General features: G+C 38.0%; 12 protein-coding genes, 2 non-coding genes and 1 pseudogene across 14 annotated transcripts in view; 11 read left to right on the top strand and 4 right to left on the bottom strand.

Moving 5' to 3' along the window:
• The window catches only part of LOC115994553 (thioredoxin-like protein HCF164, chloroplastic), a 1581-nt gene extending 919 nt beyond the window's left edge, over positions 1–662 (bottom strand). Inside the window, exons 1-2 of the mRNA XM_031118759.1 lie at positions 329–662; positions 1–247 (exon numbers count right to left, since the gene is read on the bottom strand). The exon at positions 1–247 is cut by the window's left edge and continues 5 nt beyond it. Coding sequence (XP_030974619.1) covers positions 1–247; positions 329–523 — 442 coding nt within the window. The 5' untranslated portion in view covers positions 524–662. The remainder of the gene's footprint in view (positions 248–328) is intronic.
• Positions 663–7386: 6724 nt separating this feature from the next.
• On the bottom strand, positions 7387–8212 carry LOC115994554. Its single transcript, XM_031118760.1, has one exon. The coding sequence runs from the start codon at positions 8112–8114 to the stop codon at positions 7623–7625; it is 492 nt and encodes a 163-aa protein (XP_030974620.1). The 5' UTR covers positions 8115–8212; the 3' UTR covers positions 7387–7622.
• A 7570-nt stretch (positions 8213–15782) lies between these two features.
• Positions 15783–21554, top strand: LOC115994552 (NASP-related protein sim3). Its single transcript, XM_031118758.1, has 6 exons — positions 15783–16249; positions 18366–18622; positions 19910–20110; positions 20280–20370; positions 20590–20857; positions 20941–21554. Exons 1-6 carry the CDS (start codon positions 15939–15941, stop codon positions 21271–21273), a joined length of 1461 nt encoding a protein of 486 aa, XP_030974618.1. The 5' UTR covers positions 15783–15938; the 3' UTR covers positions 21274–21554.
• Positions 21555–32448: 10894 nt separating this feature from the next.
• Positions 32449–35584, top strand: LOC115994897 (BTB/POZ domain-containing protein At5g66560-like). The gene is made up of 3 exons (XM_031119236.1): positions 32449–33239; positions 33340–34656; positions 34739–35584. Exons 1-3 carry the CDS (start codon positions 33123–33125, stop codon positions 35321–35323), a joined length of 2019 nt encoding a protein of 672 aa, XP_030975096.1. The 5' UTR covers positions 32449–33122; the 3' UTR covers positions 35324–35584.
• A 17225-nt stretch (positions 35585–52809) lies between these two features.
• Positions 52810–56165, top strand: LOC115950773 (cold-regulated 413 plasma membrane protein 2-like). The gene is made up of 4 exons (XM_031068014.1): positions 52810–53312; positions 54860–54967; positions 55083–55153; positions 55668–56165. The coding sequence occupies exons 1-4, from the start codon at positions 53137–53139 to the stop codon at positions 55919–55921; spliced, it is 609 nt and encodes a 202-aa protein (XP_030923874.1). The 5' UTR covers positions 52810–53136; the 3' UTR covers positions 55922–56165.
• A 3401-nt stretch (positions 56166–59566) lies between these two features.
• LOC115951073 lies at positions 59567–59657 on the top strand. Its single transcript, XR_004083209.1, has one exon. It is a non-coding gene; the product is annotated as a small nucleolar RNA SNOR75 (small nucleolar RNA).
• Positions 59658–59708: 51 nt separating this feature from the next.
• LOC115951046 lies at positions 59709–59774 on the top strand. Its single transcript, XR_004083184.1, has one exon. It is a non-coding gene; the product is annotated as a small nucleolar RNA Z105 (small nucleolar RNA).
• A 3631-nt stretch (positions 59775–63405) lies between these two features.
• LOC115950342 lies at positions 63406–63855 on the top strand. Its single transcript, XM_031067551.1, has one exon. The coding sequence runs from the start codon at positions 63406–63408 to the stop codon at positions 63853–63855; it is 450 nt and encodes a 149-aa protein (XP_030923411.1).
• Positions 63856–64299: 444 nt separating this feature from the next.
• Positions 64300–64884, top strand: LOC115950344. Its single transcript, XM_031067554.1, has one exon. The coding sequence runs from the start codon at positions 64300–64302 to the stop codon at positions 64882–64884; it is 585 nt and encodes a 194-aa protein (XP_030923414.1).
• A 4666-nt stretch (positions 64885–69550) lies between these two features.
• LOC115950345 lies at positions 69551–72559 on the bottom strand. Its single transcript, XM_031067555.1, has 4 exons — positions 72434–72559; positions 70199–70508; positions 69678–70126; positions 69551–69565 (listed from the first exon to the last, which is right to left on the bottom strand). The coding sequence occupies exons 1-4, from the start codon at positions 72557–72559 to the stop codon at positions 69551–69553; spliced, it is 900 nt and encodes a 299-aa protein (XP_030923415.1).
• Positions 72560–75273: 2714 nt separating this feature from the next.
• LOC115994479 (oxygen-evolving enhancer protein 1, chloroplastic) lies at positions 75274–77407 on the top strand. The gene is made up of 2 exons (XM_031118648.1): positions 75274–75684; positions 76424–77407. The coding sequence occupies exons 1-2, from the start codon at positions 75442–75444 to the stop codon at positions 77177–77179; spliced, it is 999 nt and encodes a 332-aa protein (XP_030974508.1). The 5' UTR covers positions 75274–75441; the 3' UTR covers positions 77180–77407.
• A 3071-nt stretch (positions 77408–80478) lies between these two features.
• LOC115993818 (CASP-like protein ARALYDRAFT_485429) lies at positions 80479–84546 on the top strand. The gene is made up of 4 exons (XM_031117797.1): positions 80479–80641; positions 80748–80953; positions 83856–83988; positions 84074–84546. Exons 2-4 carry the CDS (start codon positions 80823–80825, stop codon positions 84263–84265), a joined length of 456 nt encoding a protein of 151 aa, XP_030973657.1. The 5' UTR covers positions 80479–80641; positions 80748–80822; the 3' UTR covers positions 84266–84546.
• An 8911-nt stretch (positions 84547–93457) lies between these two features.
• Positions 93458–97847, bottom strand: LOC115950346 (annotated as a pseudogene).
• Positions 97848–102682: 4835 nt separating this feature from the next.
• On the top strand, positions 102683–104881 carry LOC115995379 (pentatricopeptide repeat-containing protein At2g29760, chloroplastic-like). The gene has a single exon (XM_031119931.1). It carries the CDS (start codon positions 102774–102776, stop codon positions 104766–104768), a length of 1995 nt encoding a protein of 664 aa, XP_030975791.1. The 5' UTR covers positions 102683–102773; the 3' UTR covers positions 104769–104881.
• Positions 104882–126545: 21664 nt separating this feature from the next.
• On the top strand, positions 126546–127550 carry LOC115995352. The gene has a single exon (XM_031119876.1). It carries the CDS (start codon positions 126693–126695, stop codon positions 127161–127163), a length of 471 nt encoding a protein of 156 aa, XP_030975736.1. The 5' UTR covers positions 126546–126692; the 3' UTR covers positions 127164–127550.
• The last annotated feature ends 15807 nt before the right edge of the window (positions 127551–143357 follow it).

Here is a 143357-nt window from a genome sequence, read left to right on the forward strand (position 1 = left end):
CATAAGGTAATGCGACAGCAGATAGGTCCTTCAAAGAAACGCCGAAATCTAGACGTGAAGATAAGAAAAGCCCCACAGCTGCGAGAGTAGAAACCAGTGCTATTTGCTTGTTTAAAACTTTGTTTGGAAATTCTGGAAAACCAAAGGAAGTTGAAGTTGAAGTTGAAGTTGTAGTAGTAGCTTCATTGGGTGTGTTATTATCACTACTATTGCCATTGGGTGTGCCAGGCTCAACTGCCAACTTTTCCTGAATAAAATAAAACATAATAAGGAACTTCTAAATGAGGCACAGAAATAGAGAATGCGAAGTATTTTAAGACATACATACCGCTGAGGAGGTTTCAGTTTCAGTTTCAGTTGGGTCAGGGTTTGTTTGGCTTTGGCAAGTTATGCTTCGGAATCTGCGGGTCTTTTTGTTGAGAAATGGGGTTTGGTTGTGAATGAAGTGGGGAGATTGGTGGGTTGTATGAAAGGATGGTCGGAATCTGTGGAGGCCGACGGTATTTGAGACCAAGCGAGCCATGGAGATTGGAGATTTTGATTTAGTTTAGTGAGACTGAGAATCAACTGGTAATTATAAGCTGACAAAATCCGTTGGTCGTACGATGGCTTAAGTTTGTTTGGGGATAAGATATTCCACGTTATTGTTATTCCCTCTGTTATCTCGAGGAACGTTTAACCAAAGTTACCAAAACCCTTTCCTTTTCATTTTTGGTTCTCTCTCTAAATTTTGAGTTTTTGAAAAAGATTTTTTTGTCACTTCTACTCACAATTGCATTTCTATTTGATATTTATGTTGTACACTTCCAAAAAAATATAACTCTACTCTAATAGTCAAGATTGATGAGTGCACGCTTTATGTGTGTTTACTTAAACGCATGGGTAATAGTGATTCTTCTTTTCATTTTATCGTATAGAGGCTTGACTAATTCATGAAAAATAGAATTGGATAGGTATAAAACTAGGAATACAATGTCGGCTTAAAGAATTTTTTTTTGAGTGGCCATTATAAAACTTAAATTATACAAAAGCTAATAAAAAAATAACTTCATATATAGACACACACACAAATACATAAAATCCTAAAATTTCCTTCTTTAAGTTTGAAATTGTTGCATGATAATCTTATTATTAATGTTGCAAGCTACATCTCCTTCAAAATTTTAGTTCAAAAAAAAAAATTTTGGACTCTTTTTTTTTTTGTAAGGAATTGATATATTATTAGGGGGACTAAAGTTTAAGGACAATAAACTTAGTTGTAGTCTAATGCTACAACTCTCATTAAACAAATTAATATGACTATATATTTTAAAAATCTAACCGTTGAATTTCATTTTTTTTATGTGTGGGGCCTAATAGTTAACGGGCCAGGCCCATTTACTCGTGGGGAGTCCAAAAGCCCAAGCTGAGGAGGGCTATGGCCCAAACTCAATAATATAAAGCACAAGATAGCCTTGTGATACAGCCGAGGACAGTTCAGTCCTCGGCAGACCCAAAGTCCCACCGGAAAGAGGGGCAAAAACGGTATAGGACTAAGCTTGAAAGAAAATCCAAAATATCTAGGGAAAGCTGCCCTTACTGCCATTAAATACTCTGCACCTGACAGAGCCGTATTTTTCGGCTTTTACAACCACCCCCAAAGACTTTGGGTATGGGCTGATGGGACAAGTATCAGTCTTGGAAAGTTTGACCCTACACGTGGATGAAGGACAGTGAACACAGGCTAATATAAAAGGAAAAGTAAGTAATCTAGAGAAGGGGCTGGGAAAAATGGCCAAAAACCAGAGCCTCCCAGCCCGCCTCCAGGAGAAAGACTCCTAAGGCGAAGACGACTTAACCATGTATGCATATAACGTAAACCCACCGTTTCACGACCAAGGCCTAGCCTTTCAAACCCACGCTTTACAAATGATGTTGTTTGAGCCTTTTTACGTGCGAACCCAACACCGTTACGGTCCGCCACGAATCGTGTCCTTACAATTGGCGCCGTCTGTGGGGAGGCTTGTGTCAAGGCACTGGTGGTGGGTTGATACCATCCTTCACATCATTTACAGTAGTTGGATATAGTGTTTTAGAGTAAAGTCCCACTAGGGGCTACGTTTCTTCACTAGGGACTACGTTTCTTCACTAGGGGCTGCGCTTTGTAGCGTCAATAGCACGAATGGTTCCAGGGGCTTGGCCGAGGGGTTGGTCCCTTTAAACCAAGATCCTACGCCATAGCCGAGGGGATAATTCCCTCAACTACTTATCAAAACTGAGTTTTGGACAGAACCAAGGCATTGCATGGTCCTCGGACTCAAGCCTATGGGGAAACCAACTACTTGGATGAGAAAACTAAGTTTTGGACAGAACCAAGGTATTGCATGGTCCTCGAACTCAAACCTATGGGGAAACCAACTACTTGGATGAGAAAACTAAGTTTTGGACAGAATCAAGGCATTGCATGGTCCTCGGACTCAAGCCTATGGGGAAACCAACTACTTGGACGAGAAAACTGGGTTTTGGACAGAACCAAGGCATTGCATGGTCCTCGAACTCAAGCCTATGGGGAAACCAACTACTTAGATGAGAAAAAGATTGAGTTTCGTAAGGTTGGCTACTTAATAAAAATTCTAAGTTACTCAATCCTCGACTCAAATACTGTAAAAGGTTAATGCCAATAGGAGTTTTAAGAAGATGGTGAAACGCCCCACTATTCAGTAGCCTAGGGGGGCTGTTCATTTTGCGGGTGATATGTCCTCGGATGGTTACTACCTACACCGCATCAAGCATTCAGCTATCATCTCGGCTAGTTTTGGGGTAAGTATCGTTTTTCACAGGTCGGCATTGTTATGCCAAACAACTCTATTAAAGTTATGGTGATATCTTTGTCTTAGCAAGCATTTTGGCCCTAGGTGTCATTGATTCAAATGCTATATTATTGTACCGAACAGCACTTGCAAATTCATAATAGCGCCCTTCTCTTTGACAAAGGATTAGGGCCCCAAGTATTGTACTCTAAGGTCGGCGGTATTGTGCCATGCCGACTCAGTAAGCTCATCATAATGTCCTTTCTTTTCCTGCCTAATGGGAGTTTCAGCCTTAAATATCATTTGTTCGATTCAGTATTATTAAGCCGGAGTGTTTTTATAAACACAGAGCGAGATCTTTTTATTAACTGGGACTTTGGTCCTAGACGTCGGTCACGGTTTAAAAATAAAAAAAAAATTCACAAGATTGTATGTCTATGCATTGCGTTATCATTTCGAAAATATAGAGATAGAACATGTGAAGTAAAGTGATAACAATTTTTATTAATATAAAGATGTATTACAACGTACAAAGAGGGGCTTAAACAAGCCTATAAAAAAGGTAGATTGCCAAAACAATAAAAAAAAGCAATACATTAAGTAAACAGTCAGATCTCTGTTTAAATTCGTCTCCGAAGTCCTTCCAAACTATGCCTCAGTAGCGCCCATATTGAGAGAATGACCTTCTTAAGAAGAAGATGGAGGAGATGAATGAAGAAGATGGAGGAGATGAATGAAAAGAAGGAGGAGAAGAAGAGGGAAGAGATGAAAAGAAAGAAAAATGAGTAAAAGAGGGAGAAGGAAAAGCACCAGGATGGATTTGGTGGTGGAAAGAAGAAGAAAGAGAGGCAAAAGGAGGCACCAGTGAACGAAGAGAGGAAGAAGCAGGGGCACTTAGTCCCTGCCTCAGTCCTGACTCCTAACACACTGGTGCCATGTTAGGTATGCTCATGAGAGAGCGGTTGGTACTGATAATGGGTGTCTTCGACTCAGTCACGCCGAAAGTTTGATGTGACGAGTCCCTGCTTCGGATTTTGGCTGAAAGGAAGGTGAGACAAATCTTGAGTCTCTGCCATCCTTGCCCTGACCAAGCCATTTCAAGTTTTATTAGAACATGGTGCTTTTGGGAGGGATATGGTTCCTTCATTGCTTATTGCTATGGTGAACGTATCACAATTTAAGGTATAACCAGAGGGTAAAAGTAAACTCTGGGAGGAGTCTAAGGGTTTCAGATTTTGGGGGGATTAAAGGGGTTCATGTATGGGAGAAACAACTCTCGCCTTTTCTTTTTATATGAGGGGCGAAGCGGAAGGAACTTAATATGTCCAGATCTCCAAGGAAATCTGCAAACAAGAATATGCCCGTTCCGCTTCCCCACATCATCAATAACCATTAGATCTGAAAGGTCTCGTAAAGGGAAACTATTAAAGACACGCTTTGGATAGCCAAACGGCATGAGCGCGCCGTGAATAAATTAAGAGGAACATCTTGTAGACCGGTACATTTCCTAGGCAGGTGGAGAACCGCCAACATCAATGGAAGGCTGAATTAAATGAGCCATAATAAAGGCTCGGTATTACCAAAACCCCCATTTCCAACCAAGAGGTCGGACAGCAGGGTTTTGAGGGGCTATTGTGGGGCCCAATAGTTAACAGGCCAGGCCCATTTACTCGTGGGGAGTCCAAAAGCCCAAGCCGAGGAGGGCTATGGCCCAAACTCAATAATATAAAGTACAAGATAGCCTTGGGATACAGCCGAGGACAGTTCAGTCCTCGGCAAACCCAAAGTCCCACCGGAAAGAGGGGCAAAAACGGTATAGGACTAAGCTTGAAAGAAAATCTAAAATATCCAGGGAAAGCTGCCCTTACTGCCATTAAATACTCTGCATCTGACAGAACTGTATTCTTCGGCTTTTACAACCACCCCCAAAGACTTTGGATATGGGCTGATGGGACAAGCATCAGTCTTGGAAAGTTTGACCCTACACGTGAACGAAGGACAGTGAACACAGGCTAGTATAAAAGGAAAAGTAAGTAATCTAGAGAAGGGGCTGAGAAAAATGGCCAAAAACCAGAGCCTCCCAGCCCGCCTCCAAGAGAAAGACTCCTAAGGCGAAGATGACTTAACCATGTATGCATATAACGAAAACCCACCGTTTCACGACCAAGGCCTAGCCTTTCAAACCCACGCTCTACAAATGATGTTGTTTGGGCCTTTTTACATGCGAACCCAACACCGTTACGGTCTGCCACGAATCGTGTCCTTACATTATGTTTTTAAAACGCATGTTAAATTTTATGTCAATTAGATGTTATTACTATTCGATCTATAAACTTATTTTTATGTATAATTTTAGACTACAAAAACTTAAAATTTAAATCATTAATTGATGACATAGTTATTGATCTTTGATTTTATTGAAATTTTGCAAGTATGAACGATATAAGGAGAAAATGTAATCTAATGGTAGATTTGTCAAAATTCACATATAATAAAAAAAATTTAAGTGGAATTATAGCTTTAGTCTACAACGAAATTTGTTGCCAAATTTTGTCCAAAGTTTAATTGTGATGGGCCTAAAAATATTTAGGATGGTCATAAATTTGTTTTAAAGGTAAAAAAAATTATAATTTTTTTTTTAAAATTTATATATAATAATTATTTCTATTTAGGGTGGTACTGTGACCACCCTCGCTTCCATGTGGAGCCGCCCTAGAGTAGGCCGACCTTAATCACCTATTCTTTATGAACGACTTGGTCATGTTCGCAAAAGCATCAAGGAAAAATTGTCAAACTTTTAGTATTAACAGCTTTTGTTAGGTTTTAGCATAACAGTTGTGCCAAAACACTTGTTCCCAATTCAGGTAGACTGTTTGTAGAAATTGGAAATGTCTTTTGGAAATGGCTACAGGTAGACTCTAACGTAGGATCATCATTACCCAAAACAGCCCAATTGGAAATGGCATTTGTAAAAATAAACATGTATCATGGGTGCCCACTTTTCTGTGGCTATCCAGTCACGAGAGTCTAGCAACAAGAGAACTCTTGACTAAAAGGAAGATCACCATGGATATTAGCTCTTACTTTTTGTAACAACAGCCCAGAATCAGTTATCGATATTTTGAGGGATTGCCCTCCAGTTGCTGTGATCTAGAAGGGAAGATGGAAAAACAAATTGCCCCAATTCTTATTCTGTCAAAATGTGGGGGAGTTAATAAAACAGATGACCAACTCTCCTTTTGAAATCAGTTGTCACCCCAAATACTTTAAAAGGACGTATTCCTTAAAGCCATTTGGATCATCTGGATGACCCAAAACAAAGATATAATGGAAGGACAAGCTTTCGACCCTAGCATCATTATGAGGAAAATCAAAACACTCACAATTGATTTCTACTTCTTGTTACCTTGTGATGAGAACATATTTCATCAGATATGCAAACTTATTAGGTGGAAACCCTCACCAATCAGCTTTTTCAAGCTCAACAGAAATGGTCCAATGTTATGTAATCCAAGTCAGGCAGGTGTGGGAGGAATGATTAGAGATAACACAATGGTAGTGAAACTCTGGAGATTTGGGGACAGCCTTAACCAATAACTTGAATATCCATATAAATCATCATAGAAGTAGATGCCAAAGCAGCTGTGGACATCCTCACTCTAGGTACTAAGTACTAACTTAGCTGATATATCTCACTTATGTAATGCTTTAATCTCTAATTGTAGATCATTGCTCCAGCTCTTTGATGTGGTTCATCTCTAACATATTCATCGAGAAGAGAACTACTGCACATATTTTTAGGCGAGGGCATGAAAAAACTATAGAGAATTTTCTGTTGTATTTGGACCCTCCTAGTATTGTAACTTGTAAGCCAATTATTGACTAATACATGGATGTTAGGTTCCCTAGACTGTAGTTTGTTCTTTAATTAAATTCCTTTTTCAACAAAAAAAGTATAATAAATTTTAATATTTTCCATTTAAATTTCACTCCAATTGGATTTATCATAATAATATTGTGCTCCTTATCTATTGTTATTGTCTGCTGTTTTATCACATTCGGTTGATTCTAATGAAATAAAAGCATAAGAATCTCTGATTTTAGTGTCATATGTGACTGAAACCAGGGTTAGATAACAGGGGAAGTTGTGTACCTTTTTATGAAGAGCACAATGAAATTAAGAAACGGTGTGCTGGGGTGGGGATGGGGATGCCTCACTATCTACTTTCATGAAGGAAACCTATAAAGAAAATGATCCATTCATAAAGTTGGTTAGTTTTCGTTATTTTTGAGTAATTTCCCTTCTTCGTCTTCATTTTTTCCCCACTTCCTAGTGTTTATAATCTTCTACTTTTTCACAAATAATGAAATACAATGTGTCTAAACTATCTAAACTATCATGATATATAGTTAAGAGTTTTCATTCTAGAATTTACATCTATAAGAGATTCATCTACTCTTCTCTATCCAAAAAGAAAGTCTCTTTGCATTAACTACCATTGTTTTTCTACTTACTACCACTTTGCACTATAAAGTGGTAGTAAGTAGAACAACAAAGCAAATAGCCAAAGCTACTTATGTTTAACTCTGGAAAATATTTCAGAAAACTCTCATCTATAGTAGGTAAAGTATTCAGGATAGGCAAGTTGCTTGTTCTCAAGTGCATACACAGCTTCATAAGATAAGATAAGAGGGGTGGTTTACACTTTACATGCTTCACAAGCTTATCACCATTGTTCTACAAAACCATTACACAACAGCAAGACCCTCCCATATATGCAACCAAATTAACACCAACAATAAACATATAAAAAAACAATCACTAACTACTATTTAAGATTTTTGAGCTTCAGGACCCAATATACCGTTCACAATAGAAGTAGCAACCAAAATCGCCACAACCTCCGCTGCGGCCACCGCTCCCGCCTGAGCCAACCCTCCAAAACTCACTTCCGATTCGATCTCTCTCTCTGCCGTTTGGATTCCCTTCTCCGCCGTCACAATTCCCTTCTCCACCGACACGATTCCCTTCTCTGCCGCCTCGAACCCCTCCTTCACAATCTCCTCCGTTTCCTCCTCAGCCTTCTTCAGCTTCTTTCTCAACCCGAAAAACGGAATATCCTCCGCGAGAGACGGAGGACCTCTCGCAGTTAGAGCCGGCGAAGCCGTCAGCAGGAACAGCAGCTGTCTCCTGCCGGAGAGAAAGGTGGTTGAGCGAGGTGGCGGCGCAGGTTTGGAAGCGTGCGCCTTGCAAGAGGTGGTAGGTGGCGCATTGTGCAAGCGGCGTAGTGAGAGGGTTTGGAGGGAGATTATTGTGGAAGCCATGGCTTCTTGTTGTCGTTGTTGTTCTTGGTGGGATGAGACTACTCTACTCCGAACGATGTGTCTGATCCTCAAAGTGAAGTGAATGAGTTATGTGGTCTGCTATTTTTTAACTAACCACTTTACGAATATACCCTCCTTTTTGCGGTTAAACAATTAAGTATTTAATATGGCGCCAATCGATAATTATACATCAAAGTTTTTATTTTTTAATTTTTAATTATAGAGTGTAGGGTGTAAATGATTTATGGGCCAAGCCGAGGAGGATTATGGCCCAAGTTCAACGAAATAGACTTTGGGTACCGCCGATGGTAGTTCAGTCCTCGACAGACCCAAAGTTCCCCCTCGTAAAGAAGGGTAAAAATGGTATAAAACTGAAACTCGGAAAAAAGATCTAAAATATCCAGGGAAAGCTGCCCTTACTGCCATTCAATGCTCTGAACCTGACAAAGCCGCATTCTTTGGCTTTTACAACCACCCCCAACGACTTTGAATATGGGCTGATGGGACAAGTATCAATCTAGGAAAGGTTGATCCAATACGTGGACGAAGGACAATGAACGCAGGCAAATATAAAAGGAAAAATAAGCAACCTAAAGGGAGGAGGCTGGGAAAAATGGCCAAGAAAGGAGAGCCTCCCAGCCCACCTCCATGAGAAGTACTCTAGAGGTGACGATCATTTAACCTTGTAGGAATCCCCTGAAAAACCCACCGCCTATCGATCAAGGCCTAGCCTTTCAAACCCACGCTCTACAAATGATATTGTTAGGGTCGTTTTACGTGCGAACCCGACGCTGTTACGGTCCGCCACGAATCGTGTCCCTACAATTGGCGCCGTCTGTGGGAAGGGCTTGTGTGTTGGCATAGGAAGTGGGTCGATAGAGTTTCTTCGATTATCTAACCGTTGGTTATAGAGTTCAAGTATAAAATCTCACTAGGGGCTACGTTTCTTGACGAGGGGCTTAGCTGAAGAGCTGACTCCCCTAAAAGCTAAAGCTCCTCGTACAGAACAAGCTAGGCGCTTGGTAACGTTAACCGTATAGATAAACTCAAGGGGCTTGGCTGAAGAGCTAGCTCCCCTAGAGCTAAAGGCGAGCCAAGGCCCCATACAAAGAGAAAACTAGGTTTTTGACAGAACCAAGGCATTGCATGGTCCACCGGACTCAAGCCTCTGGGGAAACCAACTACCTGGATGTAATGAAAACTAGGTTTTGGACAGAACCAAGGCATTGCATGGTCCTCGGACCCAAGCCTCAGGGGAAACCAACTACCCGGATGTAATGAAAACTAGGTTTTGGACAGAACCAAGGCATTGCATGGTCCTCGGACCCAAGCCTCAGGGGAAACCAACTACCCGGATGTAATGAAAACTAGGTTTTGGACAGAACCAAGGCATTGCATGGTCCTCGGACCCAAGCCTCAGGGGAAACCAACTACCCGGATGTAATGAAAACTAGGTTTTGGACAGAACCAAGGCATTGCATAGTCCTCGGACTTAAGCCTATGGGGAAACCAACTACTTGGATGAGGAACCAACTATTTTAAGAAAAAAAAACTACGGCCCGTAAACCTCGAAATCCCTCCGAAGAGAATTCCGCGTTAGCAGACGGGTTAACACCTTGATTGCGCGGATTCCTCGGTCTACCATCGGATCCCCAGTATCAAAGGGGTTGATGCGATACGGCGCAACATATTACCCCAAAAGCACAACCAAGGTCCCTCGCTACTTAGCTACCCTTTCAGACGAATTATTTAGAGATTATCGTTCTCGAACATCGGTCTAGCATGCATCGCGTAATATTCAGCGCTTATCCCGGTTAGTTCCAGGAATTTAATTTATTGAAAGTTACCATTGTTATACTTGATAATATTTGTGAGTTTAAATTAGAAGGAACCTGTGTTAAAGCATTTTTTCTGCCTGGAATATCCTTAAGGGCAAGCTTGCATTTAATATTCATGCATAAAGTAGTTGTTACGGAGAAGGAAGATATGTATGGAGAAATAGACACATATTTTATTAAGACAAAGGAACAGTACAGTGTACAATGAAAAGCTGAAACAAGCTTACACTGAAGCTGATTATATAAGTAAAGGAAAATACAAGCGAGTGGAAATAAGGCCGTGGGGACAGCTCAGAGGAGAGGTTGGCTACTGCGCCAAGTTATTGTCTAAGGAAACTATTCCTCGACACTTCTGCATGCCCATAACTCAGGCAGCAAAAGAACCTGACCTCAGGCTAACACCGTCTACAGAAAAGGCGCAGGGAGCCGGAAGTTGGGAAGCCCCCGCAAGAATTTGCCGGTTACAAGGTAGACAGTGCTGATGGTGGAAATTCCTTCTTCGGACATACCAAAAATCTGGCATGACCAGAACCTGCTTCAGATTTTGACTGAAAGGAGGGGAGACACCCTCCCCCCTCCGTAGAAGTGTAAACTTCTCTTTAAATTTATGCTTTCTTGGCCCGTGCATCACTCCTTCGAGTCTCGAGAGGACACGGCGCCTCCGCGGTGGAGAAAATTCTTTTTCCCTAACCCTCGCCTCAAACATGATTTCCTAAAGGAGGAAGCTGAAGGATTTGTGCGTAGGAAAAGTAACTTTCTCTCCTATTTATATCAAAAGATAAGATAGTGGCATTTAATTCACGCAGCGTCCCAAGGAACGCTACAGACAAAATGTCTCTGGCTCGATTTCCAACGTCATCTGCAACCCTGAAGTTAGAGGAGTCTCGAGAAGGCGCACCTCGAATACTGGGACGCCCAGAAAATATCGCGTGGCCTGAGAATACGGAAATACCCCCTAATTTTGGGCCCAGTCAACTCACGGCCCAGGCCCGATTTAGCACAAGGGCCCGGGGACAGAACCTAGGTCTTGAATGGTCCTCGGACTCAAGCCTATGGGAAACCAAGTACGAAAGATGAAAATTACAAGTGTTGGACAGAACCTATGTCTTGCATGGTCCTCGGACTCAAGCCTATGGGGAAACCAAATACTTGGGTAAGTAAAGGTTTGAATTTCGTAAGATGGGCTACTTGATAAAAACGTCAAGTCACTTCGTCTACGGCTTAAACACCATAGAAGGTTAAGGCCAATAAGGGGGTAAGGAAGGTGGTGGAACGCCCCAGCATTTAGTCGTATAAGAGGGCTGTTCATTTGGCAGGGGATATGTCCTCGGACGGTTATTTCTCACACGGCGTCAAACCTTCGGTTCTCTCCTCGGCTAGTTCCGGGTAAGTACTATTTTTTACGGGTCGGCCTTATTGTGCCAAGCACTTCTATCAAAGCTATGGCGACATCATTTTATTATCAAATATTTTGGTCTTAGTCGTCATTGAGTTAGATGCTATATTATTGTGCCGAGCAGTGCTTGCAAGTTTACGAAAACATAAAGACATAATATGCGAAACAAGGTAGACAACAATCTTTATTGATATGAAAAATTGCTACAACATACAAAAAGGGGCTCAAACGAGCCTATACAAAATGTAAACTGCCTAAGCAACCATTATATCTGTAGTACAGAAAAGTAAACTGTCAAGCGTCTTTTAAACTCGTCTTCAAAGTTTCTCCGATCTCTGCCTCATTGCTGCTCATACTAAGAAAGGGACTCACTTTAAAAAAGAAAATGGATGAAGAAGAAGGAAATAGTAAGGAAGAAATCAATGACGAAGACGAAGGGGATGAATAAAGAAAATGGAGGACATGAGTAAAGAAGGAGAAGAAGAAGAGAGAGGGATGAAGAGACAAAGAGAGGAGCAAAAGATAGAAAAGAAACAGCATCAGGGCGGAACTGGTGCTGGGAAGACAATAAGAAGAGGGAGGGGGAGGGCACCAAGGAGCAAAAGAGGGAGAAGCAGAAACGCTTAGCCCCTGCCTCAGCCCTGACTCCTAACACGCCGGTGCCATATTAGGTACGCTCGTGAGGAGCCGGGTGGTAACGGTCTTGGGTGTTCTCGACTCCGTCACGTCGAAAGTTTGACGTGACGAGTCCCTACTTCGGATTTTGACTGAAAGAAAGATGAGGTTGATTTTGAGTCTTCGCCATCCTTGTCCCGATCGAGCCATGATAAGTTTTATCGGAACGTGGTGTTTTTGGGAGGGGTGGGGCTTTTGCATCCCTTGTTGTTATGGTAAAGTATTTTACGATTAAGCGTATAAACCAGCGAGTAAACCGAATCCTAAGGGAGGCATTTAATAGGTTCAGATCTCCAAAGGAATCAGCAAACCCAAACACGCCGGTTCCACTTCTCCACCCCATCAGAATAAACCGTCGAATTAAAGTAGTCTCGTAAATAGTGATTATTCAAAGCTCGTTTTGGATACCCCAAGCGATAAGAACGCCTCAAGCGCGAAATTAAAAACTATCTCGTAGACCGGTGAATCTCTTGGGCATATGAGGAAACGCCAGCGTGTTTAATAGGCCGAATGGATTGGGCCACAGGAAGAAGTTTGGCGTCACCAAAACCCCCCTGTCCAGCCCAGGGGTTGGACAGCCGGGTTTTGAGGGGCTAATGTAGGGTGTAAATGATTTATGGGCCAAGCCGAGGAGGATTATGGCCCAAGTTCAACGAAATAGACTTTGGGTACCGTCGAGGGTAGTTCAGTCCTCGGCAGACCCAAAGTTCCCCCTCGTAAAGAAGGGTAAAAATGGTATAAAACTGAAACTCGGAAAAAAGATCTAAAATATCCAGGGAAAGCTGCCCTTACTGCCATTCAATGCTCTGAACCTGACAAAGCCGCATTCTTTGGCTTTTACAACCACCCCCAACGACTTTGAATATGGGCTGATGGGACAAGTATCAATCTAGGAAAGGTTGATCCAATACGTGGACGAAGGACAATGAACGCAGGCAAATATAAAAGGAAAAATAAGCAACCTAAAGGGAGGAGGCTGGGAAAAATGGCCAAGAAAGGAGAGCCTCCCAGCCCACCTCCATGAGAAGTACTCTAGAGGTGACGATCATTTAACCTTGTAGGAATCCCCTGAAAAACCCACCGCCTATCGATCAAGGCCTAACCTTTCAAACCCACGCTCTACAAATGATATTGTTAGGGCCGTTTTACGTGCGAACTCGACGCTGTTACGGTCCGCCACGAATCGTGTCCCTACATAGAGTTATACGTTTTTTTGGTGTGCTATTTATTTGATTTTCATTAAATAATAATTTATTTCAGAAACAATTTCATTAAATAGTCTCGATTGAAACTATTTCTTTTTATTTGTAATAATTTAAAAATTACAATAAGGGAGGACGAATTTGATTTCTAGATATCTTTGTTTAGAAATATTAGAAGGTGTCATTGAGCTTTAAGGCTCTTAGCTATGAAGGTAATTTATCTTATATAATATTTACCATGAAATAAATTCTTATATTATCAATAACTTAAAAATAAATGTTAAGAGATTTGTAATTTATTGACATGGTTAGTTTATTTTCTTGGATTAGAAAACAAGGTTAAATTTTTCCCATATTCATATATTATACTTGTGCTTATTTATATATTGGGCATGTTATTGTGAAGGCTCAAACCAGCTAAGCCAAATGAGAATAGGTTGTTTGAATATAACGGTCCAATACAATTAATTTGTTAGAGAAAGGGTTTGCAAGGTCAATCTTGGTTTGCTTGTATAGTTTAGCTAGTAAATTAATGAAGGAAAAACATCAAGTGATTCTTAAAAAGAAGCCAAATTTGGGATTAACACTTCCTTGCATAAGGCTGAGGAGGAATTGTTCATATAATATTTAGTCTTGGTTACAAGATAACGTTGGATAGAGTATGTTTTTCTTTTTCTTTTTTTCGAGTATGTTTTTCTTTTTCTTTTTTTCTTTTTCGTCCCCTATTCTGAAGGGGTTTCCTTTCTTTATGTGACTAACTGAATTGCATTATGGCCCTCCACTTGTAGAGTCACAAACCTTCTCTTAAATGCTTGTCCCACCAAGGTTTTGTTGAAGGTGGTAGAATGTGCTTTAAGCTATGAAGGCACTGTTCAGGGGTCATTCCTTCATTAATGCGGCTAGCTGAATTGGTGTAGTGCATTGAATGCGGAGGTGATAGTTACTTTATCAGGATATTTCCCTTATTCTTTACTTGCACGTCTTTACCGTCTTCTTCGATATTTTGTTTTCCGGTGTAAGTGACCTGCCTACGCCTCTTGAGGAGCACTCGCTCCTCGGCCTGACCCTCAAGCGGTTAGCCTCTTCATCCCTTATTCTCAGGTTCTCATTTACATGTTAGTTCAGGACTAATGTGGGGATGAATTTTTCTACCTCCTTGGACTGGGCTCACAGGCTATATTTTGTACTCGGATCTTACCTCTCACACAGTTATATTTTGAGGTTTTATGAAATAACACTTCCCCTTTAAGAAATGACATTTTATCAATTTATCCTTTGAGGTTTGTATAATTGTAACATATGGTTCATGCCTTATCAAATATATATATACCTTATCAAATATATATATATATATATATATTAACATAATATTCCACTTAAAAAAGAAAAATAAAAAACCTACCTAAACTATGGGCCAAATGGCACTATCCCTTTGAGGTATATGAATGAATGACACAACTCTTTTGAATTTGTTAAATGTGTAGGAATTTTTTTAAATAGAATATTATGGTAGAGGGAGTAATAGTAGGAGAGGATATGATTTAATTGTTAGAATTTATAAAAATGTCAAGGGTTGGGGTGACATTTTTTAAAACATATGGGATAGGGTGTTACTTTGTAAAACTTCAAAGAAGATTAATATAATTTACCCTTATTTATTAATTGTATGGTATATATTCATATTTAACCTTAGTAACAAAAGTTTTCCCATTGATCAAGTCATTCTTAATGCCATGTCTACTCTCGCCAATTTTATTCGAGCTCTCCCACTCAAATTGGTTATCCATAACCCACATCCCTTCTCGGGTTAAATGGTAACCTCCCTCAACATCAGTATTCAAAATTAATTTTGATGGGGACACTTTCAAAGAGGATGGAGTTATAGGTTTAATGAGAGTGATTCAAAATGAGTTGAGGATGGTTTTAGCCTCCATGTCCCAGAAGTGTGTTCCCCCCTATAGTTGTTGAAGTGGAAGCATTGGCGGCAGTGAGAATTTTGATTTTTGCACAAGACTTCAACATTTCATATATCATTCTTGAGGGTGATTTGAAAGTAGAGTTCCTTGAAAGGTGAAAGAGTGTTTTGCTTCTTTTAGTCATTTGATTACGGATGTGAAGATTCTTATAAATTCTTTTAATGGTGTTAGTTTTTCTCACATTCGAATATGAGATAATTTTATAACTCACAACCTTACTAAGCATGCTAAACATATTAACAACTTACTAGTGTGGATAAATGATATTCCTTTACATCTCAATGCTATAATCTTAGCTGGTATAACTGAATTTACTACACATATTAGACATATTAGCGATTTATTGGTGTTGATGGAGAATATTCCTTTATATCCCAATCCTATAATCTTAGCTGGTTTGACTAAATTTACTACAATAAAATCTACAGGCTTCTTTTCTTAAAAAGAAAAAAAAAAAATTATTTACAAATAAACTATTATGCAAAACCATTTTTGGGGTAATTCGGACATCTTAGATTGACAGCAATATTCGCGCTCTAAATTGTTGTACACCTTGACTTTGATATACGCTTCAGGTGGCATAAGAAGTATGGCCGCAACGTGTCGTATAATTTCATCTTTCTACTTTGAACTCCCTCTCTATATATTACTTTTTCCGCCACAACAATAAGAGGGTTTTAGTTTTTTTGAAGCACCGAAAAGAGAAAAACACGAAACCCTCCCATTTCAAAAAAGCAATGGTGGAAGAGAAAGACAGTCAGAATCCCACATCGGAATCAGAGGCCTCAGTCACAATGAAAGGGGACGAAACCCTAGCCCCAAATGCCGACACCTCCAACGACGCCACCATAGAGTCCAACGCTCAGGGAGGCACCGAATCCACTTGCAACAACAACATCAACAACGGAGCCGAGACTTCGGCGCTCTCTTCCTCCGACGAGAAGTCCTTGGAGTTTTCCGACGACTTGATGGATAGGGGCTCCAAGGCTCTCAAGGACAACGATTTCGACGAGGCCGCCGAGTGCTTCAGCCGTGCCCTAGAAATCAGGTTTCGCCTTTTTCCACTTTTTTTCTGTTGGTTGCTGAGAAATTCTCGAGGAAAATTGAATTTTAGGTGGAAAAGCATTTCTTATTAGCTATTGCATATTTGCTTAGGTGCCTTTGGTTTCTAGGGTTTTGCTCAGTTTAGCCACAGTGTGTGTGTTTATCATAAACTAGAATTTTTTTTTTCAAATATTGCTTAAGATTGTTAAATGGAGCTTCACACAATTTGAAAACCCTGATTTTCATATGAATTTGTTTCAATCTTGTTGATTCGGTTCATTTGGAATTGTAAGATTCTTCATCTTTAAGCAATGGCGTCTACAGGGAATTTTTTTCAGGGGGGTCATTAAGAAATTTCAATTGACCAAAATTTAATAAAAATAGAACTTCAATATACTGAGATATCAACCAAAAAAAAACACTCAAATACATGGAGTTTTATAATTTCCTTCTACTAGTTTTCGTATTTTGAAATTGTTACATGATAGTGATTAGTTGTCATTATCTGTTGTCAATGAGGGTAGATGTGACTATTTTACTTTGTTAAGTTTGTATAACATTTTTTATTTTTATGCCATTCTTATTATTTATTTGCCATTGTTTTTATAAATATTTTAAATTGAATGACAAAACTCAACTCACTTGTACTGTATTAATTATTGACCCATGCAACCACACTCATCCATACATAAATAATATACTAAATATCTATTTGACCAATCAAATTCTTGAACAATTACTATTTTTACTAATTTTTTTCTTGAATCACTAACTTCATAACAAAAATTTATTATAACATGATAACGATACACACCCATGTAACAAACCCTCTGTGTTATTATTAAATTATATAAAGTTATATTATATGTATACTATACATACACACATTCACACAAATAACATTATAACAAACAATAATAATAATAACGCACACAATCAAAATCAAACACTCACACACAAACATGTATAATATAAATTTATAATAATTAAAGAGAGAGACACTCAAACACTCACATTTTGCTCTTAGAGTTGGAAATACCAAGATAGTCAGATAGAGAAGAGAGATGAGATGAGATTCGAGAGAGGGAGTGATTTGTGAATTGTGTTGTTATTTGATTTTGAGATGAGCTGATCTGTAAGCGTAATGTGTAAATTTTAAGTTAGGGTGTACAAAAATATTTTGAAGAGTAAATTACACTAATAAAAAAATGTTATAAATATATATATATATATATATATTTTTTTTAAGTCAGGGGGTTCATTTGAAACCAGTGTTGTTAAAAGCGTGCTTAAGCGCAGAGCCTTTGGGGCTTTTTCCCTCTAAAGCGAACTACCCTCACAAAAGCCCGCTTTTTCGAGCTTTAAGCGCAAAGCACAGAGCCCTTGGGGCTTTTTCCCTCTAAAGCGAAGCGCCCTCACAAAAGTGTGCTTTTTTGAGGTTTTTTTTATTAAGCGCAAAGCACGCTTTTTTGAGCTTTTTGTAATTTTTTTTTTTTTAATCTTGATTTGATTTTTAGCCATTAGATCTAAATATGTTTGATATAAGCCATTGATTTAATATATAAAAACTAATAGTGTGGTGTGCTACCATACACCTAAGCCTATCTCTTTAGATATTTTTGAACTTTTAACCACAACCATACAAACAGTCGCTAAATCAGACACTCACAAAGATAACATTATTTAACATTCTAGTACTTTTTAGCCTTTGCCTTCTTGGTTCTATACTTCTATTTTGATTCAACCATGTTTTGTAATCATGGCCATCAAATATCATGGTTGCATATATTTTGTAAAGCACAAATGAATTATATAAATGTTATATAAATTATATAAAATGTTTTATTGTAATTTATATGATTAATTGATCACTTGATTGTTGTATTGATCATTAATATATATTTTTTAATTTATTAATTTTTTTTAAAATGTGCGCTTCACATCGATCAGGCGTGCACTTGCGCTTTGCGCCTAGGCTTCAGGAGGCCTTTGCGCTTAAGTGCGCTTAGCGCTTTTAACAACACTGTTTGAAACCCCTGAATTAAGTGTAATGCCACCCCTGCATCTATGCCAGATGATTTATGGGTAGAGTTGTATTTGATCTTATTTTATGAAATTAGGGTTGCCCATTATGGTGAACTTGCTCCTGAATGTGTCCGTGCGTACTACAAATATGGATGTACTTTGCTGTACAAGGCTCAAGATGAGGCTGATCCATTGGGTGCTGTACCCAAAAAGGAGGGTGATTCTCAACAAAACTCTACTAAAGATGGCTCTGTTAAGAATACTTTAAAGGGGGAATCATCAACTGCTTCTGTTGCAAGTAATGCTGAACAGAGTGCTAGTACGACTAATCAGGAAGGAGCAGTAGATGATGGTAAGTATCTTGCTCATTACATTTATTGATAATTTGTTTAAACTAATACCTGTTTATCAATTTTCTTTTTTTGTTTTGCTCATAAATGAAGCAATGCAAATGCTTCTGTGCATAAATTTACATTTTTTTTTGGCAGCAAATTCATTTGTGTGAATTGATATCCAATGTGTGATATGGCCAATGAGTTTCAGATAACTGTTACCAATCAAAAAGTGTTTCAGACAATTGTTGGCATACAAAAGACATTGTGCCCATTTCTGTCTGTTACCAGTATAGCTGCTTGCAAAGATCCCAGTCCCATCTTTTGAACTACATATATAAAGAGAAATGTCTTTCAATATGAACCGTTTTGTGAAGTTATCACCATAATAATTGTTACTGGTTCTTGAACATGCACCCACAAACCTGAGTAAGTTAAATTCATGTATATGTTATGTTTGGTATGTTACAAACATGAAATTTATCTTTGTTGGAGAATCTTCATTTGCCATCAGTTCTTTCTTTTTTGTATTGTGAACACTATGTTTTTGTCTAATTTGTTGAGTACAATAATCTAACATTCTAACTTCAGGTGCACTTCACAATTTCCTTGTCTAAATTATGTTTATGTGTGTTTCATGCCCTTCTAATTGATCCTTTTACAACAAAATTTATCTATTCATAGCTAGAATGTGTTCTATATGTGAGTTAGGCACTGATGTGCAAATAGACAGACTCATATGTAAGCTATTGAGATAATGGTGATGCCTCAAATGTAGTGTATATATGCACATGAGAATGCACAATCTCTGATGGTTTAACATCCTCAATGCTGTTTATTTTCCCAGATTCTGGTTTAGATTAGCCAATTTAAATAGTGCACCTTCAACCTTATAGGACAACAGGCTGTGTAAATTACATTTTGAATACCACTGGAATCTTTATGTGTCACAAACACATTCACATTCCTATTTACCACAGGCATGGTTCTTAAATGAAAAATTACCTAAAGAGAAGTGACTAGGTGGGATTTAATTGGCTCTTAATGGATATGGATCTAAATGCACTTTGATTGTGGTTGAGAATGAAATATTGGAATCCCCAGTGTTGTAGTGATAAGACACTGAGTTTAATTATTGAATATTAATACATTAAGTTGAGGACATTCATCTTCGTAGTTTGTCCCTTTTACCATTTTCAGTTAGCGTCTACAAGATTACGATACTCTTGTATTGTTGTCATCATAATTTGAGATTGTGTCCTCAGGTTAGTTTCTTACTCTCTTGTTCTTTCTTTGTTCTGGTTCAGTTTCCAGTGGAAAAGACCAAGAAGATGATGATGGGGATAGTGAAGTTGAGGATCTGGCTGAAGCTGATGAGGATGAGTCTGACCTTGATTTGGCATGGAAAATGCTAGATATTGCAAGAGCAATTGTTGAAAAACAGGCAGATGACACAATAGAAAAAGTGGACATATTATCAGCACTGGCAGAAGTTGCTCTGGAAAGAGGTATGTCTTTTTTTTTTTTTTGGGTGGATTTCTTTTTGTTGTTTATGGAGATCATTACCCCTTTTTTTATTCTTCCTTTTTGATTCCATAATAATCTTTGTGGTGGATTTCTATGAAAGCCTCTTATCTATCTTAAACATGAATTATGTCTTGGTTATGTTCCATGTAGAGGACATTGAAACTTCACTCAGTGACTACCAGAAAGCACTATCTATCTTAGAACGGCTGGTTGAACCAGACAGTAGACAGATAGCTGAACTGTATCCTTTTCAAGTAGAATATACCTACGTATTGAGATGTCCATCTTCAGTAACTGCTCAGACCTTATTTATGTAGAGAGAAGTTTCCAATAAATGAATGTATTTTGTGAGCTTTTGATTTGATAAGCAGTAAGGTTTATGAGTTCATTAATTGTTATGTATATCAGAAATTATTTCTTTTGTTCCCATTGAGTGCCAACCTTAACTGTAGAACTTCAGAAATTTCCGGATATGTTTGTGTCTGGAGATTGGTTCCAAACCTGAGGAGGCCACTCCATATTGCCAGAAGGCTGTGTCAGTTTGCAAGTCTCGGGTGCAGCGACTCACAAATGAAGTAAAGAGTGTTTCAGAATCAAGAACTTCATCTACTGCTTCTGAGCTAGATCAGGGTGTAAACACCAATGTTTCTGAGTCTGATAATTCTGTGACAGAAAAAGGAGCAGAGATTGAAACACTCATTGGCCTCTGTGGTGAGCTAGAGAAGAAGGTAAGTTTTTTTTGTGTGTAAGAATTTGAAAATGTGCATATGTAACTTCATCCTGAGTACATCATCCATCCTTTGCTTTGCAGCTTGAAGATCTTCAACAAGTGGCCCAAAATCCGAAGTCGATCCTTTCCGAAATCCTGGGGATGGCAGCTCTTAAGTCAAGAGTCAGTGAAAAGAGTGCATCTCCAGCAGTGATGAACTCCTCACAGATGGGTACTGCAAACAGCAATGGAGGTTTTGACTCCCCAACTGTTTCTACTGCGCACACAAATGGGTCTTCCGGAGTCACACATCTAGGCGTGGTAGGAAGAGGAGTCAAGCGAGTGTTGACGAGCTCAGGCTCTGACGAATCAAGTCAAACAAAGAAACCAGCATTGGATTCATCAGAAAGTAAAGGTGATGGCAAAACCTCGTGAAGTATCTGCATCCTGGTGTTCGGTGTTCTATGTTTAGGTGACTGCAAATTGTTTAAACTTTTACTCTAGATAAAATGTTTCCATTCGCCAGTCAAAATATTGTTGTCTTTCAGCCCCCGAACTGCATTGACCATAGTTGGCTGTGCGGTATGAGGGTACTATGCTTTTTTGTAAGGTAGGATTCCTATTTGACCTTCCTTTGTAATATGGTGTTAAGAACATTACTCTAATCTTATCTTGATGTAGAAGTGTGGGCAATTGATTTCCTTTAATTGGGCTAATTAGTGTTTGATGAAATGACCCACCCATGTTCATGAGTCATGATGTGCGATCAGAGGGTTCTTTTGATTCTGGCGTTAGTCACATGCCTTATCTTCACTAGAAAGCCCTCCGAAGTAGTCTTATCAACATCCTTTGATTGATTTTGACATCCCGTAAGTTTAGGTAGATTATTTTCTAAATGTGAGACAAACTGATAAATGTTAGTTTATTTTCAAATAAATTAGTTTTGTTGCTTATTTGCTAAAAGATGAGACAAAAAGCAAAAAGGCTATACACTTTTTTTTGCCGAATTTACACTTCATTTCAATTGAGTTTGTAGTTTTAGAATTTTATTGTGTAATTTGTGATATGTAAAACATGAGGGTGAATCTTATAGGTGGGGAACAAACAAATCGTAATGTCAGCTAGTTGAGTCTGTTTACCTAGTAACTTTCAGCTTTAGGATATATGGTAAATTTGTTAAACATATTCAGAAATTACCTTTATCATAAAGCTTGGCACTATGATAAGTAGTATTCTGAGTGTGTGCACATTGTCAATGTGGGATTTCTTGATGTCATAGGGAAGGGGTAGGTATGATGCGAAATATGGCATCCAATGCAGGCCAATGTCATGACTCATGACTCGTGAGCTACAGCCCAACAACTATACCCAAGGGGTGATAGTACGTGTAGCCAATCCTATTAAAGTGCCATGACATGATGGTGATTGGCAGGCCGGCATCCATGTTGAATAACCAAAGGGAGAGAGAGAGAGATTCCCTATAGCTAGTTGGTTCGCCATTGGCAAAACCGCAAAAGGGGTCTCTTGTGAATCCCACATACTAAAAAAGATTGAAAAGTTAAAGATCAAACTAACTCAACCATTGGTGTAGGCGATGGATAATGTGCCAGCCCTTTATTGACATTTGACAACATATAAGGTTGCAAACAAGTACAAAGCCGTCTTTGATGAGATATTCATATTGTTGTCTCATTGAAACAATCTAGTTTAAGTATGCCAAAACTGCACTAGCCTTTCTGCACTTGCATACTGCATAATTATTGACTTTATTGTCAAACGACAAACTGGTATGAAGCGCTTCGGAGAAGATAGTAGGTGTATCTCTATGCAAATCGATGTCTTCAATAGTTGGCTGTTGCACAGTGACTATTAGAGGCAAAAATAAAGATAAAAAGGGCGGTGATGTCAAGGTGGTAGAGAGATGTTATATAACTCGAAATTGAATAAGGTGAAGCACCATACACCTTAAACTTAGCTCAAAGAAAGTATGTGTTTTCAGGTGGAGTGCAAGCGGTGTGGGAAAACCTCCTGGGGAGGTTGTGGGAAGCACCTGAAAACCCTGTATGCCAGCATTGATGAGGGAAAGCACTGCATGTGCCGCTCCTGGCCTGGAGTTACCATGCCCTCCAAGGAGACAACTAGCCACCAACCATCGCAAGTTTCTGGTTCAACTTCAACTACCAAGGTATTATAACTGCAAATTTTGACATATATATTAACTACAAATTGACTAAATCTAATTAATCTATTAAATTCGTTAGGGATTTTTTAGTCCAAGCAGATTACTTGACAATCAAGAGATTAATTATAATATAATGGTGGTGTTAGAGCATTCATATCCGGTGCTTTAAATTTGAAGCAATTGTTATATAGGCATTGAAGATTAGGGTTTAGATCGAAGGGAGAAGTTGTTGTGTTTGGGTGAGTATTCCATTGTTGCCCACCTTTGTACTTTTTATTAGGTTTTGCATTAATGGTTGTGTGATGGATTGCGGGTTTGTATAGTGGGTTTGGGTGTGTGATAGGTTACCAGTGGAAAATGGAGATGGTTACCAATGAATATGATGGGTTGAGATTTGGGTTTAGTCAATCCGAGTGAAGAAAAAAAAATTACCACCAAGACACGATGAGGATGAGATTAGTGGTGGGCAGAGTAAGGCAGATTTGTCCGTGATAGGAGCTTAAGTCTGATGAGAGAGAGAGAGAGAGAGAAGGTGAGAGGTTAGGATGAAAGGATGGGGAGAGAGAAGGGGGTGAGTTGTTAGTAAGGATCATCGACAGAGGTGAAGAGGCTTAGGTTTTGCTTTGGCTATGGTAGAGAGAGAGAGAGAGAGAGAGAGAGAGAGAGAGAGAGAGAGAGAGAACAAAATAAGATAAAAAAATATTATTTTAATATAATGCATTGCAAAATAAAGTATGTGATGGAAAATATTGCTAAATTGGCCAAGTAAAATAGAAAAAATAAGATCAAAATAGGAATTTTTTTTTTTTTTTGAGAATGAAAATAGAAAAATTTTGATGAAGCGAATATGAATGTTTAGAATACATATGCTATGTTATGCCCTAAGGTGAGTGTTATGAAAATTCATTAATGTTATGACATATCACCAATAGCCATAGGCAAATCTTAACTATTTTGTAGGAAATTTGTTTTGCTTCCGCTATTATCTGTCCTTAGTTTCTTTTCCTTTCAATAAAGACTTCTTCTTTATTCTTAAAAAAAAAAAATAAAAAATCCTAGCATAAACAAGGCACATATTCCAACTAGTAATTGATGGTATCATACATTCGGTAAACATTTATTGGAGAACAATGAAAATTTTAGGAGAATTACACTTTATCACCCTAAACTATACACCAAATTACACTTTGCATCCTAAATTATGACATTTGTTACACTTTGCACCCCAACGTTAGTCTTATGGTTAAGTTAGACAGAAATTAATAGCATGTGACTTGCATGCGATTTTTGCTTAGGTGTGACACTGTTTAAAGACTAAAACACCCTCTTCATAAACAATTAAAAACAAAACACTGTAACCCTAACCCTATGTTTGGAAGTTTTGAGAGAGAGGAGAGTAGAGGGGAGTAGAGGGAAGGAGAGTAGTGGAGAGGAGAGTAGAGGGGAATGATTATCCTCCATCTTGTTTGGATGTTTTTAAAATTAAGTAAGGGGGAGGGGAATAATTAGTCTTTTCATTTGTAATTTTGTTAATATAGTAAGGGTAAATTTGATAATTCATTTGATCAAGCATTTTTATGCTCCACTCTCCTTCCAAATCTCTCCAATTTCGGGGAATTAAAAATGAGGGGTTGGAAGTAGTTCAAACCCCTCCAAATCCCTCTCCCTCCTTCCTTAAAAAACATCCAAACAAGGTATTTAAATTACTCTTCCTCCCTCTACTCTACTCTTCCTCCTTCCCCCAACATCCAAACATAGCATAAATCCCCAAATTAAACTAACGTTGTCTACTTGTCTTTTTCTTTATTAATCATACTCTCTCTGCTTTGCAATCTTTATCCTTTCTCGCTCATCAAGCAATTGATGCAATTCATGTAGTTTCTATATTTGCCTCAAGGTGGAAAGAAAAGTTAGACCGCAAAAAAATAGCGGCGAGATACATGCTAGGATGCTTGGATATGTGGATACGAGTGAGCGAGAAGATGAAATTTATGAAGAAGACACAGAGAAAGGGGAGAATGTGTAAGCCTATAAAAAAGAAAAAAAGAAAAAAGAAAAGAGTAATAAAGAAACAAGTGAAGTTCTGATATGAGGTAAGGGGTATCTATAGAAGCAAGAACTCAAGTTAGGCGCATAGTAGAAGAAGGAAGAACCTCTACCACTTTTCTCTATGCATAACAAATTGAGAAACAGTGGTTTCGTCCTTGGAAATGACAGCCCCTACTCAGATAGTATGTCACCCAGATTCTTCCAAAAAATATTGAAAGAATATGCTTAATATGGTTTCACCAATTTACCCATATCTCACTTTTTCATCTTAATTTTTTAAGCGACTTTGAAATTTGAATAAAAGAAAAGGATTTTTTTATTATCTTTTATGGGTCTTGAATCCCCAAATCAAACTAACTTTGTCTTTTTTGATTTGGTGGAGCCGAATATATTTTTGATTAGGGGATTTAGGGTTACAGGCTCTTAATTTGGGGAAAGAGAGAGAGAGTTGTACCAAAGAGAGAGGGCTATACCTGTACTCACGAGACAGAGAGAGAGAGAGCTGGAAAAAATAAAAAGAATTAAGCTTTTGTTTTTTAATTTTTTATGAAGAGGGTTTTTTGGTCTTTAAACATGTCACACTTAAACAAAAAATCACATGCAAGTCACATGCTATTAATTTCTGTCTAACTTAACCATAAAACTAACATTGGGGTGCAAAGTGTAACAAAGACCATAGTTTAGGGTGCAAAGTGTGCATTTGAATAGTTTATAGTGCAAAGTGTAATCTGGTGTATAGTTTAGGGTGGTAAAGTGTAATTTCCCCGAAAATTTTATGCATACTTTTTTTTTTTTTTTTTTTTTTGAGGAAAACACGTAAAATACTTCTATTCAGATAAGCCTAATAAATTGGCTTGAAGTACATCATGAAAATGTGAAGGAATATCCTCCATCCAAACTAACAAATCTGGAATGCCAGCGGCATGTCTAGCTAGATTATGAGCTAAAACGTTACAATCCCTTAACATGAGAGTAATGCAATTCTTCAAAATGTTGAGATAACTGTTTGGCCTCCTCAATGAGCAATCCCATTGGTGTTAGCAGCCTTTCTTCCTCCATTAACCCTTTGATAACAGACAAAGAGTCACCCTCTAGTACTGCCCTTTTCACCCCCACTTCCAAAGCAAAAAACAGAGCCCCTGCCACAGCTGTTGCCTCAATATCCTCACTGCCTAACTCCTGGTGTACTGGTTTTGAGCATGAAGCAATCACAGAACCTTGGTGATCTCTTATAACGACTCCAAAGCCAAACTTCTTTTCATGTGTGAAGACGGCGCCATCAAAATTAATTTTGAAAAGCTCCGATGGTGGTGGCCTCCAATGAAGTCTGGTACTGCGGTTCTGCTGCACTGGAGTAGCCACAGGAAGTTGCTGAGCATGGTATTCAGCTAACCAAGACTTCGAAATATGAGGAATTTGGTGAAGTGAGTCTGTCGGTTGGTTGAGACGAACCCGATTCCACTGGTTCCAAATTGTCCAAGTCGTTACAACAAAGACCTCTGTTTGATGGTTGTTTGCAATTAACCACGACAGCAGCTCTTTGAAAGTCACAAACTGAACAGAGCACCGGAAATTCCATAGCTCCATATCCGATCACACCGTATCTAGTTCTGGGCAGGACCACAGGGCGTGCAGTGAGTCTTCAGTATGGTCGTGGCATCTGACACATAGGGAATCCATAGAGATGGTTCGACGGAATAGTGCATTCTTCGTCGGCATAGCTTCACGGCATGCACGCCATAGCAGTGTTTTCACCTTGGGGGGAACTCGTAGTGACCAGATTCCATTCCACAGCTTCTTCTCTTTAGTTGTGGATACTTGTGGTTCAGCAGACAGCTCATCTTCCATTTTTAAGAATTTGTATCCGGTCTTGCAACTATAATGACCGTTGCTTGAGTGAGGCCAATATAGAATATCCTCTTAAATTTCACTGCTTAAAGGAATGGTCTTGATTAGCTCTGCTTCCTCTGTATTGAACAATCCGTATAGCATCTCATCATTCCACATCCTCCTACTTGGGTCGATAAGAATATCCACTTTAGAATTCTCAAAATCTGTCAAGGGAAAAGATAGTACTTGTGGAGGATGTTTATGCATACTTTAAAGGGCATTATAAGTACGCAATTACATTAAAATTTAGCTCTTCGTTCCATCTAACATTTGAACCCAAACAAAATAAGATACAAACTATTATTTTAATATAATGCATTCCTAAATAAAGAATGTGATGGAGAGTGTAATGTTAATTTTTTTTTTTTTTTAGAATATTAAGTATTTTAACATACACACGGGGAGAGGAGAAAATGTCTTAAAGAAACTGATAGTAGTGTATACTAAAAGGATCTAACTCTTAGATATAATATTAAATTAGTTAAGTAACATAGAAAAAAAATTTGATGGGTTACATAGAAAATTTTTGATTAACCAGATATGAATGTTTAGAATACATATGATATGAATATTTTATGCCCAAAGGTAAGTGCTATGAAAATTCATTAATGTTATGATACATCAGCAGTAGACAGGAGTAAATGATAGCATAAACAAGGCATATTCTATCTAATAATTTATGTTTTCCTCCAAAAAAAAAAAAAAAACTAATAATTAATGTTATCATACATTCATTAAATATTTATTAGAAAGCAATTATTAGGTGCTTTTGAAGCATGACAATATGATGCTCACTTCTCTCATCCTTTATATATTAAAAGTCTAAACTCAGAAAAAATCAAATTAGAATCTAAATTGAATTTCAATTGGAGTCCAATTATGTGCCTTGTATCCCATTTAATTTTTAATTTTTGTGCCAAGTGAATTATCTATATATATTAAAAGTCAAAACTCAGAGAAAATCTTAGAATCTAAGTACCCATTTGGATACAGTTGGTAAAGGGGTGCGTTTGCGTTTTGGCGTTTTCAGCACTGGGACTGGTGCTGTCAGTGGGTCCTGTACACTGTTCATGGGATCCACAAGTTGTCTAATTCAGCAAATTTTTCTTCAAAATTGGGTCCTACGGTACTATTCACATATTTAAAAATTATTTTGCTATAATATTTTTAGTTTTCAGCAATAAACGATATCCAAATAGACCCTAAATTGAATTTTAATTAGAGTGCAATTATGTGCCATATGTCTTATTTAATTTTTAATTTTTTTACCAAGTGAATTATTGAGTGTAAAAATCGAAAAGTCCAACTTCAATTAAATTCTAAATTGGATTTTAATTGGAGTCCAATTTTGCGCTACATGTCCATCTAATTTTTTAATTTTTGTGGTAAGTGAATTATTGGGTAAAAAAACCAAAGAGTCTAAGGTTTAAAAAATATATAAGCTAGTACCATGTATAATTTCAACATCTTTAAAAAAAAGTATAAATTAAATTGTATAATTGTGATTGTTTTTAATTATACCCGTGCATATGCATAAGGTTACACACTAATATTTATGGTACATCTCACTAATTAAATTCACGGTAAATTTCACCATGAATATATGAGGAAAGAGTATCATGTTATCATGTTGATTTTCCTTGATTGGAGTACATTGAAAATTTTATGCTTACTTTAAAAGTAGCATTATAAGTATGTAATTATATTAAAATTTTAGCTTTTCGTTCCATTTAACATTTGAACCCTTATTTCTAAATAAATTTAAAAAAAAAAAAAAAAAAAAAAAAAAAAAAAAAACAAACATTTGAACTCAAATCAGCCTTTAAACTGGTAAGAAATTTTTTTTTTGGGTAAATTCCACAAACCTACCCCGAGGTTTGTGATAATACCAATTAAGTCCAAAACATTCTAAAACCTACCAATTTAGTCCAAAAAGACAATTTTATCCCTACCCTTTAGGGATAATTCCAATCTTCCTCTTCTTCCTTCTCTCTCTCCGTTCCTCTCCCCTTCTCTCTTCTCTCTCTCTCAAAACCCACCGCCCAACAAACCCATATCACTCACAGCCACTAGAAAAGCCATTGACCACCTCATGCACTCACATCACCCTCACCCCCTGCTGCCTAGAAAACCTATTGCCTGGCAAACCCATATCACCCACACCATAGCCGGCTAGGAAAACCACCTCCCAGCAAAACCATACCACCCACAACCATCAGAATGGAACCATTGCCATTGCCACGGTGCCACCCAAAAACCAACAAAGTTTATTTTAATCCACTTACCTACCCAAAATCATAATCCACTTCCACCCAAAACACAACCCACCGATCTACTACTCAGTTGCTGCTCCTTCACCCAAAATCACGAGACAAAGAGAGTTGAAGAGTTAGGGGGTGAGAGGGAGAAAGCTGAGAGAAGGTTTTCTTGCCAAAGGAGCTGCTGAGGCTCAGGCCGGGAATCCGGCGCCGGTCTAGCTCCCAAAGAGGAGGCGGATTCTCCCTAGGCAAGCAAGAAGAAGATGGGTTTTTGAAATGGGTATTTTTTTTTTTTTAAATTTGGGTTTAGGGAGAGATCTGAGAGAGAACTCAGAGAAAAGAGAGGAGATTAATGGAGACAGAGTGGGTGTGGGTGATATAAGTGTGGTGGTTAGTGGCTTTTCTTGTGGCTGTGGGTGGTGGGTTTTAAGAGAGAGATCTGAGAGAGAAGAGAGAAGGGGAGATGAACGGAGACAAATTAGAGAGAGAAAAAAAGTTAGGGACAAAAGTGTCTTTTGAGGACTAAAATGGGAGGTTTTAAAATGTCTTGGACCTAATTGGTATTATCACAAACCTCAGGGTAGGTTTGTGGAATTTACCCTTTTTTTTTTGAAGTTAGGTAAAATGGTGCAAATAAGAACCTACCAGCTTACAGAAGTACCAATGGTTTGGATTGGCCGCATTTACTTTGTTTAATGTGAATTGATTGCCTAGTAATTGGGTTATTGATGTTGCTTTGTGCAGGAAAAATAAAATATTGAAGATGCCTTGGATTCTGGGGGCAGTTGCTATTAGTTAAGTTAAGAGTCATGGTAGGCCTATGAATAAATAATGGAAAGTGAGTCTTAGTTGGATATGATCATGTCCTAGTATACTCTTTTTTCCTAGTTTAGCTAAGAAGAATCATATTAATAATGTAATGTGGGTATAGTCAAGATATGTTGACTAATGCTAAAACTGCATTTCGAAAAAATGTATGGATTAATTAAATTAATAAAAGAATCAAGTACTTCCCCCAAATCTCGTGCAGGGTGCTCAAAATGCTTAAACTTGGCGCACTAGTCATGGGCTTTTTTGCCAATGGCTTGGTGTTCTTTTCTATGCTTTGTCGTGGTATGTGTGCTTTTTACTTGCTCGACCCACTTCTTAGTTTACTGGCTAGTAACTGAAGCTAAATTAATATAACACTCTCTCTCACTCTCACACACAGTGACTCAGTGGGTGAGTGAGAGAGAGAGAGTGAGAGAGAGAGAGAGAGAGGGGTTTGAAATTTGGACATGAAGTTCTTGGAATGAGATCAGCAAGTTCCTGAATTTCACCAATTTGCACTAGCACTTGCACAGAAACAAGTGACATATACACAGGCAATTTGAAGCTAAATCTGCTTGTGCGTTTAGGTAAAGTTTGGACTTTAATGGTTTGGCTTTATATTGTCTTCCTATAAAAGATCCAAACGGATGTGCCCAAATAACTATAAGTCTACAGCAACCTATCCCACTTTTTTTTGTGCATTTTATCTCAATGATTAGTCATCAGACCACGTGAAAGAACGAATGCAGTAATAATAAGCGACTTTTATCTAGAAAAAAAAATATTAAAAGACTTTAAAGTCCATTTCTTGAATGATTTCGGCATCTTTAACTCCAACCCCAAGCGATTATGAATAAAAGTCTACAAATAGAACTTTTTCATAATGTTTTTTTTTTTTTTCACAACTTTATTAATCTATGATTAAAAAGGATGTAAATGAAAAAATAGAAAAGTAATATTGCACATATTAAAAAAAGTTATTATATATATAACAGATAGAAAGTGGAAAGTATACTCGTAAAAATGCAAAAACAGGAACAAAAAGGGAAAAAGAAAGTAGGATTTTTTTGTGAGATCAGAAACTCAAAGGTGTCTTTGAATTTTTTTTTTTTTTTACTAAAGTACATTTTTGCCCCCTTAAAGTTTAGGATTTTTTTTTTTATTATTTTTAACTATTTATGTTTCAAAATTTTATTTTGACTATTCATGTTTAATTTTGTATTCATATAGATTATATCGTCTATTTCTATTAGCAATCTGATTGTTCAATACCATTTATATTTAACTATTTTATAAAACTCTAAAATGATATGAAATGCTGGAATTTCATTGTATTAGATAGAAAAAAAATTTATTATAGGCAATTGAATTACTAGTCATGCTAGTGACTTTCAACTTAGGGGTTCTAGCCCCTGCATAAACACTCACCCAAAAAAAGAAAAAGATATGACAAATATAAAAATTGAATCAAACGCAATGATTAAAATAAGAATAACTCCAAATTTTAAAAAAAGTTAGTCTTTTTTTTTTTTTAACCAGAAAATGAATTATAATTGGATTACCCATACCACTCACCAATTTTTCTAGGAATGTTCCTCACCTTTCATGTCACCTCATAAAGACGGCCATAAATGCATTCAAAGGACGGTAGAAGGGTAGAAATGCTGATATAAATGAAAGTGAACACTGGTTTTATTTTCAAACGGAATTTGATGGGCTGAGGTCAACAATTTCAAATATTGATAATTTCATTCAGATTACCTCCCCACTCCAAGAAGGGGGGAAAAAACCAATTGAAGATAGAGATTACACATTTGAGAGCTTTCTTTATTTGAACCAAGTGGTACATGTGATATTCACAGCTTCACACACAGCTCCTATTATAAACATTTTTCTTTTATTAGAATATATTCATGATATTTTCGTAGAATCATTATGAACAATGTAAATCCGACATCCAATCTGATACGGCTGAAATCACATATTTGAAACTCCTCTCCCAGTATAATGACTCCGATTCACCTATAATTTATGACTCTCTCAGCCCATGTGGACCATGTTAATAGTATTAATGACTCAGCACCTACCTTATATGGCCCACAAAGCTCAAAAAGCAAGAAATAATTTAGAGAGAAAAAAAAAAAAAATATATATATATATATATATATTAAGGTCAGAATCACGGGGTCACATTAGTTTATTCACCTAGTTGTGACATGAGGGTCGAAATTAAGGTGTACAAAAATGTGGGGTTAGTGATTAGGAAATAGACTTGGTCTCTCGCATGCTGGATAGTAGTATTTCCCTATCATAAGATGTACATGTAAATTTGTACTAATATGGGCTCGATTGAGATTTTTTGGAATTTAACTAAAATATTCAATTATTTAGGCAATAAAGCAGATGAAACCCAGTTGGCAAGCAATTTCACGTTTAGACATGGATATGATCACACAAATCACAATTCCTATGGTCCTCTCCTCTCCTCTCTTATAATTCAAGACATGACCTTTTTCATTTCTGTTTCCTCCCCCCTTTGACATCAGGACATAAAGAGAGACAATGGGTAGTAGTGGTTGAGATTCTGATGTAATTCGAAAACAAAAGGAAAGAAAATTTGGGAAAAGTAAATCAACCATATGATCCACTTTTTCGAAATTTGTTCATGCCCTATTTGTCCGGTCTGAGATTTTGGATTCCAACACTTTTCAGTTTTCCCCCACTTCATTAAAATTTTCTCAAAAAAATCAACCACTTTGACAGTGTAAAAAATAAACACAAAAGAGAAAGCGAAGTGATTTACGGAGGTCAAGTCCATTTCCCACCCACCAAACAGCAAGAGAATTTTTGTTATTAGGGCTTTTCAAGTTTTTCAACTCCTACTCCTACTATTCTTCTAGACATCCCAGTTTTCCTCTTTGTTTTTTCCATCTACATCTACTATAAAAGACAAACACCCCCTCTCCCTTTATTATGTCATTTTTGCATACATGGATCTAGGTTTTTAGTTTCCTATACCAAAAAAATTCTCATAGACTCAGATAAATATACAGACAAGAAAGATATTTTTTTTTAATTACCTGAGACACAAGGCAATGGCGGCGCCTGAGAAACCCAGCAGTAGCTCCAAAGGTCAAGCATGGTTTTGCACCACTGGTTTGCCAAGCGACATTGTTATCGAAGTCGACGACATGACGTTTCATCTCCACAAGGTTTTTTTTTTTTTTTTTTTTCATCAATCTCTGAATTCTTTTCTTCTCTTCTATGCAATATTACATTCTCTCATTCTTGTTGTTGTATGTGATATTTCAGTTTCCTTTGATGTCCAAGAGCCGAAAGCTTCACGAGCTGATAACGGAGCAAGAAACTAACGCTGGTACTGTACAACCGCGAATAACGGAAGAGGAACAAGGAAACAGTGACGGTGACGAAATTGAGGAGATACAGTGTTACTTAACGCTAACGCAATTTCCGGGTGGTTCGGAGACGTTTGAGACGGCGGCGAAGTTCTGTTACGGCGTTAAGATCGACGTGACCTCCTCCAACGTGGCGCCACTCCGTTGCGCCGGCGAGTTTCTTGAAATGACGGAGGAGTACTCCGAGGACAACCTCATTTCCAAGACGGAGAGGTTCTTTTCTCAGTCTGTGCTCAAAAGCCTCAGAGACTCCATCAAAGCTTTGAAGTCCTGCGAGAAGTTAATGCCTATGGCGGAAACCCTAGGGATCACTCAGCGTTGCATCGATTCGATCTCTTCCAGAGCTTCCTCCGCCGATCCAGCGCTGTTCGGTTGGCCGGTGAGCGACGCCATCGACGGAGGAGGTCGGAGTTCGTATACGAAGCAGCAGATCTTGTGGAATGGGATCGATGGCGGCAGCGGCTATGTTGGTGGTGGTGGACGAAGAAAGAGTGCTGTATCTAGGGCTAGCAATGCGGAGCTGTGGTTTGAGGATTTGGTGCTTCTGAGTTTACCGTTGTTCAAGCGTTTGATCTTCGCGATGAGAGATACAGATCTGAGTCCTGACATTATCGAGAGCTGCTTGATGTTCTACGCAAAGAAATACATTCCAGGAACTTCTAGGTCCAATCGGAAGCCATCAACGTCTTCTTCATCATCGTCAACTACAGCCTCCGAAGCCGAACAGAAGGAACTGTTGGAAACTATAGTAGCCAATCTTCCATTGGAGAAAAGCTCAAGGTCTTCCACAGCGACGAGATTCCTATTCGGATTGTTGAGAACCGCGAATATACTCAACGCTTCTGAAGCTTGCAGAGCTGCGTTGGAGAAGAAGATCGGATTGCAACTCGAGCAAGCCACACTAGATGACCTTTTGATTCCAAGCTATTCGTATCTGAATGAAACTCTCTACGACGTTGATTGCGTTGAGAGGATCTTAAGCCATTTCCTCGATGGATTGCAAGAAACAAACCAAACAGGCGAAGATGGAGACAACGGAGTCAGATCGCCGGCGTTAATGCTGGTTGGAAAATTGATCGACGGTTATTTATCGGAGATCGCCTCCGACGCAAATCTCAAACCAGACAAATTCTATCACCTAGCGATTTTGCTTCCAGATCAGGCTCGACTCTTCGACGACGGTCTTTACAGAGCCGTTGATGTGTACCTCAAGGTACAACTCTAGAAATTTTTGTACAAAAATTGAAGTAGTTTGCGAAATTTGAATTTGAATTTGACTTTTGGAACTTTTTTAGGCGCATCCTTGGATATCGGAGTCGGAGCGAGAAAAGATTTGCGGAGTGATGGACTCCCAGAAACTCACACTCGAAGCGTGCACACACGCGGCACAGAACGAGCGTCTTCCGTTACGAGCGGTGGTGCAAGTACTGTTCTTCGAGCAGCTACAGCTCCGCCACGCGATCGCCGGGACTCTACTCGCCGCCGAAACGGCGCCGCTCGAGTCAGGCAGGCCGTCGGCGCTGTCGCAGCTGCGAGAAGAGCAGGAGGGGACGGAAGTGGAGGAGGAAAGCGAGGAGAACAACGCGGGGGTTTTGATGGCGGCGGCGACGGAGGAGAGCGGCACGTGGAGGACTGCGGTGAGGGAGAATCAGGTGCTGCGTCTCGACATGGATAGCATGAGGACGCGGGTGCATCAGCTGGAACGCGAGTGTTCCACAATGAAGAGAGTGATCGAGAAGATTGAAAAAACGGGCCCAGCTGGATGGAAAGGCTCGTTGACTAGGAAATTCGGGTGTAAATTTAAGACCCAAGTTTGTGATTCTCATGAACCAACGGTTGTGGATGCGAGAAAAGGAAGACACCACCATCACCAGCAATAGGGTTTCCGTATCCAATCATGTTCCCACGCCCTGTGACGTGTAATCGCAAATACGGCGTAAAATATATATAAAATTTGCTGAATCCTTGTACATTTTCTGCCACGTAAACTGTGGAAAAAAAGCTCGAATAATTGTGTCTTGCTTTATTGGTGATCCGATTTTTTACCATTAGTTTTTTGTGGATTCATAAAAATTCATCGCTTCTTTTGAGGTGGTATTGTTATGCGTATCACAGACACATGAAAGATATGATTTTGATCAGTGGTAATTGCAGTTTCATGACACGTGGCTGATAGGGCCTTCTATTGGTCCTTTTCTACGTGAACTGGCAAAAATTACTTTGGAGTCGGAACATGGAAGAAGGTGGAGATTATAATTATTACTGGCCTTTTTTTCTTCTTTGTCATGCTATTTTTTATGTGTGATTGATTTGACGGAGAAGAAGTAGAGAAAAACAAAGGCACATTGATTCATTCATGTCGTGTTTCATAATTCTTGCCTTGTAATGATCATGAATGTGGGATAGTCCACTGTCTAAGCCTTTTCGTCAAAGAAAGCTTCCTCATAATTTTTAGAGAGGTTGAAAAGGAATATTGGGCCTACCTAACTTTTTCCATCAGAGGCTAGTATTTTCCTCTCTGTTCTCGTTTGGATAAAATACTAAATGGAAAGTTTTAGCCAATTAGTTCGGGGTTGGTGTGATAAAACGACATGCCTATGATTATGTTTTGGAGTAATTAAGTTTTGGTTTCCTTGGACTAGCTAGCAACGAGTCTCTTTTTGACGATACTGAAAAAAGCAAGACTGTGATGACCAAAAGAAACCGTACATCTAGGTATATAAATCCACGTTCCACACATGCACATGATGGTATAATATGTTTGCACAGGCTGTTCAGGCTTTGGCTGTGTGCTGCCCCATCCATTGACAGAAATTTCCCCCTTTCAAATAGCTTCATCTTGAGTTGTTGATCAGCATAACTATGTGATTTGTTAATTGAGTAAATTCCAAATAATTATCTTGGGGTTTGGGGTAATGCCGAATATATCCAAGATAATTAAAAAGTAACCATTTTAGTCTTTAAACACAAACATCGTTACAAGCTATTTGTTCAAACCACCTAAAACAAAATATGCACAACATTTTTTCCATTTCTAAGATTGAATGTTTAGAAAGGGTACCCCACACTCATCTGCTCCTGCCAGCCTAAATGCTTTTGTAAATGCAAATGTTTTCTAGTTTTAGTCCATTTTAGTCCAGCTATGGGACCCATTATTGGATAATAATCCAACCAAACTCAATTGAAATGCAAATGGTCTAGCAAATCATGTGTGATGAATTAGTTAGATATATACACAAGTGCAGTCTCTAATACATCTTGACGCATATCCATATAGAATACCAATTCCTATCAACATCGTGAATGATCGATGTTGTTGGATGTTGTTGGACCATGATGGACAAGCAAAGAAAACAGAGTTGATGTTGCTGCCATTAATATCTATAAAACATAGTTTGAAAAAAATAAAAAATAAAAAATAACTCAGATACAAAGTGGCCTTGAACACACTAGGTTTCTCGGCATAAATTAAAATTAAAAAGGAAAAAAGGAAAACAATAAAACACTTTACAACTGTTAGGTGCATAGTATTTAGATATTTTGCATAATTTTAGGATCATAATAAGTTGTTGCATAATATTAGGATTTATTTCATTTGTATTTGCATTTTAGTAGTGTGGGGCCAGGGAACTTATGATCTGGCCCACGCTCTACTAAGGCCCAGGGCCCGTGTCGAGGAGGGTATTTGCCGAGGACGAATGGGGAAAGGCTGAAATGCCGGGGGCACAGCCGAGGATGACCCTGTCCTCGGCACTCCAAGACTTCAAGGGGAAGAGCAACATTTCGTTAAAGGCTGCCCCTAAAAAGCCCCCTGAAAGAGATGCGAGTAGAATGAGACCCACGTGGGGGTACAGTGCGAAACTGGTTCAGGGTAAATACGTCCCCTCCGCATTAAATGCACTCGCCGAAGTCCTAACCATGTTAATGAGAAAAGACGCCTGGACAGGGTGACTTCGATCATCGCAACTAACAAAAAGCAAGGAGGGACAGCTGATGGGACGGGTACTGAAGTAGGCACCTGCTTGATCAATAAGTGGAGGGCTAAGATCAACCAAGAAGGGCTATATAATGTGAAGGTTGATGCACCAAGAAAAGGGCTGGGAAAAAGGGCCAAGAACTAGAGCCTCCTAGTCTGCCTCCAGGAGAAAGACTCCTCGAGCGAACACGATTCAATTCTGTATGAACACCACGAAAAACCACCGTCCGGTGACCAAGGCCTAGCCTTTTAAACCCACGCTCTATAAATGATATTGTTTGGGCCTTTTTACGTGCGAACCCAACATTATTATGAGTCGTTACAAATTGTGTCCTTACAATTGGCGCCGTTTGTGGGAAAGGCTTGTGTCTTGGCACAGATGGTGGGTTGAGACAATCCCTCACATCATTTCCAACAGTCGGAGGTAGTGTTCTAGCGAAAAGTTCCACTAGGGGCTACGTTTCTTCACTAGGGGCTGCGCTTCATAGCGTCAACAGCACGGATGGTTCTAGGGGCTTGGCCGAGGAGCTAATCCCCCTAAATCGAGGTCCCACGCCATAGCCGAGGGGTTATGGTCCTCTGAGTCAAACCTATGGGGAAACCTACTACTTAAAAACTGAGTTTTGGACAGAACCAAGGTATTGCATGGTCCTCGGACTCAAACCTATGGGGAAACCAACTACTTAAATATCAAGTTTTGGACAGAACCAAGGTATTGCATGGTCCTCGGACTCAAACCTCTGGGGAAACCAACTACTAAAAAACTGAGTTTTGGACAGAACCAAGGTATTGCATGGTCCTCGAACTCAAACCTATGGGGAAACCACTACTTAAAAATCAAGTTTTGGATAGAACCAAGTTGATGCCTATGTACCTGCTGAAATAGGTCCAGACATGAGTTCAACAACCTATGGGGGCGGGCGTGCTAGTATTCTGAAACAGGGTCCTAAACATGTCATATGTGCAACTATGCATACATGTTACGATAATTAGTTCAGAAATCATAAACAGTAGTAAGTATCGACGAGGGCAACTGACAAGTGACCAAAAGGAAAAAGGAAGAAAAGAATTTCATATATGTGGTCAACAGGTTCAAACTACCAGCGGACTACAAAGTTTTGTCAATAAAAAAAAAAAAAATGGAAACTAGTTAATCATTAAACTGAAATCAAATACGGAGCGTAGCCGGGGTTTCTACTTCTTCAATTCTGCGTCGGCCACATCCTGGGAAGGCGGAACGGGATCAGCTTCGACGCCCTGGAGGACAGTCCCTTCTGGGGAAGACTGAGCAGGATTGGTGTTGGTGCTCTTGGGGACCACAGCAAGGGGAATTGCCTATAGGGGTTGGGCAAGTATGGCTGGCTCTTCGGCATTAGGCATCTGAGCGCCGACCACAGGCTCAGGAACCTCTTTGGGCACCTCAGAATCCATACGCTCAGATGCTTCTATCACATCCTGAAGCTTTCCCCCTTTAAACGGCTCGCCAGGAGAGGCACCGACCTGTACAGCTTCCGACTGAGTGACCCCTCCCCCATGTTGGTCACTCACAGCCTCAGAGCTGGTGGAGGTGGCCTCATGGATGGCTGTAGGGTAGAATATGTTCTCCGTTTTCCACAAATCAGACGAAGCATCCACCCCAGCTCGCTTCAAGGCCTCTTCCCAAACTTGGAAGCAGTAAAGCCTGCATACTCTGGGAATTTGGGCTTTAAGGGAGACTTGGGTGTCAGCTACCCCCGCGTTGTAACCCTCATCCTCAGCCGTTTCCTTGGCAGCCTCAGCCTCGTTTCTGGCAAACTCAGCCTCCCGCTTGGCCCTCATGGCTTCGTCCAGGGCATACTCCGCCACACCTTTGTCATTCTCTGCCAAGGTCAGTCTTTTATTTAAATCACTGATCTGCTCCTCGGCTATTTGCAACTGATCCTCGGTTTCGAGCAGACGTTTTGTTTGGTCCTCGGCCTGTTTTTGGGCGCTAGCTAAACCTGCAGAGGCGCTATCCCTATCTCGGATAGCTTCTGTTAAGGCAGCCTTGGCCTTGGCAAGGTCGTCCTCGGAAGCTTTGAGAGTCCGCGTGGCCTCTAAGCGCTTAGAGCGTTCATTCTTGGCCGCCTTACTCTGCTTGTTCACTTCCTCCTCCATCCTATAGGTGGCCTGGAGAGCCTGTCAAGGGAGATAAATACATCATGAATGACAGACCGGGAGTAAGAGTTAATAAAGTTTTAGGGTTCAAGAGCCTTACCATGCCCAAGTACCTCTTCGTACTGAGGAAAACCTCCTGCATCCTCATTTTCTTCAACCTAACCACGTCGATGGGAAGTAGCATGGTTCTCCCTAGTGCGTCTGCCACATAACCACCATCGCCATCTCCAAGGTCCCTCATGGACGCGGTTTCCAGCAGTGGCCCCCCGTGGAGCATTGGGGCGGGAAGCCAGGCGCTTGGCAAGGATTGGGCCTCAATCCCCTTTCCCTTGCCTTGCGAAGATTGGGCTTCGGTCTCTTTACCCTTACTTTGGTGCCCAATCTTCAATTGTTTCGCACGTGAGGCTTCCTCCTTCTCCTTAGAAGGTTGGGATTTTCCCCTATCCATGGTTTCCTTGCCCTTGGGACTCCTCTTTCTCTTTGAATTAGTGCTCTCCGGCCGAGGAGGCAGAGCTGGTTGGGGAGGAGCAGGAAGTTTGAGGCGGGGGGATTGTGGTTGTGACTTTATAGAGGATGACTTAGTCTGGATAGTCTGGGGTTGAGGTGGTGGGGACGGAGCATTGGATTGCGGCGTTCCCTACGTACCCTTCCCCGGTTGACCCTCGAGGAGGTCGAATAAGCTAGTCGGGGGCTTTCTCTTAAGTCCCATCTCGGCTTAGGAAGATGTGCCTACTGATGACAATTCCGCCTCGGACAAGGCTGGGTCACCTATATCACCAAAAGGATTCTCGGATTGGTCGGCTAGGTCAAATACCCAAATCCCTCCTTAGACTGATCTAACTTGCCTTTGTCCTCCACTTCTTGATGAGATGAAGAGAGGTCCACCAGTGGAATGCCCTCTGGGACAGATGATCCTTCGGAGATTAAAAATCCTGACTCAACCACGGTAATTTTTGGAAGCCGAGGACAGCTGTCGCTGATCACGTGCCTAGGGTCGGCAAATGACTTCTGAAGGGGAGCGTACCCTAATATTTTGTGAGCAGCTCGGACTTGACCATCTCCGTCATTTACGAAAACTGCCGCTTGTAGAACAGTCTCCAAGTCCACCCGGTTAACTAAGTGAAAATGTCGTTGAAAAGCGTGTGGATCTGCAAAAAAAAGAAACACATGCGCATGGTTAGTTACCGAACCACATCAGATTAGAATGGCGCAAAGGGTCGACGCCCTTCCATTCCCTATACCCCACCTGGTTCTCCTTCTACTATGGGGCACAGATTGCCATCATGCCATTCACCGGAGACGATAAGGAAATCCTTATTTAATCCCTTGTTGGAATCAGGGAGGCATTGAATTAGTCGAACCCTTTCGTCTCTCGTCTTCATGTAGTAGGATTTTCCCTTCAAATTTTGGAGATTATAGCACCAATTCACGTCATGGTGGGTCAGTCTTAACCCCATCTTTTCGTTTAAAGCATCCACACAACCCAGAATCCTAAACATGTTGCCGGTACACTAGGTGGGGGCTAATCGGAAGTGCCTGAGGTAACCCTTCATTACCGGCCCCATAGGGATTCTCATACCCCCCTCTACAAAGGCGAGGACGGGAATTACTACCTTGCCCGTTTCCCTCTTATAGTGCCACTCCCCCATCTTACAATGCCTCAGACTTACGTTGGGAGGAATCTTGTAATCGACGATGAACTTTTTCATCGCCGATTCAGTATCGACTAATTTCCTCAGTCTCAATTTAGCCATCTCTACGATTTACTAAACAAACTCAACCAGCGACGGGAGAAGAAAGGGAACCAAAGAAAAATAAACCCAGAAAAGAAAAAGCACGAGTTACTGGAGGTAAGGAACTTACAGAAAAGAGGAAAGACGCTTCGGGTGGGCTTTTTGTACTGGAGATAGACTTGAGTTTGGACGAAAGTTCAGATGAACCTAGGGTATACGCGCTAGAACTCTTAAGTGCAAAACTGAAGAGACAAATCCGTTCCAAAAAACATTTAGGTTTCCTATTGAGAGTAACTGCACAAATTTTCCCACCCATAAAGGCCAAGGAATCCCCACCGTTATATCTCCATCATGCCGTAAAACGTGGGAAACACAGAGCCGCCCGCATTTAATGAGGCCACGCTTTACCTTCCAAAGTCTCCAGGAACGTGTCTCGGGCAGACGAAAAGTCTCGGGAACCGATAGGTAATAAGGATTGACAGGCATTGACAGGTGTCTGATGTCATCAAAACCCTCCTATCCGTCCGAGGAGCCGGATAGCAGGATTTTGAGGGACTATTGTGGGGCCAGGGAACTTATGATCTGACCCACGCTCTACTAAGGCCCAGGGCCCGTGCCGAGGAGGGTATTTGCCGAGGACGAATGGGGAAAGGCCGAAATGCTGGGGGCACAGCTGAGGATGACTCTGTCCTCGGTACTCCAAGACTTCAAGGGGAAGAGCAACATTTCGTTGAAGGCTGCCCCCAAAAAGCCTCCTGAAGGAGATGCGAGTAGAATGGGACCCACGTGGGGGTACGGTGCGAAACTGGTTTAGGGTAAATACGTCCCCTCCGCATTAAATGTACCCGCCGACGTCCTAACCATGTTAATGAGAAAAGACGCTTGGACAGGGTGACTTCAATCATCGCAACTAACAAAAAGTAAGGAGGGACAGCTGATGGGACGGGTACTGAAGTAGGCACCTGCCTGATCAATAAGTGGAGGGCTAAGATCAACCAAGAAGGGCTATATAATGTGAAGGTTGATGCACCAAGAAAAGGGCTGGGAAAAAGGGCCAAGAACTAGAGCCTCCCAGTCCGCCTCCAAGAGAAAGACTCATCGAGCAAACACGATTCAATTCTGTATGAACACCACGAAAAACCACCGTCCGGTGACCAAGGCCTAGCCTTTCAAACCCACGCTCTATAAATGATATTGTTTGGGCCTTTTTATGTGCAAACCCAACATTATTATGGGTCGTTACAAATTGTGTCCTTACAAGTAGGGTAAGGGAATATGTTAGTCATTTGATTGGATTTATCGAGGATATTTCATAATCAAATTTTATTCACCATTAATCAAGCATACATGAATCAAGGATCCATAAATCAAGCAACTACGCCAAGCCTAGTAGCCAAAGTAAAAATTGTGCTAAACAAAAAGAAATACTTAAATGATATCATTTAGAGTATCATTTCATCTAAATGGTATTCATGATGAATAAACTTTGATTTTGAAATATCATCGATAGGATTGTAATGGCTAGTGGAGCTCTTTGATTTTTATTAAGATAAGTTGTTCCTAAAATGCAAGGGTTATCTTGAATAAAAGTAGTAGTAGTTTATTGGAATAAAATCATCAGAAAACCATTTATGCAAAAAAATTGGTTAAGGTCAAGGATTCAGGATTCCTTAGTCGATCCTAATTTATTTTTAGTGTTTATCCTTTAATTTCCATAAAGATTAAGATCCATACATACCAAAAACTATAACTTTAGAGGGAAAAAAAAAAATCCAAGATTACATACCAAAAGAGTCAAAAATTACCAAGAAAAGAGCCAAGAAGCTAATAGCACAACCTACAAAAGAAATCTGAACAAAAACTAAATCAACTATTTTTCAAGTAATTAATACTTCTTCCATCACAAGAATTTTAGCTAATATCAAGAACTAATTTGTACCTCTCTCCAAATTAAAACTTGAATAGAAGCCCTCTTTCTCTTTGCTTAGTTTGAAAATTATTTTTGAGTGAAAGTCTAAATTCTAACTCTGATGAAGACTGAAAGGAGCCATTGAACCAACTGATTTGGGTTACTTTCTTTTAGTTTATATTAAGAGCTCTTGTTGCTCTTTGGAAGAGCAAAAAATGAACATGTTGGACTAAAATGTGTTGATTTTGGCTTGGTGAGAATAGATGGTGTGCAGATTTTATTTTTATGAGGAGTGAACAAACGCTTGTAATGACATTTGTGTTTAAGGACTAAAATGGTTGCTTTCTAATTATCTTAGATGTGTTTGGAATTCTACCAAATCTTAGGATAGTTATCTAAAATTTACCGTTGTTAATTTGGATCTGGCCCTACATCATGTTCTTTGCTAGGCGCCAATTTGAAAGAGCATAGAGAGCAATGTTTATAAATGTGCAGTCACATACGGTTCAAATACAGCTATATTTTATTGATTTTATCATACTACAACACACTTACTATGAAAGTTGTGTGACTGTATGTGATGATTAAATAATGAGTAGAAGCATAAAAGAGAAAGCATGTATTAAAGGTTTACGTGGTTCAACCTGACAACCTACGTTCACAACGAAAAAACCCTTAACGAATACATATTGATATTAAGCATTTGTGTTACAATGAACTTAATGTAAAGTTTATATACTGGAGAATACTTGACTAATCCTAAGCTAAGTGTAGACTAAACCTAAGGTTAATATGCTTATTTAACAAGTACATTGGCTTACAATTGGTTTAGGTCACTTAAACTATAATACATCTAACACTTATATATAATTATCTATACTATTAATAACATGATTCCCTGTTTGGGTTTCAACTTTTTGCGTACTAAAATACCCTCACACAAATTCTTAAACTCTCTGAACTACCTCTATCTTTTAGTTAAATAATTTTAAATTAAAAAACATAAATTGGTTAAAAGAGTAATTTATTGTTTCTAAGTTTTAGGGTTTTCCTTTTATCTTCTCTATTCAACTTAAAACTTAAGACATTATCTCTATCTAATTTTGAATATTATTCCACATTACCTAATATATTTCTTTGTAAAACAAAATATACACAGTTATTTATATATTGCTTTTCAACATTATAACACTAAACCAAAAAACAAAATCAATAACAAAAAATTTATTGTACACACAAAGTACATGTGATGAGTCTAGTAAATATATAGTGGTATAGATAACTTTCACCCGTATGTTTGCACTTACAAAGCCCACATAAAGTTAGCCAAGTTTCTACTATAATTAATGATATAGTACCGTTAAAAAAAGAGATTGATCCTCTTCTATCTAGCAACACCCTTTGGGGAGACTAATTAATGCGCGGATGTACTTAGAGCATCCACAACCGGTTTTGCTATCTCATCTTATTTTACCATCCCAAAAAGCTACTTTATCAATTATACCATACCATTTTACAATATACCTAACATCCCAAAATTCTATTTTTTCCTCCATTTTATTTAAATATTCTATTATATTCTTTTTTTACTATTTCTCTTTTTCTATTCCTTTTCCTCTCTTTCTCCCTCAACCTCTAGCAGACTAGCACCGGTTTCAACACAGAGCTACACATAGAGACCCATGATACACCTATCCAAACCCATCACCACACACACAGAGCCACACACACACAAACACAGGTAATCACTCTTTTGAAACAAATTGTTTCATTCTTGAAAAACCACGACAAAAAAGATTAAGAATCAAGATTCATAAGTTTCATTTTCTCTTTGTTTTTCCTCAACTTTCTAGGAAACCAAACAGTTCACAAACAACAACAAAACCTGGAACCTTCTCTTATTTTCTTTCATCTTCACACCAAACAAAAACAGAACACAATCCAAGAGTTTCAAACCCAAAAAAAAAAAAAAGACTAATCAAACATGCAAAAGAAACCCACCACACCTCCAAAGAAACCCACCACCGATGCCTCGTCGGAATCACGATCGAAGCCATCAAAGCTCCGATTCAAACCCATCGGAGCTCTCACACCGATCCAAACCCAGCCCACCAACCCACCGTCATCAAAACCCACGATCTCCACCATTGTCAAAACCTACACCTCCAAAGAAACCCACCACCAATGCCTCGTCAGAATCACTATCGGAGCCATCAGAGCTCCGATTCAAACCCATCGGAGCCATCGAAGCCATCACGCCGACCCATCCGATTCCACCGTTGAGGAAGCCACGGGGTCTTGGGTCTGAGAAGAGAGCAGAGAGCAAATGAGAAAGAGAGAAGGAAGAGAGAGAAAAGAAGAGAAATAATGAGAGATGAGAGAGAAATTCCCAGGTTAAAAATGAGGAGAGAGTATTAAAAAATTATTTTTTTATATACCATTCAGCTATAGTACCATCTTACATTTAAGATGGTACTGTAACTATATGCCAAAAAAAATTTAGCATTTCCCATATGGCCTTCCAACTACTGAGCGTGTTTTGGGCTTGAATGGTAAAAGGAGCTTACATTTGGCATTTAGCCTTTCCAATACTGATGCTCTTGCAAATTGAAAGGTGCTATGCTACCCATTTTGAGTTTCTCACGTATTTATTTAGCTAGCAATGAGTCTCTTTTTGACGATACTGAAAAAAGCAAGATTGTGATGACTAAAAAGAAACCGTACATCTCAGTATATAAATCCATGTTCCAATCATGCACATGATGGTATAATATGTTTACACAGGTCGTTCAGGCTTTGGCTGCGTGCTGCCCCATCCATTGACAGAAATTTCCCCTTTTCAAATACCTTCATTTTGAGTTGTTGATCAACATAACTATGTGTTGAGGTCTAAAAAGTCACAATATTGCACCAAGACCTAAAGTGGCATAGAGAATTAAACTCTATAAAAATAAAATACTTGAGCCTGCAATAAAGAAAAAGATGGTAGGCCCAAATCCATTAAGGGTTTTGAGGAGGAACCCAAAGTCACGAATGGGTAAGCCTTAGAACTCATTAAACGAAGGGAAGAATAAAAGGCCAACCCACCAAGGTCAGAAAATTGTTAGGGAGCCTAGTGGTAAGAACTGGGCCGGGGTACCTAGGGACTGCCAGGAGCTCGGGATCCTCGAGACGTGCAATAAAGTTAGGGTTGGACTAAGACAATTCAAAGGGGGTGCCAAGAAACACAAGGAACGAGAACAAATATGTCCCTATCAACCACACAATGATGTAGAAAGGAATCAGAAGGCTTGAGAACCAACAATTCATGAACAAGGGATTGGTGCCTCGAGGAACCCAGAAAGAAGAACCATGAAGGGAAATGGCTCAAAAACTTTCAACCTAGCAGGAAGGAATCAACCCACTTGGGAAAAATGACAAAAGGAAAGGTAGTCAAAAGTTGAGTCTGAAAAGGTGGGAACTAGAAACCTTGAAAGGAGAAAGACCCAAGGTCAGCTCTTTAAGACGTACCAGAACGGATAGACAGCAGAAGGCTTTTAAGGAAGAAACTCCAAAAGAAGAAAATAATGAGGAATGAGGAAGGGGCTAGCCACCAATGTTGCTGACACAACATTGGTTCTGGAACCCAGGAGAGCAAATGGAGGGAATCAGTGGTACTCCGGGAACCCTAGGATGACACTATAAAAAGGGGAAACAACCAATAGTGAAGGGCATTCAGCAACAATGAATTAGAATAGAATCATTGAGAAAACTTTGTTAGAATTCAAAAAAGGAAAGAAAAGAGAGGGAACTACCGCCTAGTATCATCAAACAGTTACTAGAGAACACACTCGAATTTAAAAAGATTCAAACTTTGCAAGCCTTAGAGGCTTAAAGAGCCATCTAAGTTTGTATTTTTGAACTTATTTGGATCTTGTAACACATCCTAGTGAGCATAATATATTACACAATTAAGAAAGTAATGGAATATTTCACATTGTCTTAAGGTCCCCCTAACGTTTTATTTTGTATTATTCTTTACCACATTGCCCATTTACTGTTTCTTGTTGTTCAATGCATATTTTTCTTGTTTGCTAGCATGTATGTGTTGTAGGATTCGTGTTCTGTGCACCATTTGGTTCGTAAAAGGCCCGGGGTCCTTGTTTCTACTTGGGCTTGGGCACCGTCCAAAAAGGACCTACACACTATGTCATTTGTTAATTGAGTAAATTCCAAGTAATTATATTGAGGTTTGGAGTAGTGCTAAATATATCCAAGACAATTAAAAAGTAACCATTTTAGTCCTTAAACACAAACATCATTACAAGCTGTTTGTTCATTCCACCTAAAACAAAATATGCACAACAATTTTTCCATTTCCAAGATTGAAATGTTCAAAAAGGGTACCCCACACTCATCCGCTCCCACCAGCCTAAATGCATTTTGCAAATGCAAGTGTTTTCTAGTTTTAGTCCATTTTAGTCTAGCTATGGGACCCATTATTTGATAATAATCCAAACAAACTCAATTGAAATGCAAACGGTCTAGCAAATCACGTGTGATGAATTAGTTAGATATATACACAAGTGCAGTCTCTAATGCATCTTGACGCATATCCATATAGAATACCAATTCCTATCAACATCATGAATGATCGATGTTGTTGGATGTTGTTGGACCTTGATGGACAAGCAAAGAAAACAGAGTTGGTGTTACTGCCATTAATATCTATAAAACATAGTTTGCAAAAAAAAAAAAAAAAAAAAAAAAAACAAGGATCCTGGCAACCAAAGTAAAAAATGTGCTAAATAAAATAAATACTTAAATGATATCATTTAGAGTATCATTTGTTATTCATGATGAATAAACTTTGATTCTAAAATATCCTCAATAGGATTGTAATGGCTAATGGAGCTCTTTGATTTTTATTAAGATAAGTTGTTCCCAAAATGCAGGTGTGGGGGCCAGTTAATCAATAATTATTAAAACCGTGTTAACTGGGCCTGTGGCCCATCCGAGGATTTTAAACCATCCGAGGAAGCCCACATAAGGTTATAAGGGGAACCAAATGAAAAGAGGAGTAGATATCATATGAGATGGGTCCAGTATTCGACCGAGGACAAAATCCTTCTCGGTAATATGTGTCCGAGGACGACCTGAACGCCGTATTGTCACAAACACACTTCGAAGCTACATTACCACTAAAGGTGGGACATGGGGCCAAGGGTAAGAAAGAAAAGATAAACAAATATCTTTAACAACTGCTGCATCCGCATTAATTGCCTCTCAACCAACTCTCTGGCCGCATTAATGTGGAGGTGATGCCTGAACAGTGATGAAGCAGCCTTACAGCTGCTGGTTGAAGGTTCCAGGAAGTGTTGGATAGGACAGGAAGGGATCCCCCGAATCCAACCTACACGTGTGTGGTGAAGATGACACCAAGAGGGCAATATATAACATGGAAGAATGCATTGAGGAAGCAAATCAGAACTTCTAAACAATTGATGCTTAGAAGAAAATCCTACGAAATAAAGAACTTAGCTTGTTTCAAGGATAAATTGATAGTAATATTTGTATTAATCCATCTAGAAACGTTAAGTTTAATCGTTTTTCTTCTGAAGTTAATCTAGTTCTTTTATATCCACGCTCTATAAATTTATTGTTTAGGCCTTTAGCGTTCAAACCCAATACGAGTTTGGGATCGATACAAATTGAGTCCTTACAGCAGGGATTATTTTGAATAAAAGTAGTAGTAGTTTATTGGAATAAAATCATCAAAAAAACCATTTATGCAAAAAAAATTCTGTTAAGGTTAAGGATGCAAGATTCCTTAGTTGATCCTAATTTATTTTTAGTGTTAATCCTTTAATTTCCATAAAGATTAAGTTCTTTATATACCAAAAACTATAACTTAGAGGGAAAAAAAAAAAATCCAAGATTACATACCAAAAGAGTCAAAAATTACCAAGAAAAGAGCCAAGAAGCTAAAAGCACAACTTACAAAAGAAACCAGAACAAAAGCTAAATCAAATATTTTTCAAGTTATTAATACTTCTTCCATCACAAGAATTTTAGCTATATTTTGATATCAAGAGAACTAATTTGTACCTCTCTTCAGATTAAAACTTGAATAGGAGCCATTTTTCTCTTTCTCAGTCTTAAAATTATTTTTGAATGAAAGTCTAAATTCTAACTCTGATGAAGACTGAAAAGAGCCATTGAACCAAATGATTTGGGTTACTTTCTTTTAGTTTATATTAAGAGCTCTTGTTGCTCTTTGGAAGAGCAAAAAATGATGTAAACGTGTTGGACTAAAATGTGATGATTTTGGGCTGACGAAAACAGATGGTGCGGGGTACCTTTTTGAACATGCAGTCTTTGAAATGAAAAAAAAAAAAAAAAGGCAGTTGTGCAGATTTTGTTTTATGACGAGTGAACAAATGCTTGTAACAGCGTTTGTGATTAAGGACTAAAATGACTGCTTTTTAATTATCATGGATGTGCTTGACATTAAACCAAACCTCAGGGTAGTTATTTGGAATTTAACATTGTTAATTTGGATTTGGCCCTACATCATGTTCTTTGCTAGGCCCCAATTTGAAAGAGCATAGAGAGCAATGTTTATACATGTACAGTCACATACGGTTCAAATATAGCTATATTTTATTGATTTTATCATACTACAACACACTTATTGTGAAAGTTGTTGTGTGACTGTGTTTGATGATTGAATGATGAGCGGAAGCATGAAAGAGAGGGCATGCATTAAAGGTTTACGTGGCTCTACCTAACAACCTACGTTCATAATGAAAAAACTCTTAATAGATACACATTGATATTAAGCATTTGTGTTACAATGAACTCAATGTAGAGTTTATATACTAGAGAATACTTGACTAATCCTAAGCTAAGTGTAGACTAAACCTAAGGTTAATATGCTTATTTAACAAGTACATTGGACTACAGTTAGTTTAGGCCACTTAAACTATAATACATCTAACACTTATATATAATTATCTATACTATTAATAACATGATTTCCTGTTTGGGTTTCAACTTTTTGTGTACTAAAATACCCTTACACAAATTCTTAAACTCTCTAAATTACTTCTATCTTTTAGTTAAATAATTCTAGATTAAAAAATACAAACTGGTTAAAAAAGTAATTTACTATTCCTAAGTTTTAGGTTTTTCATTTTATCTTCTCCATTCAACTTAAAACTTAGATACTATCTATCTCATTTTTAAACATTATTGCACATTACCTTATATCTTTCTCTAAAAAACAAAATGCACATGGTTATTTATGTATCACTTTTCAACATTATAACACTAAAAAAAAAAAACAAATAAATAATAAAGAGAATTATTGCATGTACAAAGTGAGTGGATGAGTTTATTATATGTATGGTTGTATACAGGACTATCACCCGAATGCTTGCACTTACAAAGCCCACATAAAGTTAGCCAAGGTTCTACTATAATTAATGTTATAGTACCGTTAAAGAAAAGAGATTGATCCTCTTCTATCTAGCAACTCCCTTTGGGAAGACTAATTAATGCGCAGATGTACTTACAGATTGAAAGTTGCTATGCTACCCAATCTGAGTTTCTCACGTATTGCTGTTACTCCACTAGGTAGCTTCCACTGTCAAGTACTCTTACAGTTTATGCTTGTTAATGCTATTTATTTAGTTCCAGCTCTACCAAAGTAAAAGGTGATATTTGGAAGTTGAGTAGGTGACCCACCATTATATTGAAACCGAAAAAGGAACTCTAGCACATATGTACCTTTAATTACCCTTCCAATAGGAAGATATTAGCAGATGTGCAAGCCAGTTTTTAACAACAAAAGAATGTTTCAAAAAAATTGTACACAACAAAAGAAGAAGAAAGAAAAAAAACGTGATTTAAATCAATTACGATTCTATGAATTTAGAACAGCTATTTTTCTCTTCTACTTTTGCTTGTAATTGGGCCTGGGCCTCTTGGCCCAAAAGTCCAAAACAAGAAGGAAGACTTGGACCAATGAGGACGGGCCTAATCAAAACGGGCCCCAAATCCCTCCATGAGGTCCAGTTTTAGAGAAGAGAGGTGACAACTATTGCAAGTCCTAGGAAGGAAATATCCGACAAGGATCCACCCCTCTAAATATGACCTAGGAGTTTTCCCTCCTTGGCGATGTGTCAAGACTCATCTATCACTGAGAATGTAGGTAAAGGATCGTGTGGGCCGAACAACAAGCAATCCAACAGGTTTGAAGAAGGATGCTTTTGGAGAAAGCAATCACCCTCACCGCATTAAATTCATTTCACCTACTAGCAATGTTGCATTAATAGTTGAATGACACACCAAAACAATGCTCAATAGTTTGACCACCAGAGATGGAGCCAAAATTTAGGGTTACTGAGTTAGGTGGCGGCTCTGCTACTATCTATGTGCGGCAGCTCTAGCCTTTGGCTTTATTACTTTACCACTAAGGATTTTTGTTTAAAACTTTTTAAATAGCCAAGTTGTTTGTTTTGGGTAAAATAGATTGATTGAGTTTAATATTTTTTTAACTTTATTATTGGTAATTTTTGTTGTTGATCCAATTTTTTTGGGCTTTCATATTTTGTTTTTAATTTAATCTATTAATTTTTAAGGCCTTTAAAAGGTGGAAAATGCTAAAAACAACAATTTTTTTTTTCAAATTACTAATGTGGTGAGTGATTATTGGTAAGTAAAAAGTGATGCAAGTGTGTGAACCAATAAGAATTTGCTACCTCAATAGTTTGTGAAAATGTTGTAAAAAAGTTTGTAGCTATAACATTGCTCTTAAAGGAATTGACGACATTGTTAAGGGGGGCAAAGTGTAATTTTATTGAACAAAATTGCTAAAATTAATACCTATTAATTTACTAATATTTTTTTTTAAAAATTTGGGGAGGCCATTGCCCCCTAGTCAATATATAGCTCCATCCATGCTGACCACCACCCATTTCTGCCTCAAAAAAAAGGGGGATGAGACAAGTATCTTTCCCACTTAATATCATCCCAACAAGTGGACAGTGCCTCCAAGGGTAAAAATGGGGATGGGGGATCCAAAAAAAGCTTAGAAAAGAACTAAGAGAGAGTGTTAAGATCAAAGCTAAGAAAATACTGAGTATAACTCAATACCTTTGTAACCCCTCTTGATCTTTCTAATAGCGGTTATTAATGATAAGATTCCTACTTATTTTATATTTAGTGTTTTTTTGTTATTGTTCAATCAAGATTTATCCATCATTTAGTTAAGTCCTCAACCAATCTTTACAAATTAGTTGTTACGGTTTAGACTCATACCCCGAGATAAGAGGTTTGACCCCACACAACATGCATTACCGAGATCATGAATTGGGCTGACAATTTAAGTCGAACTAGGCTACTTGTACTAGACCAATTAAAGTAGAAATTAAAACTAGCATTGGGCTCAATAGCTCTAAAAAATTGGGCCGGCCGACAATGCATGTGATGAAACGGACAAACACGTTTCACTCTATCATGAAATACACGTAAGCAAAGAGATGACACTGAAAGTAACAGTGCCTCGTGGACAGTGAGTCAGTGATCCGAAAGTGGCGAAAGCATAGATAGGAAGCAGTCAGACAGAATAGATTAGAGAGAACATTGGAACATTTTAGATTCCATGGCCCTAACTGACTTGAGCTTAAAACAACGCCCAAGTAGGTCCCCCACAGTTAAAATTGTCCCCCCAACCCGAATTGACGTAAATTCCATCCATTAGATTGACATGTAGCCAACTAAGCTGCTTCATAATCCTGCTGTCTTTTTTCTAATTAAAGTCTTTGGCCACTTATGTGTGACTTGCCTTCTTGCTATATATCTATATCTGCTTCTCATTCCCACTTTGGTCTTCAAATTCCTCTATTTTTGTAGTGGGTTTAGATCTGAAAGAAAAAGAAGAAGAAGAAGCAGAGAATGGGGAGGAATGAGTATTTGGCTATGAAAACTGATCCAGCCACTCAGGATCTCATCAACTCTGATATCGATGAGTTCAAGATTGCTGCTAAGAGACTTATCAATCATGCCACTAAGCTTGGTGGCCTCAGCTTTGGGACCTCTTTTCTCAAATGGGTCGCTTCCTTTGCTGCTATGTGAGTACTTTCTTTTTATATATTTCGATTTTTGTAGTTAGTTCTTTTCTTATATCTTTCCCGTTGTTTGGTAGTAATTGATGTTTTTTTTAGTGTTTTGGATGTGAATATATTAAGAGTTGCGTCATTATGCATAGAAATGGGAAAGTGACACTATTTTTTGTTTCTATGAATGGAATATTCCCATGTGGAAAGTGCTAACTTTTATTGATTTTCAATTAAAATTTTTGAGACTGATGTTTTGTTGATTTTCTTATTGTCAAAGTCAAACTGTGCTCCGTTTACTGCTTATCTTCCTTATCGTTTTTGTACACATATTCGGCATAATATTTTGTTAATTGTGCTTTAGAGCTGTGCTTTAGTGTAAAACTTTGCCTATTACACACACGAGGTCTCGTTCTTTAATATGTTCTGAGCCCCAAATCGTTTAAATTCATATATGTAGACAAAAATTTTGATCTTATTATAAGCTCAATATATTAGACTTACGAACCTAAAGCAAATATAAATAGATTTTAGATGGATGAAACGGAACTTTTTAAATCATATATGGGCAATTCAAACCCAATTCAAATCATGGTTGTGTTGTGTCTGAATTACTTTGTGAAAATGTAGACCCTGGTATTTGACACACTTGTGAGGCACAGACGTATATTGTTTGTTATTTTGTTCAATATCCCACAACTCATGGTCATGGGAATCTATTTGCACCTACCTCTATTACATATCTTTGAATCATATTACTTCATTTTTAGTGAAGCCCTTTTGGTGAGATCTCATAATACCGAGATTGTTAGATGATTGGCACGAGCCCATATGAATTAATTTTGATTCATCAAACAGGACTCATAAATTTGACAGTATGGTATGCCAAGTTATGTACAAAATGTCCCGATTATATCAGTAATCGGTTAAATGGTATGAGTGAGAACTCAAGCATGATGAGGAAGGACTCATGATTTGGAGTGTTATATGATTGCCTTAGCAACTATTTATGAACTATATATTCTCGGGAAAAAAAAAAAACTATGAACTATATAAGTTGTTAAATGATCTAGACAGCCAGATCAGAAACTCTTTCAGTATTTCACTTATCTGCAGGCATACCGCAAGGCAATAAGGTATCAAGCTTTTCAAGTGTACTTCTGATTATTTTCTTTCAAGGGTATCAGTGGAAAGAGATATGGACCATATGGTATAAAGAACAATTCTTAACTCCCCTCTCCCTTTCAAATAAAAAATACATACCCAGAAAGATATAAGTTTATGATGAACAGAACTAACAACAATATTCAGAGTGAATCCAATAAGATTCAGTTTAGGACTTTTATGTTAATGGTAATTATTGAATGTCTTATATTTGTATGAACAATCTAAACTTGCATCTCCTGCAAATAGTTGTGGCAGATATTAACCCTGATGCTATTGAAACAAATGGATGGCTTATTCTTTAGTGTACTAAAATTCCAAAGTGTATCATGTTCTGTTCTTCTAATTGTCATATTTTGTGAATTAACAACATTTTTTTTTTTCAATTTTCAATACAGTTATTTGTTGATATTGGATCGAACCAATTGGAGAACAAACATGTTGACTTCACTTTTGGTTCCTTACATTTTCTTCAGTCTTCCTACCGTGCTGTTCAATTTTTTTAGGTGATAATTCCTACTGGGTGCACCTACTCTTTTTAATCATTTTTCTTGTTTAAATTTTCTTTTCTGACTTCTGCTGAACTTTACTTTTAAAAATTTTTACTACAAAATCATTCAGAGGTGAGGTGGGGAGATGGATTGCTTTCATTGCAATTATACTAAGGCTTTTCATCCCACGACACTTCCCAGGTATGTGCTGTGCCATTCCCTTCTTCTTCTTCTTCTCTGTCCACCTTTGCTTGAAAGTTATAATGACAGATTCACTAGTGCAATTGTAATTTCTAGTTACCAGTGTTGAATTTGATTTATTAAGGTTTGGGTGTTTATTCTCAGAGATTCTGAATAATAAGTTGTGCGTGACATTGTGTAAAAAAATCAATCAGTTGAAACTGGACTCATTATGTCCATTCCAATTTTGCAAGTTAGCTGAAAAAAAAGTTAATAGTTATATACTTTCTATTCACAATGAATTGATTTCTCTTTGCTAAGCAGTATCAAACAATTTATTAGAAAGTAAATCATTCTAACTGCTCACATGAAGATGGCAAAGAAGGCACACACCTTTGTTGTCTTTCTGTACATCAATTGTACAAAGACAGAACAAAGCTAAAGTTTGCTTGTGTTAGCCGACTATGTTGCTTTAACTATGTTATAGTAATGGTTTAGTGCCTTCTTATAATCCTGTTAATTGATGACTCTGCAGATTGGCTGGAGATGCCAGCTTCTCTTATTCTTCTTCTGGTTGTGGCTCCTAGCTTCTTTGCAGACACCTTGAGGGACAGTTGGGTTAATTTGTTGATATGCCTTATCATTGGTTGTTACCTATTGCAAGAGCATATTCGAGCATCTGGTGGATTCAGAAATTCCTTTACACAAACCCATGGAATTTCAAACACTGTTGGACTTATTGTTTTGTTGGTCTATCCTATATGGGCACTGATCGTCCACTTCCTCTAGGCTCTAAAATTGTCCAAGCCATGGTTTTTCTTCATTCCTAAACTCCAAGCAAGCATTTTATATTCAGTATTTATATGTGAGGCCCCATGTATGATATGTGCCAACCATTGTGTAAGACTTCATTTTATTTTCTGCATCTCTATGTAAGACACTGTAAATGACTAAGTGGCACTAAGTTATCTACATCTGTTAGTAATTTGAATAGATGAAGCTTTATTATGATAAAAACCTTCTGGTTCTTTAATGCTTGAGTGAGTTCTGGCTATGGTTCTTCGAGGGAACCAGGCTTCCTAGATGAAAAATGGGGATTAAGTGAGATTCATAAGAATTAGAGAAGGAACAATTGGCTTACCATTTCCATAACATCCTATTACAAAGGAAAGCAGACATTTATGATAGGCATGCTGGTGTACAACCTCATAACAAGTGACTTATTCTCTATTACTATCAACCAACTCCAACAGTCTAATTAGAATTGGGCACATGGCAGCTGGCCAGCTGGTATGACAGTAACTAATTGCTCCTATCAGTCCTAGGACTCTGCTAAGCACACAGCAGCCAGCAGCTCATTTAGCTCAATCACAGCTGTGGTCCTATAGCAGAAGTAATGCCTTCATGGGAACGGGCATATAGCTCAATACACATGATCTTATCATATATTATAATGCCTTCAAACTGAGTTAGGAAAAGGAATGGGGTGCAAGTGTTGGATCGAGTTTGTGTAAGCTTTTATTTTGAAAAGGAATGGAGTACGAGTGTTGGATTGGACTGAGTCTGTGTAAGCTTTTATTTTTCATATCTCAGGCTCCCTGTGGCCTGTGGGCGGGAAGATAATGATAACATTAATCCAGCAAACAATAGTTATTATTAGCAATAAGAAAGTTCAATTATCTTAGAATAAAAAGAGAGGAACAAGAAAAAGAAAATTATACCTTACATTGACACCTTCGACGTGTAGTGAAATTAGCTAATACAGTAATACCTAATTTTTAATAAATGACATTCTGCTCCCATTCAGAAAAAGGAGTAGAGTGTCATTTATTTTGATCATTTTTAGAAGTGGACTGTTATGTATTTAAAATAGTTTATAGAATATATTTTGTTAGTTTTTATATTCTTATCATTAGTGATAATATTTTGCAAGATGCCAACTAAAAGGTGAGGCAGCATCCGAACGAAATGTCCCCTCATCAGTCCCTCCTCCAATACAAGATCCTAAACCACACTAGGTTAATGAATTAAATATTTTGTAAACATTTTTTCAGGAAAGGAAAAAGTTGTTAATACTTTTTAAATTTTGGAGAAAATATTTCTAAAAGTGATTAATTATTGTGTGTCCTTAGAGTATATATTAGCAAAATCTAACATTATATATATATATATATATGGCACAGACCATAAATTTGTAGGCCTCTTGCTGATCTCTACGGATGATTCCCCATAATCTTGAGTCAAAAAGAAAAAAAATTCACTTTTATTATTCATTTATCACTATTCATTTGTCACTGTTCACCCGATACTGTTCATCCATTACTGTTCATGACACTGTTCACTCCAATTTTGCCTATTTAAGGGGGATTGTCCCTTATATTAAAACAAGCTTTTATTTTAGAATTTTCTTTCCTTAGAACTTCTTCCCTTAGAAGCCTTCTTTGAGAGAAAGTTCTTTGCTTCTATTACCACTATTTCCTACTACCTCACAATCTTGTATTAGGACTAGAACAAGTTTTGTAACTGTTGAGATCTTGTAACTACTACTACTGTAAGTGTTTATTTTACTTTCAATAATAAGTATTTTCAATTTTTTGTTCATTACACTATTTGTTGCTACCGTCATCTTGGACGGATCTAAATTTTTATTGCTTTCATATATATATTGCTTGGCTAGTTCTACCGCCTTACTATTGTTTTAAATTACTTTGATTATAACTGCTATATCGCCTATATATATATATATATATATATATATATATATTCTTAGTGATTGTCATAATTAATGCTACTTTAAAATTGAACTACATGTCTAGTAACTGGACCAAAAGTTAGAAGATAAGAAAACATCACAGCACATTGCACAGGTACAACTGAAAATCCTATGATTCAATTACTCACATAAAAGTCACAGATCGTCATCTACAAACCAGAGTCCACTGGATAACAACAAATGCATTAGAAACCTCTTAGAATTACCAAAAAAAAAAAAGAAAAAAGAAAAAAAAAAGACAAACGAAATTTCTATCATACCTTTGCACAGTATACCATTGCCTTCATATAGTCCCACATCAGGCTGCACATCACTACAGTCAAGTGAGTAAAGGCTTTCCACATTTGTAGCTACTGCAATTACTGGAGTCGGATTACAGAATATTGATCTTAAATTGTCGTGTTCGTCATTCAAATTGCACATCATCAACTCAACTGCTCCTCAATTTCTTTAGCTCGACGTGGTTTGAATATTGTTCCATGGGTGTTTTCATTCAAATTGTACGCTATCAAACTCGTACTATCATAACTAGCATCCAGCATTAAGACCTCAACATTATTGTTTGACAAGAATATAGGCCTTAGAAAAGGCCTCAAATATGGAATAGTGACCAATCTAGTCCAACAAGTCTCCTTTATCACCCATACCTCAACAAATAATTTCTTGGACAGAGATAGATACAGGTGCTCTCCAAAATCCCCTAACTCTGATAAATAGCCCCATTGAGCCTAGCTCGTTAATATTTTGTAATTAACAATGGAATAATCATAGCCGAAACCAAAAGAGAAGTTCTCATCAAAAGAATGAGATTTTGGTCTTGATCTTGGTATTTCCCTGTAAAATCTAGTAGATGGGTTTCAAACCAAAAATTCAGACGTTTTTGTGTCCCAACTCCCAATCAAAGAATTCAACACATACCAAACCATTGCAAGAAGACTACTTTGCGTCAATTTCATTACTTTTTCTTGCAACTATCCCTCAATGAAAAACCAACATCAACTGCTTCAAATTCAAATCCCTCTTCGTCATAAACAACATGGTTTTGAGATAGAACTTCGTAATCAAAGAATTGATTAACACGATTGTTGGTCAAAACAACAACGTTCATGACATTCATGTGGTTAAGGTTATGATTTCCTACTTAGTAGTTTGGGCCTGTTGGGCTCGTCAGCAATACGTTAATATGGACCCTCAAAAAAAAAAAAACAGAGTAGACAATTGGGCTACTTGTTAGGTCCAACATTTAGCTACGGTGGTGAATGGTGATGGTACATTGGTAATTTTAGATAAAATGAAAACCCTAAAATCTAGGCCCTAACCTTAAAAGTTAAAACCCCCCAAACCCTAACGGCGTCTTTTCTATAAAAACAACACTATATGTTCATTGCTTCTCACCCAGCCTCCGAAGTCTATGATGCCCCCCTTGAAATTCTCTTCATCTTTTGCAGTTTAGGTACTTTCTTGATTTTATTTGATTCCATTGATGATTGCTTTCTTGTTTTTTTAATATTGTTTCATTTGTTTTACTCACTTTGCTTTTTCTCAATTACTGGGATTGTGCTATGATTTAGGATTTTTTTTTTTTTTTTTTGAAATAAAAAATATTTTGCAAAACAATGATGATTAGTGTGTGTAAGTACAAAGTATGGTAGTTGGGGTTTTCTCGGTGATGAACAAAAAATGATGACGAGTCCGATCTATTTCCATTCTTTTAAAATCGTGACGACAAACCGAGGCATTTGTCTGAGAGACAACTCCGTACCTTTTTTCATTCTCGTAATCTGTTTTTTAAATTTTTATTTTTAGGCATAATGATGAAAAATTATCTGATAATTTCTTGTGATGAGAATTACCTCCTACTCATACTGAATGCCTGTTTGATAAAAAGTTTTGATTTAATTTACAAGACATGGAATTTCTTTAGAAGTTAATTTGTTTATGTTTTTTAGTATTGAGAGAGAGGGAGGAGGATGTGGCGATGATGATAAAGCTATCTCACTCTCGAATTTGATTGAGAAGCATCGATGATTTTCACTTCAAGCACTTTTGAGCTGCTTCATCTCTCTCTCTTACACGCTTTTTTTTTTTTTTTTGTGAGAGCAAAATCAAATGCATATACCATTTCATATCAAAGATACAAGTTGATGCCAGATCGTAGGAGGCAGCCATAACAGATATGATTGGATGCATACAAGGCTAATTTAAATTGATATTTCTATCTAAATAGAGGAGATTTCTTGTAACTAAACACTATTCTAAACAAATTGTTTTATAATCTGAATGTGACAACCAAAAATTTAGAACACTTTCAAATGCTATTTTGAATTTTCAGTACTTAAACAACATATTAAACAACATATTTCCAAGGACTTTTTTATTTACACGGACTTTTTTATTCACAAATATTTTCAAAAAATATAAACAATATTATTAGAACAACTGAGAAGTATTCTCTATTCGTGCCAACCCATAACATGAATTTCCAAGGAACCAATCTAATTGCATTTATTACTTAAATTTCAAATAATGTTAATCCTTCTCTTTTAAGGGATAGGTTATATTAGAATAAATTACTAAGGCTTTTAAGAATTCAATCAATCTTAACTTTCTATGAATTAAAATAAGAACCCTAAAGAAAACTCAGTAAGGCTATTAACTTGGTACTACAAGGTCAAAATTTGACTAAAAACTTGGATGTAGCATAAATTACAACCAAATCTGTAGCCACACTACTACTCATATGGGATGGATCTCACAATTGTGAGATTTACCTCATGTGTAAAAGATGTTAAACTCACATGTCACATTATAAATAATATCATCAACTTTCGTGTAGTTGACCCACTTGTGTTCGATTTGTTGGAGAAAACCATTTGCATTTTTGGTGTCTGTTCCATATTGAATGAATCATTGCGTTAGAAATATGTGATCATGAAATTTCATTTATGACATAATATAAGATTTTATTTTTAGTATTTGTTGATTTTTATTTTTTTATATGTAATTTTCATTATTTTAAGATATAAAGTTTTATTTTCTTGATTTTAGGTATTTTAAACCATTTTGTACTCAAATTAATACTTTACTTTTATGGTAAAGTATTAATTAGTATATTTTTTAGAATATTTTCAGAAAAGTATCACTTCTTTCTAGTGGATTCCAGATATTTCCTAAGTGTCTCTTGAATTCACAAAGAAAAATCTAGAATCCAATAGAAATAAGAGTAGAACTTCTCTGAAAATATTATTAATAAAATACTGAACTCTGATTTGAAAATATATTTAAATATTTGGAGGCCAATTAAAAGTCTCATAAAATTTGTTTGACATGAACAAATATTTTACAAGAGATTGTAATTAATATCTTACCGTAAAAGGACACTTAAGGTCCGTTTGGATACAATTTATTTTTGCTGAAATTGAAAACTAAAAGTTGAAAACACTGTAGCAAAATAATTTTTAAATATGTGAATAGTATTGTGGACCCGTGAACAGTGCACTTTGTCTCTTGTACAGTGAATTCATGTAATGTTACTGTTCATACGCACTGAATGAAAAAAAAAAAAAAAAAAACACTGAAAACGTGAACTTGAACATGGATCCAAACACTCACTTATTTAACTATAAGAATATTTTAAAAAAACACTTAAAATTAAGCAAATAAAATCCATTTTCTAAAATAACGAAAATTAAATAAAAATATCAAAATCCAATAAATGATGTAAAAATAATTCCCAAAATTTTATCCTACATCAAAATTTAACATAACCCAATAAAAAAAGAAGTCATAGTACCCAAATTTTCATTAATAAAAATACATTTTTTGTTTTGAGTAATGCTACCATTATAATTTATTTTATAACATTTTTACAAACTGTTAATGTGAACAACTTTTATCGATGCCTACTATTAACATCACATTTTTATTTACCAATAATTACTCACCACATTTGTAAATTTTTTTGTAAAAATGTTTGTATCTTTAGCATTATTTTTTTTGTTTTTGTTTTTGAGAAATAATAAAAATACCAATTTAATATATCAATTATTATAGATTATTATTACTAGTGTAGGGCCCTTGGGCCCAGAAGTTCATTATTTATTCATATATTGGGCTTGTGGCCCAAGCTGAGAACGAGAATCTGCCTGAGGAGGAGATATCTTCGTCAGAGGAGATTGCGCTGATGAATAAAAGGTAGGGTTTGGTCATAATGGCTCTAGAGAGTGTGCTGAGGATGAAAACTTCCTTGGCCAAACTTAGCCGAGGTCCTGGAAGATGGATTGATAACAAGGATGATAATCCCTAAAATTCAGTTGGGGCGGACAAGCACTACAAAGATATAAGATAAGGATGAGCCCAAAAATATCTAGGAGAAAGTTGCTACCTCCGCATTAAATATACTGTAGCTAAACCCCTGACTGCATTAATGTAAAAATGATACCTGAACAGTGTATTTTAGCCTTACAGCTACTACCTGAAGACTTATGAGAAGTGCCAATGAGACAAGTATCAACCCTAACCATCTAGCATACAGGTGGAAGGTGGAGATAAAAAGGGAAGAGAGTATAAAAGAAGAAAGAGGAAACAAGATTGAGGAGGAAGAAATTGAGAAAAGAAATACTGTAGCAAACCACAATCAAACTTGTAACGTTATCTAAGAGCATTATATAAGAACTATTGTCCTCGGATTTTGCCGAGAACGTTCTTTCTTCATTTTATAGTTGTCCATTTTTATCTTTTTGTCATCAAGCCTATCTAGCTCATTGTTTGACAAACTAAAGCCCAGTTTTCCAACTCATTCCTCTACAAATTCATTCCTCTACAAATTCATTGTTTTGGGCTTCTTAGGCCTAAGTTCATCCACATGCTGGGCTAAGAACTCAAGTCGGGTTCTTACAATTGGTGCCATCTGTGGGAAATACTGGTGCGATAGTGAGTTAGACGTTGAACGATGGTAGGATCAAGTCCAAATCCAGCAGAATCTATGGGCTCTCAGCATCAAGATCATTTCTGTGAACTTGAGCGAAAGAGAGACTGGGAGGGAAGTGTACGCACTACACACACCAGCAAAAGTCAGTCTCGAGGTAAAAACCATATCTCTCATGAGGAAAATGCCAGAAACATGCAGAAGGAAATTGATCACCTAAAGAGAAGCTTATGCCATGAGCGTAGAAGGCAGCGCAGAAGGCGAGCTCTCTCCAATTCTGACTACTCTTTCGATGATGAGGAGGATCAAGACTATAGGTAAAGGTCAAGAACTCCCCCTGGTGAATCTTTCTTGTATGACAAAGATTACTGCCGTAGACGCAGAAACAACAATTCATCTTCGAGAGGCCTGGTAAATGATACTATGAATAAAGCACTCAACCAAGTTTCTAAATCACCCTTCACTCGCTGGATTAAGGAAGGAAGATTTCCTCGGCGGTTCACTCAACCCACTTTCACCTTGTATAATGGCAGAACGAACCTTGTTGAACATGTTAGCCATTTTAATCAAAAGATGGCGGTACATTCTAAGAACGAAGCCTTGATGTGCAAGGTTTTTCTGTCCAGTTTGGGGCCTGTGGCGATAAGGTGGTTTGATGGTTTGAGAGCAGGATCCATCAGTTCCTTTAAGGAACTCACCCAAACATTTGGGTCCCGTTTTATTACATGCAACAGAGCTCCTCATCCTTTAGCTTCTTTGCTATCTATGTCCATAAGAGATGGTGCAACTCTAAAAGCATACTCAAACCGATATTGGGAGATGTTCAACGAGATAAAGGGTGATTTTAAGGACATGGCCATCAATACTTTCAAGCTCGGCTTGCTTGCAGAGCACGGTTTAAGGAAGTCTTTGACGGGGAAACCTGTCACTAGTATATGTCAACTCATGGATCGGATTGACAAATATAAGAGGGTTGAGGAAGAACAGCTGCAAGATAAGGGGAAGGGCAAGATTATCCCTTAAGAGATGAGAGATTTCAGGTCAGAACGCTACAATAATAACAAACCTCGGCAAGATTTTGCCAGATAATCTAGACCTACAGCCCCGCAAGTAGTAAACACAGTGTTTCAAGAACTGGTGCATCAAGTTTTAGAGAAGATCAAGAACGAGCCGTACTTTAAATGGCCGAACAAGATGAGTGGAGATCCTTCAGGGTGCAACCAAAGCCTCCACTCTCAGTATCATCAGGACTGAGGACATACCACTGAGAATTGTTGAACATTGTGGAACCATCTGGAACAATTGGTTAAGGAGGGGAAGCTGCAATAATTTCTGTACTGACCCAATGGACAAGGAGACCAGTCAAGGTCACAGGGCCAAGGGAGTGCTTCTTCAAGGCCTCCATTGGGCACAATTAATGTCATATTTGCTGCGCTTGGAAGGACTGGCTCTCAACCTGCCAGGGTGATGTCTGTGACCAGGTCACCAGCCGAGGACCCAGACTCCGAGCCGAAGAGGGCTAGATTAGAGATCCGACCTTCATTGAGTTTCTCAGATGAAGACAGGATCAGAACTATCCAACCACATGGTGACACTTTAGTGGTCACCCTTCAAATAGGGGGGTATGATGTGAAGAGGGTAATGGTGGATCAAGGCAGTTGTGTAGAAGTCATGTATCCTGACCTGTACAAAGGATTGAACTTGAAACCTGAAGACCTAACAGCTTACGATTCACCTCTGGCAGGTTTTAATAGAAAGCTTGTTGCCCCGAAAGGTCAAATTAGGTTACCCGTGCAGGCCAGTTCAGAAGTGGTGGAAGTGGACTTCATAGTGGTGGATGCATACTCCCCCTACACGGCCATTGTCTCCAGACCTTGGCTTCATACCTTGGGTGCCGTTTCTTCAACTCTACATCAGAAGGTTAAGTATCTGTCAGGAGACCGGGTTGAGAAACTAATAAGGAACCAAACTATGGCTAGGCAGTGTCTCGTGTCTGCAATTTTGCATCAACCCACAACTGAGTCCTCGGACATAGTCAAAGAGGGTTTATAGCAGTCAATGTCTCCGAAATTACCAACGAGAGGGCCTGCCGAAGAGGCCAAACGTGAGGATTTGGAGAAATTCCCCATTGGTGATGATCCAAAAAAGTTTTTTCAGGTTGGGGCTCAGCTTCCATCTAAGGAGAAGGAAGAGTTGGTAGTTTTTCTTAAGAACAACATTGACGTATTTGCTTGGAATGCTTACGAGGCTCCGAGAGTGGACCCGAGCTTTATCTGCCATCATCTGAATGTCAATCCATCTGTCATCCCTAGGAAACAACCACCTCGGCTTTTATCCAAGGAGCATTCAGATGCTGTAAAGGACGAGGTGATGAAATTTAAGCGGGCTGGGGCTATTAAAGAGGTTTTTTTTACTCTGAATGGCTGGCTAATATCGTAGTGGTTAAGAAGAAGTCAGGAAAGTGGCGTGTATGCGTAGATTTTACAGACTTGAACAAAGCCTGCCCAAAGGACCTTTTCCCTATGCCTTGGATTAATCAGTTAGTGGACGCCACTGTGGGAAACCCTCGAATGAGTGTTTTTGATGCCTTTCAAGGGTATCATCAGATACCTCTAGCCTTGGACGACCAAGAGAGGACAACTTTTGTCACTCCTATAGGAAACTATCATTACAAAGTGATGCCCTTTGATTTGAAGAATGCAGGGACTACCTGCCAAAGGATGATGACCAGGATGTTTGAACCACAGTTAAGAAAAAACATTGAGATTTATATTGATGATATGGTAGTAAAAACAAGGGCAGAATCCGAGTATGTTAATGATCTTGGGAATATTTTTGATATCTTGAGGAAGCACAAACTACGACTTAACGCTTCTAAGTGTTCTTTTGGTGTGGGGTTAGGCAAGTTTTTGGGCTACATGGTCACACATCGCGGAATTGAAGTCAATCTCCACTAGATTAAGGCGATCAACAACTTGCAACCACCTCGGAATCCAAAAGAGGTCTAGAAGCTTATGGGAATGACCGCTGCCCTGAACTGGTTCATCTCTCGGTCAGCTGACAGGTGTAGACCTTTTTTTTTAAATTGTTAAATAAGTGGAAAGGGTTTGAATGGACCGATGAATGTGCCCGAGCTTTCCAGCAGTTGAAAGAATACCTTTCTTGGCCACCAATTATGTCAAGGCCCGAGATGGATGAGGTTCTGTTTGCTTACCTTGCCGTGGCCCCTCACGCAGTAAGTCTAGTTTTGATTTGTGTCGACTGTGGCGTGTAGAAACCAGTCTATCACATAAGCAAGTCAATACATGAAGCTGAGATCCGATACTTACTACTAGAAAAGGCCATTTTGGCGGTGGTGCATGACACACATAAGCTCCCCCACTATTTCCAATCACACACGGTTGTTGTTTTGACTCAACTCCAGCTCAGAGCCCTACTTTGGAGTGTCGATTACACAGGGAGAATTGCGAGGTGGGGCACGATCCTAGGGGCTTTCGATATCAAATATATGCCTCGCACCTTGGTTAAAGGTCAGGTCCTCGCCGATTTGGTAGTTGAGTTCGCCGAGACCCCATCAGAAGATAAATTAGAAAAGCAAAACATGGATGAAAAATCGATTGGCATAATCTCCTTGCAAGAACCTTTGTCCTGGAAGGTTTACATTGATGGTACAACTAACTACAGAGGATTTGGAGTGAGGCTAGTCCTAGTATCCCCTGAAAGGATCATAATTGAGAAATCCTTGAGATTGAGATTCTCAGCTATAAACAATGAGGCCAAGTATGAAGCTTTCTTAATAGGGATGGCCATGGTTCAGAAAATGGGTGGAAAAGCAGTGGAGATGTTCTTTGATTCAAGGCTGGTGTAGGCCAAGTCCAAGGGGAGTTGGAGGCAAGGGATCCCAAAATACAGGAGTATTTGAGCCAAGTTAGACACTTGCAATTTGGATTTGAGTCTTTTGTTTTATCACAAGTTCCTAGAAGTAGGAATGCATATGCGGACTCTCTCGCCACACTGGTAACCTTCTCGGCACAGGGCTTACCTTGGGTAATCCTTGTGGAAGACTTACACAAACCTTTTGAGGTGGTAAGGAATGTGATTCAAGTTCACCAAGTAAGGATGGGGTCTAGCTGGATGGACCTTATTGCGCTGTTCCTTAAAGAAGATGTTTTGCCCAAGAATAAATCCGAGGCTAACATGGTGTGAAGAAAAGCACCTCATTTTTGGCTGTCCAAGGACCAGAAACTGTATTAGAGATCTTTTTCTGGCCCGTATCTGTTGTGCGTGCACCCTGAAACAGTGGAGTTGCTTCTAGAAGAATTGCACGAAGGAATTTGTGGAAGCCACACGGGAGGCAGATTTTTGTCTCATAGGGCCCTCACATAAGGCTACTAGTGTGACCAATGCCAAAGATTTGCACTAAATATCCACCAACCTGGAGGAGACCTTAATTCCTTGACCAGTCCTTGGCCTTTTGCTTGATGGAGCTTAGATATTGTGGGGCCTTTCCCTAAGGCTGCAGGGAATAAGAGGTATTTGTTGGTCGACACGGATTACTTCACTAAATGGGTCGAAACTGAACCCCTGTCAAACATCAAGGACGTGGACGCCAAAAAAATTGTTTAGAAGAATATCGTCACTTGATTTGGAATTCCTCATACCCTTATCTCGGATAATGAGCTTTAGTTTGATAATAAAACTTTTAGGAGGTACTACTGCAATTTGAGAATAAAGAATAGGTATTCCACTCCGACCTATCCACAAGGAAATGAGTAGGCTGAGGCTGTCAACAAAGTTATAGTGAGTGGACTCAAAAAAAGACTAGACAACGCAAAAGGGAAATGGGTAGAAAAATTGCCACACGTCCTTTGGACATACCGGACTACATCTCGTAGATCTACTAGAGAGAAGCCTTTCTCAATGACCTATGGTGTCGAAGCTGTTATCCCTTTGGAGACTGGGTTCCCCACACTAAGAACAAGTTCTTTTGCTCCGGGCGGCAATGATGGGTTGTTGGAAAAGAGCCTAGATTTAATTGAAGAACGGAGAGAAAATGCCAGGGTCCAATTAGCTTATTATCAACACAAGCTCAAACAAAAATACAATACAAACGTGAAGCTAAGGCCATTGGCACCTGGAGATTTGGTTCTAAGAAAAGTTATGGGGACTACCAAGAACCCAACATGGGGGAAGTTGGGACCTAACTGGGAGGGGCCCTATCGTATTACATCAGTGGTTGGGATTGGTGCTTATTATCTAGAAGAAAGGGTCGTACCACACCCCTGGAATGTATATAACCTATGGAGATATTATTATTAATGGAGATTCTCTTCACCCCATTTTGGGTTTGTTATATTGCTTGTCATGTGTTCTAGACATTTATCTAAGTATCAAACTGAACCTTGGCCATGCCTGGCTCCTCGGACCACATGCCTTGGGAAAATTGATAACTTTATTCATTATTCTAAGTATTAAACAGAACCTTAACTATGCCTGGTTCCTCGAACCATTTGCTTTGGGAAAATTAATACTCATTGGCATCTATCTAAGTATCAAACTGAACCTTGGCCATGCCTGGCTCCTCGGACCATATGCCTTGGGAAATAACTTTATAAATTATTCTAAGTATTAAACAGAACCTTAGCTAAGCCTGGTTCCTCGGATCATCTGCTTTGGGAAAATTAATACTCATTGGCATTTATCTAAGTATCAAACTGAACCTTGGCCATGCCTAGCTCCTTAGACCACATGCCTTGGGAAAATTGATAACTTTATAAATTATTCTAAGTATTAAACAGAACCTTAGCTATGCCTGGTTCCTCGGACCATCTGCTTTGGAAAAATTAATACTCATTGGCATCTATCTAAGTATCAAACTGAACCTTGGCCATGCTTGGCTCCTCGGACAACATGCCTTGGGAAAATTGATAACTTTATAAATAATTCTAAGTATTAAACAGAACCTTAGTTATGCCTGGTTCCTCAGACAATCTGTTTTGGAAAAATTAATACTCATTGGCATCTATCTAAGTATCAAACTGAACCTTGGCCATGCTTGGCTCCTCGGACCACATGCATTGGGAAAATTGATAACTTTATTCATTATTCTAAGTATTAAACAAAACCTTAGCTATGCTTGGTTCCTCAGACCATCTGCTTTGGGAAAATTAATACTTATTGGCATCTATCTAAGTATCAAATTGAACCTTGGCCATGCCTGGCTCCTCGGACCACATGCCTTGGGAAAATTGATAACTTTATAAATTATTCTAAGTATTAAACAGAACCTTAGCTAAGCCTGGTTACTCGGACCATCTGCCTTAGGAAAGTTAACACGTCTTGACCATTACCTAAGTGTCTAAGCATGACATACTCTGGGTACAGTTACAATGGTCTTAATTAGATGTTCATAAGCGTCACTTAAAGCATTTGCAGGCATGCCCATGTCTTTATGAAAGTGGTCTGCCACTCAGCTCCTATAAAGTTGTTTTTAAGTAAGGCAAGTTGTAACTTTAAAACCTATGCTCACGTCACAATGTTGTGTAAGTTTTTCAAAAAAATTAGGCATGGCCGATGTGTTTAACTTAGTAGATTCAATTTGTTTTAATATTGATCATATTTTTGCGTAAGGTACGTGTTGTTACTTAGACGGATTGGTCACTCAAGATATATCCCATCACAACAAGCAAAATCATAAAAAGAAAATCTGCAACTTCCATTAAAGTTTAGGCCTCTAACAAAGGCAGTTAAATAACAAGGAAAAGATATAATTATTTTTTCATCTTTATTACAAGTTTTTCCTTTACATTTTTGGGAGGTTGGGTATTAACTACTATGAGGGGTACTTGAGCCTTATCCTTTGGGTCCACTTTTGAGGGTATGGCAAGGGTTGCCAACACCAGTTCCATGCTCTGGGAAGTTTCTTTTTCTTTGAGGGAATCCCCTGGAACAGTTGGAGCTAAGTCAGCACCTTGGACTGTGCTTTTGTTGGCATCCCTAGCTCTTGTAGTGTCCTCGGCCTGTTCCCCACCCTCAGAAGAAGTGTTAGCCGCAGGATGGGCTCTAGGTGGACTTCTTAGGGCTTCAGCTGCTTCCGAGGGCACTGGGTCGGCCTTAGAATCCGAAGAGCTTACAAGGCGTATGGCTGGCGGGTAGTAGACACTTTCTGCCCTCCTGAACATAGAAGAAGCCTCAACCCCAGTCTGGTTGAGGGCTTTTTCCCACGTCTGGGCGCAGCAAGTTTTGCAAAAGGCAGGGACCTCAGCCCTAAGGGCGTCCTCAGTCTTGGCCACGCCTACGTCATAGCCATGCTGCTCTGCTTCATCTTTGGCTTTCTCTGCCTCCTCTCAGGCCTTCTCGGCGAGACCTCTGGCCTTCTCGACCTCTTCCAATTTATTTTTTAGTGTAGCAATCTGAGTTTTGGAGGAGGCCAAGTTGTCCTCAGCAGTACATAGCAGCAACCTTTGGCTTTCAGCTTGTTTTTCAGCATTCTCCAGGGCTGCCGTTGCATACTTCCTTTTTTTCTCCTCCTCCTGCAGCTTCTTCTTAAGCTCTTGGATACTCTTCTCAGCTACGTGAAAGGCGTCCACAGCAGCGTTGCGCCTCCCTTCTTCCTCCTTCATCTGTCGATGGCTGGAGTTGGCTATCTCCTCAGCCAGGAAAGATGCTTGAACAGCCTACCAAGGAAAGAAAAAAGAATCAGAAGAGGAAAGTGAAGAGAATAAGTTAGAAAGAAAGGAGGGGGAAGTATCATAGCCAGATATCTTTTGAGATTGAGAAAAATCTCATGTCTCCTCATATCTTATAGCTCGGCCATGTCCTCGGGGAGCAACAAGGCTTGCTCCACTGCGTCGGCCACGTAACCAGCTACTCCTCCTTGAAAATTGTGAATTGAGGCGTTAGCAAGGAGAGGTTCCCCATTTAGCATTGGGGCAGGGAGATAGGCTGGAGGCCCAACCTGGGGATCACTTCTCTTCTCGGCAACCCTCTTGTTCCCCTTTGCCCCGTTTTGGCTTATTTGGATGCCCTTTGAACCTTGTCCTCGCCGGGGGAGGAGGGGGAGGGAGAAGGATTTGTCCAAGCTCCCATCACCTCCTTCCCTTTTGACTCTCTCTTCATCTTCAGTTCTGCCACTTAAGAGGGCAAGGCAAGTGGAGGAGTGGGAAGCCTAGTCTGGGATGGAGTGGGAAGCTTAGTTTGGGCAGCCTTCCCAGGTGCATCCCTCCTAGGTTGAAACTCTATTAAATCAAACAAACTGGACTTTGGTTTGCGTTGTATCCCCATCTCGTCGATTATTGGTGAGAATGGAGGGCCGAGATCAGGATTTGAAATTTCCGGGGACAAGACTCAGTTGAAAACTTCAAACTCGTCCTCAGAATCAGATACTTCTACCACTTCTTCTTCTTGTATGCTGGGGGGGTGAGGCGAAGTGGCCGCACTGGTTGTTTGTTGTAGCGATGAGGCCCCTACTTTTGGTATACCTTCAGGAATGGGGGTTTTGATTTCTTTGCTCTCTACTTTTGGACCAAGAAGAAGGAAACTTGGAGCAGCTACGCTTATCCGATGTAGGCAGGGGTCTCTGGCCCTTATGACGCACTTTAGAGCTTGGAAGCTTGATGAGATCGACGTGTATCCTAGGACCAAATGAGCCGCTTGTAATTGACCGTCCGAATTCACAAATACCTCGGCCTTAAGGATTTTGTCTAAGCTATCATTGTTGACCAGGTTAAAATTCGGTTTAGCAACGCGTCTGTCTACAAATCCATTAGTGAAATAAAATTTTATCAAATATAAAAATACAGTAAATCAAAGAAAGGACTTATAAATGAATACCCTAGGCCTAGTACCCCACCTGGTTCTCCCTCTTTCATCGGGCAAGGGAGACCATCACTCCACTCCCTGACAAGATCAGGAAGTCTTTGTTCAGCCCCTTGTTAGATTCAGGGAGGCATTGAATGAGCCTAACCTCGAAATACCTTGATTTCAAATAGTATCCCTGTCCCTTTAGACGGTGAAGGTTATAGACTCAATTGACATCATGGTGGGTTAAACCTAAACCCATCTTTTCATTGAGGGCATCCACGGAGCCTAAGATCCTAAACATATTAGGGGCACACTGAGTGGGAGCCAACCTATGAGCTCTAAGGTAGTTTCTAGTGACTCCACCCATGGAGATTTTCATCCCTCCTTCTATGAAGGCAATTATCGAGATTACTACCTCCTCGACTTGCCTATCCTTGTGCCATTGACTCTCATCACAGTACCTAATTCCTACCCAACGAGCCCTAAAGCTTTCTATCCCCTCCTCGGAATCTACTAGACTCTTAAATCTACCCATTTCTAGAAAAGGCTGGGAAAACTAAAGAGATTGAGAAAGGAAATTAGAACTGAGGAGAAAAAGAAAGGGGGTGGGCGCCCCTCCCGTTATAACATCTCCAGTTCTCTCATGTTTTTACACTGATGAAAGACACGTGGCAAGCAACAAATCCTAAGGTTAGAAAAATCACACGTCAAATACTAGTTTTTTTCTCTCAAATTTTTTTGTCTTTCTTTCTTCTTTGCATCTTTCTCCAACAGCCCCACCCTAACGGATCTCACCTACCTGAGCATTAGATGCGCCCAGATTGGTAGATCGGAACTTGATGGCAATGGGTTTGGGTCCTCCGGCGAGCTTGGGGAGGTGAGACATCGGGTCTGATATGGATTTTTGGCTGTGGGAGTCAGCCATGGTAGCTTTGAAAGCTTCCTCTCCTTCTTCAAAGCTTTGAAAGCAGCCATGATATTCTTCTCTAATCTTTTATTGCTTAATTTTTATTATTGTTCATTTATCCAATTAATCGGCCTTTCTCTTCACATTCAAATCACAATTGATAAAACCCAAATCAAAGACCCAATTCATTTGTTCTGTTCTCCATCAAAAGTTGTTCCAATCAAACTTTGAAGCTCTTGAAAGAGTTCTTGAGCTTCCTAGATATGGGTTTGGAGTGGCTGATCATTTTGTGATAGTGGAAACCATCAAAATATGATTTTGAAAGATCATTTTTCGTAACAGGTGATTGAAGCAATACCAGAAATTTTTTAGATAAAAAGGAGAGAATTATGTGGCTTATTTAGATCCTTGGGATTTGTTGCTTGCCACGTGTCTTTCATTGGTTTAAAAACATGAGAGAACTGGACATATTATAACGGGAGGGGAGCCCGCCCCAAAAGAAAGAACGTGAAGAAAAGAGGAGGATGTAGGAAATTAAAGAGTAAAAGTTCAAGAAGATTTACGGGAAGAGTAAAGGTGTCCTCGGACGAGTCCTTAGTATTTGTAAGGGCTCGGGAAAGTTGAAAAAGTGTGCAGGTTCAAGGTATGAGCGCTAGAACGAAATGAATGATAAAGTGATGAAAAAAGTTGATTTCATAGATATTTATACCAAGGAGAGAGCAGAGAGTGGGAAAGTTCCTGCTCAATTTCCAACGAAGCCCTCAACCTTATGATTTACATCATGTCGTAGAACGTGGGGGACAAAGAGCCGCCAGAATTTAATAAGGACGTGCCTCGACTGGTGCAGCGCTAGGAGAGCGTCTTGGGCAGACAAAAGGGTGTCTTCATAAGCAGAGCAAGAACGAAATAGGCACGGAGCTAATTTAGAGACATCGAGATCCTCCTTTCTTCCCGAGGAGCCAGAAAGGGGAATCTCGAAGGGCTATTGTAGGGCCCTTGGGCCCAGAAGTTCATTATTTATTCATATATTGGGCTTATGGCCCAAGCCGAGAACGACGATCTGCCCGAGGAGGAGATGTCTTCGCCAGAGGAGATTACGCTAATGAATAAAAGGTGGGGTTTGGTTATAATGGCTCTGGAGAGTGTGTCGAGGATGAAAACTTCCTCGGCTGAACTTGGCTGAGGTCCTGGAAGATGGATTGACAGCAAGGATAATAATCCTTGAAATTCAGTTGGGGCGGACAAGCACTGCAGAGATATAAGATAAGGATGAGCCCCAAAATATCTGGGAGAAAGCTGCTACCTCCGCATTAAATGCACTGTAGCTAATCCCCTGACCGCATTAATGTAGAAGTGATATCTGAACAGTGTATTTCAGCCTTACAGCTACTACCTGAGGACTTATGAGAAGTGCTGATGGGACAAGTATCAACCCTAACCATCTAGCATACAGGTGGAAGATGGAGATGAAAATGGAAGAGAGTATAAAAGAAGAAGGAGGAAACAAGATTGAGGAGGAAGAAATTGAGAAAAGAAATACTGTAGCAATCCACAATCAAACTTGTAACGTTTCGCCGAGAACATTCTTTCTTCATTTTATAGTTGTCCATTTTTATCTTTTTGTCATCAAGCCTATCTAGCTCGTTGTTTGACCAACTAAAACCCAGTTTTCCAACCCATTCCTCTACAAATTCATTGTTTTGGGCTTCTTGGGTCTGAGTCCATCCACGTGCTGCGCTAGGAACTTAAGTTAGGTCCTTACAACTGGCATCACTTTTTGAGATTCCAATGGACACGTCCCTGTCATGGTTTTTTTTTTTTTTTTTTTTTTTTTGAAAGACAAGGATGTCATTCCATTTCTATCATTTACTTTTTGTTTTTAACATTTCAATGTGTGTGCATGGTTCTAATTAGACAAAGTTTCTTCCAAATTGAGTTAGCAAAATCCCCTTCAACTATTTATGTGACAGATTAGAAGAAACAACTTTATTGAAGGACAAAATTCCTCTAAATTGATTTAGAAGATAATTTGGTAATTCATAAATGATCAACGTATATTAATTATTTAAATAAATCACATAACTATTACTCCCTCCAAATTTGTTTATCCTTTATTCCATTTTGAGATATCCTAAAATATTGTCCTATTTCTAAAATTAAAGGCCATTAATTTACTAACATTCATATTATACCCCTATTTTAATACCAAAATCATTTTTGATAAATTTATTTAAGGATAATTTTGGAAATTTATACATTTTTATACAACAGATAAAACAATAGATGTTTTTTTTCTTAAAAAAGATGGATTTTTGAAACAAGACAAACAAATTAAACAAATAAAATAATGTACTTTTGTATTAGAACTCTTTTTTCTTTATTTTGTGTGTATGTTCATTTCTCAAAATAAATAAATGGTGGATTGAAAATATATGTGCATGGTAATTTGAGCTGTTACAAAAGTAGTCAGGAGTAACTTTGGTCTTTTTAAATGATAAATTTATGAAAGTATTACTAAAATGATGTCATAATATTAGCTCATGATTTTTACCAAAAAAAAAAAAAAATAAGGATATGATTGCTTCCCCTATCTATCAGCCATCACACCTCACCCCCGGGTCCCACTGAAAGAGTATCTTTATCCTAACTGAGAAAATTGCCACGGGGCAAAGTGTGAAGACAAGTTCATAAGCTTGAATCAACCAATAAGAAACCCTATCCTATCCACTTATCATACTCTCACCAAAGCCACTAAATAGCTGCAACTAATATCCAATATATCCATTGTCCATCCACCCACACAAAAAAAGGGTCTCTTTTTTAGTTTATTTCTCTCAGATTATAGAGATAGTAGAGAGACTGAGAAGGGAAAAGAAAGAAAGAAAGCAAAGTTGAACACAATGGCAGCCTCACTACAAGCAGCTGCAACACTCATGCAACCCACCAAGGTGGGCCTGGTGTCTTCCAGAAGCAGCCTACAGCTGAGGTCTTCTCAGACTGTGTCCAAGTCATTTGGCGTGGAACCAGCTGCAGCTAGACTCACTTGTTCTCTTCAAGCTGATATTAAGGACTTCGCCCAGAAGTGTGTAGATGCTTCCAAGATTGCTGGTTTCGCTCTTGCTACCTCGGCCCTCGTTGTCTCGGTATGCATTTCTGATCTTGAGTTTGCATGTGAGAGAGGACTAAAAGATAAATAACTTCATATTCTTAGGCTGAGATATGAAATGATAGTTTAAGATTGCAGATTCTCTAATCTAAATAATAATAATAATAAAAGGTTGCAGATTCTCATTATTTTTCTTGTCATTGACTGCTCCATACGTTATTTTGTTGAAATATTAATGTGTGAGATATAATATTAATTAAGCCTCAATCCATAAGCTTAAGTATTGGGTTAAGTAATTTTCCTATATGTTATATGAAGTCCTAGTCATGTATTATATGTTTGGAACCAATATGGGGATGGAGGGAGAGAAGAGGGGAGAGAAAGGAAGGTGATACTTAATTTTGAGGCCTTTTCATATGTCCATTTTAGTTCTGATGCACAATTAAGCTATACGATTCAAAAACCATGCTTTATGATATAAATCAGTGACAAAGTCAGCATTCCTAATTGTTGATGCAGATACTGTCATGATACATAATACATTAAAACCATGCCTGTAAGATATCAAACTGCGATGTTAATTAGCAATTAAACGGTTGGTTTTATACTTCCCTTCGTTAATTTTTTATCTTTCATAGCAATTATACAGAGAATGTTGGTTTTAAGTAGTTCCATTGTTACAATTTGATCCTCTACTTCCTGGTGAATAGATATTAGATATTAGCCATCTGAACTGTGTGGACAAACTCTTTTGACTCTTTGTTTTCTATTTTCAGGGAGCAGGTGCTGAAGGAGTTCCAAAGAGGCTAACCTATGATGAAATTCAGAGCAAGACATACATGGAAGTAAAGGGAACCGGAACAGCCAACCAGTGCCCAACCATTGATGGCGGGGTTGACTCATTCGCCGTCAAGCCCGGCAAGTACAATGCCAAGAAGATCTGCCTAGAGCCAACTTCATTCACTGTCAAAGCTGATGTTGTGAACAAGAATGCCCCACCTGAGTTCCAAAACACCAAGCTCATGACCCGCTTAACCTACACCCTCGATGAAATTGAGGGACCCTTTGAAGTTTCTCCTGATGGCACTGTCAAGTTCGAGGAGAAAGATGGTATCGACTACGCCGCAGTGACAGTTCAGCTGCCTGGTGGTGAGCGTGTGCCATTCCTTTTCACCATTAAGGAATTGGTAGCATCAGGCAAACCAAATGGTTTTAGTGGTCAATTTCTAGTACCATCTTACCGTGGTTCATCTTTCTTGGACCCAAAGGGAAGAGGTGGCTCAACCGGTTATGACAATGCAGTTGCATTGCCTGCTGGAGGAAGAGGAGATGAGGAGGAACTTGCCAAGGAGAATGTAAAAAACACAGCATCATCAACAGGGAAAATCACCTTGAGTGTCACCAAGAGCAAGCCTGAGACTGGTGAGTTGATTGGAGTGTTTGAGAGCGTTCAGCCTTCTGACACTGATTTGGGAGCAAAGGTTCCAAAGGAAGTGAAGATCCAGGGGATCTGGTATGCTCAGCTTGAATAATAGGCCACTTTTTTTTTTAACATGTTTAGTATTCCTTGTTAGTTTAAATTTTTGCTGTAAGTCGAAGGTATTGCTAAACTTCCCTGTGACGCAGTGGAGAAGCACTGAGATCGATTATTATCCAGTTTGTATATTATTATGGCTTATGATAATGATGTATTGAAACTCCAGAATTCCATGTTGAAATTATGTTGGAATGCGGGAAAAAGGATTATTCAAAGACCTAAACCCTCTGCAAATCCTGTGTCTAATAGGAATAATAAAACCAATCTAATGTTAGCTCAAAAGACATCTATTTCATTTGGGATTTCAGAGTTCAGACTATCCCCTGCCCCACTTCAGGACTCTCATGCATTTGAGGAAGCTCCTCAATTATCAATCGAGTTCTCTTATTATTTTCAGCAACTTATTATTGTTATGTGAATACACTAGCTGGGGCAATGAGTTACAATTCTCTTAGCACTAATGTGTCAGATTTTAAATACAAAACAAAAAGATAATGGGTAAGGATTTGTTGCAAACTAAGTTGCAACCACTTCTACAAAATGCACGTGTCAAGTGGTCATTTGGTGAAAAATTCAATCTTGATATGAAAATTTTCATTTAAATATAAACCTGAACATGTGTCTATCTGAGGTATTGATATGTGTACATTTTTGCAAGAGTTGTTGCAACTTAGTTTGCAACAAATCCTTGCCCAAAGATAATAGACACAACAAATTTCATAATATTTTTACAACATATTAAAACGATATATTATGATTTGAATAATATCACTTTCATATGAAACTATCGCTAACATCATTGTGAAAGTTTTCCTTTCATTAGAATTATAGCTTATTGTGTCTTGACATGACATCAATCACATTCATTATCGTACTAATTAAAAATTAGCAAGTAATCAACTTTAGAAGCATATAGTTTTTCTTTAGCTTATTTGCTAAAAGTAAGACAATAAAATAAAAGTTGGTTTATTTTTAAGGAAACTAATTTTGTTACTTATTTTGTAAAAGGTGACACCAAAAAAACAATAAATTGGTAAATGATGAGTATTTTCCATTCTATAAAGGATCTTGTTGAATACCAACTAGTTGTCAAAAGTGACAACTATCTCTTTAATATACTCTTTTTTTTTTTAATAATAATTAAAAATTGAATTCCAAACACCTCAATCGGAAACAAGATGGTATTACATATATCGGATGCATAATAAATTTTATCGTTGGAAGTACTAAAAAGTACCACTTAAATTACAAGACTTTTGACTAATTGATACGTTACAAGAAGATCTTATTAAGGCAATAGTTGGAGGTCTTAACTACAAGTGTTGACATAATTTTTTTTTAAAATTAAGAGTTTATATTCAATAAAAACATAGTGTAAACCCTTTTTGTTTACACTGTCAAATACCACCATATCACAATAGTGTTTTACAAATTAGTGAACAAAGCCTACCCCACACACAATACTTCCACAAATTAATACCTTGTATCAGAAAATCAAATTCCATCATATTAAAAAACCTTGCTGCCACAACTGAAGAATCAACACCTCCAACCCAGCAGAGATGCTATCAAAGACATTGCTAGAGTCTAGAAAAATACGTCGCAGCCGCCTTTATGTGGTAGTTGCACAATAGTTTTTTTTTTTTTCAATCTCTTCCTTATGTTTTATAGATACACAATAGTATTTAACATTTACGTTATTTTTTAATTATATCCTTTTTTAAGGTTTTGTTGAGAATATTTAGATAGATTTTGTAGTTGTATGGCACCAACCAACTAAATTTAATCTCCATTTAAAATTTTAGGTTTTTCTTTTTTCTTTTTTATTATTTTTTATAAATATAAGTTGCATGTTTTTGTTAAAATTTAATATCTTTTTGTTGTTATTTTATCCAAAGAAATTAATAAGAAAAAATATACTATAGTTTTTATAAAGAATAATACATCAAAAAACCATATATATATAGAGAATTTTAAGTTGTGAAGAAATTGATATGAACAAAAAGGAGTTTAGGTGAAAACCAAATACTTTCTTTGTTACTTTATCATTTGGAAAATGATGGCATGCATTAGATGCATGTTTATCCCCAAAAAAATACTTAGTCTAAAAAAAGAACAAAAACGTAGGTTGATACACAATAGCATTTAATTCTATCTTATTTCTTTCTCAAAAAAAAAGAAAAAAAGAAAAATCTATCTTATTTGCTTCTTCTTTTTTAACCTATCCTTTTGTACATACGTTTTTTTTTTTTTTTTCATCCCTTCGTTATGTTTTATTGATGATACACAATAGTATTTATTATTTACGTTATTTGTTTAATCTCTTATTTTTTAGTTCTATCCTATTTTTTTAGGTTTGTTGATAATATTTAGATAAACACAATTGTATGTTGGAGTTATATGTCACCAACCAACTAAATTAAATCTCTTTTTAGAATTTTACTTTTTGTTAAATGTAGGCTAAATGTTTTGTTAAAACACGTTAATGTAAGTTGCATGTTATGTTGTTAAAATTTAATCTCTTTTAATTGTTATTTTATCCAAATAAATTGTTGTCTTTATAAAGAATAATACACCAAAAAACATTGTATATATATAGTGAGAATTTTAAGTTGTGAAGAAGTTGATATGAACAAAAAGGAGTTTAGATAAAAACCAAATACTTTTGTTGTTACTTTATTATTAAGAAAACGATGGCAGATGCATGTTTATACCCAAAAAAAAAAAACTTAGTGAACAAAAAGATACAATAGCATTTAATTCTATCTTATTTAATTTCTTTTAATCTATCCTTTTCTACGTTTGTTTGTTTTTTTTTTTTCTTTTTATTTTTTCATCTCTTCGTTATGTTTTCTGATACACAATAGTATTTATTATTTACGTTATTTTTTTATCTCTTTTTTCTTAATTATAAACTACTTTTTTAGGTTTTGTTGATAATATTTAGGTAGACGTAATTGTAAGCTGTAGACTTGTAGTTGTAGTTATATGACACCAAACAACTAAATTTAATCCCTTTTTAAAATTTTACTTTTTGTTAAATGTAAGTGGCACGTTTTGTTAAAATTTAATCTTGTTATTCTATTTAAAGAAATTAATAAGAACAAATAAACTGTTGTTTTTATCTAAAAATTATTACAATTTGGTACAACCATTTGACACACTCACAACATCAAACCCACCAAACTTTTATTATATATTTATTATATGATATATATATATATATATATATAAATATGATTGAGTTGGACTAAAAAAAAAAAAAAACAGTCAAAAGATTAAAAAAAGAAAAGAAAGAAACACACAAATAATAAAATATAATCAATGGCAACGCCCTGCCGGAGGAGGAGAAAGATGCAAAACCGCGTAGCGATTACGTACTTCCTTTCCTTTCTTTTCTCATAACTCCTTTGCCAATTGCCATCACATTCACAACAATTACACATCAACTTACCTTGTATGTTCGAATGTCCTTCTCTTCCTCAACTACCTTAAATAGTTGTCAATTATCTAATTTATTTTATTGTCTTTGACTTTGTCATTCCTTTTCTGGGTATATTAAGAATTCCTGTTTACCATGGCTAAAACCTCTGATATATGGAATCGACTATGGTGAGTTGGAGTTCTCAAGCAATAGCATGGACGAGCTGCCAGGGGCATTTGGCACTAGTGCCAGCTTGGCTTTGCGGTTTGGTCAGACTATCTTCTCTTTGGCCTCTATTTTCTTCATGTGCTTGGATGTTGCGTTCTTCACCTACACTTCTTTCTGGTATTCTCGATTCCCTTTTAATTTTTCGTTTTAGTCCTACCCTTTTTTGGGTTTTGTCTTTATTCTTCAATACCCATCTCTTTTTCTGTTCAAAGTTTCAATTTTGATCCCAATTGTTGTGTTTCACTATGTGTTTTATTATGTCATGGATACCTACTACGTGTACGTGGATATTTTATTGTCTCTGTGATAAACTATGCTTATTATGCAATTTATTTGGTTAAAAATATAATAAGTCAGCTGTGTTTGTTGGGTTTAGCGATGGGGAATTTTCTAAGCGCAGGCTTTTTGGGTTCTCACTTGGTTGGACATAGAAGACACGCTCATAGGCTGGAAATGAATTGATAGAAATTGCATCAATTTAAAGACTTTCTGGAATTTATAAGAGTTTAAGCGAGAAGGTGTGGGATATTGCTTTTAGATTACTGGTCTTTTTGTTGGATATCTCGTGGATGCTGGCTCATATTGAGTGAATTTAAGTAATTAGATTATAAAGTCAAGAAGTATAGCGGTGAGTTAGAAGAATTTCCAGGGGTCTATATAATATATATTCAAGTTATATGGTTTATTGAATATCTGTATATAATAGATATTCAGTTATATGGTTTGATTGAAAATTATAATTTGAAGACCTATTCGTGATGGGAATTCTTAGGATCAATGGTCTGAACTCAAATGAATGAAAGGGTTGTTATTGAAATAGCACTTGAGTTTACAGAACGCTTGTGAACTGTCTGCATTCAAGCGTGTATTTGAGTAATTTCTAGTCTATTTTGTGTACTCTCTGATATGTACTTACCAAGAAATATATTGATTCATAAAAGGATTGCTTAAAATAAGAAACCAGTGTTAAATTTTTTATTTCTAGAAATGAATTATGCAGCGGGGCTTAGTGAGGACTAATTGAAGTTAAGCAATTCAGTGTTTATTCAGGTAGTTTTCTCTATATTTTTGAAGTGTTTGGCATAAAAACCCTTCCTACTACTCACATTTTCCTAGTCAAAGAAGATCAATCAATATGGTTGATAACAACATACCGCGTAATAACTGTCAAAGTTAAGAAATTTCTAAAGTGTCTACTAAAGGGACTCTTATGCTGATTGTACTTAGGTGTGTTTGGATTGAGATGGAGGTATTAGTATATTCCAGCCACCTTTCCCTGTACTCTCCTCTCCTCTGCCCCCATCTCCCTCCATCCAAACATAGGGTTAAGGTTTGGAGTATTTAAATTTTAACAACATTTTCCACCTATTCGAAAGTGTTGGTATTAAGAGAAAGAAGGCAAAAGGTTTTCATTCTTGGATATGTGCTGGAATCTAATGACAATTTGGTTACAATATGAAGTATTCTAAGAGGGGTGCATTCAATCAAAAATAGTATTACCCTACTTTGTCATAGAGATGCAGGGATGTGAGAATTTTATCTGCGAACACTGAAAATTTACCAATAAAAAATAAATAAATAAATGTAAGAATTGCCAATTAAGAAGCATTTTCTTTTTCATTTAACTCCAGACAAAGAAAAATAAACAAGCACCCAGATGATAAGGATGCCTTTTATGAGGTAAAATATTAGACCAAGGAAGGGAAATGAATTGGACCAAATTTATTTTGGATCAATACCAGCCACATTGGAGGTCATTCTTTATTGCAGATGTGAGTATTTTCACAAAGAATGAATTCTTGAAGGCACATGAAATGTTTCTTGGGAGGTCGTTCAAACTGATGACTAGTATCGTGTGATTCTTTTGTTATCACTTGGTGCTATCCCTAAGCTTTATTTGTATTAAAGAGAAAGAATGTCATAGTTGTTTTTTTTTTTTTTGTTGGGGGGGGGGGGGGGGGGGTGATGGGTGTGGGAGAGGGGGGTTGACTCTTTAGGCCTAAGTTTTTTTAATGGCATCATCATGGTGTGGTTTCTGGATGCAACTGTGGTGACAGGAGCCAAATTGGCTATGGTATACAGTTCAAATTGGTTTTGAGGTGGTAAGTTCCCATTTGCTCTTTTAACTTTTAAGTATCTTCTAGACTGAAATTATTCTATCCTTGTGTCCTCTGGATGTATCACAATTATGCATGCACATGTTAGAATTTTGGAATTAAGAACTAGGTAATTCGGTACATATCCTTTCTGACGACTGCTTAATGTGTTGTACATTGGTTTCAATATGCCTCTGAATTGAGGTAGAATTTGTATATAGTTTCTCATAGATACTTCTCCACTTTATGAGAACATTGTATATCCTGATTGCTGTTTTTGTTATTGCAATCTTATCTTGTGATGTTTGAGATGTCAGAATCTGATTTACAATAAATTCCCATTGGAGTGGAATTCATACTTGAAACAGTTGAGAACAAAGTTGTGTCCATCAGGCGCTGTGTATGGTGACTATAACTTGTATGTTAGTTTTCATGATAATGGAAGGTCCCTATCAACTAAATGGTCTATTATAGAGTATATGTCCTCAACATTCTTAAGTTAGAATCAAAGCCCTGAATTTTTATTTATTTATTTATAATATGCATGCTAAGGTACTTCTTGGAAAACTGTAATATATATACATAACTGATGACCATAGCTTTTGTTATCAAAATCGTAGCAGTCACAATCTAGATAGTCATAGACATCTAGACTTCAGAGCAAAAAACAATCAAATGCCTTCTGTCAACAGCAAGCTAGATTTCTGTGTTAGTTGATTTACCAAATCAGTTTATTATCTTATCCATTAACTGCAAGTATTACATAATGCCATTTTTAATTATTCATGGTATGTTATGGAATATATTATGTCTATGTTGCTTTGAATATCCAGCAGTGTGCTGTAGAAAAAGTGATGTTTTAATCCACGGGGAATTTCAAGTTCATCTCTTTAACCTTGTCATTGCTCACATTGATTTCACAGCTTTTTGGTGACAGTCATGGGTTTGGTAATTCCATGGAGCATTACACTGATAGTGGTGGATGCATACTCTGTCTTCATAAAATGTTTACCTCGTCAACCCAAAATATTATTGGTCATCATTGTAGGAGATTTGGTACGTGCAGTTTTCAATTATGAACTTTATGATATCATCCTTTTCACTGCTTAAAGAAGGAATATAATGTTTTGTTATATTGTAGGTTTTATCATTTCTCCTGCTAGCTGCAGCATCCTCAACAGCTAGTGTCACAACTGTCCTGCTTGCTGCCAAAGGTTACTGCACTGCAAAGCCATGTAGTAGATATCAGTTGTCTGCCGCAATGGCTTTCTTTTCTTGGTTCCTTTCATTGGCTTCATCTCTCTTCAATCTTTGGCTTCTTCCTTCTTTGTAAATTTCTGGCTGGCTTTATAGAAATGAAAAGGGTAAATGTTGATTAAAAAAAAAAAAAGAAATGATAGCCAAAGTCTAATTTTGTGTAGTGATAGTGTTTCATATTTACAGAAATATCGAATATGTTACAATTGGATCAATCTGAATTTGATCATTCTTCAGCCATAAAGTAAAGAGTTTAAAGCTCTTTTGTTTCAATGACCCTGCTTTTTCATTTGTAATTTTATTTAGAATTTAGAATAATAGGAAAAGCTGTGAAGCACAGAAGCTGTTTAATTTTTAGTTTTTAGTTTTTTTGCTTTATTTTTTCTAAGATTTTGAACCTGAAACCCCATCCCTATGGATCATTATCTACATGCGATGACAACATTGGCTCGAAATTTATATTTTCAGAAAGCATTGATGCAGGGAGTGGAACTGTTATGAGAAAATATAGGAATTGTTCCTTACCTGCACTATAGTCTAAGCTGCACACCTGGATATCTCGAAGGATTAGTTAAATATGTTCCTATATTGTACTATTAAATTTCAAAATATAACTTCGATTGAATTAATATCTACTAGATTATTTATGGCTGCATTTGGATTAGAAAATTTAATAAAGAATCTTGTGAACAGTTACAAATATAAATTACTTGATATAAATTTATTTGAGTTTTGAGGATTTTTATTTTATTCTAATAAAAAACACTTGCAATATTATGGATTTTGACTATTATTTTGCACTTATCAAATTCAAATCCATATATTAATAAAGATTATATCCGTCCATAAATTTAAAAAAAAAAAAAAAAAAAAAAAAATCCGATCATGCTTTATTCAAATTCTTCCATTGAAATAATCTTAGATGTTCATCATGACACTTTCGGTTGCTTTCAAAAACTGGGCTTTCATAACACAAAACCAATCCCATTATCTTCCTTCAAAAGGAAGAGGCTGGGATTTAGATACTTTATGGCCGGGTTTTTATGGGATTTTAATAGCCTTTGGGGTCTTTTGACGGAATATTGCAAAAAATCATGTTTATTTGTGATATGGGTACTGTTCAAAGTTATTTGGGAATCTGAGGAAATAAAGTAAATTTCGGCAAATTTGTTGCTGAAATTCTAATAAAAGTATGAGATAGAAAAGATAAGTGATGTGATCGGAAGAGGGACAAAAAATTTGAATTTCGGTAATCTTATTATCGAAATTCTTGCTACCCAATACTTTGCCCGCTAGGTGAAGTGCCCAAAGTTCTAGGTGGAGTGCTCGAAAGGGAAACCAATTGTGGCAACCAAGTTGTCGAAATTGCAGGGGAGTGAGGAGAGAGAAAATAAGAATTGTGGCAACCAAGTTGCCAAAAATGGGAGGGGAAAAAAATAGAATTATGGCAACCAAGTTGCCGAAACTTGGGGAGAAATTTAATAGTAATTTAGGCAATGAAGTTGCCGAAAATGAGGGGGGAAAAAAGAAGATTTAGGCTGAAAATTGAAAGGAAAAAAAATTGTGGCAATGGAATTGCCAAAATAGGAGGAAAAAAATAGTAGCAATTAATTTGTGGCAATGTTGTTGCCAAAATGGAAGGAAAAAAAATGTGGCAATTGATTTGTGGCAATGGAGTTGCCGAAAATTGGAGAGAGAGAGAGAGAGAGAGAGAGAGAGAGAGAGAGAATTGTTTGGATAAAAAAAAAATATTTTGGATTCTTATTCTAAAAAGTACACATATTCTTATTATTTCCGTGTGTCAGTAGTTTTTTTGACCGAAACAGTTTGGTTTGTGTGTATGTGATATTCTTTCATTTCGTATGGTAAAAGTATTCTTTGCATGATTTGCCCTATGAAACAAATAATGAATCTAGATTCAAAGTACATTGATTCTTATTCTATAAAAATTAAAATAAAAAAAAAAGTACATAGATTCTTACAATACGAAATGGAAGAAAAAAATGATTAATGTGCACACTGTAAAAAAAAAAAAAAAAAAAAAAAAAAAACAAAGAAACTGAGATTTTTGCTGAGATTCTTTGCAATGAATATATGTTTATAGTTAAGTAATTTGTTTGTATTAAAGTGTCCCATCTTGGTCTGTGTTGTGTTATAATTCGTCAATTAGCGTATCTAGTTATACAGTTTAAAATCTAAGAATTTAACTTATATGAAACTTACATCCTATTTAAACAACACTAATATTACTAAAGTTTCTACGGTTCTTATTTGCTACTCTTTTTTCCCTAAAAATTCCATCAAGCCTCTTCTCCACTCTTATTCCCCTCATAATTCTACCAATCATTTTCAATTCATGCGTGCCATATATTCTACAAACAACTATAAGGAACAACACTTGCAAATATCTATCCGTTCTTTATCTCTTACTGTTGATGGCCATTTCGGAAGCCCAAGTGGAAGGGAGAAGCTCAGCAACACGGACAGAAAGGAGTTGACAAACGGATAGAAAACCCATTAAGCCTAAGCGACATGAATAATGGATCACAGGCCCATAAGATAAACAAATGGGTCTTTAAGAGGTAAATGAGCTTAAAAGAGCCCGGAAAGAGAGAAAAAGCAAACCATGGCAATATATGATATGGAAAAGTGAGAATGGGCCGCAGCAAGCCCAAAGTAATGAAAGCAAAAAAAGTAAGGGGTTGATGGCAAGCCCATGAACCCCAAGGATGAGAAATAACGTAATTGGGTCGGGGAAGCTCAAAAAATTTAGTAAAAGCCCATGGTAATACGAAGTTAGAAAAAGGGCCGAGGAAGCCCAAGGAAAGCAAACAGGCCTCGGACGCCCAAGGGTAAACAAATGGGACACAGGAGCCCACTAGTAATGTAACACAAGAACCAATGGTCTTGCTGGGCCATTAGGGAAAGAATAAGCGGCAGGACCAAAGGGGCCCAACCAGATTGAAACAAAACAATTTCGCAGCAGGAATGATAGAGTGGTATGGTAGGAGATAGTAGCAGGAAGAAGGGTGGGCTGAGGAAAAAGCAAAGCCCACCATCAAGCAAGGCCCAGCCACGAATAGGGCAAGCCATAAAGAAAAGGGAAACCAGAAAATGGTTAAGAACGGACAGCATACTGTGCAGACCAACTACGGCAGACGCATGAGCAGCAAATAGATTTTGGACATACTTGGAAGAGAGGCATGTATAAGGCCTAGACCTCACCAGCCTATACCCAGCCAATACAGGACACGGTGAGGTCATGGGTTAGAGGTAAGAGGGCATGGTTTGGCAGTGGGGAGAGGGGAAAACCTATTTTGAGGTCCTTGCTAGGGCTCTTTTAGGGGAAGTGTCCTGCTGGGATGATATACCACCCAAACGGGCATAACTGAGCTGAAACCACTAGGTGCATGCCATGAGGGATAGGGAGAGAGAAGGCACCCACACCGAAGTAGGAAAGGGTGCCACGGTAGACAAACAGATAAAATAGCTTTCTTTTTTCTGGCGATGGGGAGTGACACATAGTCGGACCAGTGGTGTTCGGCAGGTACACCCATAATAGACAAAGGTGATTAAGGGCTAGAATAGTAAAATCCGGTCACGGCAGGCACTATAAAGAGGCCCTTGCTGTACAGGAACCACAACACAACAACAACAGTAAGCACTATGGTGTTGAAAACTTGAAAACCAGGAAATAGAAACAAGGATTAAGAAAAGAAAAAAGATAAGAAAAAGAGGAATATTAGAAAAGAATGAGAGAAAAAAAAAGATAGATAGTGAGAACGGCAGGCATGCACCAATAGGTTGATTCTCTCTCTCCCTCTCAAAATCTTGCTCTCTGCCAGAAACGAAAGGTGTTCTTGTGTGCCAACCATTCAGGTCCACTTCCCTCAAAGTGATTGATTTCCACGGCAGGATCTATCTAAGAGATTATTCACTTTGAGAAGAGGTGTTCTTCCCTCTCTGGCTTTGGTCCTGCGAATCAGACTTGATCTAATTTATTTACTCTCTCAATCAACTCACATGCTACCCACTTGTTCCCCTTTACTTCTCTTATAAAATAATTGTTGATTAAAACTGTGATTATCTTTTTCTTAAGTAAGGTTTATCTGTTCACCTTAATAAAGATCTCAAAGTTTTTGATATTATTATTATCATATTTGCCTGTCGTAACCCATTTGAAATAGTTTCGCCCACCGTAAGCATGCTCCTGGTAGACGAGACATAGTTTGTGCACAAGCCAGACCAAGTTGAGTTGCAGTTGGACCGGTCTCAACTCCCTAACTCAAAACATTCGGGCCCAATACCGTAGGAGGCAGCCCAGCCCACTTTAACCACAAGAAGGCCCACCACATTAAATTAGCGACTCCACTGGGGAATTGGGAAGCAGATAGGGATAGAATCCCTCGCAAACAAATACCTCCAAAGTCCAGAACAACCCGAAATATGAGTGTCGTGCCCTCACAAGCAGAGTCCAGGCTAACGACGCCTCACCAACAGCAATCTAACCAGGTGGAAGGTGACAACGGAGTGGGGGCTGGACCTCAGTCACAGCAAAGAATCCCTATTGACAATGCCAACATCTTCATTGAGGTTTTACAGTCCCTGCAACACTCATAGCAACAAATGATGGAAGAAATCCATCAACTGAAAACAGACAAAACAAAGGAGAAAGGAAGCCAGCATGACCCAGAACATGCGGCAGACAAAGAAGAGACACCAGCAAGAGGTGTCCCACAGAATGCAAAACAACGTTTCATTACTATGGCCAAAGTAGCGGCTCTCCTGGAACAAGAGAGAGCCAAAGCACCTAAGGAGAGATTTTATGCACGAAGGCCTCTTTACCCACTAAGGGTACTCAGCAAACCGTACCCCGAGAGGTATGAGCCGAGGGCCTTTGCATAATACGATGGCAGGAAGGGAAGTGCAGTTGAGCACGTGAGCAAGTTTATTGATACTCTTGGCCCTTACGCTGCAGACGAAGACTTATGTCTTCGAGAATTTTCCAAGTCGCTATGTGACCGGGCATACACCTGGTACATCAGCCTAAAGCCAGGATCGATCCTAACTTGGGATCACATGGTGGATGTATTTTGCACTAAGCACTTCCACGAAGAAGAAACAGTAACGCTTGCAACCCTGCAGGCAACCAAGTAAAGGGATGGCGAGGATTTGATGGAATACATCAAAAGATTCAGGGACATAGCACTTGATTGCTATGATCATTGTGAAGAAAGAACATTGGTGGAAATGTGTATGACGAACATGATTAGGGAGTACAGGGCAGTCCTGGAAAACTTAGAAATCTCCCAGTTTGCACAGTTGTTGCAAAAGGCCAGAAAGACTGCCCAGTCCATAAAACCAAGTTCGGATAAAAGAAATGCTCCGCAAGCTATGGCAGTATCCACTTGTAAGTGGAGAAGGAAGACTAACGGAAGGGAATATGATACTTCACCACCAATACCATACACTCCAAAAGAATTAGATGTGCTGCTAAACAAGTGGATAGCAGATGGAATTTTCAAGCCTAATCAAGTTTCCAGAGAACCCACAGAAGAGGAGCGGAGAGACCCCCACTTCTACCGCTTGCACAACTACATGCAACATCCTACCGCAGAGTGTTGGGCACTCTGTAAATTAGTGCACCGCATAATTAAAGAAGGGATTCTAGAACTATCCCAGCAGGAGGTTCAAAGAAACCCACTCCCGAACCATAAAGGGAAAGGTGTAGCAACGGTGGTGATTTGCGCGAATCCAGGGGAAGACGAAGAAGAAAATCCAACCCTACCTGCTGCAGCAATTACCACTTTACAGCGAAGCTTCAAATTCAAAATTTGTTTAACCAGCTGGGGCTCACAACAAAGGAAAGAAAGATAGCCACGGAGGCTCTAGTGAGCATCGCCTCCGAGGCAGGAGTAGAATGCTTATCAGGAGAAGTCCCAGATGACAGAGCCCTCCTACAAGAGTCAACCGAGATCACTTTTAGTAATGAGGATACGGAAGTGGGATACCCAGATCACTGAAGGCCCCTTTACTTGGTGGCATCTATAAATCAAATCCCCATCAAGTGAGCCTTGGTAGATACAGGTGCTTCTGTAAATCTCATTCCATTGAGCACTTTACAAGCAGCTGGAATTTCGGAAAGAAAGATTTAGGGATGCCCAATCGAAGTTACGGGTTTCGGCGGAAGGGGCGAGTACACCGCAGGCCACATTCAGTTGTGGTTGAAAGTGGGCCCCATAGCTTCTTTAGCACGGTTCCACGTGGTGAAAACAGAGGTCTCCTATCATGTGCTTTTGGGAAGGCTATGGTTGCACAAACACTGATTGGTCCCCTCCACCTATCACCAGTGCGTAAAAGGAAGGCTGAACGACAGGATGATATGTATAGCAGCAAACCCCTCGTCGTTCGAACAGGCAGAAGCTTACTTAGTAGAAACCATGTTCTACGACCAATGGGCTCCGTCTGGGGAAAGCTCAGTATCGAAGCCACGAGGTACCTTCATGCCTAAGTGAGAAGATGTTCGAGGTGACCCAGAGCCTGACTTAAGGGAGTTTCTAGCACAAAAAAAGAAAAGAAAAGAAGCACCCGCCACAGAATCAGATGACACGCCTTAATGTATCGGGGTCCGAGGCCTTGATGGCAAGATTGTGTACAAATTATGAAGGTGCGTGGGGCCCACAAGTGAAATACAAGCGGGCCCCATCCAAGAGGGGCAGAGCAAGAGTTTGGCGTGTTACGTGGCACAGGAAAGTTCAGGGGAAGAAAGTAATAAAGAGAAGGATGAAGAAATCACGGTAGAAAAGGAGGTGCAAGTTGTGGCAGAAGAAGAGTTGGAGGAAGTTAACCTGGGGTCTGGTTCACAAGAACCAAGGCCTATATCGATTAGTGCAAGTCTGACAGAAAAGGAAAAATCAGAGTTGACACTACTGTTAAAAGAATTCAGAGACGTTTTCGCATGGGATTACAGTGAAATGCCATGGCTAGACCCTGGGCTAGTGGTGCATACTTTGAACGTGGACCCAAAAGCCAAACCAGTGGCCCAGCCTGCAAGGGTATTCCACACTGAAATAGAAGGGAAAATAGTCAAAGAAGTATAGAAATTACTGGCCGCAGATTAATCAAGCCTATTCAACACCCGCATTGGCTATCCAACATAATACCAGTAAAGAAGAAGAATGGGCAGATAAGATGTTGTGTAGATTTCAAAAATCTCAACAGAGCCTGTCCCAAGAATGAGTTCCCACTGCCAAACATGGATTTACTAATAGATTCTGTGGCAGGAAGCGCCATGTTTTCATTCATGGATAGGTTCAATGGATACAATCAGATCAGAATGGCACCAAGGGACGCGGAGAAGACTGCTTTTAGAACACCCATGGGCAACTTCTACTATACTATGATGTCTTTCGAGTTAAGAAAATGCAGGTGCAACTTATCAATGAGCAATGACTGCCATATTTCATGACATGATGTACTAGGAACTGGAGGACTACGTGGACAACATAGTGGTTAAATCAAGGAGGAGAGAAGAGCACTTCCATGCATTAAAAAGGTTATTCGAGAGGTGTAGAGCCTTCAAACTGAGAATGAACCCTCTCAAGTGCGCATTTGGAGTGTCCTTTGGGAAGTTCCTGGGTTTCTTGGTACACAATAAGGGAATAGATGTGGACCCGGCCAAAACCATGGCCACCCTAAACCCTAAACCCTAAACCCTACCACTTGAGTGCTTGTCCCATCGGACACCCCTTCTATCTTTCTATGAGTTGTGGTAGCCAAGGCAGCACTGTTCACAGGTCTTCTCCACATTAATGCAGTCAGAAAAGTAGCTGCAACGCATTTAATGTAGCAGCTACAGCCTCTCCTTAGGCATCTTTCGTTTCCCTCTTTGCCACGGGTCTATAGGACTCGTCCTTGTTACTAGTGTTCGTTGGGGTGGGTCCTTTTAGTAGGCAGAGTGCATGTTGAGCCATACTCGTCACGTCTGAGGAGACATTTCTCCTCGAACTGCCCTTTAAGTGACTTCATGCCCACGAGAATTAGACTGGGACCTCCTTTGGCATCTACGTCCTCTCCTCGGACATGGTTAATCCTCCCGTATGGGCCTAAGGCCCATTGTATGATTTTGGGCCTTTGCCCCTACAATAGTCATACAAACAATATTAACTACAACAATACATAATATTTTACAATGTATTAGCTTCTAATATTTACAAAACATATATTTATACAATAATAATAAATCTGTTAATTTCTAGAACTATAAGTTAATAAGCAAAGCAACTAAAAAAACTCACATTAACCCAAAACTTACAATCCTTAGTTGTGCACACTGAAGCAAAGCAGAAGAGTAATATAGCACTGAACAATTAAAGGTAAGTGAAGCAACATGAAAAATGTAGGAGATGCAATGCTTTAGTGATGGTGCCTGCCTTTTATAACGAGGAGAGAAATGAAAAGACAAAAAAGAATCCATGACATAGATTCATATAAGTAGCTTAGGTTTTATTGGGAATGATCAAAGAATATATTCCGAAGTACTTGGAGAATAAGAATCAGGAGGAAGAGATGAGGTGATTGTGATGTGAACCCCGTCAAGAATAACGAGACCCAACAACGAAAGGGAACCCAAGATCGTTCTATGGACAGATTCAAATGGGAGACCTCGACCCGTTGTTTATGACAAACAAGAACCTCGGTAAAAGGAAGACGCCACAAACGGTGGTGGAAACTCCATTTGATAAGTCGAGATGAACGCCACAGGAATTCCCGATAAGTTCGAGTAGTTCTTCAAAGAACCAAAAAGAATAAACCTCACAAGTTTTATCAATAATCTCTCAAAAAACGTTTACAGACTTAGATGACTATTTAAGGGCTCCTTAAAACTTGGCAGACAAGAAAATATATTCTAAAATAACTCCTAATTGATACTTAACCATATTAGGAATAAAGTTTGACCTAAAAAGCATTAAATGCACCTAAAAACAAGGAAATAAATCACCTAAACCTATAATAACGTTTTTTACATAGACCCAAAATATTTCATGCCAATTCTTAGGCTTGACCGGATCCTTCTAGAACTTAAATCAAGTTGACGATTTTTTGTTGCCCACGTGGATCATGCTCAATGGGCCTCCACAAATTTGCTTGAGCCCATAACTCTTGGATGAGTTCGTTGAGTACATCCTTGAACTTCTTTGCTCGTGCTCTCGTAACCGGCCCAATTGGTACTTAAACGAGATCCTTCGAAGCGGTGCCTTGATCTCCATCATTCCCCTCCTCTTGAAAAAGGATTTGCCCTCAAATCATCACCTACATCAAAAGGACTCAAATCAGTAACATTAAAAGTGGCACTTACATCGTACTCACCAGGTAAATCTAGCTTGTAAACGTTGTCATTGATACGCTCGAGGACTTGGAAGGGACCATCTCCTCTTGGGAGCAATTTAGAACATCTTTTCACTGGGAATCTTTCTTTTCTCATATGCAGCCAAACCCAATCTCCAGGTTCAAAAACCAGTTTGCGACGTCCCTTGTTGGCTTGTGTGGCATATTGCTCTGTTCTTCATTCAATGTTGAGTCTTGCTTTCTCATGAATCTGCTTCATAAAGTCGGCTTTCTTTTTGCCATCTAAATTAACGTGCTCCATCAAAGGTAAAGGAGATAAATCCAATGGAGTTAAAGGATTAAACCTATACACAATTTCAAATGGCGAAAATTTGGTAGCAGAATGAACAGCTCTATTATATGCAAACTCAACATGTGGAAAACATTCTTCCCATGTTTTGATGTTCTTTCTAATGATTACCCTCAATAGAGTAGACAAAGTCCTATTTACTATTTCAGTTTGACCATCAGTTTGTGGATGACAAGTAGTGGAAAACAATAGCTTAGTACCTAGCTTACACCACAAAGTCTTCCAAAAATAGCTCAAGAACTTAGCATCTCTATTCGAAACAATTGTCATAGGAATGCCATGTAATCTCACAATCTCTTTAAAGAACAAATCAGCAACATGTGAAGCGTCATCCGTTTTGTGACATGGAATAAAATGTGCCATTTTAGAAAATCTATCTACGACCACAAAAATTGAATCTCTTCCACGTTTAGTCCTAGGAAATCCTAACACAAAATCCATTGAAATATCAATCCAAGGCTCACTAGGAATTAGTAAGGGAGTATACAAACCGTTGGGTTGCACTTTGGATTTAGCTTGCCTACATGTGACACATCTACCACAAATCCGTTCGACTTCTCGTTTCATGTGAGGCCAATAGAAGTGTTCCTGCAAAATAGTTAAAGTCTTTGCAACTCCAAAATGTCCCATTAATCCCCCACCATGTGATTCCTGCACTAATAACTCCCTCATAGAACAATTAGGCACGCATAGCTTATTTTCTCGAAATAGGAATCCATCAAGCTTAAAGAACTTACCAGAGGCGATTTTCTCACAAGCTCGATATTCCTCACAAAATTCGTGGTTTTCAGCATATAATTCTTTAATGTGTTCAAAACCAAGCAATTTTGCATCAAGTGTGGAGAGTAAGGCATACCTGCAAGAAAGTGCATCGGCGACTACATTCTCCTTACCTTGCTTGTACCGAATGACATATGGAAACGTCTCTATGAACTCCACCCATCGTGCATGCCTTTTGTTTAGCTTGTGTTAGCCCTTCAAGTGTTTCAAGGACTTATGATCGGTGTGAATCATGAACTCCTTAGGCCATAGGTAGTGCTGCCACGTCTCTAAAGCCCGAACCAATGCATACAACTCCTTGACATAAGTTGGGTAGTTTAAGGCTGCCCCGCTGAGTTTCTCGCTGAAGTAAGCAATTGGTCGTCCTTCTTGCATAAGAACGGCTCCTATAACAATACCTAAAGTATCACATTCAATTTCAAACGTTTTAGAAAAGTTGGGCAAAGACAACAAAGGTGCGTTAGTCAGCTTCTCTTTGATTAATTGAAATGCCTTCTCTTGTTCTTCTCCCCACCGAAATCCAACATTTTTCTTGATTACTTCGGTAAGCGATGCAGCTAAGCTACTGAAGTCCTTCACGAACCGCCGGTAGAAACTAGCAAGTCCATGAAAACTACGAACATTACCTATACTTGTGGGACTCGGCCAATCTTGGATTGCACGTACCTTCTCTTCATCAACATGTATACCTTGTGCACTAACAACAAATCCCAAAAATACAAGCTTATTGGTGAAAAAAGTGCACTTCTTTAAATTAGCAAATAACCTTTCTTTCCTTAGCACATCTAAAACGGATTTCAAATGTACTACATGATCATCTATGTTTTTGCTATAAATGAGTATATCATCAAAATAGACAATAACAAATCTGCCTATAAATGCACGCAAAACATGGTTTATAAGTCTCATAAAGGTGCTCGAAGCATTAGTCAAACCAAAAGGCATAACTAACCATTCATACAAACCATATTTTGTTTTAAAGGCGGTTTTCCATTCATCTCCTTCTTTTATCCTAATTTGATGATAACCATTTTTTAAATCAATCTTAAAAAATATGCAAGAACTATACAGCTCATCTAACATATCATCTAAGCGTGGGATAGGATGACGATACTTTACCGTTATGTTGTTGATGGCTCGGCAATTAACGCACATTCTCCACGTCCCATCCTTCTTAGGTACAAGTAAGACCGGAACTGCACATGGGCTCATGCTCTCCCTCACGTGCCCTTTCTCCAACAATTCACTTACCTGCATTTGAAGCTCCTTTGTCTCCTCGAGATTGTTCCTATAAGCTGGTCGGTTTGGAATTGCATCGGGAACAAAATCAATTTGATGTTCAATCCCTCGGATTGGAGGTAACCCATGTGGTGTTTCCTCGGGGAAGACATCCTTGTACTCCTGCAAAAGAGAAACAATAGAACTAGGCAAAGCAAGGTCAAGTTCGTTAGTGTTTAAAAGTGCCTCTTTGTACAAAAGTACAATCATTGGCTGATTTGAAAACATTGCTCGCTTGATCTCACTCACTTTTGCATAGAAATTCTTTTTGTTTTCTCTCTGATTTTCTCTCAAGGGTCGAACTTTGATTTTCTTTTTCTCCCTCATTTTTCTCGGCCTCTCTCTGATTTTCACTCTTTTTCTTTTGCTCACTCTCTTTCTTTTGATCACTCTCCTTTTGTAATCTTACTTGATCCTCGTATACTTGCTGCGGTGTCAATGGTACAAGAGTGATTGATCGTTGATTAAGTACAAAAGAATACTTGTTCGTAAAGCCATCATGCTTCACTTGCCTATCGAACTGCCATGGACGCCCTAGCAATAAGTGTCTCGCTTGCATCGGTACTACATCACACAGCACTTCATCTTCGTATTTACCGATTTGAAATGCAACTAACACTTGCTTGTTCACCCTAATCTCACCACTATCATTTAGCCATTGCAACTTGTACGGTCTTGGGTGCTTTACCATGGGCAATCCCAATTTCTCCACCATAATTGTGCTTGCAACATTAGTACAACTACCACCATCAATAATCACACTACATACCTTGTCTTTAACGTAGCACCTAGTGTGAAAGATGTTCTCCCGCTGTATTTCATCAACTCCTTTTGCTTGCAAGCTCAATGCTCTCCTCGCCACGAATGTCAATGCGCCAAGGGCTAAATACTCCTCCTCGGAAACATCCTCTAATGGCGGCATGTCGTCGCTGTCAGAATCTTCATCATCGGTCACAATTTCACCATTGGCTTGCAACACCATGACTTGCTTGTTTGGACATTGACTTGCTATGTGGCCCCTGCCCTAACATCTAAAACATTTAATATCACGATTCCTAGAGGTAGAGGCTTCGGTTTTACCTTGAGGAACGTGGCTGGTGGTCGTGGACTTGGGCTCGAGTTTGGGCGTTTGTGACTTGTCCAGCGGCTTAGCATGACTCGATTTCCAATTCCACATAATGGAATTGGACCTGGCTACTCGTGTTGTTCCACTTTGATAGCCATATGCACTATATCTTCCAATTCCACATAATGTTACATCTCTACCTTATCATGAATCTCCCAGTTTAAGCCAAGCAAAAATCTAGCCATTGTAGCCTCCCGATCCTCCTCTACATTAGCGCGGATCATAGCAATCTCCATCTCCTTGTAGTAGTCCTCTACGCTTCGACTCCCTTGTCTAAGACCTTGTAGCTTTTTGTACAACTCTCGGTAGTAGTAACTTGGAACGAATCGCTTTCTCATCACTACTTTCATCTCCTTCCATGTGTCTATTGGGTGTTCTCTATTCCGCCTCCTGTTTATCACAAGCTGATCCCACCAAGTAATAGCATATTCAGAAAATTCAATCACGACTAATTTTACCTTCTTTGTCTCGGAGTAATTGTGGCAATCAAACACGAACTCCATCTTCTTCTCCCACTCAAGATATGCCTCAGGATCAGACCTACCTTGAAAGGACAGAATCTTCATCTTAATACCACCCAAGTTGTTATCTTCGCGATTCCTAGCTTCTCTAAATCTTCCTCCAGGTCTCCTATTGCTAACAATGAAATCCTGATCTTCTTCTTCATCAAAACCAGACCCATAACGCTCTTCATCCTCCTCCCTCGGTGGAACTCTTTCCCTTCTACGCAAATTACGACCGTTTTGTGGTTGCTCCTCACGTCTATTCTCCATTTGATCTATCCATTCGTGAACCTGCGTCATCTCCATCTTCATCACACGCCTCATCTCACTCATCATGGCCTCCAAAAACGCTTTCGGATCAGCCAATTTTGTATCATCTTCGGCAATGCTCTTACCACTATCGTGAGACATGATTGCTGCAAAACAAAGGTTAGAAGAAAAAAAAAGAAAAAATGAACCTCACGAATCACTCCCTTACGTGTTTACACTCAAGAATGTGGATCACTCTCCACTCGTGTTTCACTCAAAATAATATGGCTTTTACCCTTTGATGTTCTCACCACTCTTGCCTTTTTCCACTCGATAATTCTCTTTCAGTTCTTTTGAAACTAAACAAACAACTCAAAATTTCCAGCAACAATTCACCAAGAACTAATCAAGGAATCTCAAATTTGAACGTAAGGAATATGGAAATTTTTAGATTAGAATTAGAAGGAATATGGCAGTTTTGGAATTTTGGAAGCACAAAATAGTGAATTTTTTTTTTTTTTTTTTTTTCAGACTCCTTTTTGTCTTCTTCTTCGAGTCTTTTTTTTTTTTTTTTTTTCTTTTTATGATCAGCAACTAGCTTTTGAGAATAATGAAATAAGATTTCGAAATAACTAAGAGATGTGAGACCAGACCAATAGTTTAGACATCAACAAGACAAACAAAGATTGAACAGATAGGGTAAAGGAAATTTGGCTAAGAAGAGATAAATATGTTAAAAGATAGGCAAACCTGAACTAGAAACCTTGCTCTGATACCAAATGATGTGAACCCCGTCAAGAATAACGAGACCCAACAATGAAAGGGAACCCAAGATCGTTCTATGGACAGATTCAAATAGGAGATCTCGACCCGTTGTTTATGACAAACAAGAACCTCGGTATAAGGAAGACGCCACAAACGGTGGTGGAAACTCCGTTTGATAAGTCGAGATGAACACCACGGGAATTCCCGATAAGTTCGAGTAGTTCTTCAAAAAACCAAAGAGAATAAACCTCACAAGTTTTATCAATAATCTCTCAAAAAACATTTACAGACTTATATGACTATTTAAGGGCTCCTTAAAACCTGACAGACAAGAAAATATATTCTAAAATAACTCCTAATTGATACCTAACCATATTAGGAATAAAGTTTGACCTAAAAAGCATTAAACGCACCTAAAAACAAGGAAATAAATCACCTAAACCTATAATAACGTTTTTTACATAGACCCAAAATATTTCATGCCAATTCTTAGTCTTGACCGAATCCTTCTAGAACTTGAATCAAGTTGACGATTTTTTGTTGCCCACGTGGATCATGCTCAATGGGCCTCCACAAATTTGCTTGAGCCCATAACTCTTGGATGAGTTCGTTGAGTACATCCTTGAACTTCTTTGCTCAGGCTCTCGTAACCATACCAATTGGTACTTGAACGAGATCCTTCGAAGCGGTGCCTTGATCTCCATCAGATTGACTCCTCCAAATATATATATATATATATATATATATATATTTATCCAAACAATTCTCTCTCTCTCTCTCTCTCTCTCTCCCCTCCATTTTTCGGCAACTCCATTGCCATAATTCTTTTTTTTTTTTCCCTCCCATTTTGGCAATTCCATTGCCACAAATCAATTGCCACAATTTTTTTTCCCTTCCATTTCAGCAACAACATTGCCACAAATGAACTGCTACTATTTTTTTTTCCTCCCATTTTGGCAATTCCATTGCCACAAATCAATTGCCACAATTTTTTTTCCCTTCCATTTCAGCAACAACATTGCCACAAATGAACTGCTACTATTTTTTTTTCCTCCCATTTCGGCAATTCCATTGCCACAAATCAATTACCACAATTTTTTTTCCCTTCAATTTTTGACCTAAATCTTTTTTTTTCCCCTCATTTTCGGCAACTTCATTGCCTAAATTACTATTAAATTTCTCCCTAAATTTTCGGCAACTTGGTTGCCACGATTCTTATTTTCTCTCTCCTCACTCCCCTGTAATTTTGGCAACTTGGTTGCTACAATTCGTTTCCCTTTCGAGCACTCCACCTAGCACTTCAGGCACTTCACCTAGCGGGCAAAGTATTGGGCAACAAGAATTTCGGTAATGAGATTATGGAAATTCAAATTTTTTCTCCCTCCTCTCATCACATCTCCTATCTTTTCTCTCTCATACTTTTGTTAGAATTTCGGTAACACCATTGTCGAAATTCACTCTCTTTCCTCAGATTCCCAAATAACTTTGAACACTACCCATATCACAAATAAACATGATATTCTACAATATTCATCCAAAAGACTCTAGCCTGTGTTTTTATAGTATCAGAGGCTGTAACTTTTAATTCAAACATTTTCTTTACTTTTATACAAGGAGCTTAGGGATTAGAATACTAGAAAGATTTTTTTTTTTTTTTCCCAAGAGCTTTTTACTATTATTGTCATCATTCTATTTGGTTAAAAAAAACTCAAGTTGATTAAGGGTACGTTTGGTACACTGTAATAATTATTACATGGGAATAAGAATAAGTATTACAAGGAATAAATTAAGTTGGAATGTAATAAGTATTACTATTCATTAGATTGGTGACCATTTAGGAATAGAATTCTGAATATGCATCCACAATTTAGTAGAGTATAAAAAGAATGTGTAATTAAATCATTTTTAAGTCAAATTTCCTAAAAAACACTTATTTTAGGGTGTTCAAAATGGAGCTAATAAATAACAACAAGGAAAATTTATTTTCTTTCCTTTTGAAGATGTGCCAATTAATGGCTTTTTAGGAAATCTTTTAAAAAAGTTATTACACAAGGTGAAGGAATAGATATTCAGTACTTTTGATAAGAAATAGTTATTCCTCATTTTGAAAAATAGCTATTCATAAGGAATAACTATTCATTGTAATAAAAACATAACCAAACAATCGAATGGTTATGCCTAGGGGTGTCCGAAAGCTTACCGTCACCGAGGAAACCAACCGGCACTGATCGTCCCACACCACCGTTGCCACCGACCAGTGGAGCCAATGTCGACGATCGGAGCGCAAATGGCTTTCTAATGTTGGTGCGGTGCAATCATCGGATTAGAAGCCCGAAACCGAGTCCCTGCCCGAACTGAATTGATACGATGCAATGTAATGTAACTTTCAGTTTCAGAGGTTTGGACGTTTGGTACGATGCCATTTCACCGAGTTTGTATATCAATTTTTTTAACAAAACGTCGTTGTAGCTATTGAGTGTTAAATAAATAAATAAATAAATAAAAACGGTGTCATATTTTGCTAGGTTTCCAGATTTTCCCTCTGTATAAATTCTTTCTTTCTGAGTCAGAGGTCCCTTGACTCTCTCTCTCTCTCTCTCTCGCTCTCACCTCTCGCCTCTCGCCTCTACTGTAGCCAGCGCCCAGCAGGTGCTCACCGAGGCAAACCACGAGTAATGGTAAGCCACTAAGCTCCTCTGTTTCCACTTTTCAATGAACTCTTCTCTCACCCCGCGACAAACCATCTGTTTGAGTTGGTTTATAGGTCCATGGCCATGGGTGCCACTGCCGGTCATGTTTGTTGGTAGATTTCAAATTAGCCAAAGTTAAACAAAAAAGAAAACAAAACAAAAACAAGGGAGAGGAAATGACGGGACAATGCTAAGGAAGAGTTGTTTTAAGTTTTAACAAAAAAAATGGACCAATAGTAACATTGTTACCTATTGGCTATTTGTATTTGGTTTATACTAACATTGTCGGAACTGTGTAATGTGTATGAGCATAAATGCTCTAATTTTTATGTGTGTGTTTTTTTTTTTTTTTATACTAACACTTTTACTTCCTCTGTTTTTTATGTTTTTTATGTGATTTGTTTTGGATCATTACTATTTGGGTGAACAGATTTTTTTATAAAGTTTCTGTTGAACAGATTTTTTTTTATAGGGTGAACAGATTTTTTTTATTTAAAAAAAAAAAACATATTGTTAATATTTCAAATCAAACTGACCAAACTGATTAAACCAAGCCAATCAAACCGCACCGCTATAGGTCGGAAAACCGACCCTAATCGGTATGCATCGATTTTAATTATTACAAAACCGATCTCTATTGGTTCGGTAACAAATTTGAAAAAAAACCGAGCCGACTGAACCGCGCACACCCCTAGTTATGCCATAGGAATATCTATTACATTACAGTGTCTATTACAGTTTACCAAACGTGCCCTAAGTATTTTGGTAAATGGAAGGAAAATTGCTAAAACATGGAGAATATCTTTACTTGTGATGAACTTTGTGGTGTCTCACAAAAGATAAGACATTAATCTATTATACCCAAAAACAAAATTGAAAGAAATCATTTTTTCCATTCTATGTATTCTTAATTCCTTCCAGCACATACGCTAGAGGAGATATTGATGAGACACCCATAGTTATTTGTGAGAACAAGAAAATAACACTAACCATACAATTAGCATAGCTCTTTGAAGTTCAAGAATCTCTTCCGAAGAGATATCTTGTGCTTTACTTTTAGCGGGAAATGAAATGATATAAGCCAATCTTCCCCAAAACCATACTTTTCATGTAATATGCGTTGATACAAATGAATAATGCTAATACCACAACTATTTACACAATTTTTGCCACACCACAATAACGAGTTGTGAGTGTCTAAGTAGTAGTAGTGTAGACCTATATAAACCCACTACTTTTTTTTTCACAGCTCACAACTCACAAAAGTTGTGAACTTTGTTGTGGTCCTAGCTTCTTTCAAAATAAAATCCAAATATTCCTCCCTCCCTCCCAAAAAAAAAAAATCCAACCCATCACGTAAAAAGGTCAGCAAGTCAAACAGGCTTTTCAACAAAACGGCGTAGTTTTCCACATCCCACTTTAAATTTCAAAAAACGGTTACCCTCTGCCAATTCTTTTTCTAAGTTCAAACCTGAATTACCTAATGCCCAACTATAATGTCCTTTACTCTCAAATATTGGACCGTTGGTTCCCGCCTTAAGAATTCCCTCTTCTGTTTCCACACACTATCCACTACTTTCACCCACAAATTCAATTCCCCCACTCACCAAAACCTCCACCAACTCCTGGAGAAATGCTCTTCCATGAGAGAACTCAAGCTACTCCATGCCCAAATCATCCTCCATGGCTTAAGCAACGAAAACCTCACGCTCGGAAAACTAGTTTCTTTCTGTGCCCTTGCAGACACAGGTGATATTGAATATGCCCGCCTTGTGTTTGACAAAATGCCCGAACCAAATAAATTTATGTACAACAGTTTGATAAGGGGTTACTCAAATGGTGATGACCCAATAAAGGCAATTTTGCTATTCCGCAAGATGATTGGTTCGGGCCTCTCACCAAACGAGTTTACTTTTCCTTTTCTTCTAAAGGCTTGCACTCGCAGATTGGCGTATTGGGAAGCTGTGATTGTTCATGGTCAGGCCATTAAACTAGGGATTGGGTATCAGGTTTGTGTGCAAAATGCCCTTATAAATGTATATAGTGTTTGTGGGTCAAGTCAATGCGCGCGGCAATTGTTTGATGAAATTTCAGATAGGACTTTGGTCTCGTGGAATTTGATGATTGGTGGGTATTCTAAAACGGGTTGTTGCAAGGAAGCATTTTTGTTGTTTCGGGAGATGAGAGAATTAGGAGTCGAACTTGATGAGTTCACCTTAGTTAGTTTGCTTTCAGTTTGTTCACAAGTTGGTGATTTGGATATGGGAAGGTGTGTGCATCTTTATATTGAGATTACAGGAATTAAGGTTGATTTAATCGTGAGAAATGCTCTTGTAGATATGTATGCTAAATGTGGGCATTTGCATTCTGCCAAAATGGTCTTTGATCAAATGCCTGATAAAAATGTGGTCTCATGGACTTCCATGGTTAATGCCTATGCTAAACATGGGCTAACTGAATCCGCTCAGCAAATTTTTGATAGCATGCCGGTGAAAAACGTGGTTTCTTGGAATTCAATGATTTCAGCTTATGTCCGTGAAGGTAGTTGCACAGAAGCTTTAGACTTGTTCCGCAAGATGTGTGATTTGAGTGTGGTGCCTGATGAGGCTACCTTAGTTAGTGTTCTTTCTGCCTGCAGCCAAATTGGTGATCTAGTCATGGGAATGGAAATCCAGGATTACATGTGCAGTAACAATTTAATACCTAGTGTTTCTCTATTTAACTCCCTCATAGACATGTATGCAAAATGTGGCGCCCTTAGAATTGCCATGGATATCTTTTACAAGATGCCAGAACAGAATCTAGTGTCCTGGAATGTTATGATTGGGGCCCTGGCGCTGCATGGATGTGGCTCAGAAGCTATTGATCTCTTTGAAAACATGCAAGCCTATGGAGTTTGGCCTGATGTGATTACTTTCACAGGACTGCTTTCGGCTTGTAGTCACAGTGGTCTTGTTGACTTAGGGAGATTTTACTTTGACAAAATGAGTTCTGTTTACGGGCTTTCACATGAAATTGAGCACTATGCTTGCATGGTTGATCTGCTTGGGCGAGGAGGGCTCTTAAAAGAAGCAATTTGGCTGATAGGAGGAATGCCAATGAAGCCTGATGTTGTGGTCTGGGGTGCCTTGCTTGGTGCTTGTAGGACCTATGGAAATATAGAGGTCGGGAAGCAAATCCTAAAGCAATTGCTGGAGATGGAGCCAAATGGTTCGGGCCTGTATGTGCTTCTCTCAAACATATACTCTGAAGCTGAAAGATGGGAAGATGTGAAGAAGATTAGGAAACTAATGAATTACCATGGGATCAAAAAGTGTAGAGCAATTAGCTTCATTGAAATTGATGGCTGTGTTAATGAATTTTTGGTTGATGACAAGAGGCATGAAATTTCTAGTATACACTCCATACATGATCAATTAACAGATCATTTGAAGTCTTCAGGATATTCACGCAACCTTTCAAGTGCGTATTTGGATGTAGAGGAAATCTAGTGCTATGCCCAAATTTTTTTTGTTGTATCAATAAGTTATGAGAAAGTAAATTCAAACTCTAAGACTGACTCTCTCTCTCTCTCTCTCTCTCTCTCTATTAATTGTTAAAATGTCACAAGAACCGTACTTCTAATTAGGTACTCAGGAAAGAACACCACCGTATATGTTTGAAGAGAGTACTTTAATTTGTCTTTTGCATTGCAGATTTCTATATATAGCTAACCCAGTTTGGTCATTAGCTGATGATTATTTGTAAGGCTGCTTAGGGCATTACAGAGCAGTTATGTCTTTTGTCATGACGTATAGATTGTCCTGTCATTCAATTGATCAATACTCGATAAAAGAAATTGCGATAAACTAGGTTTAATTTGGAGATTTTCGTGGTACTTGTTAACTCTTGGTTGAAGGAACATGGTCATAAGGTTTCACAGTGTGTGCTAACTGCTAAGTCTACTTATAAAATTGGCCAAATTGTACTTAAAAGGCAACAGGTATCATAGTATCCGATAATCAACGGTTAAAAAACAGCATATTTTCAGAATGCCATCAATCTCTGTGGTTGTTTCCTTTAAGCTATAAGAATCTGATAATTCTTATTGGCTCTTAACATATAAAGAGAGCTAACTATCAATCACATACCACTGGACAAAAATAGATTCAGTGAGATAGATGAACGAGTGGAAGCACCAAAACATCATTTGGGAGAGAATGAATTCCCTGCCTTTTAAAACTGTAGCATAGAAAGAGTCCATATTCTACATGGTTGTTATTTCCAATTTCCCAAGTTCCAAGAACCCACCTAAATCCTCTAAGGCTTATATCCTTCACACAATCCCCACACCATTAACCCCAAAGAACCATAAACCTATACTAGCCGTTAAAGATATCAAGGCCCAGATTGTTAAGGCGCAAGTCTCACATACATGGGTCATGACAGGGTCGTAAATGAAGGAATTGTTTATAAATACTTCACGAAAATACAAAGAGTAAGAATTTGGGCCAAAACATGAAGAGTTAAGCTTCAAACTTAGTATTATTAACAAAATTGGCACTAGAATTTTTTCAGATGGTACATTGTTTGAGACAAATTGAGGTTAGGAAGTCACGAACCAAGTCCATAAAAGAAAGATTTGTTGGAAAATTCAAGTTTGGTGCCAGAAATCAGCTTGAGATACTGACTTCGCATGCAAAGTTGTTGCAAACCATGCATAGTTGATTCAGAAAGTGGCGACTTTAAGAAACTACACATAGTCCTCGACAATTTAGTTCAAACAACTTCATTAGATTTTTTTTTTTTGCCAGAAATCGATCGTGCAAAATGAAAATAAATCATATATATGAAATATTCCGAATTTTGAAGCACCCAAACACATTGCAATATAATTTTTAACCATTAGTCCACATTGCAAAAAATTGGAATAAGTGGAGGGTTAAACAGCGTAAGCTCTCCAATCATGGTATCAAGAACACTTAAAATGGAGGTCGATAAAGCCTTCAACTAAATTCCTGAATTTGGGACTTTGGATCTCAGAAAAAAAAAAAAAAAAAAAAAAAAAAAAAAAAAACGAAATGGAAATGCAAAAACGTCTGAATGAAAGACCTTTAGGAAGGGCTCATGGTTACCATGCACTTTTTTTTTTTTTTGATAGATGCATGAAACTTATTACTTCCTTAAAAAACTTTCTTTAATCCCCCACTAATTAAAATTAAGCCTCCAATTTCAAAAAAAAAAAAAAACAATCTTCTTAGGTAAAATTTCTCACTCATTTTTGTTTTCTCATTGAATTTATATTGATTAATTCTTATTTGAGTGATGTTTGTCATGATTTGGATGAATAAAGTTTGGGTTTGTGTGTCTTGGAATTCCCAAAGAAAACATTGAAGTTATTACTTACATTTTAGTGTTTATCTCAAAATGGTATGTTGGAATAGATTGGGATTGAAATATCTCATTCCAATAGATAAGAATAGCGATTAGAACTCAGCTGACAAATTTAGTGGGTAAACTAAAGAAATGTTTTTAGAGTATTATAAATATTTTTAAATCAATTTTTGGAGTAATTTATTCCAAACAAGTTTTGAGGTTATTGTCTTCTAAAAATGATTTCCGATAATATATCCAAACATATATTTTTTAAAAAATTGTTTATTAGCTCAAAAAATAGTTTTGTAGAGATTTTTTATGCATTTTTTTAAAAATCGGTACCAAACAGGACTGAATGCGCATATGAATGTGCACGATGCAACGAACAATAGAAGATTTTGTATTGTCCAACATGAAAGATTTTGTATAAATTGCAAATATATTAGAATTATCTTAGATCAGATTCTCTTCAAGGTTTGTCCAATACTCTATAACCTACATAATTTTGCGTATCCGGTTGGTGGGGTTTATTGTTTGAGTTGCCAATAATGAGGCTTCACAGTCCAATTGATTTAGCCAATAAACATCAAATCCTTCAATATTATAATGCACTTTTAAGATAAAGGCTTTCATGTACGAAACTTCCACGGCTTCGTAACATCTCTTTCTTTTAGATTTTTTTTCCTCTTATCCATTTCTTTTTGAAAGATTTTTTTTTTAAATTTTAAATTTGGTTAAAAAGTATTGTCCACTGAAATAAAATAGAAAATTATGGATGAGACTAAAACTGCAAAAGCATTACACAGATTTCTTTCCCAGTATTATTTACAGTACACTGAATCACTGATAGAAAGAATCTATAGAATATTTATTTTAGGGGAAGAAAATCACATGCACAAGCACTATACATGCATACACATAGTTTTCTTTGAGCAATTTTTTTTTTTTTTTTTTGGAATGAAAATTGATATTTTTTTAGCAATATTAAAACAGGTTACTCAACATTTATATACAAAAAGTTGTAAAAAAATTTGTATCACGATATATAAATTTTTTTTTAATGGTCTGGCACACATACACAGATTGCCTATATGTGTCAATAAATTAAATTATTATATTTAAAAAAAAAAAGAAAAAAGAAAAAGGAAACATAGGAAGGAGCTGAGAAACCCACGAAAAAAAAACAGGTGCGGGGAGGGGGAATCCGCAAAAGATAGGAAATGGTATTTATATGTATCCATTAAAAAGATGCTTTACAGCTTTTGTAAGAAAAAGAGAGAGAGGGAGAATCCCCCAAAATAAAAGTTTACGTGCGAAGCCTTCTCTTTTTTTGGTGCCTTTTCTTTTTGTAAAAAAGATCATGATTGCATCTACTACATCACTAGTGTTAAGAGTTGGGTGGGAAGAGAGTAGAGGTGAAGAAGCTTCAAGGAAAGGGTTGGGGTTGGTCTTGTCTTGTTAGGTGACATATATTAATATGAAGGAATAAACAACTTCAAAAGAGTAAGCTTTTAGGGTTTGATTTGAATGATTGGGATAAGAAAAATATTGAAAACAATGTTGAATAAACAACTTTTGGACAAAATTTTCCTCTAAATTGACTTGATGAGATTTCCTCTAACCTATTAAGTAACATCTCATAATTTTATATATACGTACGTGTGTATATGTATATATATATATATATATATATGTATTTATAAATTATTTTAACAAATCATATAATTCACTAAATACATCATGTGACTAAATATACATCCTGAATAATTTTATTAATTACCAAGTAATGGGTTTTGTCGAACTTTCCCCCTTCCTAAATTTGACCCTTTGTGGTTAATTATCGATGGCTTTGAGGTAAGGATACATTAATATCTCATTTAGATTGTTTATATATCTTGCTAAGGTTGGTCGACTCCATTCCCTTTTCTTGTAATTAAAATTTAAAAAAACTAAAAGGCTTATTCGTTACTTATTCCTTAGACCATGCCATATGAAATATAACTGGTACACCGCTATTTAAGAGTCATATGATAACATGGCATGTTCTTCCTCAATTTTATATACATATATTCCTGATTTCATTATCTTTCACCTGCTATAAATTAAGATATTATATAGCTCAAAATCAGAGTGTTGTATCATATTCCGGTCAAATATTTGCATTGACTCTCACATTATAGGCAAGAGAGTCGACAGATCAAATTTGTAATTAAATCTTAAAAAACTCAGACCCAACCGAGTTACTCATGCACATGTTGTAGAGAGAATAAACGACCAAAACAAAAGAAAAATGATATATTCTATGGTGCAAAGACTTGTAATCTAGACAGAAGAATGAATAAAATAAGTACAACAAGAGAGAAGAAAGAGTATAGTGAAGGCAAATTAAGCATAGAGCATGAAATGGTATTTCTTATAATAAAAAGAAATGGGGGCAAGAATAATACATGGACAATGCAGGGTTTTGGGGTGGGGTTCTACGACCCAGCATACTCAGATCACATTACGCCAGTTCTTGTCGGATTGTTGGGAGAATTTTTCACATTTCCAAGCACCTTCGCTTCTCAGCCACACACAAACACACACACACACACACACACACACACACATATATATATATATACATAAAAGCTTTCTTACACACGTGGCCTTCTTCATGCATTGCAGCGAAGCACCATGCACTGCTCGTCAACCATGCCACGTCTCTCTCTTTCCTTTCATGATTCATCACCAATATATGTATAGCTACTGTTTGAAGATAAATTTATATATACCCTCCATTTTCTTCAAAACCACACCATTGTACTATATTTTGTCACCCTCTGTTTAAACTTTAAAGCCCCAGTTCATGATTTCACCATATTTGAATGTCTGTAGATGGGTATTGTACTATTCTTGTCATAATTCTCCTCTTCTTTTTTCTTTTTGCCCTTTTCCAGTTTGGCATTAACTATATGGACAAGGATTTTTGGTTGTTTCTTTATACTCCACGTTTTCAATTTATGCATCTGGTCATTCTGATGTAAACGTCACCTTTGGTGATGGAGGACCCTCGAATTTCATTAACTTATCGGGTACCATAAACGGGTAATTTTTTATTTTATTTTGGTAAACAAGAGTAGTTTATCATGATGAACAGCACAATGAATGTCTGCTTTTCTATTATGGTCTATAGACTCTATACGATGGTTTTAGGAAGTGGTGGATTTGTCGAGGCAGTATGACTTTATAGAAAATATAATAATTTCTACCCAAAAAAACAAAAGTATAATAATTAATAGGTAAGTAACAGTATAATATTTCTACCCAAAAATAAAAAGTATAATATTGTAAAACCGACAAAAAACAGTGAGAAACATTTGGTGTATGTCAATGTCATTGTCATCTTAAGGTTAAAGTTTTATAACTTACCACTAAAACAAAAAACAAAACAGGGTGTGTGGATTTGATAATAAAAAGTAATTATTATGAAATTGAAGTCTTAAATTCTATCATATTTAACCCAAAAAAAGACAAAAAAAAATCCTTGAACGATTATGGTGTTAAGTTTAATATTATTCAATTAATTCTTATTTCTATCTAAAACTTTTATTAAGAAGAGTATTATATACCTTAATTAATAGTGTCATGTAACTAATTTATTTATCGTTCTTTCTTCTTGAAGTTGAAAAAAAATTGGGAAGCCTGAAAGAAATAAGTGAGTAGAGAAAAATGATAAAGCTTAAGTACAATATTTTATGTACTAAACATGTGCATTAGATTTAATTGACCTTAAAAATGATAATATTATTTGTGTTTTATTAGTTTATGCAATTAAGTATTTGAATTTCATTGAAAACCCTAATATATTGCACCAAGAGACACTCGAAGCTTTTGTCCAAAGAAATAAAAAACTATGTGCTAATTGACTCAAAAAAAATATATTGCAAAATTAATTTATGCATGTCGAGTCGACCCCTGATACATGTATGAATAGATTCTGTAAGGACACGATTCGTGGCGGACCGTAACAGTGTCGGGTTCGCACGTGAAAATGCCCTAACAATATCATTTGTAGAGCGTGGGTTTGGAAGGCTAGGCCTTGATCGACAGGCGGTGGGTTTTTCGTGGTATTCGTACAGGTTTAAGTTTTCCTTCACCCCTGGAGTCTTTCTCCTGGAGGTGGGCTGGGAGGCTCTGGTTTTTGGTCATTTTTCCCAACCCCCTCTCTAGGTTCCTGATTTTTCCTTTTATACTCGCCTGCGTCCACTATCCTTCATCCACGTATAGGGTCAACCTTTCCAAGGCTGATACTTGTCCCGTCGATCCATACCCAAAGTCGTTGGGAAGGGTTGTAAAAGCCAAAGAATGCGGCTCTGTCAGGTTCAGAGCATTAAATGGCAGTAACAGCAGCTTTCCCCGGATATTTTAGATCTTTCTTCCAAGTTTCAGTCCTATACCGTTTTTACCCTTCTTTCTGGGGGTACTTTGGGTCTGTCGAGGACTGAACTACCATCGGCGGTATCCAAAGGTTATCTTGTCGAGTTTGGGCCATAGCCCTCCTCGGCTTGGGCCTTCGGATTCTCCCCAGGTAGATGGGCCTGGCCCATAAATCATTTGGGCCCCACAATAGCCCCTCAAAACCCGGCTGTCCAACCTCTTGGTTGGAAAGGGGGGTTTTGGTGATGCCGAATCTCTTCCTACGGCCCAATCAATTTGGCCTATTAATAGTGCTGGCGGCTCTTCATCTGTCCAAGAAATGCATCGGTCTATGAGACAGTTTTTTGATTTCGCGCTTGATGCGTTCTTATCGTTTGGGTATCCAAAACGCGCTTTTAATGACCACTATTTACGAGACTACTTTAATTCGGTGGTTTGTTTTAATGGGGTGGAGAAACGGAACCGGCATGTTTGTGTTGGCAGATTCCTTTGGAGATCTGAACCTATTAAATGTCTCCCGCTCCACCCTCTGTATAAGAAGGAAGGGAGGAGGTTATTGTTTTTGTAAAGAATCCCTTTTCATCCTTCTGAGGTTTGAAATACTTGGCCTCCCCTAGGGTTCATTTTACCCACTGGTTTATAAACTAAATCGTGATACACTTTACCATAACAACGAGTGATGCAGGAGCCAACCCCCTCCCATAAACGCCATGTTACAATAAAGCTCATTATGGCTCGATCGGGACAGGGATGGCGAAGACTCAAAATCAACCTCACCCTTCTTTCAGTCAAAATCCGAAGCAGGGACTTGTCACGTCAAATTTTCGGCGTGACTGAGTCGAGAACACCCATCATCAGTACCAACCGCTCTCCTATGAACATGCCTAGTATGGCTCCAGTGTGTTGGGAGTCAGGATCGAGGCAGGGACTAAGTGTCTCTACTTCTTCCTCTCTTCCTTCACTAGTGCTATCCTCCGTCTCCCTTTCTTAGTCTTCCTAGCACCAGATCCATCTTGGTACTTTCACTTCTCCCTCTTTTGCCCCTTTTTCTTTCTTTTCATCTCTTCTCTCTTCTTCTCCTCCTTCTTTACTCATGTCCTCCATCTTCTTCATTCATCTCCTCCATCTTCTTCATTGATTTCTTCCTTATTATTTCATTCTCCTTCATTTTTTCCCAAAGAAGGTTCTTATCGTAATATGAGCAGTATTGAGGCAGAGATTGGAGAGACTTTGAAGACGAGTTTAAAAGACGTCTGACAGTTTACTTATCTGTACTACGGATGTAATTGTTGCTTAGGCAGTTCACATTTTGTATAGGCTCGTTTGAGCCCCTCTTTGTACGTTGTAATAATTTTTCGTATTAATAAAAATTGTTGTTATTTTATTTCGCATGTTTTGTCTCTATGCCTTTTTTTTTTAAATTTACAAACGCTGCTCGGCACAATAATGTAGCATCTAAACCAATGACGACTAAGACCAAAATACTTGATAATAAAAAGATGTCGCCATAACTTTAATAGAAATGCTTGGCACAATAAGGCCGACCAGTGAAAAGTAATACTTACCCCCTGCTAGCCGAGGAGAAAAACGTAGGTTTGATGTCGTGTGAGGAATAACCATTTGAAGATATATCACCCACCAAATGAACAGCCTTCTTATACGACTAAATGCTGGGACGTTTCACCACCTTCCTTACACCTTTATTGGCCTTAACCTTTTATGGTGTTTAAGCCGTGGGTGAAGTGACCTGACATTTTTATTAAGTAACCCATCTTACGAAATTCAAACCTTTTCTTATCAAAGTATTTGGTTTCCCCATTGGCTTGGGTCCGAGGACCATACAAGGCCTTGGTTATGTCCAAAACTTGTAATAATTATAATTTTTTGTACTTGGTTTTCCCATAGGCTTGGGTCCGAGGACCATGCAAGGCCTTGATTCTGTCCAAAACTTGTGATTTTTTCTTTTTTGTACTTGGTTTCCCCATAGGCTTGAGTCCGAGGACCATGCAAGGCCTTAGTTCTGTCCAAAACTGGTGATTTTTTCTTTTTTGTACTTGGTTTCCACATAGGCTTGAGTCCGAGGACCATGCAAGGCCTTGGTTCTGTCCAAAACTTGTGATTTTTTCTTTTTTGTACTTGGTTTCCCCATAGGCCTGAGTCCGAGGACCATGCAAGGCCTTGGTTCTGTCCCTGAGCCCATATGCTGAACGGGCTTGAGCCGCGAATTTACTGGGCCCACAAATTAAGAGGTATTTCCGTAGTTTTTGATCACGCGGTACTTTTTGGCGTCCCAGTGTTCGAGGTGCGCCTTCTCGAGACTCCTTTAGCCTCAGGGTTGCAGACGACGTTGGAAATCGAGCCAGAGACGTTTTGTCTGTAGCGTTCCTTGGGACGCTGCGTGAATTAAATGCCACCAGTTTACTTCTGGGTATAAATGGGATAGGGGATCACTTCACTTGCACATGAACTCTCCTGTTCCCTTCAGAACCATATTTCTTCCATATCCGCGATCTCTCTTTCTAGTGCCACTGCCTCAAAGCAAGATGTTTGAGGCGTGAATGGGGATGAAAGGTCTCCGCACGCTTCAGAGGCACCGAATCCTCAAGGTGATATGGTATGGACAAGGATGGCACAGATTCAAGCCAGTCCTCCGTCTTGACAGGAGGAAGATGGTATTCCTCCTTCTCTTAGTCAAAATCCGAAACAGGTTCTGGTCATGCCAGATTTTTGGTATGTCAGAAGAAGGAATTTCCGCCATCAGCGCCGTCTGCCTTGTAGCAGGCAAATTTTTGCGGGGACTCCCCAACTTCCGGCTCCCTGCACCTTTTCTGTAGATGGTGTTAGCCTGAGGTCAGGTTCCTTGCACCTTTTCTTCACCGGTGCAGGCCCCAAGTTGGGTTCTTTTACTGCCTGAGTTATGGGCGTGCAAAAGCATTGAAGAGGAATAAGGTCTCGAGGCAGTAGCCAACTTCTCCTCTGTGCTACCTCCTCGGCTCCTTACAATCCAAACCAGGTCATCCTCTACCAAGTCCCAGCCACAATCCACCCGCCCTGAACCTCCCACCTCCTCCCGACCAGCTCGGTCTCCTCGACCTGAAGGTGCTGATTCCAAGAGAAAGAGGAGCCCCAAGGGCAAGGACATCGTGGACGAGGGAAAATCCCAACCTCCTAAGGAGAAGGATGAGACTCCGTGCACAAAACAACTGAAGATCGGACCCCAAGGCAAGCGCAAAGGACCCGCAGTTCAAACCTCTCAAGGCAAGGGAAAAGGAATTGATTCCCAATCCCTACCGAGCGCCTGACTTCCTGCCCCAATGCTTCACGGGGGTCCATTACTGGAAACTGCCTCTCTGAGGGACCTTGGAGACGGCGAGGGTGGATACGTGGCGGATGCATTAGGGAGAACCATGTTACTCCCTAATGACATGGATGAGCTGAAGAGAATGAGGATGCAGGAGGTTTTTCTCAGTACTAAGAGATACTTGGGCATGGTAAGATTTCTTGAAACCTAACACTTTATTAACTCTTATCACCGGTTTGTCACTCACTACACGTTCATCTTTCTTGACAGGCTCTCCAGGCAACCTATAGGATGGAGGAAGAAGTGCATGACAGGAGTAAGGCGGCCGAGAACGAACGCAAGAAGCGCATAACGGCCTCAAAGACTCTCGAAACTTCTGAAAAGGAACTTGTCAAAGTCAAGGATGACTTAACAATGACTACCCGCGAGAGGGATAACGTCTCGGCGGGTCTTACTAGTGCCCAAAAACAGGCCAAGGACCAAACCAAGCGCGCAATTGAAGCCGAGGACCAGCTGCGAATAGCCAGAGATCTGATCGAGGATTTAAATAAGCAGCTGGCCGCGGCTCTGCATGAGAAAGGAGTGGCAGAATATGCCCGTGATGAAGCCGTAAGGGCAAAGCAGGAGGCCGAGTTTGCCAGGAATGAGGCAGAGGCTGCCAAGAATACGGCCGAGGACGATGGTTACAACATGGGAGTAGCCGAAACCCAAGCCACCCTTAAGGCGCAGAGGAGTGTGCAGGTTTTATTGCTCCCAGGTCTGGGAAGAAGCATTGAAGCGAGCTGGGGTGGACGCTTCATCAGATTTGTGGAAGGTAGAGAGCGTATTCTACCCGGCGGCCATCCGCGAGACCACTTCCACCAGCTCTGCGACCACAGATGATCAACTCGAGGAAGAGGCCACCCCGTCGGAAAACTTACAAGCCAGTGGTTCCTCTAGCAAGGCGCCTAAAGAGGGAAAACTTCAGGATGTGATAGTGATATCGCAGCATACGGATCCTGGGGAACCTACAGAGGTTACCAAGCCCAAGGTTGGCATTCAGGTGTCCAGTACAGAAGAACCAGCCACACTTGCACAGCCGTCACAAGCTATTCCCCTTGCTGTGGTCTCTCAGAGTACCAATGCTGGCCCTGTTCAGCCTTCCCCAGAAGGAACCGTCATTCCGGGCATCGAAGCTGATCTTGTTCCCATCTCCCAAGATGTCACCGACAAAAAAGCAGAAAAGTAGAAGCCTTGGTTAGGCTTTTGTATTCGTTTCTATTTGAACGATTAACTTGTTTCTTTTCCTTTCACAAACTTCCTAATTTATTGATGGTTTACAAGCATTTGAACATGTATATATGAAATCTTGTTTTTCCTTTTTCCTTCTGATTACATCGTTAACCGCCCTCGTTGATGCGCACTATTTGCTTATGAACTCTGTGCTGATTCATTTTAACAGGTACAAATAGCTATGCATGCAATACATTTATCATCATGTTCCCCAAACCCTAATTTACTTGCACCTACAGAGACCTTAGATTCATTTCTAACCTTCGTCTTACGAGGATATAAGCACCATTTTCGACGTCACGCATAATAGCTAAATCTCGCTTAGTGCCTGGTTTTCCTCATCCAAGTAGTTGGTTTCCCCATAGGCTTGAGTCCGAGGACCATGCAATGCCCTGGTTCTGTCTAAAACCTAGTTTTCCTCATCCAAGTAGTTGGTTTTCCCATAGGCTTGAGTCCATGGACCATGCAATGCCTTGGTTCTGTCCAAAACCTAGTTTTCCTCATCCAGGCAGTTGGTTTCCCCATAGGCTTGAGTCCGAGGACTATGCAATGCCCTGGTTCTGTCCAAAACCTAGTTTTCCTCATCCAAGTAGTTGGTTTCCCCATAGGCTTGAGTCCGTGGACCATGCAATGCCCTGGTTCTGTCCAAAACCTAGTTTTCCTCATCCAAGTAGTTGGTTTCCCCATAGGCTTGAGTCCGTGGACCATGCAATGCCTTGGTTCTGTCCAAAACCTAGTTTTCCTCATCCAAGTAGTTGGTTTCCCCATAGGCTTGAGTCCGTGGACCATGCAATGCCTTGGTTCTGTCCAAAACCTAGTTTTCCTCTTTGTGTGGGATCTTGGCTTTAGGGGAGTTAGCTCCTCAGCCAAGCCTCTAGAGTTTATCCATACGATTAACGCTACCAAGTGTCTAGTTTGCTCTTTACGGGGGACCTTGGCTTTAAGGGAGTTAGGTCCTCAGCCAAGCCCCTAGTCAAGAAACGTAGCCCCTAGCAGAACTTTACGCTGAGACTCTATAACCAATTGCTAGAAAATAAAAAAGGAACTATTTCGACCTACCGCCTATGCCAACACACAAGCCTTTCCCACAGACGGCGCCAATTGTAAGGACACGATTCGTGGCAGACCGTAACAATGTCGGGTTCGCACGTGAAAAGGCCCTAACAATATCATTTGTAGAGCGTGAGTTTGGAAGGCTAGGCCTTGATCGACAGGCGGTGGGTTTTTCGTGGTGTTCGTACAGGTTTAAGTTTTCCTTCACCCCTAGAGTCTTTCTCCTGGAGGTGGGCTGGGAGGCTCTGGTTTTTGGCCATTTTTCCCAACCCCCTCTCTAGGTTCCTGATTTTTCCTTTTATACTCGCCTGCGTCCACTATCCTTCATCCACGTATAGGGTCAACCTTTCCAAGGCTGATACTTGTCCCGTCAGTCCATACCCAAAGTCGTTGGGAAGGGTTGTAAAAGCCAAAGAATGCGGCTCTGTCAGGTTCAGAGCATTAAATGGCAATAACAGCAGCTTTCCCCGGATATTTTAGATCTTTCTTCCAAGTTTCAGTCCTATACCGTTTTTACCCTTCTTTCTGGGGGTACTTTGGGTCTGCCGAGGACTGAACTGCCCTCGGCGGTATCCAAAGGTTATCTTGTCGAGTTTGGGCCATAGCCCTCCTCGGCTTGGGCTTTCGGATTCTCCCCGGGTAGATGGGCCTGGCCCATAAATCATTTGGGCCCCACAGATTCCTTTTGTATATTACACACTTTTTTTTTTCTTTTTTACTCTGAATGTTCATACTCAAAAAAAGCTTGTGTTGTGCTGAATTGAATGACACTTATCAGCATATATGTTGTTAACATGGGTGTTCAAAAGCCTTCCAATATTTTTCCTTTCCTCTGAATGTGTGCAGTCCTCCCACTCGCCATATACCAAGTAATTATAAAAATGAAATATCTTGAAGATGGTCCCACGATGTTGGCTATAAATTTTAAACCAAACTCTCATGAAGCTAATTATGTTTGGAAACTATTCAGTAGCGGGTCCAAAGTTATTTTCTAGAGAGGTTAATAAGAAACATAAATTATACAAAATTTAAAATAATAGAGAACTTGAATATATTGACATCACAAAAAAAAAATACAAATGCCCAAATACATGAAGTTTTACAATTGTTTTACGAGGTTTCATATTTTAAAATCATTGCATGATATCTTCATTATAAATCCTACAATCCACATCTCTTTCAATGTACATAGCCAGCTAATAATTCATCCACCGATATCTCATTTGATTGATTTATTTCAAATTTTTTAAGATCTAAAAGTGCTTTTTCTAAGCTTTAAGATTAACAATTTCTACTTTTGTTATTGGATTTTTTTTTTCTAGATTTTAGACCAAATTGGTTTTTTGTTGGGTTTTGTGTGTGTGTGTTTAAAAAGATTAAGACATTGTTAAGAGAATCATATTCAAGTTTGTTTTAGCTGAGCTTAAAATAAATTTAGGGTCAATGTATTCAAAATTTTATTTTAGGAGGTAAATTTTTTTTTTTTTAAATTATATATATATGGGGCATAAAAACTGGTCCCTGGGGAGTTCTTCACAAATTCACCCTCAAACTATTCAAACAACCAACATATAAGTAAACAATAAAGGAAAAACACTCCACAATGGGAAACTCAAGCAATCGATTTCTCTAAACTCAAATATTATAATTTCACATTGGATAATACAATATATAACTCTCGCATTCCCACAGTGTTAACTTTACTCTCTCTCTCTCTCTCTCTCTCTCTCTCTCTCTCTCTCTCTCTGATTTTTCTTCCCTCTGTTCCTTTTTCTCTTCTTTTTTCAACTCCCCATTCCTTTTGCCTCTCCTCTCCCTTTTATAGTTTCAATTCTTGCTCTTATCACTATAACTGTCTTATTGCCTGTTAGAGTCTCAAAGATATTTCTTTTAATTTTATCAGTTCCGTCCCACCCTTATCCTGGAATTCTGACTTTTGGGGGTTGTTTGTACTGTTTAGGCTGTCTTACTTGTATTTAATGCAGTAGTGGTTAGGTAAGAACCCCATCATTAATGTGGAAGCAAAGATCTTTAACCTTCTTACATGTTCCAGAAGTTTTCCGCGGTCTTAGGCACCATCAGGGAGTTACATGTGGATCATCCGTGCACTTTGCCTCAAATAAGGCTTGTCCCTCTCTTTCTCCACGAGAAGAGTTTTCTCGTGGTATTCTCCTTTCTTGGGTGTAGAGGATGGGTCAGCTTCCTCTTTCTCACAACCCATTGCCCTCTGGAACTCCTTTAAGCATATAGGCTTGGCTCAGTTAATTATTGGGCCTAAGGTTTGGACGGGAATTCTTTTACTCTCCACAATATATATATATATATATATATATTGCCATTTCAGGGGGTTCAAATGAACCCCCAGGCTTCAAGTGGAGCTGCCCATGAAACTATTAGACCAATCTCTTAAAGTTAAATGCATTATTAATATTAGTATTCCTTTATTTGGCAAGAGCAAAAACTAAAATTTATAACTTAATTATTAGTTATAAATTATAACAAGTCAAGATCCACTCACACCCATTAAATGGTAATAGAAACTCTTATCAATAGTAACCAAATTCAAGGGGAAAATTTGTGAGATTTTGAAAATTGAATTTGAAAAATTCATTGGTTCTATCCTAAGGGTAAATTAATTTCACTACCATCTTATTCTAATAGATAGATAATAAGGGAGAGAGAAGTGTGGTTTAAATCACATACATGAGATATATATTATGAAGAACATTCAACCCCATTTTCACTTACCGATTGTTACCTCCCTCCCTCTCTCTCTCTCTCTCTCTCTCTCTCTCTCTCATATAGATGGGTATTGTACTATTGTGCTTGCATAATTCTCTTCTTCTTCTTTTTTCCTTTTGCCCTTTTCCAGTTTGGCATTAGGTATATGGACAAGGATTTTTGGTTGTTTCTTTATACTCCACGTTTTCAATTTATGGATCTGGTGTAAAGGTCACCTTTGGTGATGGAGGGCCCTCGAATTTCGTTAACTTACTTATCGGGTACCGTAAACGGGAATTTTTTTTTCCTTGTGTGTGTGTGTGTGTGTAAACAAGAGTAGTTTATTATGATGAACAGCACAATGCGTGTCTGCTTTTCAATTATGGTCTATACGATTGTTTTAGAAAGTGGTGGATTTCATTTGTCGAGGCAGTATGACTATATAGAAAATATAATAATTTCTACAAAAAAAAGTATAATAATTAATAGTAAGTAAAAGTATAATATTTCTACCATAAAAAAAAGAAGCATAATATTTTAAACCAAAAAAAAACAGTGAGAAACATTTGGTGTATGTCATTGTCATCTTAAGGTTAAAGTTTTATAACTTACCACTAAAACAAAAAAAACAAAACAAAACAGGGTGTGTGGATTTGATAATAAAAAGTAATTATTATGAAATTAAAGTCTTAAATTCTATCATATTTAACCCAAAAAGGCAGAAAAAAAAAATCCTTGAACGATTATGGTGTTAAGTTTAATATTATTCAATTAATTCTTATTTCTATCTAAAACTTTTATTAAGTGGAGTATTATATATACCTTAATTAATAGTGTCGTGTAACTAATTTATTTATCATTCTTTCTTCTTGAAGTTGAAAAAAAATTGGGAAGCCTGAAACAAATAAGTGAGTAGAGAAAAATGTTGAAGCTTAGGTACAAATATTTTATGTACAAAACATGTGCATTAGATTTAATAGACCTTAAAAATGATAATACTATTTGTGTTTTATTAATCTATGCAATTAAGGAGATATTTGGTATATGCACTTAAAAACTGAAAACATATATTTAAAAACATTTGTGAAAATATGTGTGGATAAAAAAGTGTGTGAAAATACGTAAAATATTGTTTAAAAACTGAAAACATGTGTTTGAGTGGACGTACCAAACGAGGCCTAAGTGTTTGAGTATCATGGGCGGCTTTAAGTGGAGCCGCCCATGAAACTATTAGACCAATCTCTTAAGGTTAAATCAATTGTTACCTCTCTCTCTCTCTCTCTTTCTCTCATGATTGCGGTGAAATCCTCAGTTCAAAGTTTAGTAATTTTCCCACATTATGATACCTGTGTATAAGGTAACTACTTGTCAATTTATTAGGACCAACTACATCTATTGTTAGGAAAAAATTGCCTCCTAGCTTATTATTACATGATGACACCCTATACACTATATAGTCTCTCACTCGCCATAGAATTGGTCATAGGGACCTTTATAGTTTATAGTCAAATACTCCTTATCCTTCATCTTTTCCGAAGTGTTATTTCAATTTGGCTCTGGAAAATTTTGCGAAAAGCGATTTTTATTTTATTTTATGCATAATCCGTCATTGCTGTTTGATCTAAGAAACCAAAGCGCACAGTTTATAGTGTTTTGAATTCACTGAATCCTAAGCCAGATGCAGAGTTTCCAATGAGTCGGCATATAAACTTGTGCAAATAAGGCTAAAGTAAAACTCTAAATCATGATGTCAATTAGTTATATATATTAGCAAATAAAACTCATGTAAAATGCCGAAAAGTACTTTTGTTTTTAATTATTAATTGTTCATGGAAATATAATGATAGCAAATTTGAAACACCGTGTCAAAAAAGAGAGCACAAAAGTTTACGTTCCAATCAAAACGCGACAAGTGCCAAGCAGCAAATAGTAAATCTTCAACTGTCCTCTAATCTCGTACAAAAATTCAAGCTCTTTTAAATTTTAATTTTATGCCTGTATCACTGGAAGCTCGATGGCCTACCATAATAAGCTTTTCTGAAGATCCAGTACTATTCAAGGTAATGGTTATTGTGTAATGACTCCATGAATTCCATCCTACAGTTCTTCACGTGAAACCTTTAACCCTTACACAAAAAAGGGTGAAATCTTTAGCAAATTGTCCCACTTTCCATGGCCTCACTTCCCATCAGTCCAGTACTTTCCCCCAATATTTGGGTATGAGAGGAAAGAGCCAAGGGGGATGGATTTGGAATTTTTTATTTTTCATAATTTGATAGTGGTAACTTTTTTTTTTTTTTGAGAATAATTTGATAGTGGTAACTTAAGAGTTATAACAACACTAGAATGGTGATTGAAAAATTAAAAGTGCACGCAGCTAAGTGTTCATCCAAATTTTACAAGAAATCTTGTGATTTTAATTCAAGAAATCCCTTGTAAAATGCAGTGGTGTGTATTACGTGTATACTAAAGTGTGTGTAATAAACACGACTCAGAGTCAATAGTGATTTAAACTTAGATTCTATTAAAAAAAGGAAGGTAAATTATATTATTAAGTTACAAGATTCTTGACAATTGAGATTTAATTTTCTCTCATTTAAATTTTTTTTAAAGAAAAATAATAATTTAACTGTTGAGGAGGAGATTCAATATTTTTTTAATAAATAAAAATTAAATAATATTCCTCCAATTTTGGAGGGTTTTTATTTTTAAATTCAGGGTGGGAAAATTTGAATTCTAAACGTCTCTCTAAAGACAACAAATAATGTTAGTTAAACTATAAAACACTTACCAATTTTGGAGAATTTTAAGGGAAAGTGATTCAAGTTTATATACTTTCTATTTTACCTTTAATATTCCTTGAGTATAGAGTATGATAAATGTAAGTCATAATTGTCAATTTCCTTAAATGTTATTGTAAGGACTCGATTTTTAACGAACCGTAACAGTGTTAGGTTCGCACGTAAAAAGGCCCAAACAATATCATTTATAGAGCGTGGGTTTGAAAGGCTAGGCCTTAGTCACCAGACGGTGGGTTTTTCGTGGTGTTCATACATGGTTAAGTCATCTTCGCCCTAGGAGTCTTTCTCCTGGAGGCGGGCTGGGGGGCTCTGGTTTTTGGCCATTTTTCCCAGCCACCTATCTGGATTGCTTACTTTTCCTTTTATACTAGCCTGTGTTCTTTATCTTTCGTTCACATGTAGGATCGACATTCCAAGACTGATACTTGTCCCATCAGCCCATACCCAGAGTGGTTGGGGGTGGTTGTAAAAGCTGGAAAGTATGGCTCTGTTAGGTGCAGAGTATTAAATGGCAATAAGGGCAGCTTTCCCTGGTCGTTTAAACTATCCAGGGTGTCCTTACCTATAGATATTTTTAGATTTTTTCCAGACTATTTCTATTCCGTTTTTGCCCTTCCTTCCAGGGGGACCTCGGACATGCCGAGGACTGATTCGTCCTCGGCTGTGTCCCAGGACTATTTTGTACTTGTATTACCTATCTTGGGCTATAACCCTCCTCCGCTCAGGCCTTGGGCCCCAATGAATAAATGGGCCAGGGCCTCAAATCATTGGACCCCACAGTTATCATTTTGAAAAAAAAAAAAAGAGGAAGTACACTTAATCCTCTCGTGTACTTCCTCCAACTTTCTCCATTCTTATTACCAAGGACAATGAATATAATATAACTGTACCCAAAAAAAAAAAATCTTGACGTAAAGGAACAAAATCCTCTTCCTTTTCCTTCTCAAAAAAAAAAAAAAAAAAAAATTCCTCTTCCTTTCCCTTGAAATGAAGAAAATCCATTTATGGTTAAATTTTGCAATTCTTAGATATGATCATATGACAGTGTGCCATTTTAAATAGCATGACATATGATATACCCTTTAAATTTTTACTAATATTTAATATGAAGTATAAACCATGAAACAATTTCAAATAAATAGAATTCTATTGTTCACAATAAACATTAGTTACAAAAATGTTAAAAATATTATAAGTTTATTACATAAGGTTTATTAAATAACCTATTTGTAAGGACTCAATTTGTAACGACCCCAAGTTGGTATGTTGGGTTCGAACGTTAAAAACCCAAACAATAAATTTGTAGAGAGTGGGCTGAAAGGCTAGGCCTTGGTCACCGAACGGTGGTTAGTCATGATTTTCATGGTGATCACACTAGGATGAACCTAGCATATCTAACAAGACTTTTTCCCGGCAAAGCCTGAGTGGCTCCGGTCCTTCTTAGACCTCGTTCGAGGAGTTTTATGTTCTTATTATTCTCCTTTTTTAGGACTCAATGGTCCGGGAGACGATCTGTCCCCCCCCTTTCTTCTTGGCTGCTTCCCCTTTCTTTTATACTAGTTTTTCCCCTCTCTTATGCGTCCACGTGTAGATTTCGCTTTTTAGGGTTGGTACTTGTCTTTTCAGCCCATACCCAAAGTGGTTGGGGGTGGTTGTAAAAGCTGAAAAGCATGGTGAAGAGCATGGACCTGTCAGGCGCAGAGTACTTAATTACAGTATTGGCAGCCTTTTACTTGGGCCGCTCCTAAACTGTGCTCGCCTTTTCTTTTAGGAGTGCTCTGGGATGCCGAGGACAAAATCGTCATCGGCTATATCCCTAGGCCATTTGGACTTTCAATGTATGTTCTTGGCAATGCCTCTCCTTGGCTCGAGCCTTGGGCCCTAATGTAAATTGGGCCGGGATTATAAATTCTCTGACCCCACACTATTAATTAATATAATTTGTGCATTTCAATAAAATTAGAAATGAATGTCGGAATTACTCTTTTGTATTTTGTGACACAACAATCTATAAGTTTACAAATATAAACTTATAAGACTGTGTTTGTTTTGAGTTAATAACATACACGGAAAATATTTTACATCTAACAGAGTGTTTGGAAGGACTAGAAAATACAGTCAAACTGAAATCAATTTCAGTTTAACCATAAAATTGGGGGCTCTTCAATGTAAAATCTTTTACACATCTATTTTGCCTTCATCCGAATTACACTTTTATTTTTTAGTTTTAGAGAGAGAGCATCTGGCGTATTTTCTAGTGTAGATTCATATTTTTCAATAATAAATTTATGGGCAAGCCAAACACTGGAATCTATCTTCCTGCATATTTTTCAAAACAAAAATATTTTCACCTAAAAAAAATTTTACACTCGCAAAGCATTTTACATCAAATCAAACCCGACCTTTGCAAATATTTTGCAGTAAACTAGTAAAAGTATTTGGGACAATTGCACTTTTAGTCCCTACATTTTGACGTTTTTCCATTTTAGTCCCTATATTTTATTTTTTCCACTTTTAGTCCCTAAAACCAATTTACGCTTTCCGTTTTAGTCCTTGAAACACTGTTCTGTCACCAAATTAACGGAAAGACTGACAGATTAATAAGATATTATTAAAAAAATTATTTAACATTTTTTATATGCCAAAATTAAAAAAAATTAATTACTCAATTTTAATTTAGAACAAAAAACAAAAAAAAATTATTTTCTTTCAAACAAAAATTTTACTTTTTTAATTAAAATGATTTTTTTTTTATTCCAATCTTCTTCTTCTTTTTTTGTTCAGAAGAACATTCAACACTTGATCACAACAACACAAACGAAAAAAAAGAAAAGAAACAGAGACCAAACACAAACACAGACCCAAAGTTCTTCGTGTTCTTCCCAGATTAAACCCAGCAACCGAGAACACAAATCCAAGTTCTTCGTGTTCTTCCCAGATCAAACCCAGCAACCCAGAAAAATAATCAATATTTTCTTTTCTTTTATTGATTTTCTTAGCAAATAATCAAACCCATGAACCCAAAAAAATCATCAACAACCCAAAACTAGAAAAATCAAACCCATGAACCCAGAAAAATCATCAACAACCCAAAACTAGAAAAATCAAACCCATGAACCCAGAAAAATCATCAACAACCCAAAACTAGAAAAATCAAACTTCACGTTCTCACAGTCTAACCCACTGATTAGTCAACAAACCCTCGCCCACAAAGTCACCAAACCCATTACCACCATTGTTGATCAAAAAAGAGAGAGGGGGAGGGATTTGGGTTTAGAGAGAGAAAAAAAGTCGGAGATTGACAAAGAAAGAAGCAAAAGAACGATACAAACACAAACAACACAAACAAGCAAAAGTCAAAGATTGCATGTTGTGCCCGTGTTGCTAATCTCCTCTGCCTCTTCTTCTTCTTTTTTCTTAGGCCGATCTCCTCTTCTAATTCTTCTGGGCTGATCTTCTTCCCTCTTCTTTTTCTCAGCCGTGGTTTGGGATATTTTTCAACCAACCCAATCTGAGAGCAAGTCGTCTAAGATCGAGAGAGATAGAGACTAAGAGAGATAAATGCCACACAAACACAAACTAATTTGGGTTTTTTAGCACTATAAATATGCTTCTCTGGCTGATGTTGTTTGGGATATTTATTAATTTATTTTTGTTTTGATTTTAATTTTTTGGTTTATCTTAAAAGAAAGAAGAAAATGAAATAGATACAAACACAAACACAAAAAATGTTAATTTATTAATTTTTTTTTTTTAATTTTGGCATATAAAAAATGTTAAATAATTTTTTTAATAATATCTTATTAATCCGTCAATCTTTCCGTTAATTTGGTGACAGAACAGTGTTTCAAGGACTAAAACGGAAAGCGTAAATTGGTTTTAGGGACTAAAAGTGGAAAAAATAAAATGTAGGGACTAAAATGAAAAAACGTCAAAATGTAGGGACTAAAAGTGTAATTGTCCCAAAGTATTTTACAAAATAATAAATAAATTAAACAGATAAATAAATATGATGACCCATATTTTCAGAATGAAAATCCAGAGACACTACAGAGAGCCCAGTCCCTGACTCCGTAATACGTATCATCTTGAAAAGTGAGGCTAGAATCTGATCTTTTTAATGGCTTTAAACCTAATGACTTAAATCATAAATATGACCAATGCCAAAGTGCATACAACCTGTCACCACCAAACTCACAGCCTGGCAAGTACTACTACCCCATTGATCGAAAAAATTGTATTTCTGCCTTACACAAAACGACAAATCTGACGTGTCAACCCTGGTACAAATTTCAAAGCACCCCCCACTACTTCTTTCTCTACTATATAGCCACAACTTTCTCTTCCACTCTTAGCAAGCTCCTTTCTCCATTCACCTCCACCGCCTACTTCTTTCAAAACCCAGTACTCAGAATTTATATATATATATATATATATGAGATTTTTTTCCTGAGTTGGGACTTTGAGTGCAGTGTATAATTCAAAATTTTCAAATGGGTATTTGCAGTTCGTCTGATTCGACCAACGTGGCAACGGCAAAGCTGATCTTACAAGACGGTCGGCTGCAGGAATTCTCGTACCCAGTTAAGGTTTCCTACGTGTTACAGAAAAACCCGTCGTGTTTCATTTGTAACTCCGACGAGATGGACTTTGACGACGTCGTTTCGGCCGTGAACGACGAGGACGAGCTTGAACTGGGTCAGCTTTATTTCGCTTTGCCGTTGAGTAAGCTACAGTACCCTTTACAGGCTGAGGAAATGGCTGCATTGGCTGTTAAAGCTAATTCTGCTTTGATGAAAGGAACTGGGGGTGAGAAATGTAGGTATCGCCGGAAACCGGTGTTTTCCGGCGGAGAGGTCAAGTCTCCGAGGAGTGGCGTCGTTGCCGGAGACGGGTTAAGGAGAGGAAGGAGTGGTCGTAGTAGTAGAAACTTTACAGCAATGTTGAGTGCAATACCTGAGTAGTGGGGTACTTTATTCTGGGGTTAGTTTTGTAAATACCGCAATGATCTGGGTTCATATTAAAAAAAAGAAAAAAAAAAAAGTATGTGACGAGTGTGTGGCACTGTACCAATTTTCAAACCCATCTAAGGGTCTTGTTACAATTTTACCCTTGTTTAGGTTGATGAGCCATTTACATGAACATAGCGATAATGATAACGACAATAATTTTGAAAATTTTTCTTTCAAATTAAACTCTAGCTAGCTAGTCGAGAATGAAGTAAACAATGGACTATAAGTCTATAACGGAGGAAGCTGCGTGCGAAATCCTCTTTGTGTGTATAAAATAATGTGTTACAGGATAAGAGTGAATAAGAATAACAAAGAATAGGACGATAAACAATTAAACATCGTTTGATGTGTGTGTCAATAACGAGAGGGCCAAAGATTTCGATTTCTAAGTTTTGTTTGTACTTTTGGATGTAATGCATAGAGTAATAATTTTGTTTTCTTTTTCCAACCATCCATGTGGAGGCAAGTTTATTTGTCTCGTATTGCATACTGTATGTAAAAAAAAGTAGGTCATTTTTCCGCGGAATGGTACAAATACAATGTGGGGTTTGGCAAGTTTAAAGTTTAAACAACGCGTTAAAGGGGTTATTAGATTTAGACCGAATCAAGTAGTGTTTTTGCGCTCAAGCTGCACCCGATTTGGATTATAGTTTAAGAAGGCGGCCAAGGGTTTTAACAGCTGTAACAGTCCTATGAAGCTACAATGATTATACCAATAATGATGATAATGGGTCATAGCCACATAGGTAGATTGAGGCTTGTACAGACATCATGAAAAAATGATGGGTTAATGTCGGGTTAACAAGTTGACGGTGACGATGATATTTGTGAATGTGATGGGTCATGTTTACTTTTCAAGTGGTTGGTTTTTGGGTCCATGAATTTGCTTGGCTGTATTTTTAAGGGTGGGTTTACACTTTAGAGAGAGAGAGAGAGAGAGAGAGAAGAGAGGGTAATAATTGAATGGTTTTGTGAATAGATGTTGGGTTTTTGAGTTAAATGCTTTGCAGTTTTGTATTGTACAGGCACAGCTGTTATGATCGAACTTATTAGGATGTGATGAGTTCACATGTGATGAGTTCACAATGTATCCAATGGGGGTCCAGGGCAGGAATATATATACTTACTTATCAAACAACTAATTTCATATTTATGGAATGGATTGGATCATTTATAAGTTGTGACTTTCGAAACATTCCGCTTTTGGAGTTCTCATATATAACACACACGTAACACTGTAATTAATAGAGTCAGATATGTGGGAATGCGTAAACCGTGTAAAAGAAATTAAAGTAAATAGATGGCGACAGCTTTGACAACAACTGCATGCCGTGCATTTGATCAAAAAAAGGAAGAAGATCAGATATGCATTTGTAATATATAATACTAATCAAAATTAATTTTGATCGGGATACTTGGTTGTCACCATAATAGTATTTCACTTCATTTGTCGAACATTAACTTTAACCGTCAGAGATTTGGATGAGTTACAAATGTACACTAATCTCATTGAAGATGCCAGTGATTATGAACTGAGAAAATGAGATTATTTCTTCAAGCATTTCTAATTTTTTATTGCGGGATTTGAACCTAGAACATTGTAAGAGTGAACCATGACCACTAGAGCAACTTTCAAACTTAAATTTTCTACCCAAACAATTTTAATTTCCTGCCTAGATCATAGAGTTGGTTGTTCAACACTTACTAATGAACATTCCAAGTATATATATACCTATAAAATAAATGTATGCATGTTACAGTAGTCAAAATTGACCATCTCAGATATTATTATAGGGGTCCCTTGTTGGTTCCAATAGGTTTGAAGCCTTTAAGGTAATTTAAAATTTATAGGTCCGGCTCATGATGAAAGCCAGCTGGTGGAATCCGATGTTGATTGCAAGGCCGAAAGAAAGAAACAGTCACCTTAGCTGTGGGAAAATGTGAATAGAACGGCATGTGTGTTTTTATGGTATCTTAATATGCAAGTGATGAACAAGTGGGAAAGAATTTAGATCCAAACAAGGGGAACTGTCCGAAAATTAGAAAGTGTTATGCTCATTGGCGCGGGACCCAAACAATGACCAATCCCAACTATCAATATATATCCTATGTGCAACTTGGAGTTTGTCCATTTCAAAGCTGTATACAATATAATCAATTTGTTTTACGGGCTGGCTTCACATTTTCTATGTATTTAACTACCCATTTGCATCTTAATATCTTACCCATTGGGAAGTTTCTGTTTAATAACAATAGAGAAATTAACTATTCCACATTGAATTTTTTGACAACTAATAAATATTACATCAATATAAAGAATGTAAACTTGTCTCCAAATTATTAATAGTGTGAACTACTAGAGTAGCTTGGAATTTAAAATATCTCATATGCGAATGTAGTCCTATTCATAAAGCTGAAAGTTTATTATTCATTGCTTTCTTTACAAAAGAGTGTATAGCTATTTATAATAAAAGTTGTCTTATAAGAAAGATAAACTAAAAGATAAAAATGAAATACTATGTGTCATTATTTACGAAGCGGTCTTTTACTAATGATACAAACTATCAACACATGAAGTCTTGTAGTACAATAATACAAAAGAATAACAATAATGATTATTGACTATTTACAACATATTGACTACAATAATGTCTATTTAACTTTTTACAAGACAATTCTTGTCCTGCACTTGGAAACGAGTACTAATAATAAAGACTAAAGAGTAACATTCTACCCTCTAGTCTGCACATATACATCAATTTAATTTTTGAAGACATTCTTTCGAGCTCGAGGCTAGCTAGTTGATTGATCACATTTGCGAGTGTGGTTCTTTGGCTAGAATAACCAAGTAAGGTTGACACTCTAGAATGACCAATCACCCACAAGAAGAACCTTATGTAAACCCCCACAAACCAGAGAGCAAAATGTGCACTCCATCATCTTATTAATTATTTGCAAGTTTGTTTTCGAGCTAGTTTTTTTAGTCTCTTTACTAACTTGACTGTTGGAGTGCCTCCGACCAACCCACTGGTTGATCTCCCAAGAACATGAGAACATTTTAATTTCTCAAATATTACAATCACAAACCCATCTAACAAGGGAGTGGTCAGTAACACATGAGGACATTCTTTTGTTTAATTGTTCTTGTACCAATTGAACCATTATTGCATGTCTCTAATTCTTAGTTTTTTAATACAATCTTTATTCACTTTAAAAAAAAAAAAAAAGAAAAAAAAAAGCTCAGATTCCATAATAATCCATTAATATAAAAATATTTACTTGTCTTCCAAAGTTGAATGGTCCAAGACTGAAAGTACATTATGGACCAGGGAATCCACTAAAAATACACACTCTTCTCTTCCAAAGACTGAAAATTAAAAGTTTACATGCATTCACATTAGAGCTCAATTATCCAACACTGCATTGCACTGCACAGCACATTGAATTCGATTAATATGTGTATATATATATATATATATATGGGTCATGCTAACGAGTGCCCTAAGGACACTCGTTAAGAATTCATTTTAGGAAAGTTTTGACATCACTTTTATGAGAAATGAAAAAATCTGTTAAAACATTAATTATTTTTTTTTTTTTTTACCATAAAAACTTTCTTTAACTGAATTCTTAACGAATGCTTTTAAGCATTTTCCTCTATATATATATTTGTAAGTCTCAGAATAACTTTGGGTGTTCTGTCTTCCCTAGTTTAATTTCCAGTGATTAGATGAAAAGAGAAGTGCTTACCCTATGGGTATAGGAAGACGAGGGAAGCTTTCTGGCTTTTCTACATTGGTTGTATAGTGTGGTCCTCCAATAATATCCATGGACAATCAAAGCAAATATCATTTTCATCTCGGATTAATAGTTTTGTCTATACTCTATACCCTATGGCCAACTTTAGTCACAGGTCCCACTCATTTTTCAGCGTGCTATTGGTGACTTATAATTCCTCGGAAGCTGAGCTCTTTGAATCCAGCTGTCATTGCACTGGGTGCTCCAAGCTTAAGAAGAAATTCATAAAAAAATATTAGTAAATGGATTTAGTTATTGAATGCCTCAAAATATTTATTAATAAACTATTTTATGAAAGTTTTAATTTTTATATCAAATAAGGATAAAAATTATCTATCTTCTTTTTTCATAATTTTCTTTTTAAAATATCGGTTAACTTTTTCAAATGTAAATAGCAAATAAATTCACCTCAAAAAGAGAAAACCAACCATTGGGTCATAACACATTTCCCCCCCTAAGTAAAGAAGGGTAATAACAATAACGTCATAACACATGTGATTATAGCAGTATCACCAGTCTGGAATTAGAATATTGTAGAGTAATAACAATAAGGAAAACTGATTAGAGAGGATAATCATTAAGGAAAACAGTAATATCATGATATTCGGGGAGGAGGTGGTGTTCATGCATTTGGTGGCAGACGTAGAACAATTATTTAGGTAGGGACTCAAGACTAGTAATATTACAGGACAATGCATATCATGGATTTAATTTACAGTATGAATTTGCCCAAAAAAAAAGTGTGAACTTGATCTATATTGCGTGTGAACATATATGGGTCAATTTTGAAAGAGTTTGAGAAGTAAAAAAGTGTGAACTTCTAGAAAAAAAAAATATATATATATATATATATATATATGTAAGGACACAATTTGTAACGACCCATAATAGTGTTGGATTCGCACGTAAAAAGGCCCAAACAATATCATTTATAGAGCGTGGGTTTGAAAGGCTAGGCCTTGGTCACAAGACAGTAGTTTTCCGTGGTGTTCATACATAGTTAAATCGTGTTCGCCCTAGGAGTCTTTCTCCTGGAGACGGGCTGGGAGGCTCTGGTTTTTGGCCATTTTTCCCAGCCCCCTTCTCTAGATTGCTTACTTTTCCTTTTATACTAGCCTGTATCCTTTATCCAACGTCCACATGTGGGTTCGACTTTCCAGGACTGATACTTGTCCCATCAGCCCATACCCAGAGTGGTTGGGGGTGGTTGTAAAAGCTGAAGAATATGACTCTGTCAGGTGCAGAGTATTGAATGGCAGTAAGGACAGCTTTCCCTTTGTCCTTGGTCGTTATACTATCCAGCGTACCCTTTTCTATTGACAAAGATATTTTAGATTTTTTCCCAAACTGTTCCTATACCGTTTTTGCCCTTCCTTATAGGGGGATCTAGGATATGTCGAGGACAGAATCATCATCGGCTGTGTCTTAAGACTATTTGGACTTTTATTACCTATCCTCGGCTATAACCTTCCTCGGCTCGGGCCTTCGGCCCCAATGTAAAAATGGGCCAGAGCCACAAATTATTGGACCCAACAATAGCCCCTCAAAACCCTGCTGTCCGACCTCTTGGTCGGAGAGGAGGGTTTTGGTAATGCCAAGCCTTTATTACGGCTCGTTTAATTCTGCCCTTCATTAATGTGGGTGTCTCTTTATCTATCCAGGAAACACACCGGACTACGAGACATTCCTCTGAATTCATTCACGCTGCGTTCCTGCCGTTTCATTATCCAAAACGCGCCTTTAATGACTTCCCTTTACGAGACCATTTAATTTCGACGGTTATTGACGGCGTGGGGAAGTGGAGTAGGTATATTCTCGTTTACAGATTTTCTTGGAAATTTGGATAGATTAAATGCCTCCCGTTTTGCCCCTCATATAAGAAGAGAGGCAAGAGGTTACTTCTCTTACGCAGAGGCCCTTTTAATCCTTTTAAAGTCTGAAACCCTTAGCCTTCCCCAGAGTTTTACTTTATCCGCTAATTTACACCTTAAATTGTGATACTTTCGAGATAGAATCGGGAATGAAGGGACCATACCCTTCCCAGAAATGCCATGTTCTTCCGAAACTCAAAATGGCAAGGTCAGGGCAGGGATGGCAGAGACTCAAGATACTTCTCATCCTTCTTTCAGCCAAAATCCGAAGCAGGGGCTCGTCGCGTCCAATTTTTGGTGCGACTGAGCTGGGGTCACCCATTATCAGTACCAGCCGCTCTATTATGAGCTTAGTTAACATGGCACCAGCGTGTTAGGAGCCAGGACTAACGCAGGGACAAAGTATCCCTGCTTCTTCCTCTCTTCCTTCACTGGTTCCTCCTTTTGCCTCCCCTTCTTCTTCTTTCCCATCACCAGATCCATCCTGGTGCTTTTCCTTCTTCCTCTTCTTCTCTTATTCCATCAAGGGAGGTCCTCCTCTCAATATGGGTGCTACTGGGGCAGAATTTGGAAAGATTTCGGAGCAGAGTTTAAAAAGACTTCTGGTCGTTTGTTTGTTTGTTTCTGTTGTTTTTGTAATTCGTTTTCTACATAGGCCTGTTTTAGGCCATTCATTGTACGCTGTAATACCTCTTTATATTAATAAAAATCAATATTGCTTTATTTTGTATATTCTACCTCTTTTTCCTGAAATGGTTATGCCGTAAATAGACGCACTACCATAAGATTTCTTTTTTTATTTTTATACTCTAAACGATGCTAAGGGCCGAAATTCCAGTTAATAAAAAGACCTTGCTTTGTGCTTATTGGAACTATCCAGCATAATAATGCCGATTTGAATAAATGGTACTTAGGGCAAAAACCCTTACTGAGAAAAAGATGTTTATTATGAACTTAATAGAGTTGTTCGGCACAATAATGCCGACCTGAGAAAGCGATACTTAGGGCCGAAACCCCTTACTAAGAAAAAAGATGTTATTATGAACTTATTGGAGGTATCGCGTATAATAAGACCGACCTGCAAATGGGTTGTATAGCCCAAACTTGAACGAGATGATGGCTGAACGCTCGATGCCGTGTAGGAAGTAATCATCCGAGGATATATAACCCAAAAATGAACAGCCCCTGCAGGTCGCTGAGTAATAAGGCGTTTCGCCATCTTCCTAATAACTTTCATAGCCTTAACCTTTTCTGGTATTTGGTCCGAGGACTGAGCGACTTAGAATTCTTCTTAAGTAGCTGACTTTTCCATAGGTTTGAGTCTAAGGACCATGCAATACCTTGGTTCTGTCCAAAACTTGATATTGATAAGTAGTTGGTTTCCCCATAGGTTTGAGTCCGAGGACCATGCAATACCTTGGTTCTGTCCAAAACTTGATATTGATAAGTAGTTGGTTTCCCCATAGGTTTGAGTCCGAGGACCATGCAATACCTTGATTCTGTCCAAAACTTGATATTGATAAGTAGTTGGGGGAATTAACCCCTCGGCTATGGCATGGGACCTTGGTTTAAGGGAAATTAGCTCCTCGACCAAGCCCCTAGAACCATCCGTGCTGCTGACGCTACGAAGCGCAGCCCCTAGTAAAGAAACATAGTTCCTAGTGGAACTTTACGCTAGAACACTACAACTGGCTGTTAGAAATGATAAGGGGACCGTCTCGACCTATCGCCTGTGCCAACACACAAACCTTTCCCACAGACGGCGCCAATTGTAAGGACACAATTTGTAACGACCCATAATAGTGCTGAATTCGCACGTAAAAATGCCCAAACAATATCATTTATAGAGCGTGGGTTTGAAAGGCTAGGCCTTGGTCACAAGACAGTAGTTTTCCGTGGTATTCATACATAGTTAAATCGTGTTCGCCCTAGGAGTCTTTCTCCTGGAGGCGGGCTGGGAGGCTCTGGTTTTTGGCCATTTTTCCCAGCCCCTTTCTCTAGATTGCTTACTTTTCCTTTTATACTAGCCTGTATCCTTTATCCAACGTCCACATGTGGGTTCGACTTTCCAGGACTGATACTTGTCCCATCAGCCCATACCCAGAGTGGTTGGGGGTGGTTGTAAAAGCTGAAGAGTATGGCTTTGTCAGGTGCAGAGTATTGAATGGCAGTAAGGGCAGCTTTCCCTTTGTCCTTAGTCGTTATACTATCTAGCGTACCCTTCTCTATTGACATAGATATTTTAGATTTTTTCCCAAACTGTTCCTATACCGTTTTTTCCCTTCCTTCCAGGGGGATCTAGGATATGCCGATGACAGAATCATCCTCGGCTGTGTCTCAAGACTATTTGGACTTTTATTACCTATCCTCGACTATAACCTTCCTCGGCTCGGGCCTTAGGCCCCAATGTAAAAATGGGCTAGGGCCACAAATTATTGGACCCCACAATATATATATATATATATATATAAGAGATAAATTGGGGGTCATCTTTTTGACTTCTGAGAGTCAACAAAAATGATAACATGAAAAAATTAAAAATCAAGGTGGCTCATTTCCAAGCTTTGGGGACAACATTGGTCCATAGGGAAGGGATTAAAAAAAGCTGAGGGTCACTCCACCAATGTCTACTGCTACTACAGTCTATATTGATTGAACCAGCTCGACAGTCGACTCCCCAGGATGCAGGGACGAAGGTATGTGTGACAGTGTGAGCCTTGGGACCTAGATGCTAGAATATTTTTTAAAAGAGAAAAGTTGAATGTCACATTGGATATAATTTTTTGAACGTCATAAATTTTTGATACAGTAGAAATGAATTATACATTAACATTAGACACAGATGAATCAATGATTTACCATAATTTTCTAATCAATTTGCTCTTGGATCAAGGACAGACATAGAATTTCAAGTTAAGGGGATCGGGGTATAAGTGGAAAAAAAATTAAAAAAAAAGTTACTAAGTAGTTCATTTTCCCATAATCTACAAATCAAATAAGAATTATATATAGGGCTAATTACACTAACCCATCTGTGGTTTAGTCGAAATTTAAGTTGCTTACCCGTGATTTGAATTTGGTACTTTACCCACTTGAAGTTAGTTTAGTTAGGGTTCCGTTACCCATCTCTTTTAAAAATGAGGCTAAATATGTATTTTTGCTCTCTTTCATATCTCTCTCCTCTCAAAACATAAAAGAATAAGAAAAAACAAAATCAAAAAGTGAGAGTTTTGTAAAAATTATGAACAAACATTACCACCACCATAAAAGTTTATGTCAAGAATTATCTCTAGCAAAAACAAATTCCTTCATCCATTTCTAAGCAACCAATGAAGCCATAGCATCTAAAACTTAAATCAAATCAAAAAATACCAACCAAAAAAAAAAAAAAATCAAGCTTCTATACGTAACAGAAGCTAGGGTTTTGAATTTTTTTTTTTATACCAAAAAATGCACGTACAACATGTGGCATAAATTTGTAACAAAATTGAGATTCGATTAATTCCTTTAATTTGAAGACAAAAGGAAAACAAAGGCAATGAAATTGGTTAGTGCTAAAGTTTATTATTTATTAGTGAAATATATAGATTGAAGGGTGGGATGTCCCAATTCTGATATAATCCTTATAAACTTGATTTTTTTTTTTCTCTGTGTGTGGGTTTTTTTTTGGTTTGATTTAAGCGTTAGATGCTATGGCTTCGTTGGTTGCTTAGAAATGGATGAAGGAATTTGTTTTTGTTGGGGACATGTTTATGTAATTGGCTAATCTTTTGACAAAACGCACTTTACTTGTAACTGGGTAAATCTAGGATAGGTTTAGCAATTTAAGAAACAAGTATTCAAGTTAAGTATTGAAGTCATGCAAGTCTAACCAAGAAACAAGTGAAGGAAGTGTTGTTCATTAAAACTCGACAAAAGTCACGACAGAATCCTTTCTATTGAGATTTAATGTTGAAACTCGACACAAATTGTATCTGTCGAGAATTACGAAATTAGACTTTTCAAATCTGATTACACGCATATTCCTATGTATTTGTGTAGGTTTTCTTTTCTCACAACCCTAGACATATATAAGGATTATTTTAAGGGTTGTCACAATGTGATGCAAGAACAATACATGCATTGTGTGACCAAATGCAAAAAGTGACCTAGTTCATTATTCTCTCTGAAGAAGCTACTGCGTCTTTACGTTAAAGGTTTTGTGACCAATGAGCTTCCTGATCTTCATTGTTGATGAACTGAAGAACTTTGCAACCAACATCTTCTTCAAGTTGGTGAATTAGTCACATACTGGGATCCATGCATCATTGGTTAGTCAAGTACTAGGATTCGTGCATTGAACGAAGAGATTGCCGCTACAATACAAGTCCAATTGGGTATTGGGGTAAGGGTTCAACTGTAGGTTGGTATTTTGGGATAGGCCACAAGGTTTGGTAAGATTCCGTATACTTGTAACTGCTTGTGATTGATAATAGTGGATTCTCATGAGTGGTAACCTTAAATTCACCCGGTGGGGTTTTGTCTTGGTGGTTTTCCCCATTCATAAACAAATCACCTCTGTCAAATTTATTTTCCGCTGCATTTAGTATAATTGGTAATTTGTTTGTTCTACCATGCTAGTGCATGTAATTTGACTAATTAATTAACTTGGGTAATTAATTAATTTGCAAGGGGTTAATTCATTTTAACCCAACAATTTTTGTTGGAGATGATTCTTGACAAAAGCTTCTATGGTGGTGGTGGTAATGTTTGTTCATAATTTTTATAAAACCCTCACTTTTTTATCTTGTTTTCCCTTATTCTTTCATGTTTTTTTTTTTTTTTTTTTTTAATGTTTTAAGAGGAGAGAGATGTAAAAGAGAGAAAAATATAAATTTAGCCTCATTTTTAATAGAGGTGGGTAACACGGAACCCTAACTGAGCTAACCTTAGGTGGGTAAAATGTCAAATTTCAAATCACAGGTAGGCAACTTAAATTTAAGCCAAACCACAAGTGAGTAAGTTGTAATTAGCCCTTACATATATTATTTCACAAAAAACATTAATTGTTGTTACTAAGTAAAGGCAAAGGCTAGAATCCAGGTAATATGCATGATGCATTAATTATAAATTTAATATTTCTCAATTTATAGATTTACTAGTTTTCAATTATAAATTTATCTAATTTAAAGATATTACTTATAGCATTATGAGTTAGCAATATGAGCGAAGTCACAATTTTATTTTGTTACATTTGTGTGACATTTTTATCATATTATATATTTGTTTATGTCTCTTTATCTTTGTCAATCACCCACTACCCCAATTTTATAATGCACTACTTTTTTTACCTTTACCTGTTTTTGCACATAGTCAAAGTCCCAAATATCGAACAGTATTATATGTTATCTACAAACTCTCTCTCTATAATTTAATTTTATTCAAAAATCACAACTCAACTCAGTTTTCACTGTCTTAGACACTGCAAAAACAAATAAAATAGAGACTCCCAAACACAATCTTTATTCACATATTCAAATTTAATTCACAATAACCCCAGCTAAAAAAAACCACAATCACATAACAAGTTCACAAATCACAAACATTATAAAACATATGGAGTGGAGAGAGAAAAATCATATCAAAATAAATGTTAGGTTTTGAACTTGAAGGAGAGAAAAAAGAAAAACACACACACACACACACACACACACACTTGGAGCAGATCGGATTTAGGATGGAGGCTAGAGACAGTAGAGGTCGATGTCAGAGGCGTACATGAACTCTGAGTCAGTCACTGGGTAGATCGGTTGGTCTAGTGGGTCAGTTGGTCAATGGTGAGCCTAGGTCAGTGGGTTATAGCTGACAATTTTTTTTTTTTGGATCGGGGGGGCCCGGGCCCCCTCCTGGGTCTGTCCCTGTTCTAGATCGATTCATGCTAAAACAATTATTTGAGAATTGTTTCGAGCAAATGTACATTCACTCTTTTTTTTTTTTTTAATTGTTAGTGTGGACAATTTGGAAGATACACTACCGATTACACAGAATTTGACCCAACCTTATAATTTAATTTAGTAAAAAAAATTTAATAATTATTTCTATTAATTGGGATGTCCTAAGACATTGATTTATAAAATATTTTTAAAAACTATTTATGCAAAAATAAAATGCAATTAATTGTTTTGAAAATTTTTTATATTTTTCATAAAAGTGGGACTAAAACTATTTTAAATTGGTCTATTAACAAATACCTAAGAGCACCGTTAACTAGACTATTTTTTTTTAAAAAAAAAAATTAGCATATATATTTAAAACTAGGGATAAGACTACATAGTACGTACCATTACCTTTCTCACCCCACAAAAATTAGAGTTTTGTACTCTTGGTATAATCCCCCCCCCCCCCCCCCCCCCCAAAAAAAAAAAAAACAATAATCCTCACTCTATTCATGTCATCATGTCATTGGGATGGGTTCAACTTTGAGCAATGTTAAGAATACTATAACTTTTAACTATAATTTAAAAGAGAAAAGTTAACGGATGCTCTAAGTGCACTTGCTAACAAGAACTAACTTAAAAGTAATGTTTATTTATTCATTTGATTGTTTTTTTAATGATGGCATATTCCCCTTTTCCTTTTTGCAAAGTCACAACTCATAAGTTTAATCCCACCTTCCCCTCCCAAAAAAGATTTTATATATATATATATATATATATATAATATGATGTCATAAGAATATTTATTAATAAACTAATTTAGGAGAATTTTTATGAGAAATAAAAAATTAATTTTTGATAATTTTTTCGATTTCACATAAAAAGTAATGTAAAGTACATCCGTTAAAACAATAATAAAATTTAAGATGGTATCCAATCAAAAAAAAAAAAATTTAAGTCGTCTTAAAATCCCCAGTTCTCAGTGAGGCGGGTTGGTTTCCTTCTCCTCTCTCTGTAGCATAGATTTCCCTTCTCTGTGAGAAGGACGTACCGTTCCCTCTAGTAATCTATATTACTCGGAGGGCTCTGTTTTGTCTGGTGTTTAGTGTGGAGGGTAGTGTGGTGACCATCACTGGTGCGACATGGAAGATTTGGCTTCACGATGGAAGAAGTTGTCATTATCCGAAGCGGAAGGAAAGAAATGTGACTTATCAAAGGATAAAAAACAACTAGAGCATGTGTTGCTGCGAAGTTCTTCACACGGAGACCAATTAACGTAGAGGCTGTGACAAGGACATTTAGACCAATATGGCGTACAAAGCGTAAGTTTGAGGTTATCCCCTACGGAAGTTAAGTTTGAAATGGGCCGAGTTGGTGTTCCTGTGGAAGGAAAAGCAAATAAAAATGGGCCCAAAAGAAGTACGGGGAAGGGTAAAAACAATGATAAACACCAACATGGGCCAGCTATAGGAAATGGAGAAAATAAATGGGAGACTAAGGAAGGCTCGAAACTTGGAAGTTGGACTAGACTTTATATGGGTCCAAAAGTTTAGGATAGGATGGAGGTGTTAGAGTCGGAAGGTGGCCCAAAGAGAAAATATGATGGTCGCATTACTAAGAGTACGTGCATCGGAAAAAAGCAGAGGTTGGACGTGGAAACAAAAAATTTAAGCACTCTTCTGGCAACACACTCCAAATCGGCGGAGGCTGCTGAGCAACTCCGCCGAGACCAATGAGTCTTATAAGTTGGAACTGTCGGGGGTTTGGGAACCTTCGGTCAGTTAAAGCCTTGGAGAAGGTGATTAATAACGAAGATCTCATTATCGTCTTCCTTATGGAGACGAAGTTAAGCAGAGAGGGGATTAGCAATATTAAGGATAATTGTAATATGAAACATGGCCTGATAGTACCAAGTGAAGGGAAGAGTGGTAGCTTAGCTTTGCTTTGGAAGGAAGGGGTAACAGTGGAGGTCCAAACGTACTCTCAAACTCATATTGATGCTTTAGTAGACAGTGGAGCTGGGATAGGGTGGTGGCATCTCACAGGGTTTTATGCAATCCAGATACAGCAAAACGGCCTGAGTCGTGGGCAAAACTTAAACACTTGAAAGGTACCTCTACCCTACCTTGGCTCACAATTGGTGCTTTTAACGAAATAACAGGCACTTCGGAGAAGGAGGGGGGTAGCGATAGACCAAGGCAGCAGATGAAGAATTTTATTGAAGCCATTAACTTCTATGGTCTTCAGGATTTGGGTTTCATTGGCCCAAAGTTTACGTGGATATACCAGCGAGCGGATGGGATGTAGATTCGAGAACGGTTGGACAGAGCAATGGCAACTCAGGGGTGGATTAATATATTCCCTGAGGCAAAACTCTTTCATCTTACATCCTCAGTTTCAAACCATTCGCCTCTGGCTCTTCGATTGGTGCAAAAGCTGAGGAATAAGAGGGCTTGGAAAATTTTTAGATTTGAAGCAATATGGTTGAGAAACCAGAGGTGTGAAGAGGTAGTACAGAATGCAAGGGAGGAAGGAAAGTTGACAAGCTCAGGGTGTATGCTAGGGAGTTGCTTAGAAAAATGTCGGTCATGATTGGAAACATGGAATAAGATGGAGTTTGGGCATGTTGGAAGGAGGGTAGCTGAGGTGCAAAAACGGCTTGAATGGATTGAACTCCAACCTCCATCTCCTGTGATCAACCAAGAGCTAAAAAGAACTCGTGTCGAACTAAATTGCTGGTTGGAAAAAGAGGCTGACATGTGGAGGCAACGGCCAAGGCTTAACTGGCTCCAATCAAGGGATAGAAACAAAGGCTTTTTTCATGCAAAAGCCTCGGCCAGGCATAAGAAGAATTCCATAGAGGGTATCATGGATGCAAATGAGGTGTGGCATGTAGATGATGGTAAGGTGGAGGAAGTGTTAGTGGACTATTATAAGGAATTGTTCACTACGAGTCAACCAACAGAGTTTTCAGAGATGCTCCAAACAGTCCAACCAAAGGTGACGAATTTCATGAACCAATTACTTACCAGAGACTTCAATGCAGCAGAGTTCAGAGTGGCTTTAAAGCAGATGTACCCTTTGAAGGCGCCAGGTCTGGATGGCATGCCTCCTTTATTCCTCCAACACTTTTGGTCGATATGTGTGAGGTGGTCATAGCAACGATATTGGACTTCCTTAACAATGGTATTTGTCCTCCTGATTTCAATAAAACCCACATTGTTTTAATCCCTAAAGTAAAGAGTCCTAAAAAGGTTACTGATTATAGGCCTATTAGCTTGTGCAATGTAGTGTATAAGCTTGCCTCTAAAACCATTGCCAATAGGCTAAAGAAAATCCTACCTTCCATTATTAGTGACACTCAAAGTGTCTTTGTGCATGGTAGATTAATTACTGATAATGTACTTGTGGCTTTTGAGACTATGCATCATATTAGTCAGAAAAAAGGGGGTAAGGTTGGGGAGATGGCTTTGAAGCTTGACATGAGTAAGGCCTATGATGGGGTGGAATGGGTGTGTTTAGAAAAAATAATGGAAAATTGGGTTTTGATGAAAAGTGGAGGAATCTTATTATGCAATGTGTTACTACTGTCACTTACTCTATAAAGATTAATGGGAGCCCTAGGGGTAATATTATCCCATCGAGGGGAATCCGTCAAGGAGACCCCTTATCGCATTATCTGTTTATTTTATGTGCAGAGGGACTCTTATCAATGATTAAAGCTGCAGTGGCAAATGGGGAGATGGAGGGAATTGCGGTTTTTCGTGGTGGCCCAAAATATCACACCTTTTCTTTGCAGATGATAGCTTGATTTTTTGTAAGGCCTCTCTGGCAAATTGTGATGTTCTCCAAAGCATCTTGAAAGTTTATGAGCAAGCTTCTGGACAACCGTTAAACAGGGACAAGACATCATTATTTTTCAGTAGCAACACTCCAAATGCGATCCAAGAGGAGATAAAGTGAAGATTTGGTGCCCAAGTCATAAAGCAACATGAGAAATATTTGGGATTGCCTTCGTTGGTGGGGAGGAAAAAAAGAAACACTTTCAATGAGATAAAGGAGAAGCTTTGTAAAAAGTTGACTGGTTGGAAGGAAAAGATGTTGTCTAAGGTGGGTAAGGAGGTGCTAATCAAGGCGGTGGCGCAAGCTATACCTACATACACAATGAGTTGGTTCAAATTGCCGGATGCACTATGTGATGAATTGACAAGCATGATAAGGAATTTTTGGTGGGGCCAGAAGGAAGAAGACAAGAAGATAGCATGGCTTAGTTGGGAGAAAATGTGTGAGCCAAAAAGTAATGGAGGGATGGGTTTCAGGCAACTTAAACAATTTAATTTGGCTCTCCTAGCTAAGCAGGGTTGGAGGCTTCAAACAAAACAAGATTCTTTGGCTTACATGGTTCTTAAGGCGAAATATTTTCCGAAGTGTGAGTTCGTTGAGGCATCCCTTGGCAACAACCCGTCCTTTTCTTGGCGTAGTATCATGGCTGCCCAAAATTTGGTTAGAGAGGGTATATGGTGGAGAGTTGGTAATGGTACCAATATCCGTATCTGGAGTGA

The sequence above is a fragment of the Quercus lobata genome, chromosome 6 (genome assembly GCF_001633185.2).
Source record: "Quercus lobata isolate SW786 chromosome 6, ValleyOak3.0 Primary Assembly, whole genome shotgun sequence".
NCBI lineage: Eukaryota > Viridiplantae > Streptophyta > Magnoliopsida > Fagales > Fagaceae > Quercus > Quercus lobata.

What these genes read in the sequence shown, in the direction of transcription:
- LOC115994554 (XM_031118760.1), bottom strand. Translation starts at nt 8,114, where the DNA reads ATGGCTTCCACAATAATCTCCCTCCAAACCCTCTCACTACGCCGCTTG.
- LOC115994552 (XM_031118758.1), top strand. Translation starts at nt 15,939, where the DNA reads ATGGTGGAAGAGAAAGACAGTCAGAATCCCACATCGGAATCAGAGGCC. An exon ending in AGAAGTTGCTCTGGAAAGAG is followed by an intron (nt 20,111 to 20,279) that starts GTATGTCTTTTT and finishes TGTTCCATGTAG; the next exon opens with AGGACATTGAAACTTCACTC. An exon ending in GTGGTGAGCTAGAGAAGAAG is followed by an intron (nt 20,858 to 20,940) that starts GTAAGTTTTTTT and finishes TTTGCTTTGCAG; the next exon opens with CTTGAAGATCTTCAACAAGT.
- LOC115994897 (XM_031119236.1), top strand. Translation starts at nt 33,123, where the DNA reads ATGGCGGCGCCTGAGAAACCCAGCAGTAGCTCCAAAGGTCAAGCATGG. An exon ending in TGACGTTTCATCTCCACAAG is followed by an intron (nt 33,240 to 33,339) that starts GTTTTTTTTTTT and finishes GTGATATTTCAG; the next exon opens with TTTCCTTTGATGTCCAAGAG. An exon ending in CCGTTGATGTGTACCTCAAG is followed by an intron (nt 34,657 to 34,738) that starts GTACAACTCTAG and finishes GAACTTTTTTAG; the next exon opens with GCGCATCCTTGGATATCGGA.
- LOC115950773 (XM_031068014.1), top strand. Translation starts at nt 53,137, where the DNA reads ATGGGGAGGAATGAGTATTTGGCTATGAAAACTGATCCAGCCACTCAG. An exon ending in GTCGCTTCCTTTGCTGCTAT is followed by an intron (nt 53,313 to 54,859) that starts GTGAGTACTTTC and finishes TTTTCAATACAG; the next exon opens with TTATTTGTTGATATTGGATC. An exon ending in GTGCTGTTCAATTTTTTTAG is followed by an intron (nt 54,968 to 55,082) that starts GTGATAATTCCT and finishes AAAATCATTCAG; the next exon opens with AGGTGAGGTGGGGAGATGGA.
- LOC115950342 (XM_031067551.1), top strand. Translation starts at nt 63,406, where the DNA reads ATGGCGGTACATTCTAAGAACGAAGCCTTGATGTGCAAGGTTTTTCTG.
- LOC115950344 (XM_031067554.1), top strand. Translation starts at nt 64,300, where the DNA reads ATGTCTGTGACCAGGTCACCAGCCGAGGACCCAGACTCCGAGCCGAAG.
- LOC115950345 (XM_031067555.1), bottom strand. Translation starts at nt 72,559, where the DNA reads ATGGCTGACTCCCACAGCCAAAAATCCATATCAGACCCGATGTCTCAC. An exon ending in TGGGCGCATCTAATGCTCAG is followed by an intron (nt 70,509 to 72,433) that starts GTAGGTGAGATC and finishes TTTCCTTGGTAG; the next exon opens with GCTGTTCAAGCATCTTTCCT. An exon ending in AGAGGTCGAGAAGGCCAGAG is followed by an intron (nt 70,127 to 70,198) that starts GTCTCGCCGAGA and finishes GCTATGACGTAG; the next exon opens with GCGTGGCCAAGACTGAGGAC.
- LOC115994479 (XM_031118648.1), top strand. Translation starts at nt 75,442, where the DNA reads ATGGCAGCCTCACTACAAGCAGCTGCAACACTCATGCAACCCACCAAG. An exon ending in CCTCGGCCCTCGTTGTCTCG is followed by an intron (nt 75,685 to 76,423) that starts GTATGCATTTCT and finishes TTCTATTTTCAG; the next exon opens with GGAGCAGGTGCTGAAGGAGT.
- LOC115993818 (XM_031117797.1), top strand. Translation starts at nt 80,823, where the DNA reads ATGGACGAGCTGCCAGGGGCATTTGGCACTAGTGCCAGCTTGGCTTTG. An exon ending in TTCACCTACACTTCTTTCTG is followed by an intron (nt 80,954 to 83,855) that starts GTATTCTCGATT and finishes TTGATTTCACAG; the next exon opens with CTTTTTGGTGACAGTCATGG. An exon ending in TCATCATTGTAGGAGATTTG is followed by an intron (nt 83,989 to 84,073) that starts GTACGTGCAGTT and finishes GTTATATTGTAG; the next exon opens with GTTTTATCATTTCTCCTGCT.
- LOC115995379 (XM_031119931.1), top strand. Translation starts at nt 102,774, where the DNA reads ATGTCCTTTACTCTCAAATATTGGACCGTTGGTTCCCGCCTTAAGAAT.
- LOC115995352 (XM_031119876.1), top strand. Translation starts at nt 126,693, where the DNA reads ATGGGTATTTGCAGTTCGTCTGATTCGACCAACGTGGCAACGGCAAAG.